At 40.1% G+C, this 110,904-nt stretch overlaps 2 protein-coding genes and 6 pseudogenes across 2 annotated transcripts; all 8 read left to right on the forward strand.

Moving 5' to 3' along the window:
- Positions 1-7,350: 7,350 nt before the first annotated feature.
- Positions 7,351-7,791, forward strand: LOC138888553 (uncharacterized). The gene has a single exon (XM_070170436.1). It carries the CDS (start codon positions 7,351-7,353, stop codon positions 7,789-7,791), a length of 441 nt encoding a protein of 146 aa, XP_070026537.1.
- A 28,132-nt stretch (positions 7,792-35,923) lies between these two features.
- Positions 35,924-40,944, forward strand: LOC138886959 (uncharacterized; annotated as a pseudogene).
- Positions 36,933-39,232, forward strand: LOC138886817 (calcium-dependent lipid-binding protein-like; annotated as a pseudogene).
- Positions 40,945-42,171: 1,227 nt separating the features above from the next.
- Positions 42,172-51,007, forward strand: LOC138888554 (ruvB-like protein 1; annotated as a pseudogene).
- A 472-nt stretch (positions 51,008-51,479) lies between these two features.
- Positions 51,480-53,294, forward strand: LOC104222449 (uncharacterized). The gene is made up of 4 exons (XM_070170437.1): positions 51,480-51,580; positions 51,836-52,011; positions 52,286-52,577; positions 53,228-53,294. Exons 1-4 carry the CDS (start codon positions 51,480-51,482, stop codon positions 53,292-53,294), a joined length of 636 nt encoding a protein of 211 aa, XP_070026538.1.
- Positions 53,295-53,654: 360 nt separating this feature from the next.
- LOC104222459 (ruvB-like protein 1) lies at positions 53,655-56,665 on the forward strand (annotated as a pseudogene).
- Positions 56,666-56,812: 147 nt separating this feature from the next.
- LOC104222469 (uncharacterized) lies at positions 56,813-84,339 on the forward strand (annotated as a pseudogene).
- Positions 84,340-85,706: 1,367 nt separating this feature from the next.
- Positions 85,707-87,662, forward strand: LOC104222425 (ruvB-like protein 1; annotated as a pseudogene).
- The last annotated feature ends 23,242 nt before the right edge of the window (positions 87,663-110,904 follow it).

Here is a 110,904-nt window from a genome sequence, read left to right on the forward strand (position 1 = left end):
TTTTTCATTGGTCATGAATTTCTCAAAATCTGTATCTTCAACAAATTCATTTTCTTTGTTGTTTGCTAATTGTTGTTCAACTTTGGTGTTCTGTGAAGGAATGTCTTGACATGTAGTATTGACTTGAACTACATTATTTTTGAATGCTTTTTGGACCCAATGGGCAGTTGACTCATTGTAAAAATGATGCTCATTCCCCAAATCTTTTTGTACACCATGAGCTGTTGCTTCCCTATTTGATGCATGATTTTTTATTGCTGTAGGATTGAAAGTAGGTGCTCCAGGGTTCAATTTCTTGGGTTGTGTCTTGGATGATTGTCTCCTAGATGAGCTAGGAGAAGTTACCTTTTGTACTATTTGTGTAGTTGAAAAATCAAATTCCTGCTCCTCTGACTCATTCTCTACACCTGCTATGGAATTATTTTGCTGAATTTCTAGCACTGCAAATTGGTTGGTTGTTCGTATTTATTTTGTCACAGCTGTATTGTTAACAAGAACTATTTCTTTCCCTTCTGCAGTAGTACCTTCAAATTGTTTGCCTTTATTTAGTCCCCTATTGTCTCGAACTTCTTTCCATCGAGGGCCTGCATTACCAACTACCTTACCACTAGTAAGGATCATCAAAGGAGCATCATGTTTTGCCGGTTTCTTTGTGCCTTGTTTCACATTTTCGACATTTTCCTGCTGCTGGACATTTTTGCTTTCCCTTAAATCAGGATTAATTCTCCAACATTCAAGTATGTCATGGCCTTGTAACTTGCACTCTTTACAGTACTTTGGAAAATAATCATAGTTAATGGTTACCCATTCAATTCTAACATCCCCATTTACTTCATTGACAATGTCCATCCGAACTTTCTTGGGGAGGTTAGCTAGCAGATCCACCAACACTTTAACACGAGCACAACTAGGTCTAGTTTTCTTGACAGTAGCCAAATCCAAGTGAAGGGGTTTACCTACAGCAGAAGCTAGAGAGAACAAGCATTCTCTGACAAAATAGGTAGGCAACAAATTAGGGAATGAAATCCAAGCCATTACCTTAGGTGTCTCCTCTCCAACTTTAAATTTTGCATCATAGATCAAAGTTCTTAGTTGATATTCATCCCCATACTTATCCTTAACATAGTACACTTCTTTTGACGAGAAATATACGTAATATTGCCATAATGAAAATCGAATCAAAATGTGCCTGTCATGAAGTTATCCAATGTTGCAATAAGCTTTGATACCACACTGCATAGGAACAATTCGACGTATTTCATTGATGTCTGGCCATCAGTTTGAATATTTGCACACAACTGTTTGTTGCAGTCCTTCAATATAGTTCATACGTTCAACTTCTGATTCTGTAAAGCATACCGTTGGTTGTTCTTGAAAGAATTGGGCTTGTCTAGGGGGGATTGGATCAACTACTGCTGCTCGATCTTGTATTGTCGAAGTACTGGTCATGGGTTTTACAGCGTTTGCATAATCCATAGTTTTTGGAACATTTATTGTTGTCATGCAAGGCTGGGTGATGTTAAGGGGAGGCTGGGGAGGTGTCCCAGTGTTTGCGGGTAGCTGGCCACTAGCCATAGTGGCCATGGTAGCACTCCGTGAAGGAACTTCCAACTGTAAAGTGTTTTTTCAAAAAGCTTGAGACAACATAGATCAACCTAGATTTTCGCGTCAATACTCTCTTGCACCAATGAAAACTCTTTTCCACGTTAATACTTATGACAAGAAAAGCACAGTTTTTGCTAATTCGATGCTACAGTAACTCTTCAAAGCAAAATAAGATCTGTTTTTAATCTATTGTTGCTTTTAGCTTCAAAACTGAGAATCACGCTTAAAAACAAACCATCCAAGTTGTTCTTCAACCATCCAAGCTTCACGTTACATAAGCAGTAGCTATCACTGGCAGCAATGTTGAAATTGGCTAATGGGAGCTCGTTGCTACAGTAACTCTTAAAAGTAAAATTAAGATCTGTTTTGAATGGTGATAGATTTTAGGAAAAAATCAAAAGGAGATTGTTCACAATGAGAAGACTGTTCTTTTGGTACCAATATTTTGATCTTACCTTGCCGGATTCCGGAATTATGGCCGATGAATAGTGACGGGATCACTATTCATGGTAAGCTTGGCTAACTGCTTGGACAAATATTTCTTAGGTAGATTAAACACTAGTATTAGGGTGAAATCATGGGGTTAGAGCAAAAACCTAGGGTTTTAATAAAAGTTAGATTTAACCACGAAATGTTTTATGGAATAAATTAGAAATCATATATTATTGATCCTTAGGTTGTAGAGAACAACTTCCTTCGAAAGATTTCGGAATCCGGACACGTGGGCCCGGGGTCGAATTTTAGGAAACTTGTGTCAAGGGTTGGGAAATTGCTTAAATAGCTAAAATTCGATCTTGTGAACCTATATTGACTAGTTTTTACCTCATTTAACTAGTTTGGGATCGTTCGGCTCCGAATTGAGGGTTTGGACTCGTTCTTGGTATTGGAAGTGCACTTTGGAGCGAGGTGAGTCTCTTTTCTAACCTTGTAAGAGAGAATTGTCCCCATAGGTATAATAATTAAATAAATTGCTTCTATATGCGGAGGCTATGTACGCACTAGGTGACGAGAGTCCGTGCGTAGCTACTATTATGCTAAGTCCGGGTAGTCTTGGACCCAAAAGTATGCTTTATGTGAAATTCTTATAACTTTATGTCTAATTCGGATTTATATAAATCATGTTGATTAGGGTAAATGATACTAGTAAGAGGAACATTATCCTTCTTGGCCTTTTAAAGAGAAATTGATTACTTCAGTGAGTAACTATTTCCCAGATATACACTATTGTCTGCTTGTTGTTGTGTTATTTATATTTGACCGCGTCGCATGTTTGATTTGCGAGCGGGATAATAGATGCATCTATGGTTCGAGCCGTTCGACTCTCGGCAGTGCACAATTTACTTTTATGTTGGATCGGGCCGTACGTCCCTCGGTATTGCTTGCGCGTGCTTTACTTAGTATTTCTCTGTGGACTAAACTTCTTATATGCCTTGAGACGTAAATGGATACCCATGAATTTATTTGGAAAATGAACTGTTAATCCTTTCCATGTAATGCTAATAAATTGTGCTATCCATGCTTATTACAAATTCTTTCTCACATTATTTGACCCTAGTAAGTATCAAGTCGACCTCTCGTCTCTACTTCTTTGAGATTAGATGGGATACTTACTGGGTACATATTGTTTATGTACTCATACTACACTTCTGTACTTAATTGTACAGGATCTGAGGCAGGTGTATCTGGCTATCAGTCTGGTGCACATCCCTGAGCAGACTCGAGACTTCTACGGTGAGCTGCTTCCCTCCCATGCCGTTCAGCAGCCTGAAGAAGTCTTCATTATGTATTTTTGTTGTCTACTCTGTTTCGGACAGTAGGATAGTGTGATTCTTTTGTATATTCTACTAGTTGCCCACAGCTTGTGACACCAGGTCTTGGCACACACATTAGTAGACTGTATCATTTTGGGGTTGTATGATTATTATGACTTTATTAACCATTTCTGATTTTTACTTCAACTTAAGGAATTATTTCAACTATGTTTGGGTAAAGGTAAATGAAAGTTTATTTAGTACTTTCCGCGTTGGCTTGCCTGGAGATGGCGTTGGGCACCATCACGACCCTTAGTAGATTTTGGGTCGTGACAACATGGTATTAGAGCACTAGGTTTATGTAGGTCTCACAAGTCATGGGCAAACCTAATAGAGTCTTGCGGATCGGTACGGAGACGTCTGTATTTATCTTTGAGAGACTATAGGGTGTTAGGAAAACTACTCCTTATTCATTTCCTATCGTGCTGTGGTTTTTATGCTAAATTTCCCTCTTCTGTTCTCTCACAGATGGTAAGGACACGCACGACTGATGATCCAGACCCAGGTGGAGCTGCTCCCCCTATTGCTAGAGGTCAAGGTAGAGTCTGGGGGAGGGCACCGACCCGAGGTAGGGGACGGGGGCGTCCCAGAGTTATCCCTGTAGTACCACCAGTAGATCCCGTAGGAGATCCTATTATCGAGGAGCAAGGCGAGGTGCCTATAGCTGAGCCCACCCTGGCGGGCGTTATGACAGCACCGGGATTCCAGGAGGTCATGGGCCATATACTGCGGTTCATGGATTCTATGACTCAGGCTGGTTTATTTCCAGCAGATCCAGCTATGTCATAGGTAGGAGGGGGAGCACAGACCCTTACTACTCAGGTTCCTGGTCATGCAGTTGCAGTGTATCAGACTCCTGGTGCACTAGCCACAAACGGGGCTCCACCAGTTGCTGCAGTGGCACCCCAGCCCAGACCAGCTGCGGATAGCGATCCGTAGAAGTTATTGGATAGGTGGACTAGGCTTCACCCTCCTATCTTCGGGGGAGAGTGTCATGAGGATGCCAAGGACTTCATAGATAGGTGCAGGTATAGACTGCACAATATGAGGATATTGGAGTCGCATGGAGTTGACTTCACTACTTTTCAGGTTGAGGGCAGGGCCCATAGATGGTGGTAGTCCTATGTTCTAGGCAGGCCAACAGGTTCTCCTCCCCTCACTTGGGGGTCAGTTTGCATAGTTGTTCTTGGATAGATACATTCCACCCTCTGAGAGGGAAGAGCTACGGTATCAGTTTGTGCATCTTGAGCAGGGTCAGATGTCTGTGACCGATTATGAGGCGAGGTTTTCTGAGTTGTCTCGCCATGCACTCATGATACTTCCCACAAATGCAGAGAGAGTGCAGAGATTTGTTGCGGGGTTGCACCCCAGTATTCGAGCTGGCATGGCCCGAGAGGTGGAGATGGGTACTGAGTACCATCTAGTGGTAGAGATTGCTCGCAGGATTGAGGGGTATCTCCAGAGGGGTAGAGAGCAAATTCAGCAGGACAAGAGGGCCCGATTTTCGGGAAAGTTTAGAGGTTCCCCAGTTAGGGGTAAAGGTCACTTCGGGAGGGGTCAGCCTAGCAGGCCCCTATATTCAAAACCAGCCCCCCTCCCCGAGGTGCTCCAGTGAGACCTTATTTCACTGTGATACCAGAGAGTTCTTACCTCCCCTTAGCTATTCAGGGATCCTTCGGCGGGTATTCTGGTCATTAGTATTCTTCTAGTGCTCACTTCAATGCCGTGCCAGAGAGTTCATATCGCCCACCAGCCATCCAGGGCTCTTCCAGTTGGTATTCGGGTCAGCATGCTCAGACTTCAGGGAAGCAGTCTATGGTACCGAGAGTGTGCTTCGAGTGTGGAGATCCGGGTCACATGAAGAGTACCTGCCCTAGAATTCGGGGCAAGGCAGTGCAGCAGGGTCAGTAGCCTATGAGTTCAACACCAGCTGCCCCGCTACCTAGAGGTGGAGGGCAGGCTGGTAGGGGCCATCCTAGAGGTGGAGGCCAGGCAGGGAGAGGTTAGACAACTTTTGCTCAGTTAGGTGGAGGCCAGCCAGCCGGTGCTCCAGCCAGATTCTACGCCCTTCCGGCCAGGCCAGATGCATTGGCCTCAAACGCCGTCATCACAGGTATTATCTCTGTCGACAGTAGAGATGCTTTGGTATTATTTGACCCGGGGTCTACTTATTCATATGTATCATCTCTATTTGCTCGTTTTCCGATTATTTCTCCTGAGCCTTTGGGCGCTCCTGTTCATGTGTCCACTCCCGTGGGTGATTCTGTGGTTGTGGATCGGATCTACCGGTCCTGTGTGGTCACATTATGTGGTTTTGAGACTAGAGAAGATCTCATGTTACTTGATATAATCGATTTTGAGGTCATCCTGGGCATGGATTAGTTATCTCCATATCACGCCGTCCTAGATTGCCATGCCAAAACTGTTTCACTAGTGATGCCAGGGTTGCCGAGGTTGGAGTGGAAGGGGTCCACCGTTGATACACCTAGTCGGGTTATTTCCTTCTTGAGGGCTCGGCATATGATCGAGAAGGGGTGTTTGGCATATCTAGCTTATGTTCGGGATACCACCGCAGAGTTTTCGATGATTAATTCAGTTCCAGTAGTTCGAGAGTTCGCCAATGTATTTCCTTCTGATCTTTGTGGCATGCCACCGGATCGTGATATTGATTTTTATATTGATTTGGCCCCAGACACCCAGCCTCTATCTATCCCACCGTACCGTATGGCTCCGAAGGAATTGAAGGAGCAGCTTGAGGAATTGTTAGCAAATGGGTTTGTTAGACCCAATGTATCATCTTGGGGTGCACCCATGTTATTTTTGAAGAATAAGGATATGACTATGCGGATGTGCATTGATTACCGCCAGTTGAACAAAGTCACCATCAAGAACAAGTATCCATTGCCCCGTATCGATGATTTGTTCAACCAGTTGCAAGGTACTAGGGTGTTCTCCAAGATTAACTTGAGGTCAGGGTATCATCAGCTGAATATTCGGGACTCGGATGCTCCGAAGACTGCATTCCGGACTAGATATGGCCATTATGAGTTCCTGGATATCCTTTGGCTTGACTAATGCCCCAACATCATTCATGTACTTGATGAATAGGGTATTCAGGCCTTACATTGATTCATTTGTCGTCGTCTTCATTGACGACATCTTGATATACTCCTGTAGCCTGAGGGAGCACGAGCAACATTTGAGAGTAGTCCTTCGGACCTTGCGAGAGCAGAAACTATATGCTAAGTTCTCCAAGTGTGAATTTTGGCTAGAGTCAGTGGCATTCTTAGGGCATGTTATGTCAGGAGAGGGTATTAAGGTGGATCCCAAGAAGATTGAAGCAGTTCAGAGTTGGCCACATCCTACCTCAATGACCGAGATTAGGAGTATCCTAGGGTTAGCAAGTTACTACCGGCGATTCGTGCAGGGGTTTTCATCTATTGCATCACCTTTGACTAGATTGACCTAGAAGGGTGCTCCTTTATGTTGGTCCGATAATTGTGAGGAGAGCTTTCAGAAGCTCAAGACATCTTTGACTACAACACCAGTTCTTGTGTTGCCTTCCGGTTCGGGGATGTACATGATATATTGCGATGCTTCACGCGTTGGCTTGGGATGTGTGTTGATGCAGAAGGGGCGCGTTATTGCATATGCTTCGCGTCAACTGAAGGTTCATGAGAAGAATTATCCTGTACACGATGTAGAGTTGACCGCGATTGTTCATGCTCTCAAGATATTGAGGCATTATCTGTATGGGGTGTCATGTGAGGTTTACACTAATCATCGTACCTTGCAGCATATATTCAAGTAGAGGGATCTTAATTTAAGGTAGCGCAGGTGGCTTGAGTTACTGAAGGATTATAACATCATCATTCTTTATCATCAGGGCAAGGCAAATGTGGTCGCGGTTGCCTAGAGCAGAAAGGCGGAGAGTATGGGTAGCTTGGCATTCATTCCAGCAGCGGAGAGGCCACTAGCTTTGGACATTCAGTCCTTGGCTAATAGACTTGTGAGGTTGGACATTTTAGAGCCCAACCGAGTTCTTACGTGTGTGGTTGCTCAGTCTTCATTATTGGGGAAGATCAAGGCCCGGCAATTTGATGATCCACATTTGGCAGTTCTCAGAGAGACGGTACTTCAGGGATGTGCCAAGGAGGTTTCTATTGGCAAGGATGGTGTTTTGTTACTCCAGGGTCGTTTATGTATTCCTAATGTTGATGGCCTAAGGGAGAGGATTCTAGAGGAGGTGCACGGTTCGCGATATTCCATTCATCCGGGTGCTATGAAGATGTACCGTGACTTGAGGCAACATTATTGGTGGCGGAGGATGAACAAAGACATAGTGGAGTATGTAGCCAGGTGTTTGGATTGCTAGAAGGTCAAGTATGAACACCAGAGGCCGGGTGGGCTCCTTCAGCAGATGCCTATACCTGAGTGGAAGTGGGAGCGCATCACCATGGATTTCGTAGTTGGGTTGCCGCGGACCTTGCAGAAGTTTGATTCAGTATGGTTCATTGTTGATAGGTTGACCAAGTCGGCCCACTTTATCCTAGTGGGGACTAATTACACAGCAGAGAGGTAAGCTCAGATTTACATTCGGGAGATAGTCCGGTTGCATGGTGTGCCTTTCTCCATCATATCATATAGAGGCCCTCAGTTCACTTCCCATTTCTAGAGAGCGGTTCAGAGTGAGTTAGGGACCCGTGTAGAGCTCAACACTACATTCCATCCTTAGACTGACGGGCAGTCGGAGCAGACAGTTCAGATTTTGGAGGACATGCTCAGGGCATGTGTGATTGACTTTGGAGGGTAGTGGGATCAGTTCTTGCCCTTGGCGGAATTTGCATACAACAACAGCTATCAGTCCAGCATAGAGATGGCTCCATACGAGGCTTTATATGGTCGCCATTGTCGTTCTTCTATCGGGTGGTTTGAGCCTGGTGAGGCTAAGTTATACAGTACAGATTTGGTACAGGATGCCTTAGACAAGGTGAAGTTGATCCAGGAGTGGCTTAGCACAGTTCAGTCCAGAAAGAAGAGTTACGCAGATCAGAATGCACGTGATGTATCATTCATGGTTGGCGAGAAAGTTCTCTTAAAAGTCTCGCCAATGAAAGGCATTATGAGGTTCGGGAAGAAGGGAAAGTTGAGCCCCAGGTTTATTGGCCCCTTTGAGGTGTTGAGACGAGTTGGGGAGGTTGCTTACGAGCTTGCTTTACCCCCAACTTATCGAAAGTTCACCAAATTCTTCATGTATCGATGCTTAGGAAGTATCATGCCGACTTGTACCATGTGTTAGACTTCAGTACTATTCAGCTGGATGAGAGTTTGGGTTATGAGGAGGAGCCAGTTGCCATCATTGATAGACAGGATCGCCAGTTGAGGTACAAGAGGATTTCTGCGGTAAGGGTCCAGTGGAGGGGCCAACCAGTCGAGGAGGCGACCTGGGAGTCCGAGGAGGACATGCAGAGCAGATATCCACATTTATTCAGCAGCTCAGGTACTTTTCTATGTCCGTTCAAGGAAGAACATTTGTTTAAGAGGAGGAGAATGTAATGACCCGTCTGGTCGTTTTGCCTTTTAGAACCCCATTCCCTAAATAAAAACTTCCCGTGCTTGCTTTAACTAATTTATGACCTGTGGGGATGGTTGGTTCGGGATTTGGAAGAGTTTAGGTTGAAATATGGCTCATTTGGAGTCAATCCGAGTAGTTTAAGGGTGTTTTGGCCCGTTAGAGGAAAATTAAGAACTTGAAGTTCATAAGTTTGATTAATTTGGTTTTAGAGGGGTGCTTCCTAGATTTAGAGTTACTTCGGGTGTTCCGAATGTTCTAGTAGGTCCGTCTCATGATTTCAGACTTGTCGGTATGTATGAGCGGGGCCCGGGAGTCCCGAGCGTCAATCGGACGAGACTCGAGTGAAGTGCAAAATTTTGGGAAGAGCTGAAGTTGCTGCTTTTGTCATAACTGCACCTGCGGTTGGTGGAATGCAGGTGCAAGACCGCAGATACGGTCCTCCCATCGCAGAAGCGGCCCAGGGCAGGCCAGACCAGGAACCGCATAAGCGGCTCCGCAGATGCGGCCTTGAGACCGCAAAAGTTGTCCCAACTCTTTTGGCCCATTTTGTAGGTGCGGTCCATTTCTCGCAGATGCGGTCCCCTGACCGCAGATACAGAAATCGTTGAGGCAGTGAGTTCATTTATTACAGGTTCTAAGTTCATTTTTGCTATATTTCATTCCTCCATTAGGCGATTTTAGAGCTTTTGAAAGAGGACCTTCACCTAACATCTTGAGGTAAGTGTGTTCTACCCATTTCTAGTTTAATATCATTGTCTTAGGTAGATTTAACACTAGTATTAGGGTGAAATCATGGGGTTAGAGCAAAAACTTATGGTTTGAATAAAGTTAGATTTAACCACGAAATTTGTTATGGAATAAATTAGAAATCATATATTATTGATCCTTAGGTTGTAGAGAACAACTTCCTTCGAAAAATTTCGGAATCCGGGCACATGGGTCGTGGGTCGAATTTTAGGAAACTTGTGTTAAGGGTTGGAAAATTGCTTAAATAGCTAGAATTCGATCATGTGAACCCATATTGACTAGTTCTTACCTCATTTAACTAGTTTAGGATCATTCGGTTCCGAATTGAGGGCTTGGACTCGTTCTTGGTATTGGAAGTGCACTTTAGAGCGAGGTGAGTCTCATTTCTAACCTTGTAAGAGGGAATTGTCCCCATAGGTGTAATAATTGAATAAATTGCTTCTATATGCGGGGGCTATACGCACTAGGTGATGAGAGTCCATGCGTAGCTACTATTATGCTAAGTCCGGGTAGTCTTGGACCCAAAAGCATGCTTTATGTGATATTCTTGTAACTTTATGTCTAATTTGGATTTGTATAAATTATGTTGATTAGGGTAAATGAGACTAGTAAGAAGAACATTATCCTTATTGGCCTTTTAAAGAGAAATTGATTACTTCTGTGAGTAACTGCTTCCCAGATATACACTATTGTCTGCTTGTTGTTATGTTATTTATATTTGACCGCGTCGCATGTTTGATTCGTGAGCGGGGTAATAGATCTATCTATGGTTAGAGCCGTTCGACCCTCGGCAGTGCACAATTTACTTTTATGTTGGATCGGGCCGTACGTCCCTCGGTATTGCTTGCACATGCTTTACTTAGTTTTCTCTGTAGACTGAACTTCTTATATGCCTTGAGACGTAAATGGATACCCATGAATTTATTTGGAAAAAGAATTGTTAATCCTTGCCATGCAATGCTAATAAATTGTGCTATCCATGCTTATTACATATTCTTTCTCACATTATTTGGCCATAGTAAGTATCAAGTCGACCTCTCATCTCTGCTTCTTTGAGATTAGATGGGATACTTACTGGGTACCTATTATTTATGTACTCATACTACACTTCTGTACTTAATTGTACAGGATTTTAGGCAGGTGTATCTGGCTATCAGTCTGGTGCGCATTCCTGAGCGGACTCGAGACTTCTATGGTGAGCTGCTTCACTCCCATGCCGTTCAGCAGCCTGAAGAAGTCTTCCTAATGTATTTTTTCTGTCTACTCTATTTCGGATAGTAGGATAGTGTGATTCTTTTGTATATTCTACTAGTTGCCCACAACTTGTGACACCAGGTCTTGGCACACACATTAGTAGACTGTATCATTTTGGGGTTGTATGATTATTATGACTTTATTAACCATTTTCGATTTTTACTTCAACTTAAGGAATTATTTCAACTATGTTCGAGTAAAGGTAAATGAAAGTTTATTTAGTACTTTCCGCATTGGCTTGCCTGGCGATGGCATTGGGCGCTATCATGACCCTTAGTGGATTTTGGGTCGTGACAATAATAAAGACAATTGGCAATCTTAAGGAGAGTTTATGGGAGATTGTCAAAAAAGGAAGTATCACTTAAGAACTATATATGAAATCTCATTTATTGAAATTAAATTAAAATAAGAATTCTTTATCTAAAAATAAAGCTCAGCTACTGTACTAATATTTTCTAACTGAAATTTTTTATTTGGAAAATAAGTATTTTGATATCAATTGTAACGACCCGGCCAGTCGTTTTGAGAATTAGCGCTCCGATCTCCTATTAAGTGATTTTTTCGTGTTTGTTTTGCTATTGTGAATTGCCGGGAATATTCATTTTGAGTTTCGGAGTGTTTTGGGACACTTAGTCCCTAAATGAGAGCTTAAGCTTTAGAATTTGGACAGTAGTTGGAATAGAGCGAAGACATCTTCTAAATGGAATACCGTCGACTCTGTTAGCTCCGTTGAGTAATTTCGGGCTTAGGGGCGTGTTCGAATTGTGTTTTGGAGGTCCGTAGCTTATTTTGTCTTGAAATGCCGAAAGTTGAATTTTTGAAGTTTTCGGATCGATAGTGAGATTTTGATATCGGGGTCGGAATCTGATTACGAAAGTTGGAATAGCTCTGTAGTGTTGAATGTGACTTATGTGCAAAATTTAGGGTCAATCGGACATGGTTTGGTTGGTTTCGGCATCTGTTGTAGAATTTTTGAGATTTCAAGTTCATTAGGCTTGGATTGGAGGGTGAATCGTGGTTTTAGAGTTGTTTGTTGTGATCCGAGGGTTGGATTAAGTTCGTATGATGTTTTAGGATTGGTTTTCATGTTTGGTTGAGGTCATAGGGGCCTCAGGTGAGTTTCGGATGCTTAACGGAAGTTGAAATGGACTTAGGAATTGCTGAACTTTGCTGAACTAGTTGGTTTCGCACCTGCGGAGTTTGGACTGCAAGTGCGGCGCCGCAGAAGCGGTTAGGCAACCGTAGATGCAGTCTGAGGCATAAGGCAGTTGGTACAGATGCGGCTCAAGGACCGCAGAAACGGAACCACATCTGCGTGAAGAGGGGCGCAAGTGCGGGGTCTGGAGATATAATAAAATTTCGTAGGTGCGGATTATTGGCCACAGAAGCGGGACTGCAGGTGCAGTTAACCCCTCGCAGAAGCGGATTTTGCTGGACAGAAAAGAAAAAATTGAGGGTTTGAAATTCATAATTTCAAAAAAAAAAAATCAAATTCGAGCTCGGTGGAAGGCGATTTTGTGGAGTTTTTGAAGAGAAGATCAGTGGGTATTGATTCCTAACTCCTTTTTGATTATATACCATTAATCTAAGCTTAGTTTTATTATTTAATTTCGGATTTGGGGTGAAAAATGGGGAAGAATTGAGAAAAGTTCCCCAATCAAGTTTTTGGGTTTTGAATCTGTTTTAGTTGTCGGAATTGAGTGATTTTTGGACGAGTGTTCTCGTGAGTGAATGGGTGTTCTAAATTGGTAACTTTTACCCGATTCTGAGATGTGGTCCCGAGGAGGGGTTTTGGGTGTTTTTATATTTTCTTACCTTAGCTTTGATCCCTTTAGCTATACTAGTTGTTTGTAGTTATATTTACATTATGAAATTTATTTGATTAGATTTGGGCCACTCGGAGTTGGATACTCGTGGCAAGAGCGTGATTTCGGATTGATTGAGTAGGTTCGAGGTAAGTGGCTTGCCTAACCTTGCGTAGGAGAACTCCCTTTAGGATTTTGGTACTGTTATTATATGAGTGCCGTGTACGTGAGGTGACGAGTGCATACACGTGTTAATTATTGAAAAACCCCATTTTCATTAAGTAAATATCCGTGTTTTCTTCTAATTAAGCAGTACTTGTACTTGAAGTTTCTATTTAGCTTAGGAAAGCATGACTCTATGACTTAACTACCGTATCTGCTTTAACTGCCTATTTGGATTATGTGCAGCATGTTTAGAGTAGAAACTCCTGTTTATTCTCGAATAGAACTATAGATTTCCTTCTTAAGACTGTTGTGTTTACTTTGGGACTACGGATAGGTATTTTGGGAGATCCCCCTGCATGTTTACTTAGGGACTACGGATCAGTATTCCGGGAGATCCCCCTGTACTGGATATTTCCGTTGGGACTACGAATCGGTATTCCGGGAGATTTCCCTGCATATTTATGATTCGGACTATGAGACGATATCCTGGGAGATCATCTACACATTTACGTTTGGGACTACGGGACGATATACTGGGAGATCCCCTGTTGCTATCTCTGTGTACTGAGTTATATTCTTTTGTGATTTTTATTCTTTATAGACTGTTAGTATTTTAATTATACTGTCACATTTCATACTGTTTTACCTTGTTATATGTATATACCAGTAGGGCCCTAACCTTCCTTGTCAATACTCGATCGAGGTTAGGCTTGGCACTTACTAGGTACCGCTGTGGTGTACTCATGCCCTTTCCTGCACATGTTTTTCGTGTGCAGATATAGGTTCTTCTGCTCAGCCATACTATCAGTGAGGCGAGGTGATTACAGAGACTTCGAGGTATATCTGCCGCGTCCACAGACCGAGAAGTCCCTATCTATTCTCCCTTTTAGCTATAAAACTTCTGTAGTTACTTTTGTTTAGACTACTGGAGTCAGAACACTATATATTTTCTCTAGTTTGTAATTCATGAGATTCCTGGTTTTGGGAGTGTTATTATTAGCCGAGAGTGTTATTATTGTATATGCCGAGCGACATTTCAAACATTTTATCTATATTTACCTGTTAGATGGCTAGTTGTACTTTTAAATTCCTATTTTCCACAACTGGTTAGGCTTACCTAGTCGTAGAGACTAGGTGTCGTCACGACAGTTCACGGAGGGAGAACTGGGGTCGTGACAAGTTGGTATCAGAGCTCTAGGTTCATAAAATTCATGAATCACAAGCCGGTTTATTAGAGTCTCGTGGATCGGTATGGAGACATCTATACTTATCTTCGAGGGGCTATGTAACTGTTAGGAAAATTCTATTTCAATTGATTTCCTTGTCGTGCAAGATTTTTTTATATCAAAATTCTAAACCTCTGTCTTCTATTCTCTCATAGGTGTCAAGGACACGTGCTAACAGAGATGACCAGGCACCCGTGCCCCCTTCTAGAGCCACTAGAGGTCCGGGCCGGGGGAGAGGTCGAGGACGTGCACGTGGTGCAGCCAGAGCACCCGCACAAGCTACCACAGAGGAGCCACCAGCATCTCTAGCCGGAGCCCAAGAACCTAATACGCCTATTGCTACTACTACTTCAGCTCTTCAGGAGACCCTTGCACAGTTCGTGAGCATGTACACCATTCTAGCTCAAGCAGGGTTGGTTCCCCTTGATGTAACCACATCCCAGACCGGGGGAGGAGCACAGACTCCCGCTGCCTGCACCCTAGAGTAATAAGTCTATGTTGATCAGATCCTAGAGGTTATACCGGTATCGTCTGTAGCCCTAGTTTGGCCCGAGGACAAGGCAGAAGCTTCGAAGGATGAGCAGCGAAGACTTGAGAGGTTCAAGAAGTAAAAGCCTCCTACATTCAGTGGTCTAGCATCAGATGATGCCCTGGGATTTCTGGAGGAGTGCTACCGTACTCTCTGCACTATGGGTATATCAGGATCGAGTGGGGTTTCTTTCACTGCCTTCTAGCTTCGAGGAGCAGGCTATCAGTGGTGGCATACTTTTGAGTTGGACAGTCTAGTTGAGGCAGATTCCCTTACATAGACCCAATTTTCAAATATGTTTTTGAGGGAGTATATTCCTCATAGCCTCAGGGACGCATGTCGCGCAGAGTTTGAGCATTTGCGCTAGGGTACTGTGGCTGTTTCAGAGTATATTGTCGGTTTCACTGACTTGTCTAGGCATGCACCGACATTGGTTTCTACAATTTGTGAGAGAGTTTGCCGGTTTATTGAGGGGCTCATTCCCAGCATCAGGTCCAGCATGGCCCGGGAGTTGGAGATGGATATATATCTTATCAGCAGGTGGTGAGAATTGCTAGGATAATAGAGGGCATGCTTGCTCGGGATAGAGAGGAGAGGGAGGCTAAGAGGTTTCGAGAGTCGGGCCATTTATCTAGTGCCTGTGCCCCAGTTGCAGTTCGTCATGGTAGGGGTTATGTGAGTTGCCTCGTTTATTCTGCTCTTCCAGAAGCCAGTAGTATTCCAACTCCTCCTAGACCTCAGGAGCCTTATTATGCACCTCTAGTATCTAGTGTGCCTCCTACACGAGGTGCTTTCAGTGGTCAGTCCAGCAGACCTGGCTTGAGTTAGTCACAGCCGCCACGTCCTCCCAGTGCTTGTTTTGAGTGTGGCGACACATGTCACATGGTGAGAGATTGCCCCAGACTTAGGACGGGTGCACCTCTACAGACTTCTCAGCCACAGCGTGCTCTGCAAAGTTCCCAGGCTATGATAACAACACCAATTGCTACCCCACCTGCCCAGCTAGCTATAGATGGTGGTCGGGGAGGTAGAGGTCTCCCTATAGGGGGATGCCATGCCAGATACTATGCCCTTCCTGCCTGTACTGAGGCTTCGCCTCTGATTCTGTCATCACAGGTATTGTCCTGGTTTATCATAAAGATGCATCGATTTTATTTGATCCAGGCTCCACTTATTCTTATGTGTCCTCTTATTTTACCCCTCATTTGGGCGAATATAGGGATTCTTTGAGTTCCCCTATTTATGTTTCTACTCCTGTGGGAGATTATCTTATTATGGACTGCATTTATCGGTCGTGTTTGATTGCTCTTAGTACTTTTGAGACCAGAGCCGACTTGTTATTACTCAGCATGGTAGATTTTGATGTTATCTTGGGCATGGACTGGTTGTCGGCCCAATATGCTATTCTTGATTGTCACGCCAAAACCATGATGCTGACTATTCCAGGTGTACCGCGAGTAGAGTGGAGGGGTGCTTTAGATCACACTCCTAGTAGAGTTATTTCATTCCTTAAGGCTCAGTGAATGGTTGAGAAGGGGTGTGACGCGTATCTAGCCTATGTGAGAGATGTCTGTATTGATACCCCTACGGTTGATTCAGTCCCACTAGTACGGGATTTCCCTGATGTGTTTCCAACTGATCTTCCGGGTATGCCGCCCGACAAATATATTGATTTCGCCATTGATTTGTTGTCGGTCACTCAGCCCATTTCTATTCCTCCTTATCGTATGACTCCTCCTGAGTTGAAGGAGTTAAAGGATTAGTTACAAGAATTTCTTGATAAGGGCTTTATTCGGCCCAGTGTGTCACATTGGGGTGCTCTTGTCTTGTTTGTGAAGAAAAAAGATGGTTCTATCGTATATGCATTGATTATTGCCAGTTGAACAAAGTTACAGTGAAGAACCGATATCTTTTCCCTCGTATTGATGATCTGTTTGACCAGTTATAGGGTGCTCGAGTGTTTTATAAGATTGACTTGCATTCAAGTTATCATCAGTTTAAGATTCGGGAGCCAAATATCCCGAAGACTGCTTTCAAGACTCGGTATGGTCATTACGAGTTCCTTGTTATGTCATTTGGGCTGAACAATGCCCCAACAACATTTATGCATTTGACGCACAGTGTGTTCCGACCCTATCTTGACTCGTTCATCATTGTCTTTATTGATGACATTCTAGTATACTCCCGGAGTCGGGAAGATCATGAGCGACACCTGAGGACAGTGCTTCAGACTTTGAGAGAAAAGAAATTATATGTGAAGTTCTCGTAATATGAGTTTTGGTTGGATTCCGTGGCATTCTTGGGTCATGTGGTATCGAATGAAGGGATCAAGGTGGATCTGAAGAAAGTGGAAGCAGTGCAGAGTTGGCCCAGACCATCCTCAGCTGCAGAGATCCGTAGTTTTCTTAGCTTGGTGGGTTATTACCGTCGATTTGTTGAGGGATTTTCATCTTTTGAAACACATATAACCAGGATGACCTAGAAGGGTGCTTCATTCAAGTGGATGGAAGAGTGTGAGGAGAGCTTCCAAAAGCTCAAGACAGCTTTTACTACAACCCCAGTATTGATATTGCCTACAGATTCGGGGTCTTATACTATCTATTGTGATGCCTCGAGGATTGGCTTTGGAGCGTATTAATACAAGATGGTAGGGTGATTGCCTACGCATCCAGACAGTTGAAGGTACATGAGAAGAATTATCCTGTCCATGATCTCGAGTTAGCTGCTAATGTTCACGCCTTGAAGATCTGGCGTCATTATTTGTATTGTGAGATTTATACTGATCATTGGAGTTTGCAGCATCTGCTCAAGTAGAAGGACCTTAATTTGTGCTAGAGGAGGTGGTTAGAGCTGCTGAAGGACTATGATATTACTATCTTCTATCACCTGGCAAGACCAATGTGGTGGCCGATGCTTTGAGTCACCGGGTGGAGAGTTTGGGGAGTTTGGCTTATCTACCAGCAGCAGAGAGTCCCATGGCGATGGATGTTCAGGCCTTAGCCAGCCAGTTTGTGAGATTGGATCTTTCGGAGCCCAGTCGGGTTCTAGCTTGTGTGATTTCTCGATCTTCCTTGTTTGATTGTATTAGAGAGTGTCAGTATGATGACCATCATTTGCTCGTCCTCAAGGACAAGGTTCTGCATGGTGATGCCAGAGATGTGACCATTGATGATGACGGGGTATTAAGAATGCAGGGTTGGATATGTGTACCCAATGTTGATGGCCTTCGGGAGTTAATTCTTGAAGAGGCCCACAGTTCACAGTACTCCATCCATCCGGGTGCCTCGAAGATGTACCAGGATTTGAGGCAACACTATTGGTGGAGGCAGATGAAAAAAGATATAGTTGGGTTTGTAGCTTGGTTCCTTAATTGTCAGCAAGTAAAGTATAGGCACCAGAGACCGGGTGGCTTGCTTCAGCAGATAGAGATTCCGGAGTGGAAGTGGGAGCGGATCACCATGGACTTCGTAGTTAGACTCCCACGAACTTTGAGGAAGTTCGATGCCATTTGGGTGATTGTGGATCGGCTAACCAAGTCTGCACACTTCATTCCTGTGTGTACTACCTACTCTTCAGAGCGGTTGGCTGGGATTTATATCCGGGAGATTGTTCATTTGCATGGTATTTCAGTTTCTATCATTTCAGATAGAGGTACCCAGTTCACATCACAGTTATGGAGGGCCGTACAGCATGAGTTGGGTACTCGGGTGGAGTTGAGCATAACGTTTCACCCCCAGACGGACGGATAGTCCGAACGCACTATTCAAATTCTTGAGGATATTCTCCATGCGTGTGTGATGGAGTTTGGAGGTTCTTGGGATCAGTTCTTGCCACTGTGGAGTTTGCCTACAACAACAGTTATCAGTCTAGCATTCAGATGGCACCGTATGAGGCTTTGTATGGTAGGATGTAGATCCCCGGTGGGTTGGTTCGAGCCGGGAAAGACTAGATTATTGGGCACAGACTTGGTTCAGGACGCCTTTTAGAGGGTTAAGGTGATTCGGGATAGACTTCACACAACCCAGTCCAGACAGAAGACTTATACGGACCGAAAGGTTCGTGATGTTTCCTATATGGTTGGAGCAGGTCTTGATTTGGGTTTAGCCTATGAAGGGCGTTATGAGATTTGGGAAGAAGGGAAATTGAGTCCGAGGTTTATTGTTTTAAGGTATTGCGACGTGTTGAGGAGGTTGCTTATGAGCTTGCCTTACCTCCCAGCTTGGCAGGAGTTCATCCGATATTTCATGTTTCAATGCTCCGGAAGTACCACGGTGATCCGTCACACGTGTTGGATTTCAGTTCAGTCCATTTGGACAAGGATCTTTCTTATGTTGAGGAGTCAGTGGCGATATTGGATAGGCAGGTTCAAAAGCTGAGGTCAAAGAACATTGCATTAGTGAAGGTTCAATGGCGGGGTCAGCCGATCGAGGAGGCGACGCGGGGGACCAAGTAGGATATGCACAGCCGTTACCCTCAACTTTTCATCACTTCAGGTATGTCTCTATGCTAGTTCGAGGAGGAACGAATGTTTTAAGAGGGGGAGGATGTAACGACCCGACCGGTAGTTTTGAGAATTAACGCCCCGATCCCTTATTAACTGCTTTCCCCGTATTTGTTTCCGCTATTGTGAGTTGCCGGGAAGATTCGTTTTGAGTTTCGGAGTGTTTTGGGACACTTAGTCCCTAAACGAGAGCTTAAGCTTTAGAATTTGGACCGTAGTCGAAACAATGTGAAGATAGCTTCAGAATGGAATTTTGTCAAATTTGTTAGCTCTGTTAAATGATTTCGGGCTTAAGGGCATGTTCGAATTGTGTTTTGGAGGTCCCTAGCTTATTTAGGCTTGAAATTATGAAAGTTGAAATTTTGAAGTTTCTGGATCGATAGTGAGATTTTGATATCGGGGTCGGAATTCGATTCCGAAAGTTGGGATAGCTCCGTAGTGTTAAATGTGACTTGTGTGCAAACTTTGGGGTCAATCGGACATGGTTTGGTTGGTTTCGGCATCGGTTGTAGAATTCTTGAGATTTCAAATTCATTAGGCTTGGATTGGAGGGTGAATCTTGGTTTTAGAGTTGTTTGATGTGATCCGAGGGTTGGAATAAGTTCGTATGATGTTTTAGGATTGGTTGACATATTTGGTTGAGATCCCCGGGGCCTCGGGTGAGTTTCTGATGCTTAACGGAAGTTGAAATGGACTTAGTTATTGCTGAACTTTGCTGAACCTGTTGGTTTCGCACCTGTGGAGTTTGGACCGTAGGTGCGGCACCGCAGATGCGGTCTGAGGCATAAGGTAGTGGGTTGCAGATGCGGATCAAGGACCGCAGAAGCAGAACCGTATCTGTGTGAAGAGGGGCAGGTGCGGGATCTGGAGATTTAATGAAATTTCGCAGGTGCGGATTATTGGCCTCAGAAGCGGGACTGCAAGTGCGGTTAACCCCTCGCAGAAGCGGATTTCGCTGGGCAGAAAAGAGAAAATCGAGGGTTTGAAATTCATAACTTCAAAAAAAAAAATCAAATTGGAGCTCGGTGGAAGGCGATTTTGTGGGGGGTTTGAAGAGAAGATCAGTGGGTATTGATTCATAACTCCTTTTTGATTATATCCCATTAATCTAAGCTTAGTTTTATCCTTTAATTTCGGATTTGGGGTGAAAATTTAGGAAGAATTGAGAAAAGTTCCCCAACCAAGTTTTTGGGTTTTAGTTGTCAGAATTGAGTGATTTTTGGACGAGTGTTCTCGTGAATGAATGAGTGTTCTAAATTGGTAACTTTTACCCGATTCCGAGATGTGGGCCCCGGTAGGATTTTTGAGTGTTTTTCTATTTTCTTGCTTTAGCTTCGATCCCTTTAGCTAAACTTGTTGTTTGTAGTTATATTTACATTATGAAATTGATTTGATTATATTTGGGCAACTCGGAGTTGGATACTTGTGGCATGAGTGTGATTTCGGATTGATTGAGCTGGTTCGAGGTAAGTGGCTTGCCTAACCTTGCGTAGGGGAACTCCCTTTAGGATTTTGGTACTGTTATTATATGAGTGCCGTGTACGTGAGGTAACGAGTGCATACACGTGTTAATTTTTGAAAAACACAATTTTCATTAAGTAAATATCCGTGTTTTCTTCTAATTGAGCAGTACTTGTACTTGAAGTTTCTATTTAGCTTAGGAAAGCATGACTATATGACTTAACTGCCGTATCTGCTTTAACTGCGTATTTGGATTATGTGCAGCATGTTTAGAGTAGAAATTCCTGTTTATTCTCGCATAGAACTGTAGATTTCCTTCTTAATACTGTTGTGTTTACTTTGGGAAAACAGATCGGTATTCCAGGAGATCCCCCTGCATGTTTAATTTGGGACTATGGATCGGTATTTTGAGAGATCCCCCTGCACATTTATAATTGGGACTACGGGACGAGATTCCGGGAGATCCCCATGTACTGGATATTTACTTGGGACTACGGATCGGTATTCCGGGAGATTTCCCTGCATATTTATGATTCGGACTATGGGATATCCTGGGAGATCCTCTGCACATTTACGGTCGGGACTACAGGACGATTTCGTGAGAGATCCCCTGTTGCTATCTTGGTGTACTGAGTTATATTCTTCTGTGATTTTTATTTTTTATCGACTGTTGGTATTTTAATTATACTGTCACATGTCATACTATTTTACCTTGTTATATGTATATAACCAGTAGGGTCCTGACCTTCCTCGTCACTACTCGACCGAGGTTACGCTTAGCATTTACTGGGTACCGCTGTGGTGTACTCATGCCCTTTCCTGCACATGTTTTTCGTGTGCAGATCTAGGTTCTTTTGCTCAGCCATACTATCAGTGAGGTGAGGTGATTACAGAGACTTCGAGGTATATCTACCGCGTCCGCAGACCGAGAAGTCCCTCTCTATTCTCCCTTTTAGCTATAAACCTTATGTAGTTACTTTTGTTTAGACTTCTAGAGTTAGAACACTATGTATTTTCTCTAGTTTGTGATTCATGAAATTTCGGATTTTGGGAGTGTTATTATTGGTCGAGAGTGTTATTATTGTATATGCCGAGCGATATTTTAAATATTTTATCTATATTTACCTGTTAGATGGCTAGTTGTACTTTTAAATTCCTATTTTTCGCAGCTAGTTAGACTTACCTAGTCGTAGAAACTAGGTGATGTCACGACAGTTCACGGAGGGAGAACTTGGATCGTAACATCCATAGTATTTGAATTCCTTTTCTAATATCAAGTGAGAAGAATATATCCTACCGTAATCTAATGTGCAATTTTAATTTATTTTAAAAATTCAATACTTTTTAATGAGTTGAAGATAAAAGTTCAGAATGTAACTCTATTAGTAAATTATTTATTTCATAATTGATAATCCAAAGTGTCTGTTTTAGACTAAGCTTTCTTAATTTTAAACAAGTATACAATTAAAATAATTTTTTAAAGGGCAAGAGTTTCAACAAAATAATAATTGTTGAATGTTTAATAATAAAAATACCTTGATTATTTGGTGAATACTATACAGTTTGATCATAAGCACTTTTATTTTTGTCTATTATTGAATAAAATACTAAATAAAAAAATAAAATAAAATATTATTCTTACCAGGGAAAATAATTTAGAAAGAGAGAGATAAAGATAGTGTGAGAGAATTTATATTTTAAATTAATTTAAATGATAAAATAAAGCAAATAAATAATTAATACTAAAAAATATTATGATAAATTCAAATAGAGTGAAAGATTAAAAACAAATAAAAAAATTATTTTAAGAGAAAGAAAAACTATATTCATTATAGTTTATTTTAATAGAAGTAGCAGATAAGGATATAAAGTAGGTGACAAGCTAATAAAAAGTTACGTAATAATATAATCATATTAAGTAACGGGTAACACAATAACAATAGATAAAGAACAGAAAATAAAGAATTTTTTTAACGGATAATATAATTGTAGATATATATAAGGATTAAACATTTAAATTTGATATGAGAAAGATTTTTGAATTATTACGAGAAAAAACATATTATATGAATAATATCACGCAATTGAAAATATAATTGATAAAACTAAAATTTAAAACTTTTAAAATAAAATAATTCCAAGAAACAAATTAACAATATAAAGATGTAATTAAAACTTTCATGTGGTTAAGTTAAAAAAAAAAATTAAAGTCAAAACTATACATGGAAAATAAAAGGAAAAAAAGTTTAATTGCTTATTGCACGTAATACTAAATAATAATTACTAAAAGTATCAGTAGATTTATGACAAATAATAAAGAACTTCTTCGTTTAAACTTTGGTCTATTTTCAAAAGAATTAGAAGGATAATACGATAATTTTTATATTATAGATACCATACGAAATGTGAAAAAATAATTAAAATATCTACATGATAGAAAATAATGTATATAGAGAAGAATAAAAATAATATGAAAGTATCTAAACTTTAAATTTGTTTAATAAAATAATTAAATAAGAAAAAAAATATTATTGATAAATTTAAACAAAAATATTGGAGGTACAAAACAAAGGACAAAGTTAAATTAAATTTCACGAGTAATACAAACATATATTCATCGTATTATACTAAAAGTGGAGCAATAAATAAGGATATTAAGTAAAGTAATAAGCTAATAAAAAGTCACATAGCAATATAGCAATACTAAGTAATGAATAATACTTAAAATTGGAGCTACGGAACATAATGCCAAAGTTAAATTAAAATTTCAGGAATAATACAAAATTATATTCATCGTATTATACTATTGTCATGACCCTAAATCCGGACCCGGTCGTGATGGTGTCTCTCGTGAAGAGTAGGCCATCCAACTATTCCTAATTCGATGGTAAACATCTAAACAACAAGAAAACAGTCTAAAATATGATTTAATAATACTAAGTAGCAGGTAATATCATAAGAATGCGGAAGTACAACCCAACACAACCATAATCGGGGTGTCACTAGTCATGAGCATCTAATAATCATAATACAAGTATGCTAAGTCTATAAGCTAGTACAAATGTCTGAATAAAAGATGGAAGTGATAAAGGAGGAGAAACATGGGGCGACGGACGCCAAGCAGCTACCTCGTGAACTCCGAATGTCCGTCTGAAGTTGGAAGGATCAACACTCGGGAGCGGGACCAGCTACGCCTGAATCTGCATACGGGGTGCAGGGAGTAAAGTGAGTACTCCGACTCAATGAGTAACAAATGTAAATAAAGACAGAAAGCGAGCAAACATGTAAGGCACAAGGCATTCTATAATGAAGCAGTAAAAACCATTTAAAAACAACAGATCAGTTAAAAGATAAGTAAAATCCTTTCTCAACAAGTAAGCATATAATTGACAGGAAAAATAAGCACATAGAAGTTTGCCCCTCGGGCATAGTATCGATAAATCCGCCCCTCGGGCAACAACTCAGAATAATACCAGCCCTTCGGGCCCAATCTCACATCACAATGGGTACCCGTGCTCACTGGGGGCGTGCAGACTCCGGGAGGGGCCCCTTACGGCCCAAGCGCAATATCAAGCCATCTTGTGGCATCATAAATAGGCTCTCAGCCTCATATCAATATCAAGCCACCTCGTGGCGTACATATCTCAGGCCCTCGGCCTCCAATCAATATCAGTGTTTCCTCACAACATAGGCCTTCGGCCTTACTCAGTCACAAATCCTCACAAGCCACTCGGGTAGTAATAAAACAGTGTTTCTTAGCCTAAACATTTTTTAAAATATCATTTAAGTATTAAAACTGAGTAAAACAAGGCTGAGTATGGAAACGGTGGAAAATAACATGACTGAGTTCAAGTAAATAATCAAAACGGTGAGGAAATATCAATATAAATCCCCGAAGGATTCAAATAGTTGGCACAAGGCCCAAATATGACACTCAGCCCAAATCACGATGATAGAAAATAGATTTAAGTCAAATACGCGATAAAATAGTCAATCGGTACGGACTAAGTCATAATTCCCAATAGTACATAGCCCCACGCTCGTCATCAAGTGTGTGCCTCCCCTCAATATAGCACTACGATGTGTAATCCGGGTTTTCAAACCCTCAGAGCATCAATTACAATCATTACTCACCTCGAACCGATCAAATCTTTAACCTGCGATGCCTTTTCCCCTCGAATCGGTCTCCACTCACGTTGAATCTATCCAAAATCACGAGGATTTCAAAATATGCCAAGGGAACGAAGCCCAAGCAAAAATAATCAAAATACGATACAATTCACGAAATTATCAAAATCTGACCCCCGGGCCCACGTCTCGAAATTCAAATATTTTCACATCAACGGATTTCTTATCTCCCCACGAGTTCATACATACCAAGAACATTAAAATTGGAGTCCAAATGACCCCTCAAATCCTCATTTTAAGTCTCTAAATTTCAAGTCCTAATTCTTCAATTTTAGGCTTAGATTCCATGATTTATTAGGTAGATTTCACAATAGAATCGAGTAAGTCCAATAATCTTACCTCCAAGTGATTCCCCTTGAATCCCTCTTCAATCTCCTTCAAAAAGCTCCAAAAACGACCAACTATGGAGGAAATAAACCCCACATTCACGGACAAGACGACCTTAAAAACCTTCTGCCCAGGCCTATTTTCCTTCAATGTAATCGCGGAACAACCTTCGCGATCGCGAAGCACAAATTCTCAGCTCCCAAAACTTACTCTATGTGAACGCAATGCTCAAGCTCCTAACTCTATGCGATCGCAAGCTAGCTACCGCGTTCGCAATGAACAACCTCCATCTAAGACCCCTGGTCCACTCAACCCTATCCGGACGTGGCCACCTCCCCGCGTTCGCGATCAACAACTCCACCACCTCAATGCGATCACAGCTCCTCCTTTGCGAATGCAAAGACCAAACTGGACTGCCCCTCAAAAGCTTCTATGCGATCGCAGGAACCCCTACGTAATCGCAGAGAAGGAATCTTTGCAACAACTGAACCTGCAATTCTGCAACTTCTCTAAGGCATGAAATGGTCCGATTGACCATCCGAAACTCACCCGAGGCCCCCGGGACCTCAAGCAAAGTCACCAACATATCTTAAAACCTTATTCAAACTTGTACCAACCTCCGGAACGCTCAAAACAGCAATGAAACACCGAATCACATCGGATTCAAGTGTAAGAATTCCAAAATCTTCAAAATTACGCTTTTGATAAAAAACCCATCCAAACCACGTCCGAATGACTTGAAATTTTGCACACACATCCCGAATGACTGAACGAAACTCTTGCAACTCTCAGAATTCCATTCGGACCCCTATATCAAAATCTCGCCTACCAACCGGAAATCGCTAAAATAACAACTTCGCTAATTCAAGCCTAAATCTTCTCTAAACCTCCAAAACCCATTCCGATCACGCTCCTAAGTCCCAAATCACCTCCCGAAGCTATCCGAACCATCAGAACTCACATTCGAGCCCTATAACACAAAAGTCAACATACAGTTGGCTTTTCCAACTTAAACTCACTCTAAAGAGACTAATTGTCTCAATTCTTACCAAATCCTTTCCGAACCCTAACCAAACAACCCGATCACATATAGAACCATAATTAAGAATAATTAGAAGCAGAAATGAGGGAAATAGAGCGGTAATTCATGAGACGATTGGCCGTGTCGTCACATCCTCCCTAACTTAAACAAACGTTCATCCTCGAACAAGTCAAGAAACATACCTGAAGCCTCAAACAAGTGAGGATATCTGCTCCGCATCTCCCGCTTGGTCTCCCATGTAGCCTCCTCCATGAGCCGACCTCTCCACTGCACTTTCACTGAAGCTATATCTTTTGATCTCAACTTCCGAACCTGGCGACCCAAAATAGTTACTGGCTCCACATCATAGGTCAAATCATCATCCAACTTAACCGTGCTGAAATCCAGAACATTAGACGGATCCCCAATATACTTCCGGAGCATAGAAACATGAAATATCGGGTGCACACTCGACAAGCTGGGTGGCAAAGCAAGCTCATAAGCGACCTCCCAATCCTCCGAAGCACCTCAAAAGGCCCAATGAATCGAGGACTCAATTTCCCTTTCTTCCCAAATATCATAACACCCTTCATGGGCCAAACCTTCAACAGGACCTTCTCACTGACCATATAGGACACATCCCGAACCTTCCTGTCAGAATAACTTTTTTGCCGCGACTGCGTTGTACGAAGCCTCTCCTAAATCACCTTCACTTTTTATAAAACATCCTGCACCAAGTCTGCCTCCAATAGCCTAGCCTCACCGGGCTCGAACCAACCAACTAGAGATCTACAATGCCTCTCATACAAAGCCTCATATGGAGCCATCTGAATACTCGATTGGTAGCTGTTGTTTTAAGCAAACTCTGCAAGCGGTAGAAACCCATCCCATGACCCTCCGAAGTCAATGACACAAGCACACAACATGTACTCCAATATCTGAATAGTACGTTCGGACTGCCTGTCCGTCTGAGGATGAAAAGCTATGCTCAACTCAACATGAGTACCCAACCCTGGTTGCACGACCCTCTAAAACTACGAAGTAAATTGAGTACATCTATCTAAAATGATGGAAACCGGAACACCATGCAAACGAACAATCTCTCGGATATAGATCCTTGCCAACCGCTTTGAAGAATAGGCAGTACATATAGGAATGAAGTGCGCGGACTTGACCAACCGATCCACAATCACCCAAATAGCATCGAACTTCTTCAAAATCCGAGGAAGTCCAACTACAAAATCCATAGTGACTCTCTCCCACTTCCACTCTGGAATATCATCTGCTGAAGCAAGCCACCCGGTCTTTGATGTTCATATTTCACTTGCTCACAATTGAGACACCGAGCTACAAATTCTACAATGTCTTTCTTCATTCTTCTCCACCAATAGTACTGCCTAAAATCTTGATACATCTTCGCGGTGCCCGAATGAATGGAATACTGCGAGCTATGGGCCTTCTCCAGAATCAACTCCCGAAGCCCATCCACATTGGGCACACAAATCCGGCCTTGCATCCTCAACACCCCATCATCACCAATAGTCACATCTCTAGCATCATCATGCTGAACTCTGTCCTTAAGGACAAGCAAATGCAGGTCATCATACTGGCGCTCTCTGATACGATCATATAAGGAAGACCGAGAAACCACGCAGGCCAATACTCGGCTGGGCTCCGAAATATCTAACCTCATGAACCGATTGGCCAAGGCCTGAACATCAACTATAAGGGGTCTCTCCCCAACTAGAATATATGCCAAACTCTCCATACTCACCGCCTTTCGGCTCAAAGCATCGGCCACCACATTGGCCTTTCCCGGATGGTACAATATAGTAATATCATAATCCTCAAGCAACTCCAACCATCTCCGCTGCCTCAAATTGAGATCTTTCTGTTTGAACAAGTGTTGGAGGCTACGATGATCAGTAAACACCTCACAAGACACACCATACAAGTAATGCCTCCAAATCTTCAACACGTGAACTATGGTAGCCAACTCCAAATCATGAACATGGTAGTTCTTCTCATGGGACTTCAACTGACGGGAAGCATAAGCAATAACTCTACCCTCCTGCATCAATACACAACCAATACCAACTCTCGAAGCATCACAATACACAGTATATGAACCTGAAGCTGATGGCAAAACCAACACTAGAGCTGTGGTCAAAGCTGTCTTGAGCTTCCGAAAGCTCTCCTCACACTCGCCCGACCATACGAATGGAGCACCCTTCTGATCAACTTGGTTAAGGGTGATGTAATAGATGAAAATCCCTGAACAAACCGGAGATAATAACCCACCAAACCAAGAAAGTTGCGAATCTCTGTGGCTGAGGTTGGTCTGGGCCAACTCTGAACCGCCTCTATCTTTTTTTGGATCATCCTAAATACCCTCACTGGACACCACGTGCCCCAAGAAAACCACTGAACTAAACCAGAACTCACATTTGGAGAACTTTCCATAAATCTTCTCCTCCTCAATCTCTACAACACAACTCTCAAATGCCCCGCGTGCTCCTCCTAACTACGCGAGTACACCCGAATATCGTCAATGCAGACAATCATAACGAATAAAGATAAGGCTAAAACATGTTGTTCATAAGATGCATGAACGTTGTTGGGGCATCAGTTATCCCGAAAGACATAACAAGGAACTCATAATGACCATATCTGGTCCTGAAGGCTGTCTTGAGAATATCCGAGTCCCTAATCTTCAACTGGTGATAACCCGGACGGAGATCAATCTTGGAGAACACTCTCTCTCCTTGAAGCTGGTCGAATAAATCATCAATGCGAGGCAAATGATACTTGTTCTTCACTGTTACCTTGTTCAATTGCCTATAATCAATGCACATTCTCATCGCGCCATCCTTCCTTTTCACAAATAGAACCGGCGCACCCCAAGGTGACACACTAGGTCGAATGAACCCCTTTTCAAGGAGTTCCTAAAGTTGCTCCTTCAACTCCTTCAACTTCGCTGGTGCTATACGATATGGCAGAATAGAAATGGGCTGAGTGCCCGGCACCAGGTCAATACCAAAATCAATATCCCTGTCCGGTGGCATGCCCGACAAGTCTGCAGGAAACACATCTGGAAAATCCCTCACAATTCGAACAAAATCAATACTGGGAGTCTCAGCTCCGACATCCCTCACAAAGGCTAGATATGAAAAATACCCCTTCCCAACCATACGTTAAAGAATAAAATCACTCTACTAGGAACGTAATCAGTCACACCTCTCCACTCAATCCGTGGCACACCCGATATAGCCAATGTGACTATCTTGGCATGATAGTCTAGAATAGCACGACACGGAGATAGCCAATCCATGCCCAAAAATGACATCGAAATCCACCATACACAATAATAATAGATCCGCATGGGTCTCTAGACCCCCCATAGTCACTACACACAACCAGTACACACGGTCTACAACCCGGTAGATACATGAATGGGTGAAGCAAGAGACTCACGGGGCATACCCAAATAACAAGCAAAGTATGATGACACATAAGAAAAGGTGGAACCGGGATCAAATAATACAGAGACATCTTTGTGGCAAACTGAAACAATACATGTAATGACAATATCTGAGCAATAGCATCAGGTCTAGCTAGAAGTGCATAGAGGCCTGACCGCTACCTGATCGACCTCCTCCTCTGGGACGACCTCTGGCTAACTGACCTCCACCCCTAGCTAGCTGAGCTGGTGGTGGTGAAGTGACTGGCACTGAAGCCGATGACTGACCCCTCTGCTGAGATGAACTAGAAAAATGACGAGGACACTGCCTCCACATATGACCCATCTCTCCACACTCAAAACAACTCCCAGGTGTTGGAGAAGGGGACTGAAGGGAACCCCTCGCACCGGAGTGACTAGCAGATGCACTTGGCATAGAAGAGCCCTGAACTGATGGAGCACAGGATGAACTCTAAGATGGAAGGGCACTAAGTGATAACTGGCCCTAATGAGAACTGTGAGAACCATGACCCGACGACGCCCCACGATAACCTGGGCGAGCTGGGTGAGCAGGCCTGAATGGATGGCCTTTATCGTGCTGAAACTGACCTCTCGAAGGAGTACCACTGTAGCTATCTGAACCTCGAGGCCTCTTGGTCTCCCTCTCCTCTCGCTCCTGGCGATGAATAGACTCAATCTCACGGGCAATATCTACAACCTCCTCATAAGTAGCACCAGACACTCTCTGCTTGGTCATGAGAATACGAAGCTGATAAGTGAGGCCATCAACAAACCTCCTAATCCTCTATCTATCTGTCAGAACCAACCAAATGGCATGACGAGCTAACTCAGATAACCTCAACTCATATTGCGACATGGTCATCTCTCCCTGACGCAACCACTCGAACTGCCTGCGCAATTCCTCTCTACGAGACTACGACACATACTTCTCCAAAAAGAGAGCGGAGAACTGTTGCCAAGTAAGGGGTGCTGCACCAATAGGCCTACGCCTCTCAAAATCCTCCCAAGTGAAGGCTGCTCCAGAAAACTGATAAGTTGTGAAAGCGACCCCGCTGGTCTCTAGAATGCCCGCTGTACGAAGCATTCTCTGACACTTGTCTAAGAAACCCCGGGCATCCTCGCCCTTAGCACCACTAAAAGTCGGCGGCTGAAGTCTACCAAATCTCTCCAACCTGCGCTGCTCATCCTCTAGCATGGCAGGAACTATATAGTCCTGAGCAGCTACAACCGGCTGGGCTGGATGTGCCCCCGACGCCTGAAGTCCCTGCACGACCTGCTTAGGTGTGCGAGCGGTGGGAGTCTGATTGCCTCCCCCGGCCTGAGAAGTAGTTGCAGCTGTAGTGGCTAAAATTGCCTGAGCTAGGCCAGTGCAAACTGATAAGATCTGAGCCAAGGCCTTCTGAAGACCCGGAATCACAATGGGCATAGCTGGTGCCTGAGCTGGTGTTATTGGAGTGTCCACAACTAGGACCTGATCCTGAACTGGGGCAGCTGGTGGATCTGCAGTTACTGCCCTAGCTGCTTTGCCCCTACCACGACCACGACCGTGTCCTCGGCCTCTGGTGGCCACAGCTGGTGGTACTAGTGGTCGTCCATCCAGACTGGTAGTGCATGTCCTCACCATTTGTGAGAGGAAAGAATAAAGGAAGTTCAGTACTCGGATCAACAAATTCGCACGACAAGAATTTCAAGAGGATGAAGTTTTTTTCCTAAAGGTTCTGCAACCTCTCGAGGATAAATACAAACGTCTTTGTACCGATCCGCGAGACTACACTAAACCTGCTCATGACTCGTGAGACCTATGTAACCTAGGCTCTAATACCAACTTGTCACGACCCTAAACCCGGGCCCGGTCGTGATGGCGCCTCTCGTGAAGACAAGGCATTGCCAACTATTCCCAATTCGATGGTAAACATCTAAACAACAAGAAAACTGTCTAAAACATGATTTAATAATACTAAGTAGCAGCTAATATCATAAGAATGCGGAAGTACAACAGAACACAGCCCTAACCGGGGTGCCACTAGTCATGAGCATCTAATAGTCATAATACAAGTCTGTTAAGTCTATAAGCTAGTACAAATGTGTGAATAAAAGATAGAAATAATAAAGGAGGAGAAACACGGGGCTGCAGATGCCAAGCAGCTACCTCATGAACTCCGAATGTCCGCTTGAAGATGGAAGGATCAGCACTCGGGAGTGGGATCAGCTACGCCTGAATCAGCACACGGGAAAGAGAGAGTAAAGTGAGTACTCCGGCTCAGTGAGTAACAAATGTAAATAAATACTAAAAGCGAGAAAACACATAAGGCACAAGGCATTCTATAATGAAGCAGTAAAAACCATTTAAAAATAGTAGATCAGTTAAAAGATAAGTAAAATTCTTTCTCAACAAGTAAGCATATAATTGACAAGAAAAATAAACACATAGAAGTTCGCACCTCGGACACAGTATCGACAAATCCGCCCCTTGGGCAACAACTCAGAATAATACCAGCCCCTCGGGCTCAATCTCACATCACAATGGGTACCCGCACTCACTGGGGGTGTGCAGACTCCGGGAGGGGCCCCTTACGGCCCAAGAGTAATATCAAGCCATCTCGTGGCATCATAAATAGGCTCTCGGCCTCATATCAATATCAAGCCATCTCGTGGCATCATAAACAGGCTCTCGGCCTCAAATCAATATCAGTGTTTCCTCACAACATAGGCCATCAGCCTTACTAAGTCACAAATCTTCACAAGCCACTCGGGTAGTAATAAATCAGTGTTTCTCAGCCCAAACATTTTTTAAAATATCATTTAAGTATTAAAACTGAGTAAAACATGGCTGAGTATGGAAACAGTGGAAGATTATATGACTAAGTTCAAGTAAATATTCAAAATGGTGAGGAAATATCAATATAAATCCCCGAAGTGTTCAAATAGTTGGCACAAGGCCCAAATATGGCATTCAGCCCAAATCATGATGATAGCAAATAGATTCAGTCAAATACGCGGTAAAATAGTCAATCGGGATGGACTAAGTCACAATCCCCAATAGTGCACGGCTCCACGCTCGTCATCAAGCGTAAACTTCCCCTTAATAAAGCACTACGATGCACAATCCGGGGTTTCAACCCTCAGAGCATCATTTACAATTATTACTCACCTCGAACGGTCAAATCTCTAACCCGCGACGCCTCTTCCCCACGAATCAGCCTCCACTTGCATCAAGTCTATCCAAAATCAGAATGAGGACTTCAAAATATGCTAAGGGAACGAAGCCCAAGCAAAAATAATCAAAATAAGATACAATTCACGAAATTACCAAAATCCGACTGCCCGGCCCACGTCTCGAAATTCAAATATTTTCACATTAACGGATTCCTTATCTCCCTACGAGTTCATACATACCAAGAACATTGAAATCGGAGTCCAAATGACCCCTCAAATCCTCATTTTAAGTCTCTAAATCTCAAGCCCTAATTCTTCAATTTTAGGCTTAGATTCCATGATTTATTAGGTAGATTTCACAATAGAATCGAGTTTTAAGTCCAAGAATCTTACCTCCAAGTGATTTCCCTTGAATCCCTCTTCAACCTCATTCAAAAAGCTCCAAAAACGACCAACTATGGAGGAAATAAACCCCACATTCGCGGACAAGACGACCTTAAAAACCTTCTGCCCAGGCCTATTTTCCTTCAATGCGATCGCGGAACAACCTTCGCGAAACACAAATTCTCAGCTCCCAAAACTTACTTTATGCGAACGCAATGCTCAAGCTCCTAACTTTATGCGATCGCAAGCTAGCTACCTCGTTCGCAATGAACAACCTCCATCCAAGACCCCTGGTCCACTCAACCATATGCGAACGTGACCACCTCCACGCGTTCGTGATCAACAACTCCACCACCTCAATGCGATCGCAGCTCCTCCTTTGCGAACGCAAAGATCAAACTATACTGCCCCTCAAAAGCTTCTATGCGATCGCAGGAACCCCTACGCGATCGCAGAGAAGGAATCTCTGCAACAACTGAACCTGCAATTCTGCAACTTCTCTAAAGCATGAAATGGACCGATTGACCATCCGAAACTCACCCAAGGCCCCCGGGACCTCAACCAAAATCACCAACATATCCTAAAACCTTATTTAAACTTGTACCAACCTCCAGAACGCTCAAAACAACATCGAAACACCGAATCGCATCTGATTCAAGCCTAAGAATTCCAAAATCTTCAAAATTACGCTTTTGATAAAAAAACCCACCCAAACCATGTCCGAATGACCTGAAATTTTGTACACACATCCCAAATGACACAACGGAACTCCTGCAACTCTTGGAATTCCATTCTGACCCCTATATCAAAATCTCGCCTACCAACCGGAAATCGCCAAAATAACAACTTCGCCAATTCAAGCCTAAATCTTCTCTAAACCTCCAAAACCCATTCTGATCACGCTCCTAAGTCCCAAATCACCTCCCGAAGCTATCCAAACCATCAGAACTCACATCCGAGCTCTCTAACACACAAGTCAATATCCAGTTGACTTTTCCAACTTAAACTCACTCTGAAGAGACTAATTGTCTCAATTCTTACCAAATCTTTTCCGAACCTTAACCAAACAACTCGATCACATATAGAACCAAAATACAGAGCAATTAGAAGCAGAAATGGGGGAAACGGAACGGTAATTCATGAAACGACTGGTCGGATCGTCACAACTAAAAAGGGAGCAATCAAGGACACTAAGAAAGTGGTAAGCTAATAAAAGTTATATGGTAATATAGCAATACTATCTAATGAATAATACAATAACAATAAGTACGGAAACCAAAAAAAGAACAAAACTTTTAGAAAAAAAATACAAATGTAAGTATTATAATTTGATACAAGACAAGAAAATTGGTATAATATATCACATAACTTAAATCTTAGCAAAATAAAAGTCAAGAAAAATATTTTTGAAGTGGAATGAAGTTGATGTTTGGTGCAATAACGATTATGTTTAGTTTATTAGTATAAAAAATTAAATAAAATTAACAAAAGAACAAGAAAAAAAGAAACAACAGTGAAAAAAATGCATTTTGTAGTAGTAACAACATAAAAGTTCAAACTTGAGAAAATAATTTAGTCAAAAATAAAAAAGGTTTGCTTGAAAACCCCCCAAAAAACCCAAAACTAAAACAAAAAGAGGCTTATCATAATACAAATTGAGGTCAATTATTGTCTTAGATGGGATTGGTTTTGAAGAAATCAGTATTAATAGAAGCACAATATTATGTTGCTCTTTCACAGTTTACAAATAGAAGAGCTGAAGATTTTAGTATAATAGATGATAGACAAATAAGAATGAACCTATATACGAGGTGTATAAATAAATTTTGTATTTTTTTGATGCGTCATTGAATCTATTTTTCATCTAATTATTATGTATTTTTAATTGATCAATTCAAATTATTTGTATCACAAATTATATATATTTATTTTGTGTTTTCATATCGTTAAAATGCTATAGCGGTAAAGTTAATATGTTTTTAACTTAAGTGATAAAATTTTAATACAAGAAACTGTATTAATTAAACACAATGCAAGCAGACAAATAGTTGAGCTTTAAAACTCAATAGTGATAATTTTACATATTTGTTACTTTGAGTATAAAATTTATTATGATAATTTTTTTTAATATCAACCGCGCATCGTGCGGGTACTAATACTAGTATATAGAATTTGTAACAGTTGTAAATATCCCAATTCCCATTTGATTTTTAGTTAAGCAGAAAGAAAAGAAAAAGGAAATAAATAGAGTACTCACAAAAACAAAAACAAAAAAGAGTACCCGGTAGCCTTAAGTGTCAATTGGCGGCTGAATTTCAGACTTAGGCCTCCAACCAAACAGGGCATGTATTTTCTTGAAGAGATAAAACGCTGCAGAGAACATAAATAGAGCAAAGTTGCAGAGGAGAGAAGACTGATGAACGCCACCACACTCACGAAAATAGCCCAAACTCTCCCTTACTTCACCTCTCTATTTCACCCTTTTCGAGGTGCTCTTTGATATTAACACTCATCGTTAGTTTTCTTCCCTTTTCTTCTTATAATTATAAATTCTGTTTCCAGTTTTGCTTAGACATAACAAAGATTAAACTTTTTGGCTTCTTGTTCCTTCTTTTTTTGGCAGGGTGGAAAAGATTGGATTTTTTAAATTGTGGACAAGAAGTAGGAGGGATTTTAGTGTGAAAAACATGGCTTGAAATTTGGAGAAAAGTGATGGGAATGTGGAGACTAAGGTAGTTTCTGTGAGTCCTGCAACAGAAGATTGTGCCGAAGAGGCAATTAAAGCTATCAAAGCTGGAAAAGTTATAACTGTGCCCACTGATACATTATATGGTTTTGCTTGTGATGCTTGATATGCCTTTAATTTTGATGACATGTCACACACACTAGAGAAATGAACTGCCATAGAAATATATAGTTATGTAATATTTTGAGTATACTTTATACTAATGCACTGTTAGTACTCTTGGGTTTTGGTCTATTTTGTATTGGATAAAGGAAATAGATTGGAGAGGAAAGAGTAGGCTTGAATTAATAAGTAGGCTTGTACAGTAAAACACCAAAATTATGTTGCAAAGTATTCTAAATTTTCTTGTTGATATTTTTGCCTTTCGATTCAATGTAGTTCTAAACTGTGACATTTTAATGGAGTAAAGCTTTGATTTTTCTTAGACACTAGCAAATAGAAATTAGTTGAGAAGCTTACAGGGAAGATGTGAAATAGGCAAACATGATGTTTTGGTATACTAAAAAAGGGCACCCCGGTGCACTAAGCTCCTGCCATGCGCGGGGTTCGGGGAAGGGACGGACCACAAGGTTCTATTATACGCAGCCTTACCCTGCATTTCTACAAGAGGCTGTTTCCACGGGTCGAACTCGTGACCTCCTAGTCACATGGCAGCAACTTTACCAGTTACGCGAAGACTATCTTATTTGGGATTTGGCTTTGTTAGGTTAACATATTTATTACTACCCAAAAATGAGGTGAAGTTTCGGGGAAATTTTTTTGGAGGTTTCTTCACCGTGATAGTTAAACTATCACAACACGTGGTAAGCTAATTGAGCATAGGATGTCAACTTAATGAGGAATTATTCTTTTTTGACCCGGAATCAGTGTCATTTGTTTAGGTACTTGGGAAATTTGGCTTGTGAAAAGGACACTGTGTGCCTGAAGTGGGAACTAGATAAGTTAAAGGAATGATATCTGTAGTCACTCTCCATTCTTGCAGATTTTTCTTGATCTGCAGTTGTGCTATAAGGTTTGTATTCCCTGTTCCACACCATGTGAAGAAAGCTACTTTCTCATATTCTGTATCTCCTTCCACCTGTCTCCCTGGAAATGATAAAATCTAACTCAAAGAAAGAAGTACACCTAATAGATTAGACCTTAAGAAACCCAGCTTTCCTAGAGTATTGCAATAACATATTGACTGAACAGGAAGTTTCAAACATTTTTGTTGGAAGAACAAACAGAAAGACCACTCTTAGGAGCGGGGTAGTTAGTAATGCTTAATCATCCAACCCTCGTTCATTTCATTGTACAATGAAATAAGTAATATACATTTTCTTCTTTAGCCTCAAAGCTTTGTGGAGGAAAGGGAATGCCAAGAAACACCATTTTGGTGGAGATCGTTCCTGAAAAGAGTAAAGAATGAAGGAAGAAGTAATAATTTTGTGTTTGAGAAGCAAGTTGTTTCAGTATTTATCATATACGTTGTTATTATTTTCAGAATAAAGAGGGAATTGGGTTGAAATAGAATGTGGTTGATTTCTGGATTCTGATAGGGATAATCTTCGGAATCAGTTTAATGATACGTTGACGACATTTGAGGTACAGGAACAACAAGCGAATCGGTAAGGCAGCTGATGTAAAACTAATGGGCTCCCTCAACAGAGACGATCTAAAGAAAATGTGTAGCCATAACTTTCTTGAATGTATGTTATTCCTAGTTTATGAACAGGTCAAATAGTTGAACAAACAATCGAGAAAATTGTGGCCATTTATTGCCTAAGCAAGAAAGGCAATTATAAGAGAATCTATTGAACCACTTTTAGAAACTTATTGACCTCCTGGAATTACTTCATTGAAGTTCAGCAAATTATCATTGGGAACTTTGGCACCTAAAATAGAAAGTATTCGTGTTCACAACCTTATAAAGGTCAAAGCACTATGGATATTGGCTCGGGATCGAGTACCCCACAGCCTAGTGGTCAGTGAAGTGGGTGCAAACTTTGAAGACAAACATTCAAATTTTATCGGAGATAACAAAAACTAGGTGTTTTTCCTATCTGCCTAAGCCTTGGTAGACAAAGTTACCAGGGACGTATCTAGCCATATAGTGTCGGGTTCATCTGAACCCAGTATTCTTGATGTGGAGCGTAATTTATGTGTAAATATTCATTAATATTGCAACAAATAGTAGCAAGGTGGGTTGCTCTGATGGTAAGCACCCTCCACTTCCAACCAAGAGGTTGTGAGTTTGAGTCACTCCAAGAGCAAGGTAGGGAGTTCTTGGAGGGAAGTATGCCGATGGTCTATTGAAAACAGTCTCTCTACCCTAGGGTAGGGGTAAGGTCTGCGTACACACTACCCTCCCCAGACCCCACTTATAGGATTATACTAGGTTGTTCTTGTTGTTGTTGCAACAAATAGTAGATATGAACCCATAACTTTAAAAATATAATGGGTTAAATGCTAAAAAGCATAGAGATTGAACCCATAGGTAATTGGTATCCGATTGAATAGTCAAAGTGCGCCAAGCTGGGACACTTCCTGTTATCCCAAAAAAATGACATTGACTTCCGATGGGGTGGTGATATGAATATTGTCTTAGGTATTGAAGCTGCAATGGCTTCTTCTGTACCCATTCAGTTCTAAAATCTCCATCTTTATTAATTTGGTTGTCATGTTTCAACTAGCTGGGAAATTCCTTGCTTCTGCTGTTATTAGAGCATACTTTCTAAGCCAAACACTAAAATTGATAATATTTTGAGGGCTGTTGGTGGAAGCTTAAGAGCTCTTTTGGGTCTTTCAGATATGATTGATGACACTATAAATACACTAGTGATAGATATTGCTAGAATTGCCTCGCCAAAATTGTTGTTCCGATTGACGACATGTCTATCGATAATAGCAATTTGGAGCTTAAGCCACATGGAAGCACATAGTAACTGTAGTAAAGGCTAATAGCTTAAAGAACCATGAAATGTTAGGAAAATCTGATCTATTTGTGGTTGTATACATTCATCCACTTTTCAAGGTTAAGCAAAATCATTGAGAAGAACCTAAATCCCGTTTAGAATTAAAAGTTTGAGTTAATTGCAGAACACAAAGAGACAAAATCTCTTATCTTGGAGGTCTTCATAATGACATTGGGCAAGACCAGCGAATGGGTGTCGCTAAGTTGCCTTTGAATGAGCTAGCAGCAGATCCTGGTACGGAAATTGAATTAAGATTACTCCCAAAACTTGATATGCTCAAAACCTGCAAGTGCTGATTAGTTCTGTGAACTAGAAAGGAATCTTTTGAACTTAGGTTGTTAAAAAACAGAAGATAATATACTTCCCATTGAAAAATTTATTAGGGCTCCACTTTGATTTAACTTTCAGAAAAAAGAAACATTTTTGTTGTTCACTGTTTATTCATTTGACCTAGAAATCAAGGAGACAATTTAATTTGTTGTTTATTTCTCTAAGTCATATTTATGGGAAGTCTGGTTTAATTTTATATGGTGCATTGATGTAGTTCTGCTGAGGTTGTGAATCGTATTTATGAGATCAAAGGACGTAAGCATACAAGTCCTCTTGCGATTTGTGTTGGCGATGTTCATGAGATACAACGTTACGCTGTGACAGATCATCTGCCTCGTGGCTTGCTTGACTGCCTACTTCCAGGACCTGTAACTGTGGTCTTAAGGCGATGTTAGTAGCTTATTGTATGTAATGTCCAACAAATGTGGCAGGGATGGGTATCCTTATTCAAGATCTGTTCGGATCACAAAGTTAAATATCTCAAATTAGTACTAATTTATTTTACATAGTAACTGTGTGTAACTTCTCACGTAAGACACTTGAATAAGGACAAAGAAGAGTCACTCCCCTAGGAAAAATCTGGCTATAATCTGGCTCTTATGAATCTTTTGTTTTAACGGCTTAATATGGATATTTTGCATGTGAGTCAAGTATCCTTGAGAAGTCATTAAACCACAGACTAGACAACATAGGGGTTCGACTTCCTGACTATAACTTCATCAGGAAAATTGCTCGTGGTTCTAGAAGTGCCCTTGCACTTACTAGCGCTAACCTCAGTGGACAACCTAGTAGCATAAACATCAAAGATTTTGAGAACCTTTGGGAGCATTGTGCATATGTCTATGATGACGAAATTCTTTCGGCTGGGCGAGCAGGATCAACTGTGGTGGATCTTACCAAGTTGGGAAAGTACAAGATTCTTAGACCTGGGAGGTAAGCTTCCATTTTCTAGGATTGGAACTGTTGTTGAGTTGAACTGATCATAACCTTCTGAGAAGGCTTCAAAGGAGTTGACTTTTAAATTAATGAAATTTACCAAAAAATACTTGGTGAGTAAGAAGGTGCATGATAATTTTCATATTGTTTGATAAATTAGTCATAGTTAATTCGCTTTCCCCAATAAATACAATAAGATCAAGAAATACAATATTTGTCATGCCTCCTTTTTTTTAATGCTTTCTAGTTATTGTTTTGTTGATTGTAGCTATGACTTCGCCCCTTTTTATTCTATTTGCAAATCATTTCTTGTTTGAGTGACAAAATAATATTTTATCCTTTTTTAGCATAGAGTCTTCACATGGAATATTAGCTATTGGATTTTTTTTGCCTTCTAGATTTCTATCTGGGGTAATGCTCTAAGTAATGTCCATGACTTGATCAACTGGTCTCTCTGCCCTTCCAGGGTAGGGGTAATGTAGCGTACATCCTATCCTCTCCAGACCCCACTTATAGAATTACACTAGGTTGTTGTTGTTGTTGTTGTGTACAACTACGACTGTATTGTCGAAAATTTTCTTGGTGTTTGACCATTGGGACGAGAAAGTCATAAGACTATTGTGCGTAATTTGATGAATTGCTAATCTTATGATAGTGCCAAGGAAGAGACTATTGCTATACTTGAAAGACACTCCTCACTGGAAGATGGAACTGGAGATTAGGAAGCTATTGTCAAGTTGAAGCTGTTCACCAGAATAGTAGGACTTGTGGCTGAGTTTTAAGCATGCCTCCTAAAAACATGACGCGATTGTTATCCCATTGTTGTCTTCAGAACACTTTCTTGCTTCTATTTGAAGTGCAAATCACTTGAGAAACACTGAGAAGCACGCATTTGTTCGCGTGTATATTTATTTGATTTTATCTTTGTTATGGAAGTTGCAATCACTTACTAAATAGCATCTGAAATGTGTGTACTATTTTCTATTTGGTAAATTAATGTAATGAGTAATCTAATCGACGTAAACATCATATTTGGAACTTCTTGACTTTTAAGATTCATAGTGTCTTGCATCTGACTAATGATGGCAAACGTTTTAGATGCACCTCAATTTATATTATTTTTCCTTTTCATATATCAAATGGTATAGTGTCACATCTCGTAGTATCAGTTGATTTTACTTACAGAATTTGGTGTAATGGACAGAGATAATAAAAAGAAAGAAAAGACAGACACAAATCAGAAAAAATTGTGGAACCACCAAAGGATGTGGTGCAGTGGACAGGACTGCTCTTCCTTTAACCAGAGGTCTCGGGATATAGTCGGGCTCCAATGCGGGTACCGAACAACGGGTGGAAAACCAAAAAAAAATTGTGTCAAACTGTGTACGACTTTAGACAAAATACTACGTACTTTTTTCATCTCATTTTATATAATATCGTTATCATTTGAGAAGTCAAATGATTTCTCTAGCTAGGACTTTTTTCAAACATTTTCCATATCTTTATTTATAAAAAAAATATGTTACTAACTCTTCTTGTACTTTTCTTATAGTTCTTGAGTAGGTAAATTTTAATCCAAAGAAAAGGCTAGACATTCAATTTCACAATGTAAATTAAATGTTTTGATCCTCATACTTAAAGTTGAAATTCTTTATATTATTTAGAGAGTGAAAATGAGAATTCTCTTTTGTCTTAACGAGAAAGTACAATTGGCCTTAAGGTAAAAAAAGGAAAAAAGTAAGTAAGAAAGAAAAACAATAATGAAGGAGCCAAAAAGGACTTAAGTGACACTTTTTTTAAAATTTTGAGGGTTTATTTCAAATAATATGAACATGCTGGGGTTTATGGCGCATTAAAAATTTTACCCCTTCAAAAACCCCACCATCGCCTCCATTAGAGAAGCTACTCTTAAACCCCAAACAAAGAAGAAGAAAAAGAAGGCTAAAGAGATATATTAAAGGATAAAAATATGAAGATAAAAGAGGTTCAATCGACCACTAAGAGCAGAGAATTGCCACTCATACTCACATTAAAGGACTTGGCCTTGAGGTAACTTCGTCTTTTTACGCCAACCTCCTCTCGTCTTTGTACACTTTTTATACATTTTTTTTACCATTTAAGCAATTTTTTTGAGTTTTTATTTGTCTATATTTTTTTTGGATTTTAACTTTTGGTGTTTAATTTGTGTAAAGCTTCAACCTTGTGCTGGTTCTAACCGCCTCCTATTTGTTTTACCGTTTAAGCAAACTTTTGGGTTAATGTATTTTTTTGGGGGTTTTGGGTTTTAGACCTTTGGTATTAAGTTTGTGTAAAGCTTCAATCTTTTGCTGGGTCTAACCAACCCACTGTTTGTCTCAGTCTACTCTTTGTACCCTTTTTATCTTTTAGATAAATTTTTGGGTTAATATTTTTTTAGGTTTTAGGGTTTTTGGCCTTTGGTATTACTTTTTTGTAGAGATGATATGTTATTGTTGGTTCTTTAGTTACCAAGAGATTTCTTGCATTTGATATTTAATTCTTATGTATGTTTATACTGAAATTGCCAACATATGGTTGCTTTAATGTGACTACATTGTATTATATTGTAGCCCAATGGGATGAAAATACCACTGACAGCTGGATTTTTGGGTCAGGCAGCAGATAGAGAAGCTGCAGGGCTTGTGGTTGATATGATATGCCAAAAGAAGATGGCGGGTCGGGCTTTACTACTTGCTGGCCCGCCTAGTACGGGGAAGACAACTCGTGCTCTTGGTATATCACAAGAACTTGGAAGCAAGGTGCATTCTTTTTACTCTTTTTGGTTATGGATTTAATGCTTCTATTTTATAATATTTATAATGTTTTGAGATTTATTTACCAGTATTAGAATGAAATGAGATTAAGCAGAGTGGAATTCATATAAAGGATTCAATGATTCAAAATAGCCGAGCCCAAATGATTTAGGGTTGAGGGTAGTTGATTGATTGAATATTGATAATGTTTGAGTTGATTGGGCATTTTAAATCTTCTTCGTTTGTTATGAAAATATACTTTTATTAGGATTGGCAATCCAAAATATAGCTTGTATGTGATCGGTGGCTCGACTTCGATGTTGCAGGTTCCATTTTGCCCGATGGTTGGATCTGAAGTGTATTCATCAGAAGTGAAGAAAACTGAGGTTTTAATGGAAAATTTTTGCCGAGCTATTGGTCTTCGCATCAAGGAAAATAAGGAAGTTTATGACGGAGAGGCAAGTCAATACTTCATCCCATTTCTCGTTTCATTTGGGTTCGATCCTTGACGCAGTAATTCTGCGATGTTGATGCATTGTGAAGTTGATCTCATTTTTAAATAATTCTTAATGTAGGTGACCGAACTATCTCCAGAAGAGAGTGAGATCATGACAGGTGGTTATGGTAAAAGTATTTGCCATGTTATAATTGGGTTGAAAACTATCAAAGGTACCAAACAATTGAAGCTTGACCCCACAATATATGATGCCTTAATTAAAGAGAAGGTAAGCCAGTGAAGTATCAATTTGTTAATACGTTCAATAAATAGGATAATGATGAAATTTATTTTAACATCCAAAATTTGAATCTAGATTGAAGCATATTTTCTCTTGAGTAAATTCATTAACTTTCATGTCATTCTTATTGAATCATGCTCTCAGAAGGCATTGCGAGAATTATATTTGTCTTTAATTTACTTCTATTTCATATACACTTATTTTTCAAAGGAGCCTAATCTTCTCTGTTGATAACTCCTGTCTCCACGATATATGTGCAGGTAGTTGTTGGTGATGTCATTTACATTAAATCAAACAGTGGAGCGGTTAAAAGAGTGGGCAGAAGTAATGCTTTTTCCACAGAATTTGAGTGGCCGCACGCCATTTTGTGCGGTCCGCACTGAGGTCCGCACACCATTTAGTGCAGTCCGCACTCCCCTCTGTGGTATGCATATTTTTGGTGCGGTCCGCACTCCCAAAAGTGCCAGACCCATCTCAGAGTTCCGAAATGCCCGGACTCGCTCGAAATTCACCACGAAACACATACGAGGCCCCCGGAACCTCAACCAAATGTACCAACACATCCCATAACATCATCAAAATTTAGTCGAGCCTTCGAATTACTCCAACCCGATCCCATTTCATGTATCTTGTTGCAGGCGTGCAACCCACTCCCATTTCATATATCTTGTTGCAGGCGTGCAACCCGCTCCCATTTCATATATCTCGTTGCAGGCGTGAAACCCGATCCCATTTCATATATCTTATTGCAGGCGTCCATTTCATATATCTTATTGCAGGCGTGCAACCCGCTCTCATTTCATATATCTCTTTGCAGGTGTGCAACCTGATTCCATTTCATATATCTTGTTGCAGGCATTCAACCTGCTCCCATTTCATACATCTTGTTGCAAGCGTGCAACCTGCTCCCATTTACAAATCATCATCAATTATAAAAGAATCTCGGCAAGGGAATAATAAGGAAACAACAATATCCCAGCAAGGGAGTCAACAACAAGAATAAACACGTCCCAGCAAGAGAACCAACAGTAAGAATTAAATATGTCCCATCAAGAGAATCAGTTATAACCAAACTTGTACCAACAATTAACTTCACAATAAAACCTCAACTACACAACAAGACATAATAAGCACATGATAACTACACCGGCAACCACAACAATTGGACATGTAACCTATTTGCACGAAGTCATAGAAGAACTCACAACCAAGAAGTATCAAAACAATAAGGAAGGCAATCACTTCAATTAAAGCAATTTAGGATCAATGTAACACGTAAGAATTAGAGGAAAGCTAACAACATCATATGGAGTATATAGAGGCAATTTAAGCAACTAGGAAACCCAATCATAACAGGATACTTTCCACATAAGGACCTAAGAATCTTAAAGGGCAATTCTTCCATAGATAAGACCGAGCACACGCTTGTCACCTCGCATGCACGGATTACAATTAGCATAGAGGACTCAAATCCTAAGGGATAGTCCCCCACACAAGGTTAGGCAAGATACTTACGTCAATCCAGCCAATTCAATACTCAATTTAGCTTTTCCTCTTTCCAGTTCATCAATGCTCGACTCAATCTAGCCAAAACAACTTGAATACATCTAACAATGCAAGAGAAAATAATTCCAATTAACAAAGTTATGATTCTTATACAATTTGCGAAAAGTCAACAAAAGTCAACTCCCCGGGCCCGAACCTCGAAACCTGATAAAATTTACAAAAACCGAATACCCATTCCGATACGAGTTCACCTATACAAAAATTATCCAATTCCGATACCATTTGGTCTTTCAAATCATCATTTTACATTTTTGAAAGATTTCACAATTATTTTTCCCAAATCACGAATCAAATGATGAATTCAATGATAGATTCATGTATTCTAGCCAAATCCGAGTTAGAATCACTTACCCCGATAAATTTCTTGAAAAACCTTCGAAAATCACCAAAATCCGAGCTCTCTAGGTCAAAATATGAAATAAAACCCTAAACCTCATATTTATAGTGCACCTCCCAGATTCCACAACTTTCGTTTTTGAATCATCCCCAAATCCCTTGTAGATCAAAAGATATGAGCTTCCGAAGTCTGATCAGCGATCCTGCAAACCATTTTTGGTGTACGGCCGCACGCCATTTTGTGCGGTCCGCACTGAGGTCCGCACACCATTTAGTGCAGTCAGCACTCCCCTCTGTGGTATGCATATTTTTGGTGCGGTCTGCACTCCCAAAAGTGCCAGACCCATCTCAGAGTTCCGAAATGCCCGGACTCGCTCGAAATTCACCACGAAACACATACGAGGCCCCCGGAACCTCAACCAAATGTACCAACACATCCCATAACATCATCAAAATTTAGTCGAGCCTTCGAATTACTCCAAACACCAAATCCACCTCGGGTTCAAGCCTAAGGACTTAGACACTTTCAAATTCCACAAATAACGCCGAAATCTATCAAATCAAGTCCGATTGACCCCAAATTTTGCGCATAAATGACATAATGAAGCTATTCCAACTTCTTGAGTTGGATTTTGATCGCGATATCAAAAAGTCAACCCCTCTGTCAAACATCCAAACTGCGACTTCTCGTTTTCGCCATTTCAAGCCTAATTAAACAACAAACTTCCAAATAATATTTCAGGCATGCTCCTAAATCCAAAATCACCATACGGAGCTATTGGAATCATCAAAAATCTATTGCGGATTCGTTTACTCATATTTCTCCTACCGGTCAATTTACTTCAACTTAAACTCTCTTCTTGGAGATTAAGTATCTCAATTCCTTTCAAAAACTTTTCCGAACCCGAACCAATTTCCCCAGCAAGTTACATAAGAACCGTGAAGCATGAATTTAGCAATATGTGGGGAGACGAGGTTGTACTTATTCAAAACGACCAATCGGGTCGTTACATTCTCCACCTCTTAAACAAACGTTCATCCTCGAACGTACTAAGATTGTTCTGAGGTTTCAAATTTGATGTTTCTACTTTTACACATATACTCATGGTTGATCCCATATTACCGCATTCGTAATAAGTCCGACAACACCATTTCAATTGAGATTATTTCCTTTATCTATATTTGCAAACTTTAAGACCAAATTTCTTACACTCCAGTCATTTTCATAAAGGTCCGATCTTCACATCAACACATGATATTAATCTCGATTGGCTATAGCAACTTGTGCCTTTGCACCCCTCGAATCCGGAGTGTTACATTATCCCCACACTTAGGGTCATTTGTTCTCAAATAATAAGTAGAGTCCGTCCTCAAACACATAATGTAACTTATCTCTTTCTTTGCACAACTCAATGTCCTAAATCTTTCTAACTACCAAATCAGAAATTTCTACAGAGTCTCCCATGTAATTAGGCCTATCCACCTGTCAGAGTAACGCCAAGACAACTTCTAACAACACATACACAACTCAACAATATTCCACAATGTATATATCAATAATACTAATCTCCGCATTACAAGTACAATATTATCATAATGATATCTGGACATGAAACACATCATATGCATGACCTTAATCACATCTTTGGTTTTAATAGTTGTACATAATCGATTACAAAATCACCAATTAACCTCATGTCAAAAAAAAATCTTCTTTCAAACTTCCATTTACTAACAACGAGGTATGAAGACCTCATAATAACTTACCCAAATTAATGAGTCACAACGCCACCTTGGCACTCATCTTGTAGGCTAAAACTCAATAATTACATTACAATTTGATAAATTATGTACAGGGATATTCATACAAGAATTTTCAAATAAGCCTCATAGGCATGACTCTCTATAAGTACTAAGGTATAAATTTTAATTTCGTAAAAGGAGAATTTGAACACATAAACTTTTACCACCAGGACCTCGTCATTATATAACATCCACCACAGCTTGTAGCCCAGTTTAAATATTTCATATCATATAAAAATATGAGGATCTCGTCCTTAACTCTGAATCACAAGTATTTTGCACATTTTGCTAACTAAAATTTTCCATTTCCTTTCTTCCTTCTTTCAAATAATTTCCGTTAAAAAAAATCATAACATACAATGATCCCTCATACCGGTAGGGCATATAATTTACAACTGAAATCAATTATTTAGAAATTACATCAAATTCATCGAATTGATTAACAAAAGTCACTTTTAGCCTCACAACTATTTTTAGTGACCAACACATAATGGTAGACATAGCTATCTCCATATAATCTCCCAATAGAAGTATCCATATAAGAAATTTTAAGATTACAAAACTTACTCATGATTGGAGCATATTAGGAGGACTTGCCTCGATACTCATAACCGAATCAAGTTAAGAAAATTGTTCCTTTATGATAACTCGAGTTTGTACTTGTAACGATTCCATCTAGTGTAGCGATCTCAGTTATACCATAGCAAATATATCAAAGGGGTCGAGCCTCTACCTCTTAGGCGCCATCTACCCGCTTTTCCTCCACCCCAAATTGGTAGTGTAAGTAGAGTAGTAACTGTAATGGAGTACGTGGCACATGTGCTCTGATGGAACAGATTTCTCCCGAGTCTAGGACAATTTCTCAGGATGTTCCTACTATCACCATATTCATAACAACCCATCCGCAGTTCGACTACTCATACTGAGTCCGTACCGGATAACTTAAATAACCATTGCAGGAAATTCCATGCCACTGGTACATTAAAAGATGACTGCCCCACGCGAGTGTTGTGATTAACTTAAGCACTACGAGTATACTGAATATGTTTCCATGACCCCGCTGATACTGAAATGTAGAATTATTAAGGACGCGGGAATATCTCAAGTCTCATCATCATCCCATTCAAATCTCAGCTCTTGATCATATACAAGTTTTGGAAAACCTTACAATTCCATATAAATACATTTCAGGCCCAAATTGGTATAACACATGACCCCGCAATTTGATCGTTGATAGTGGACTCCCCTCACTTGGCATGAAGCCATAAGTCACAACATCCGATAATCCACAATGTTAACCTTCACAGCTCATATAAGTCAACTAGATGCCAGGGCCCATTGCACCCATACATGATTCACTAGGTGATCTCTCAATACTTACGCATCTTCAATCTTGGCAACACGTGGTAACAATGATTGAGCAATCATGGCTCCCTTATAACCCCTTTGTGGTACCACTGATCGTTGGCGCATAGTTATAACAATGATTGAATATTGGTAATGTTTGAGTTGATTGAGCATTGTAAATCTTCTTTGTTTGTTATGAAAATTTACTTTTATTAGGATTGGCAATCCAAAATATAGCTTGTCTGTGATCGGTAGCATCGACTTCAATGTTGCAGGTTCCATTTTGCCCGATGGTTGGATCTGAAGTGTATTCATCAGAAGTGAAGAAAACTGAGGTATTAATGGAAAATTTTCGTCGAGTTATTGGTCTTCGTATCAAGGAAAATAAAGAAGTTTATGAAGGAGAGGCAAGTCGATACTCGATGCCATTTCTCATTTCATTTGTGTCTGGTCCTTGACACAATAATTCTGCGATGTTGATGCGTTGTGAAGTTGATCTCATTTTTAAACAATTCTTAATATAGGTGACTGAACTATCTCCAGAAGAGAGTGAGAGCATGACATGTGGATATGGTAAAAGTATTAGCCATGTTATAATTGGGAAGAAAACTGTCAAAGGTACCAAACAATTGAAGCTTGACCCCACAATATATGATGCCTTAATTAAAGAGAAGGTAAGCCAATGAAGTATCAATTTGTTAATATGTTCAATAAATTGGATAATGATGAAATTTATTTTAACATCCAACATTTAAATCTATATTGAAATATATTTTCTCTTGAGTAAATTCATTAACTTTCATGTCATTCTTATTGAATCATGTTCTCAAAAGGCATTGCAAGAATTATATTTGTCTTTAATTTACTTCTATCCCATATACATTTATTTTGCAAGGGAGCCTAATCTTCTCTGTTGATATCTCCTGTCTCCACGATATATGTGTAGGTAGCTGTTGGTGATGTCATTTACATTGAATCAAATAGTGGAGCGATTAAAAAAGTGGGCATAAGTGATGCTTTTGCCACAGAATTTGATCTTGACGCAGAGGAGTATGTTCCACTTCCTAAAGGAGAGGTTCACAAAAAGAAGGAGATAGTCCAGGTTTGTCTTATTTCCCATGCAGTTGCATTTCTTATTTTGCTATGGCGCAAATAAAAGATTACCCTAGCATTGTATGCATGTAGCTGATTTCTGTGCTTCTTTTCCACATGGTCAATATTTTCTATAGCCTAGCTATGGAATACCAAAGATCATAGTTTGTCTTAACAAACTCACTTGAACACTTGAAGGGTGTATGAAATTCTGTATATCATTTGGAGGAGTGAGGAAACAGATCCCTTAGATAGATAATGGATTCCTAATACGCCCACGAAGGTGTGCTTTTTTGCATGGCTAGTGGCAAGGAGAGTGATTTTGACTGCTGAGAATCTGCAAATGAGGGTAATTACACTTGTTAGTTGGTGCTATATGTATAAAAGCTCAGGGAAAGAAGTTGATCATCTTTTGTTGCATTGCCCTATGTCCTCAGCTTTGTGGAGGACGATCCTAAATCTTTTTGGTGTTCAATGGGTGATGCCAAGCACTGTAAAGGAAATGCTATATAGTTGGGCCGGTTTTTGTAGAAGAAGAAAGCAAAAGACTTGGAAGTTCGCCCCGTTATCTCTCATGTGGATAGTTTGGGGGGAGAGAAATAGGAGAGCTTTTGAGGAGATTGAGTCTCCTTTTTCACATCTTAAGAATAGTCTTTTATCGTTGATCGCTTTTTGGTGCACTCATATAGCCCTCATTCGTATAGAAGATTGGACGTCTTTTGTAGAGAATCATGTTCTGATGTAAATTCACTACTTTTTGGTATACTTCTTATATACGGGAGTTCTCTCCCTTTTGATTAATACAATTTACTTTATCAAAAAACAACCTCTCTACCCTAGCATAAGGGTAAGGTCTGCGTACACACTACCATCCCCAGACCACATTTATGGGATTATACTGGGTTGTTGTTGTTGTTGCAACAAATAGTAGATATGAACCTCTAACTTTAAAAATATAATAGGTTCAATGGTAAAAATCTTAGAGATTGATCCCATAGGTAGATGGTATTCGGTTGAATAGTCAAAGTGTGCTATGCTGGGACACCTCATGTTATCCCAAATAAAGGACATTGACCTCCGATAGGTTGGTGATCTGAATATTGTCTTAGGTATTGAAGCTGCAATGGCTGCTTCTGTACCCATTCAACTCTAAAATCTTCAACTTTCCTTGCTTTTGTTGTTATTATAGCATACTTTCTAAGCCAAACACTAAAATTGATAATATTTTGAGGGTTGTTGGTGGAAGTTTAAGAGTTCTTTTTAGACTTTCAGATATGATTGATGACACGATAAATACACTAGTGATAGATATTGCAAGAATGGCCCCGCCAAAATTGTTGGTCTGATTGACGACATGTCTATCGATAATAGCAATTTGGAGCTTAAGCCACAGGGAAGCACATAGTAATTGTAGTAAAGGATAATGGCTTAAAGAACCATGAAATATTAGGAAAATCTGATCTATTTGTGGTTGTATACATTCATCCACTTTTCAAGGTTAACCAAAATCATTGAGAAGAACCTAAATCCCGTTTAGAATCAGAAGTTTGAGTTAATTACAGAACACAAAGAGACCCAATCTCTCATCTTGGAGGTCTTCATAATGACATTGGCAAAACCAGTGAATGGGTGTCGCTAAGTTGCCTTTGAATGAGCTAGCAGCAGAGCCTGGTACGAAAATTGAATTAAGATTACTGCCAAAACTTGATATGCTCAAAACCTGCAAGTGCTGATTAGTTTTGTGAACTAGAGAGGAATCTTTTGAACCTAGGTTGTTAGAAAACAAAAGATAATATACTCCCCATTGAAAAATTTATTAGGGCTCCAGATTGATTTAACTTTCAGAAAAAAGAAACATTCTTGTCGTTCACTGTTTATTCATTTGACCTAGCAATTAAGGAGACAATTTTATTTGTTTTTTATTTCTCTAAGTCATATTTATGGGAAGTCTGGTTTAATTTTATATGGTGCATTGATGTAGTTCTGCTGAGGCAATGAATCGTATTTATGAGATCAAAGGACGTAAGCATACAAGTCCTCTGGCGATTTGTGTTGGTGATGTTCATGATATACAACGTTACGCTATGACAGATCATCTGCCTCGTGGCTTGCTTGACTGCCTACTTCCAGGACCTGTAACTGTGGTCTTAAGGCGAGGTTAGTAGCTTATTGTATGTTATGTCCAACAAATGTGGCAGGGATGGGTATCCTTATTCAAGATCTGTTCGGATCACAAAGTTAAATATCTCAAATTAGTATTACTTTATTTTACATAATAACTGTATGTAACTTTTCAAGTAAGACACTTGAATAAGGACCAGGAAGAGTCACTCCCCTAGGCAAAATCTGGCTAATGTTAAGTAGTTTTGGAAGCTTTTATCTTTCTCTTATGAATCTTCTGTTTTAACGGCTTAATATGGATATTTTGCAGGTGAGTCAAGTATACTTGAGAAGTTATTAAACCCCAGACTAGAGAGCATAGGGGTTCGAGTTCCTGACTATAACTTCATCAGGGAAATTGCATGTGGTTCTAGAAGTGCCCTTGCACTTACTAGCGCTAACCTCAATGGACAACCCAGTAGCATAAACATCAAAGATTTTGACAACCTTTGGGAGCATTGTGCAAATGTCTATGATGGCAGAATTCTTCCGACTGGGCGAGCAGGATCAACTGTGGTGGATCTTACCAAGTTGGGAAAGTACAAGATTCTTAGACTTGGGAGGTAAGCTTCCATTATCTAGGATTGGATCTGTTGTCGAGTTGAACTAATCATAACCTTTTGAGAAGGCTTCAAAGGAGTTGACTTTTAAATTAATGAAATTTACCAGAAAATACTTGATGAGTAAGAAGGTGCATGATAATTTTTATATTGTTTGCTAAATTAGTCATAGTCAATTCCCTTTCCCCAATAAATACAATAAGATTAAGAAATACAATATTTGTCATGCCTCCTTTTTTAATGCTTTCTAGTTCTTGTTTTGTTGGTTGTAGCTATGACTTCGCCCCTTTTTATTCTATTTGCAAATCATTTCTTGTTTGAGGGACAAAATAATATTTTATCCTTTTTTAGCACAGAGTCTTCACATGGAATATTAGCTATTGGATTTTTTTTGCCTTCTAGATTTCTATCTGGGGTAATGCTCTAAATAATGTCCATAACATGATCAACCGGTCTCTCTGCCCTTCCAGGGTAGGGGTAAGGCAGCGTACATCCTATCCTCTCCAGACCCCACTTGTGGGATTACAATGGGTTGTTGTTGTTGTGTACAACTACGACTGTATTGTCGAATGTTTTCTTGGTGTTTGACCATTGGGACGAGAAAGTCATAAGACTGTTGTGCGTAATTTGATGAATTGATAATCTTATGACAGTGCCAAGGAAGAAACTATTGCTATACTTGAAAGACACTCCTCACTGGAAGATGGAACTGGAGATTAGGAAGCTATTGTCAAGTTGAAGCTGTTCACCAGAATAGTAGGACTTGTGGCTGAGTTTTAAGCATGCCTCCTAAAAACATGACGCGATTGTTCTCCCATTGTTGTCTTCAGAACACTTTCTTGCTTCTATTTGAAGTGCAAATCACCTGAGAAACACTGAGAAGCACGCATTTGTTCGCGTGTATATTTATTTGATTTTATCTTTGTTATGGAAGTTGCAATCACTTACTAAATAGAATCCGAAATGTGTGTACTATTTTCTATTTGGTAACTTAATGTAATGAATAATCTAATTGACGTAAATGTCATATTTGGAACTTCTTATCTTTTAAGATTCATAGTGTCTTGCATCTGACTAATGATGGCAAACGTTTTAGATGCACCTCAATTTATATTATCTTTCCTTTTCATATATCAACAGGTATAGTGTCACATCTTGGAGTATCAGTTGCTTTTACTTACAAAATTTGGTGTAATGGAGAGAGAGAATAAAAAGAAAGAAAAAGAGAAAGAAAAGATAGACACAAATCAGAAGAAATTGTGGAAACACCAAAGGATGTGGTGCAGTGGACGGGATTGCTCTTACTTTAACCAAAGGTCTCGGGTTCGAGCTCTGGGTATGGAAAAATACTTGGTAGGGAACGCTTCCCCCGAATGGGGCCTTACACGGCGCGAATCCGGATATAGTCGGGCTCCAATGCGGGTACCGGACACCGAGTGGGAAGCCAAAAAAACAAAAGATGAAAAAATGGTGTCAAACTGTGTACGACTTTGTCAATTGAAGAAGGTCATATTAGACAAAATACTACGTACTTTTTTTATCTTATTTTATGTAATATCATTATCATTTGAGAAGTCAAATGCGTTTTCTAGCTAGGACTTTTTTCAAACATTTTCCATATCTTTAATTATAAAAAGATATGTTACTAACTCTTCTTGTGCTTTTCTTGTAGTTCTTGAATAGGTAAATTTTAATCCAAAGAAATGGCTAGACATTCAATTTCACAATGTAAATTAGATGTTTTGATCCTCATACTTAAAAGTTGAAATGCTTTATATTATTTAGAGAGTGAAGATGAGAATTCTCTTTTGTCTTAACGAGAAAGTACAATTGGCCTTAAGGTAAAAAAGGAAAAAAGTAAGTAAGAAAGAAAAACAATAATGGAGGAGCCAAAAAGGACTTAAGTGACACTTTTTTAAAATTTTGAGGGTTTATTTCAAATAATATGAACATGCTAGGGTTTATGGCGCATTAAAAATTTTACCCCTTCAAAAACCCCACCATCGCCTCCATTAGAGAAGCTACTCTTAAACCCCAAACAAAGAAGAAGAAAAGAAGGCTAAAGAGATATATTAAAGAAGAAAAATAAGAAGATAGAAGAGGTTCAATCGACCACTAAGAAGCACAGAATCGCCACTCATACTCACATTAAAGACCTTGGACTTGAGGTAACTTCGTCTTTTTACACCAACCTCCTCTTGTCTTTGTACACTGTTTATACCCTTTTTTACCATTTAAGCAATTTTTTTGAGTTAATTATTTGTCTATGTTTTTTTGGATTTTAACTTTTGGTGTTTAATTTGTGTAAAGCTTCAACCTTGTGCTGGTTCTAACCGCCCCTATTTGTTTTACCATTTAAGCAAACTTTTGGGTTAATGTATTTTTTTGGGGTTTTGGGTTTTAGACCTTTGGTATTAAGTTTGTGTAAAGCTTCAATCTTTTGCTAGGTCTAACCAACCCCCTGTTTGTCTCAGTCTACTCTTTTTACCCTTTTTATCTTTTAGACAAATTTTTGGGTTGATATTTTTTTAGGTTTTAGGGTTTTTGGCCTTTTGTATTACTTTTTTGTAGATCTCGTATGTTATTTCAAGATCTTTAGTTACTAAGAGGTTTCTTGAATTTGATGTTTAATTCTTATGTATGTTTATACTGAATTTGCCAACATATGGTTGCTTGAATGCGACTACATTGTATTATATTGTAGCCCAATGAGATGTCAATACCACTGGCAGCTGGATTTGTGGGTCATGCAGCGGCTAGAGAAGTTGCAGGGCTTGTGGTTGATATGATACGCAAAAAGAAGATGGTGGGCTTTACTGCTTGCTGGTCTGCCTGGTACGGGGGAAGACAGCTCTTGCTCTTGGTATATCACAAGAACTTGGAAGCAAAGTGCATTCTTTTTACTCTTTTTGGTTATGGATTTAATGCTTCTCTTTTATCATATTTATAATGTTTTGAGCTTTATTTACCAGTATTGAAATGAAATGGGATCAAGCAGAGTGGAATTCTTATAAAGGATTCAATGATTCAAAATAGTCGAGCCCAAATGATTTAGGGTTGAGGGTAGTTGATTGATTGAATATTGGTAATGTTTGAGTTGATTGAGCATTGTAAATCTTCTTTGTTTGTTATGAAAATTTACTTTTATTAGGATTGGCAATCCAAAATATAGCTTGTCTGTGATCGGTAGCATCGACTTCAATGTTGCAGGTTCCATTTTGCCCGATGGTTGGATCTGAAGTGTATTCATCAGAAGTGAAGAAAACTGAGGTTTTAATGGAAAATTTTTGTCGAGCTATTGGTCTTCGTATCAAGGAAAATAAGGAAGTTTATGAAGGAGAGGCAAGTCGATACTCCATACCATTTCTCGTATCATTTGTGTCCAGTCCTTGACACAGTAATTCTGCGATGTTGATGCGTTGTGAAGTTGATCTCATTTTTAAACAATTCTTAATGTAGGTGACTGAACTATCTCCAGAAGAGAGTGAGAGCATGACAGGTGGATATGGTAAAAGTATTAGCCATGTTATAATTGGGTTGAAAACCTTCAAAGGTACCAAATAATTGAAGCTTGACCCCACAATATATGATGCCTTAATTAAAGAGAAGGTAAGCCAGTGAAGTATCAATTTGTTAATATGTTCAATAAATAGGATAATGATGAAATTTATTTTAACATTCAACATTTGAATCTAGATTGAAGCATATTTTTTCTTGAGTAAATTCATTAACTTTTATGTCATTCTTATTGAATCATGTTCTCAGAAGGCATTGCGAGAATTATATTTGTCTTTAATTTACTTCTGTCCCATATACGCTTATTTTGCAAGGAAGCCTAATCTTCTCTGTTGATATCTCATGTCTCCACGATATATGAGCAGGTAATTGTTGGTGATGTCATTTACATTGAATAAAACAGTGGAGCGGTTAAAAGAGTGGGCAAAAGTGATGCTTTTGCCATAGAATTTGATCTTGAGGCAGAGGAGTATGTTCCACTTCCTAAAGGAGAGGTTCACAAAAAGAAGGAGATAGTCCATATTTGTCTCATTTCCCATGCAATCGCATTTCTTATTTTACTATGGCGCAAATAGAAGATTACCCTGGCATTGTATGCATGTAGCTGATTTCTGTGTTTCTTTTCCACATGGTCAATATTTTCTATATATTAGCTATGGAATACTAAAGATCATAGTTTGTCTTAACAAACTCACTTGAACACTTGAAGGGTGTGTGAAACTATGTATATCATTTGGAGGAGTGAGGAAACAGATCCCTTTGATAGATACTGGATTCCTAAGACGCCCATGAAGGTGTGCTTTTTTGCATGGCTAGCAGCAAGGGGAGTGATTTTGACTGCTGAGAATCTTCGAATGAGGGGAATTACACTTGTTAGTTGGTGTTATATGTTTAAAAGCTTAGGGGAAGAAGTTGATCATCTTTTGTTGCATTGCCATGTGTCCTCGGCTTTGTGGAGGGCTATCCTAAACCTTTTTGGTGTTCAATGGATGATGCCAAGCACTGTTAAGAAAATGCTATATAGCTGGGCCAATTTTCATAGAAGAAGAAAGCAAAAGGCGTGGAAGTTCGCCCCGTTAGCTCTCATGTAGATAGTTTGGGGGGAGAGAAATAAGAGAGCTTTTGAGAGGATTGAGTCTCCTTTTTCACATCTTAAGAATAGTCTTTTATCTTTGATCGCTTTTGGTGCACTCATATAGCCCCCATTTGTATAGAAGATTGGGCGTCTTTTGTAGAAAATCATGTTCTGATGTAATTCTCTACTTTTTGGTATACTTCTTGTATATGGGAGTTCTCTCCCTTTTGATTAATACAATTTACCTTATCAAAAAATAACCTCTCTACCTTAGGGTAGGGGTAAGGTCTGTGTACATACTACCCTCTCCAGACCCCACTTATAGGATTATACTAGGTTGTTGTTGTTGTTACAACAAATAGTAGATATGAACCCATAATTTTAAAAATATAATGGGTTCAATGCTAAAAATCTTAGAGATTGAACCCATAGGTAATTAGTATCTGGTTGAATAGTAAAATTGCGCCAAGCTGGGACACCTCTTGTTTTCCCAAAAAAGGACATTGACCTCCGATAGGGTGGTGATCTAAATATTGTCTTAGGTATTGATGCTGCAATGGATGCTTCTGTACCCATTCAGTTCTAAAATCTTCACCTTCATTAATTAAGTTGTCATGTTTCAACTAGCTGGGAAATTCTTTGCTTCTGCTGTTATTATAGCATACTTTCTAAACCAAACACTAAAATTGATATTATTTTGAGGGTTGTTGGTGGAAGTTTAAGAGATCTTTTTGGACTTTCAGATATGATTGATGCCATTGTAAATACACTAGTGATAGATATTGCTATAATGGCCCCGCCAAAATTGTTGTTCCGATTGACGGCATGTCTATCGATAATAGCAATTTGGAGCTTACGCCACAGGGAAGCACATAGTAACTGAAGTAAAGGCTAATGGCTTAATGAACCATTAAATGTTAGGAAAATTTGATCTATTTGTGGTTGTATACATTCATCCACTTTTCAAGGTTAACCAAAATTATTGAGAAGAACCTAATTCCCATTTAGAATCAGAAGTTTGAGTTAATTGCAGAACACAAAGAGATCCAATCTCTCATCTTGGAGGTCTTCATAATGACATTGGGCAAGACCATCGAATGGATGTCGCTAAGTTGCCTTTGAATGAGCTAGCAGCAGAGCCTGGTACGGATTGAATTAAAATTACTGCCAAAACTTGATATGCTCAAAACCTGCAAGTGTTGATTAGTTCTGTGAACTAGAAAGGAATCTTTTGAACCTAGGTTGCTAGAAAACAGAAGATAATATACTTCCCATTGAAATTTATTGGGGCTCCAGATTGATTTAACTTTTAGAAAAAAGAAACATTCTTATCGTTCACTGTTTATTCATTTGACCTAGCAATCAAGGAGACAATTTTATTTGTTGTTTATTTCTCTATGTCATATTTATGGGAAGTCTGGTTTAATTTTATATGGTGCATTGATGTAGTTTTGTTGAGGCAGTGAATCGTAAGCATACAAGTCCTCTGGAAATTTGTGTTGGTGATGTTCATGATATATAACGTTACGCTGTGACAGATCATCTGCCTCGTGGCTTGCTTGATTGCCTGCTTCCAGGACCTATAACGTTAATCAAAGTAGCTTATTGTATGTTATGTCCAACAAATGTGGCAGGGATGGCTATCCTTATTCAAGATCTGTTCGGATCACAAAGTTAATGTCACGATCCGGATTTTCCAACCTTGGGAGTCATGATGGCGCCTACTAATGTGAGCTAGGCATGCCAATCCTTTAAACTAATTACTTCATTATTCAATTAATTCTTTCTAACAAACATAAAGCAATAACTTATAAACACAGGAATATTTAATTAAGCGGAAGAAAAATAATAAAATATCTAAATCTGTAGCTATTACAACTACTTAAGCCTTAATTACCCAAAACCTGGTGTCGCAGTGTCACAGACGGTCTAAGACTGCTAAATACAGGGTCCGAGAATAAAAGATACCCTATTTTTGAAGCAAAAAGATGAAACAGTAAATAAGGACAGAGGGAGACGTCAGGGCCTGCGGATGCCTGCAGGTCTACCTTGGGTCTCCGGATGGATTGAAGGAAGCCTCCAAGCTACCGTCCAAAAGCTGCTCCGGGATCTACACATAGTGCAGAGTGTAGTATCAGCACAACCGACCCCATGTGCTGGTAAGTGTCCAGCCTAACCCCGACGAAGTAGTGATGAGGCTAGGACCAAACTACCAAATAAACCTGTGCAGTTCAAAGATATATACAACGAAAAAAATATAGGAATAACCAAATAAAGATGGGAAGGGGAAACATGCTTCGGGGAATAACAAGTAAAACAGAATATCAAGAGAATTATAGGGAACCAAAATCCAACTACTAACAAGGCTAAGGAAAATAAAGGCAGATTTCACTTTCAGTTCACATCTTGTTGCAGGCGTGCAACCCGATCCCATTTCTCATATCTTGTGGCAGACGTGCCACCCGCTCCCATTTCATGTATATTGTGGCAGGTGTGCCACCCGCTCCCATTTCACTTATCTCGTGGTAGGCATACCACCCACTCCCATTTTATTATATCTAGTGGTAGGCTTACCACCCGCTCCCTTTTTCATCATATCTTGTGGTAGGCGTATCACCCGCTCCCATTTCATTTATCTCGTAGTAGGCGTACCACCCGCTCCCATTTCATTTATCTTGTGGTAGGCGTACCACCCGCTCCCTTTTCATTATATCATGTGGTAGACGTAACACCCTCTCCCTTTTCATCTATCTTGTGGTAGGCGTACCACCCGCTCCTTTTTATTTTATCTTGTGGTAGGCGTACCACCCACTCCCTTTTCATCATATCTTGTGGTAGGTGTACCACCTGCTCCCAGTTACAAGCCAACAATAATCACAAGGAATCCCAACAAGGGAAAAATAATATCAACAAAAATCCCGGCAAGGGAACAATGATATCTCAACAATATCCCAACAAGGTAACAATAATATCAACAAATATCCCGACAAAGGAACAATGATATCTCAACAATATCCCGGTAAGGGAACGATAATATCAAACAAACGTCCCGGCAAGGGAACAATAATGATAATAATATGTGAGGCACAATAAACCACAACAGAGTCATAACAATTTATAACACAAGACTCACGGGCATGCTTGACACCAACGTATAGATACTCGTCACCATGCTTATACATTGTACTCCACAATTAACACGTAGCAAATAGACACAACTCCTAATCCCTCAAGCTAAGGTTAGACCAAACACTTACCTCGATACCTCAAACACAATTCACAATTCAATTATAGCTTTACCCCTTGATTCCACCACTAATTCGCTCGAATGTAGTCACCAATTACTTAATTACATCAATAAATGCTAAATGAATCGATTTGAATACATGAAAATGAGTTTTCCAAAGTTTTGCCCAAAAAGTCAAAATTGCCCTTGGGACCACATGGTCAAAACCCAAGGTTTGAACCAAAATCCGATTACCCATTCCCCCACGAACCCAAATATATGATTTGTTTTGAAATCAGACCTCAAATCAAGGTCCAAATCTCCAATTTTTTAAAAACTTAGGTTCAACCCAAAACACCCAATTTCCCCCATGAAAATCATTGATTTTGGGTTAAAATCATGTTAAAAGATGCTAATGATTGAAAGAAATGAGTAAAATTTAACTTATAATCGATTTGGAAGAAGAGTTATTCTTGGGAAATCGCCCAAAGGAGTTTGTGTTTTGAAAAGATATGAAAAATGGGTTTAAAATCGTCTAAGTATAAAGTTGTAGATCGCAGGTATGGGAAATGCGAACATGTCACGATCCAATTCCCGAACCCGATCGTGATGGCACATCTCGTGAAGACAAGGTCAGCCAGACCAAAACGAAACACCTTTTTAAGCAGTTAATTATCATAAATAGTAATAAACATAATATAATATCCATAGATTGCGAAAATTTAACGATAACAACAGTGGAAAACATTCCGACATAGCCCAAACCGGGGTGTCGCAAGTCATGATCAACGAAGAAATCCTGATACAAGTCTACTAAACACTAATTCTGATACAATAGTTCTAAAAATGAAAAAGGATAAGATAAGGGAGGCACGGGGTTATGAACGCCAACAGCTACCTCGTAGTCTCCGAATCACTACCTAAACTGGGAGAATCAGTACTCAGGAGCGGACTCTGCGATGCCTGAATCTGCACACATGGTGTAGAGAGTAATGTGAGTACTCTGACTCAGTAAGTAATAATTATAAATAATGGCTGAAAGTATGAAAACACGTAAAGGCACAAAATAATTCCATATCAAGCAGTAAAATTATTTAAAGCAGTAAATCAGTGAAGAAATCAAATGATATTCTTTTTTAAAACAAGTAAAACAGGTAATTTAACAGGTAAATAACAAGTAGAAATTCACCCCTCGGGCACAGTATCAATCGATCAGAACAGTATCAGTCCCTCGGGCTCACTCTCAGATTATAATGGGTACCCGCGCTCACTGTGGGTGTGCAGACTCCGGAGGGGCCCCTTACGGCCCAAGCGTTATATCAAGCCACCTCATGGCATCATCACTCGACACTCAGCCTCACATCACTCGGCACTCGTCCTCACATCACTCAAGCCACCTCGTGGCATATAAAGTATCTCAGGCCCTAGGACTCATATCACTCAGCATATCCTCATATATGGCCCTCGGCCTCACTCAGTCCAAAAATCATCACAAGCCCCTTGGGAATTAGTAAAACAGTAGTTCTTAGCCCAAAACATGATGTAGAAATATCATTTAAGTTTCAAATCTGAGTAAAAGTTGTTGAGTTTGTAAAACAGTAGATATCCACAGGACTGAGTTCAAATAATAAGTCAAGCAGTGAGGAAATAGTGATAAAAATCCCCGAAGGGTTCAAATAGTTGGCAAAGAAGCCCAAATATGGCAATCAGCACAAACCATGATGATAACAAATGAATTTCAATCAAATACGCGGTAATATCATCAATCAGGACGGACCAAGTCACAATCCCCAGTAGTAAAAGACCCCACACTCATCATCCAGTGCGTATCTTGCCTCAATATAGCACTACGATGTGCAATCCGGAGTTTCAAACCCTCAGGATATCATTTACAATCATTACTCACCTCAAACCGGCTAAATCTCAGAACGAATACGTCACAATATGCTAAGGGAACAAAGCCCAGCGAAAACATTCGAAAAATATCAAAAATCCCAAAATTAGCAAAACCCGAGCCCCGTGACCACGTCTCGGAATCGGGTAAAATTTATATTTTCGTAATCCTCATACCCTCACGAGTCTTACCATACCAAAATTATCCAATTCCGATATCATTTGGTCCTTCAAATCATCATTTTACATTTTTGAAAGGTTTCACAATTTTCTTCCCAAATTCCATCCCAAATCATGAATCAAATGATGAATTTAGTGATAGATTCATGTATTCTAGTCAAATCTGAGTTAAAATCACTTACCCCGATGAATTTCTTGAAAAACTTTCAAAATATCGCTAAAATCCGAGCTCTCTAGGTCAAAATATTAAATAAAATCCAAAACCTCGTATTTATAGAGTACCCCTCAGATTTCAGCCTCTGCGGGCCGCACCAAATCGACCGCGGTCCGCACAAGCCAGTGCGGTCCGCGCAAAAACAACCGCGGCCACACAGGCCTTCCTCTACAGTGACAGGCTTTAGTATTTTGGCTATAACTCTTTCTATAGATGTCCAAAGTGCGATATCTTTACCTTTCTGAAAACTATACACGAAGGGATACAACTTTTGTTTTTGAATCATCTCGAAATTTCTTTTAGATAAAACGATATGAGCTTCCGAAGTAGGACCAGCGAATCGTTCCCCACCGCGGCCGCACACCATTTTGTGCGGTCCGCATGACACCTACCGCGGCCGCAATTCTTTTTGTGTGGTCCGCACAGCACATACCGCGGCCACACTTCTTTTTGTGTGGACCGCGCGGGTGGTTTTTGAGGCCTGCAACCCTCCTGGACCTGCTACAGCTATGATTTTCGGCCTAAAACATCCCGGAACCTACTCGGGACCCCCGAAACTTCAAACTAATTGTACCAACACATCCCATGACATCGTTCAAACTTGTTCAACACTTCGGAATGCTTACAACAACATCAAATCACCAATTTAACATAGGATTCGAGCCTATGAACTCCAAGAACTCTTGAATTATGCTTTCGATCAAAAAGTCTATCAAAACTCGTCCGAATGACCGAAAATTTTGCACACACATCCCAAATGATACAATGAAGATATTGTCACACTCGGAATTCCATTCCGACCCCTATGTCAAAATCTCGCCTATCAACCGGAATCGCCAAAATATCAACTTCGCCAATTTAAGCCTAAATCTTCTCTACAACTCCAAAATCCATTCTGATCGCGCTCCTAAGTCACAAATCACCTCCCGAAGCTAACTGAACCATCGGAACTCACAACCGAGCCCTCTAACTAATAAGTCAACATCTGGTTGACTTTTCTAACTTAAACCTTCTTAAAAGAGACTAAGTGTCTCATTTCTTACCAAAACCTCACCAAACACAAACCAATCAACTCAACCACATAAAACACGGATAACGAAGCATAAAGAAGCAGAAATGGCGGAAACGGAGCGGTAACTCATGAGACGACTGACCGGGTCGTCACATACTCCCCAACTTAAACAAACGTTCATCCTCAAACGAGTCAAGAAATATACCTGAAGCCTCAAACAGGTGAGGGTATCTGCTCCGCATCTCCCGCTCGGCCTCCCAGGTAGCCTCCTCCATGGGCCGACCTTTCCACTGCACATTCACTGAAGCTATATTCTTTGACCTCAACTTCCGAACCTGACGACCCAAAATAGTTATTGGCTCCACATCATAGGTCAAATCATCATCCAATTGAACTGTGCTGAAGTCCAAAACATAAGACGGATCCCCAATATACTTCCGGAGCATAGAAACATGAAATACCGGATACACATTCGACAGGCTGGGTGGCAAAGCAAGCTCATAACCACCTCCCAAATCCTCCGAAGCACCTTAAAAGGCCCAATGAACCGCAGACTCAACTTCCCTTTCTTCCCAAACCTCATAAAACCCTTCATGGGCGAAACCTTCAGTAAGACCTTCTCACCGACCATGTAGGACACATCTCAAACCTTCTGGTCCGCTTAACTCTTCTGACGCGACTGCGTTATACGAAGCCTCTCCTCAATCACCTTCACTTTCTCTAAGGCATCCTGAACCAAATTTGTCCCCAATAGTCTAGCCTCACCGGGCTCGAACAAACCAACTGGAGATGTACACCGCCTCCCATACAAAGCCTCATACGGAGCCATCTGAATACTCGACCGGTAGCTGTTGTTGTAAGCAAACTCTCCAAGTGGTAGAAACTCATCCCATGAACCTCCAAGGTCAATAACACAAGCACACAACATATCCTCCAATATCTGAATCGTACGCTCGGACTGTCCATCTGTCTGAGGATGAAAAGTTGTGCTCAACTCCACCTGAGTACCCAACTCTCGCTGAATAGATTTCCAAAGTTAGGAAGTAAACTGAGTACCTCTATCTGAGATGATGGAAACCAGAACACCATGCAACCGGACAATCTCCCGGATATAAATCCCTGCCAATCGCTCTGAACAATATGTAGTACACACAGGGATGAAGTGCGCGGACTTGGTCAGCCGATCCACAGTCACCCAAATAGCATCAAACTTCTTCAAAGTCCGAGGAAATCCAACCACAAAGTCCATAGTGATCCTCTCCCACTTCCACTCGGGAATAACCATCTGCTGAAGCAAGCCACCCGGTCTCTGATACTCATATTTTACCTGCTGGCAGTTGAGACACTGAGATACATATCCCACAATATCTTTCTTCATTCTTCTCCACTAATAGTGCTGCCTCAAATACTGGTACATCTTCGCGGTACCCGGATGGATAGAATACCACGAGCTATGGGCCTCCTCCAGAATCAACTCTCTAAGCCCATCCACATTGGGCACACAAATCCATCCCTACATCCTCAACACACCATCATCACTGATGGTCACATCTCTGGCATCATCATGCTGAACTTTATCCTTAAGGACAAGCAAATGCGGATCATCATACTGGTGCTCTCTGATGCGATCATCTAAGGAAGACCGAGAAACCACACATGCCAACACCCGACTAGGCTCCGAAATATCCAATCTCATGAACCGACTGGCCAAGGCCTGAACATCAACTGCAAGGGGTCTCTCCCCAACTAGAATAAATGCCAAACTCTCCATGCTCACTACCTTTCGGCTCAACGCATCGGCCACCACATTGACCTTTCCCGGATGGTACAATATAGTGATATCATAATCCTTAAGCAATTCCAACCATCTCCGCTGCCTTAAATTAAGATCCTTTTACTTGAACAAATACTGAATACTGTGATGATCGGTGAATACCTCACAAGATACACCATACAAATAATGCCTCCAAATCTTCAATGCATGAACTATGGCAGCCAACTCCAAATCATGAACATGGTAGTTCTTCTTATGGGGCTTCAACTGACAAGAAGCATAAGCAATAACTCTACCCTCCTACATCAATACACAACCAATCCCAACTCTTGAAGCATCATAATACACGGTATATGAACCTGAAGCTGATGGCAAAACCAATACTGGAGTTGTGGTCAAGGCTATCTTGAGTTTCTAAAAGCTCTCCTCACACTCGTCCGACCATACAAATGGAACACCCTTCTAAGTCAACTTGGTCAAGGGTGATGCGATAGATGAGAATCTCTGAACAAACCGGCGATAATAGCCTGCCAACCAAAGAAAGTTACAAATCTCTGTGGCTGAGGACGGTCTAGGCCAACTCTGAATTGCCTTATCTTCTTCGGATCAACCTGAATACCCTTGCTAGACACCACGTGCCCCAAGAAAGCCATTGAACTGAGCCAAAACTCACACTTGGAGAATTTTGCATAAAGCTTCTCCTCCCTCAATCTCTACAATACAACTCTCAAATGCTCTGCGTGCTCCTCCTGACTACGTGAGTACATCAGAATATCATCAATGAATACAATAACGAATGAATCCAGATAAGGTCGAAATACATTGTTCATCAAATACAGGAACGTTGCTGGGGCATTAGTCAGCCCGAAAGAAATGACAAGAAACTCATAGTGACCATATATAGTCCTGAAAGCAGTCTTAAGAATATCTGAATCCCTGATCTTCAACTGGTGATAGCCTGAACAGAGATCAATCTTAGAGAACACCCTCGCTCCCTGAAGCTGATCAAATAAATTATCAATGCGAGGCATAGGATACTTGTTCTTAATTTTTACTTTGTTCAATTGCCTATAATCAATGCACATTCTCATCGTGCCATCCATCTTCTTCACAAGCAAAACTGGTGCACCCTAAGGTGACACACTAGGCCGAATGAACCCCTTATCTAGGAGTTCCTAAAGTTGTTCTTTCAATTCCTTCAACTCTGCTGGTGCCATACGATATGGCGGAATAGAAATGGGCTGAGTGCCCAGCACTAGGTCAATACTAAAATCAATATCCCTATCTGGTGGCATGCCCGATAGGTCTGCAGGAAACACATCGGGAAAATCCCTCACAACTGGGATAGAATCGATACTAGGAGTCTCAGCTCCAACATCCCTCACAAACGCTAGATATGAAAGACAACCCTTCCCAACCATACGTTGGGCCTTCAAGAAAGATATCACTCTACTAGGAACATAACCAGTCACACCACGCCACTCGATCTGTGGTACACCCCGGCATAGCCAAAGTGACTGTCTTAGCATGACAGTCTAGAATAGCACGACACGGAGATAGCCAATCCATGCCCAAAATGACATCAAAATCCACCATGCTCAATAGCAATAGATCTACTCGGGTCTTCAAACCCCTAATAGTCACCACACATGACCAGTACACACGGTCTATAACAACAGTATAGCCCACTAGGGTAGATACATGAACAAGTAAAGCAAGAAACTCATGGGGCGTACCCAAATAACGAGCAAAGTATGATGACACATAAGAAAAGGTGGAACTGAGATCAAATTATGCAGAGGCATCTCTGTGGTAGACTGAAACAATACCTGTAATGACAGCATCTGAAGCAATAGCATCTGGTCAGCCTGGAAGTGCATAGAAATGGGCCTGACCGCCCCCTGATCGACCTCCCCCTCTAGGGAGACCCCTGGCTACCTGACCTCCACCCCTAGCTAGCTGGGCGGGTGGTGAGGTAACTGGAGCAGAAGTCGAGGGCTGACCCTTCTGCTGAGATGAACTAGCAATACGAAGAGGACACTGCATCCACACATATCCATACTCAAAATGACTCCCAGGTGCTGGAGAAGGGGAATGAAGGGAACCCCTTGCACCGGAGTGACCAGCTGATGCACTCGGTATAAAAGAACCCTGAGCTGATGGGGCACGAGATGAACTCTGGGCTGGAAGGGCACTAAGTGATTACTGGTCCTGCTAAGTACCATGATAACCATGACCCGAAGATGCCCCACGATAACCTGGGCGAGCTGACTGAGCAGGCCTGAAAGAACGACCTCTACCATACTGAAAGTGGCCCCTCGAAGGAGCACCACTATAACTGCCAGATCCTCGAGGCCTCTTGGCCTCCCTCTCCTCTCGATCCTGACGGCAAACCGTCTCAATCTTGCAAGCGATATCGACGACCTCCTTGAACGTAGCACCCAACACCCTCTCTTGGGTCATAAGAATACGGGGATAATAGTTAAGGCCATCAACAAATCTCCTGATCTTCTCACGATCTGTCGAAACCATCCAAATGGCATGACGATCCAACTCAGAAAACCTCGACTCATACTGTGACACAGTCATATCCCCCTGTTCCAACCACTCAAACTATCTATACAGCTCCTCTCTACGGGACTACGGTACATACTTCTCCAAGAAAATAGTGGAGAACTCATGCCAAGTAAGGGGCGCTACTCCAACCGGCCTACGCCTCTCATACGCCTCCCACCAAGTGAAGGCAACCCCAGTAAACTGAAAGGTGGTAAATGTCACACCACTAGTTTCAAGAATCCCTACTGTACGGAGCATCCGCTGACACTTATCAAGAAAACCCTGGGCAGTCTCGCCCTCAGCACCACTGAATGACGGAGGATATAGTCTACCAAACCTCTCAAAACGATGTTGCTCATCATCTGGCATAACTGGCACAACAAACTCCTGAGCTGGTGCAACCGGCTGAGCTGGAGGTGCCCCTAGTGTCTGTAGTCCCTGCATTACCTGCTCAGGTGTACGAGTAGTAGGGGTCTAATTGCCTCCCCCTGCCTATGAAGTAGCTACTACTGTAGTGGCTGAAACTGCCTGAGCCAGGCCAGTGCAAACTGATAAGATCTGGGCCAAGGCCTCCTAAAGACCCGAAATCACGATGGGCATAGCTGGTGCCTGAACTGGTGCTGCTGGAGCATCCATAGCTGGAGCCTGATCCGGAGCTAGGGAAGTTGGTTGTTACAACACATATCCACATGTGTTAGTTCATGCCATATATTAGTTAACATAAATCCAAGAAGGAATTATCTTTGAGATGATAAGAAGTCAATCCTATTGGTCTTAAGTGATACAAGAGTGTATAAGGGTGATTAACAAGTATTAGAAGTTAAATGAATCAAGGATGTTGTAACTCGTATTTTCAAGTAATCTAGCGGTGCTTAATACACTCAAGAGTTCATTTATTAAGGTATTTTAATCATATAATATCCGTATCATAAGTCTTGAAGTCAAACGAGTTATGAAACAAAAGTCGACAAAAGTTGTCGCAACTTAGGTTCATAATTTTACTTAAATATTAGGTCAAATGTTTCTAATCTTTTCTCCTAATTTACAAGTAATTACGGGGTGATCTACCAACCAAATTAAAGATATATGAGTCTAGTTTCCAACTCATTAAACCGTTCATCGATACGATCTCGGAGTATAGAGATATTCGCATTTTCGCGAGACTGCACCAAGCACCTCTCTATGGGGCCCACTAAGGCGGTTTAAGATATTTGGACCTATATAGGATGCCTCCAACCCGTTTTAAGTCATTTATTCTCACTATTTTCAGACCTTAGAACCCTAGGAACATCCTCTCAAGGTTCTCTCAAGATTCAAGACCCAAAAAAGGGCAAACAACACAAATCAAGTGTCGGGAATTCCGTGGCGCTAGTAAGTCTCTTGTTCTTCTTGTTGTTGCTCATTTTTGTGTCGTTCCAGCTCGTGTGGGAGGTTGTTTTAAAGGGTTTATGTTCTGTAAATACTCCCTCATGTTCTTAATATCAATCCTAGGTGATTTCAAGCCTTCTAAAGTGATTCTAGTGCCGAAAAACACTAATTGATCGCTAGTTTCGCTTTTTTGTTGTTGTGGCAGCATTGGAGGGATATTTCATGGAAATTTAAGGTCAAATTGGAGTTGTTATTTCTGTATAAAGGTAAGTAACCTTTTACTCTATATGTATTTAAGATTATCCAAGTTGCGGCTAAGCCATTGAAGCTAGAACTTGTGAGATATATATCGAAAGGCTTGGTAGTAATGTTATTGTTTTGTGGACTGTTTTGCGTTGTTGTTGGGCTGCGTATTTTACTACTATCTTGTGGAGTTTTGGAGGAGGAAGGGTGTGGAGAAACACCATATATATGTAGGGTTATGGGCTGATAGTTATTCGTAACATTTCCAGGTTGTTTGACACGACTACGGTGGTCGTCGTATGTATGGAGTGATTAGGCTGTGTGTGGACTATTTTGGGAGGCTCAATATGTTTATTATTGATGTTGTTTGGGCTGTTTGGTGACTGTTTTGAATGGTGTGAGGTCATATATATAGTGGATAGTATCGTTTCTCTTATTGTAGACTAAGGAGTTTTGACAATTGCATAGCTTGATATTGGGGAAGTATATACAAGGTATGTGAGGCTATCCCTTTCCTTCTTTTGCACGACTCCGATTGTACATAATGTAATGAACGAGCTTCCAAGATACTCTACTCTTAGAAGCTAGCAGTACTTACATTGTTTTCCCTCTTATGGAACGATTGATGTTAATGTTGCTTCTCTTATTCTTATGTTATCAATGTTGTTGGTACTTCCTGATTCTTATAAGGTTCATAGTGAAGAGTTAGTCCTAATAACGTGTACAGAGGATACCGACCTTACGTCACTCCGAAAGGTTTAGAATGTGATTCCATGAGTCGAGCATGCATTATATATATGTATCTATTTTACTCTACCGAGCCACACTATAGTTGGCCGGGTACGGCACCTATTGTGCAACCACTGATCAGTTGGGTTTTACCGAGCTCCACGTGGCCGGGTACGATTCTTACCGAGCCTTATGATGGCCGGGTACGATATGATGATGATGATGCCCACAGAGGCGAATGTTTTAAGGGTTTATGTATTTATACATATGTATCATGCATTTCATGTAAGTAGCCCTCAGAGGTACTAAGATGTTACAGGTTGTATATTCTCTATCCTTGCTTACATTACTGATCGTATTTATGGTTCCCTGCCTTACATACTCAGTACTTTATTCGTACTGACGTCCTTTTATTTGTGGACGCTGCATGTCGTGCTGCAGGTCCTGATAGACAGGCAGGTGCAGCTCCCCCACCACAGTAGGCTGTCCAGTTCAGCGGTGATTGGCGAGATCCCTTCTACGGACTTGCCTTGGTCTTGGTATGCATTTTTGTTATAGACATTATGGGTATGTCGGGGCCCTGTTCCGGCTATGTTGCAACACTTATGTTCTTTTAGAGGCTCATAGACAGGTGTCGGCTCATGTATAGTTTGGTATGCCTTGTCGGCTAGTTTTTGTTGTATAGTCTTTCATAGTAGCGTGGTAGCTCATACCTTATATGTAGTTTCTTGATTGTCTGGTCATCCCCTGCTATGTATGTTCATGCCGTCATATTTTATTGCTGGTTGTCCATGATCCAGGTCTACCATTTATATTGATCTCGTCAGCCCTAAAAGATAATAATGAAGGTTAGATGAAATGTACGTTGGTGCTCGGCAAGTGTGGTCGGGTGCTAGTCATGGCCCTCCAGTTTGGGTCGTGACAAACTTGGTATCAGAGCAAGTCTGTCCTAGGGGTTGTCTATGAGCCGTGTCTAGTAGAGTCTTGATTATGGATGTGTAGCGCGCCACATTTATAATCAGGAGGCTACATGACATCTAGGGTTGTTACCTTCTTCCTGAATCTAGATCGTGTGTAGAGTTGAGTCGTAAGTGTTCTTCTCTAATATTCACCTTGTTTTTTTTAGTGATGCCTTTGACTAGGAAGCAAACGATTAGTAGACAACTTGATACAGCAGCGGGAGAGGGTACCAGTCAGGTGCCCCAAGTCAGAGCAGGACAAAGTGAGACTCAGAGTGAGATGCCCTCTCATACCTCATCTACTCCATCTCCTCCAGAGGATATTAGAAGGCACCCAGCGCCTCCAGTTCCTCCGTCTGGCACTCCAGACCAGGATATGCGGAGTGCTTTGCAGTTATTGACTAGCTTGGTAGCTGCTCAGGCTCAGAGGCAGAATACAGGTGCTGCTGAGAAACCAGTTAGTACAAGAGTTCGTGATTTTATTAATTTAGACCCTCCAGTGTTTACCGGATCAGACCCCAAGGAGGACCCACAGACTTTTATTGACCAGGTTCATCGTACACTTCGGGTTATGCATGTTAGTGATACAGAGGCAGTAGAGTTGGCTTCTTATCGGCTACGGGATTTAGCGGTTCTCTGGTATGATAGTTGGGAGAGATCCAGGGGTCCGAACCCTCCTCCAGCTGTGTGGAAGGAATTTTCTGAGGCCTTTCTTCGTCACTACTTGCCAGTTGAGATACGACGAGCTAGAGCTGATAAGTTCTTGAACCTTAGACAAGGTAATATGAGTGTGCGAGAGTACAATATGCAGTTTGATTCTTTGGCAAGGTATGCTCCCCATATGGTGGCCGAGATGAGTGATAGGGTGCATATGTTCGTGAATGGGTTGGGACCACATCTGATAAATGAGTGTACGATAGCCTCCTTGGTGGAGGGCATGGATATTTCCCGTATTCAAGCTTATGCCCAGACCCTAGAGGATCGTAAGCGCCAGCAGAGGGCAGTTAGGGAGCAAGATAGGGGCCAGCATAAGAGGGCGAGATTTGCAGGGTATTCTGATGACTTCAGAGGCAGCATCAGGCCACAGTTTTCGAGGAGTTCGGCGCCACCTGTAGCTAGTGCTCCTCCACAGTTTCAGAGGCCTCGATATGATCGATCCTATTCTGGTCCAGGTCAGAGTTCGCGGGCATCTGGCTCGCAACATCACAGGGATACTAGTCAGATGAGACCCCCAACACCACATTGTGATCAGTGCGGCAAGGCCCACTTTGGACTGTGTCGTCGAGGTTCTGATGCATGCTATTCGTGCGGGCAGCCTGGCCATATGATGCGGGATTGTCCTAATAGAGGAGGTGATGGTATGGCTCAGCCGACTGGATCTGTGTCTGGTTCTTCCTCATCAGTTCGACCTCCAGCACGGGGTTTTCAGCAGTCGACAGGTCGTGGTAGGGGTAGAGGTGCAGTGCCGAGTTCGAGTGGTGCTCAAAATCGAACCTATGCTCTAGTAGGTCGACAGGATCTCGAGTCGTCTCCAGATGTTGTTACAGGTATTATATCTGTGTTTTCTTATGATGTATATGCGCTGATTGATCCGGGATCTACATTATCATATGTTACACCCTTTGTGGCTAATAAGTTTGGCATTGAACCTGAATTGATAAGTAAACCCCTTGCGGTATCTACTCCGATAGGAGATTCTGTGATTGCTAGAAGGGTATATAGAGGTTGCACTGTGATGATTTGTAGTCGTCAAACCTCGGCAAATTTATTTGAGTTAGAAATGGTTGATTTTGATGTGATAATGGGAATGGACTGGTTGGCCTCATGCTATGCAAATGTTGACTGTCGTACGAAGATGGTTAGGTTCCAATTTCCGGGTGAACCCGTCATTGAATGGAAAGGGAACATTGCTACACCAAAAGGTAGGTTTATTTACTATCTTAAGGCAAGGAAAATGATCTCAAAAGGTTACATTTATCATCTCGTTCGCGTTAGGAATGCGGAGGCAAAACCGCCTACTTTACAATCAATCCTTGTGGTCAACGAATTCCCAGATGTTTTCCCAGTTGAACTCCCAGGCCTTCCTCTTGAAAGGGAGATTGAGTTTAGCATTGATGTGTTGCCTGGCACTCAACCAATCTCTATTCCTCCCTACAGAATGGCCCCGGCAGAGTTGCGAGAGTTGAAGGTGCAGTTGAAGGACTTGCTGGATAAGGGCTTTATTAGGGCTAGCACTTCACCTTGGGGTGCACCAGCCCTATTCGTGCGGAAGAAAGATGGGTCGTTACGGATGTGTATCGACTATCGACAATTGAATAAGTCTACTACAAAGAACAAGTATCCACTTCCAAGAATTGATGACCTGTTTGACCAACTCCAGGGTGCCAAGTATATCTCCAAGATTGATTTACGTTCAGGGTATCATCAGGTGAGGGTTAGGGAGAAGGATATTCCAAAGACAGCCTTCCGGACAAGATATGGGCACTTTGAGTTCTTGGTGATGTCGTTCGGGCTAACAAATGCCCCAGCAGCTTTTATGGATCTCATGAATACTATATTCAGGCCCTATCTTGATGTGTTCGTGATTGTATTCATTGATGACATTCTAGTGTATTCTCGTTCGGAGGCGGAACATGCGGGCCACTTGCGGATAGTATTACAGATGCTTCAGGATCGTAAGTTATATGCTAAGCTCTCCAAATGTGAATTCTGGCTGAACTCAGTAGCATTCCTTGGCCATGTGATATCTGATGAGGGTATTAGTGTCGACACTCAGAAGATCGATGCAGTAAAGAATTGGCCGAGACCTACAACACCATCAGAAGTCCGCAGCTTCCTAGGGCTAGCAGGATATTATAGGCGGTTTGTAGAAGGATTTTCCTCTATATCATCACCATTGACTAAGTTAACACAAAAAGCTACCAAATTCCAGTGGTCTGACACTTGTGAACGTAGTTTTCAGGAGCTGAAGAATCGATTGACATCTGCACCAGTGCTCACTCTTCCTGAAGGAACAGAAGGTTATGTGGTATATTGTGATGCCTCAGGTATAGGTTTGGGGTGCGTATTGATGCAGCGTGGGAATGTGATTGCTTATGCATCAAGACAATTGAAGAAGCATGAAAAGAATTATCCAACCCATGATTTGGAATTGGCTGCAGTAATATATGCTTTGAAGATATGGCGGCACTACTTATACGGCGTCCATGTTGACATCTACACAGATCACAAGAGTTTACAATACATCTTCAAGCAGAAAGAGTTGAATTTGAGGCAGCGTAGGTGGCTTGAATTATTGAAAGACTACGACGTCGAGATATTGTATCATCCCGGTAAAGCCAATGTTGTGGCAGACGCTCTCAGCCGTAAATCAATGGGAAGCTTAGTACATATTGAGGCAGGTAGATGGGGGTTGATTAAAGAGCTTCATCAGCTAGCCAATATGAGAATCAGATTGTTAGACTCTGATGACGGAGGTGTTACTGTACAGAATACATCAGAATCATCTTTGGTAGCCGAGGTAAAAGCACGACAATATGAAGATCCTATCTTAGTACGATTAAGAGAAAGCATTCAACAGTGTAAAAGTATGGCTTTTGGGATCGGAAAAGACGGGGCACTGAGATACCAGAGCCGATTGTGTGTGCCTAATGTGGCAGGGTTGCGAGAGAAGATTATGAATGAGATTCATCAATCCCGATATTCCATCCATCCCGGCTCGACAAAGATGTATCATGATGTCAAGGAGCAGTATTGGTGGGATAATATGAAGAAGTCTATTGCAGAATTTGTAGCCCAGTGTCCCAATTGTCAACAAGTAAAGATAGAACATCAGAAACCCGGTGGATTGCTTCAAAATATAGAGATTCCGACCTGGAAGTGGGAGGTGATTAATATGGACTTCATTATTGGATTACCTCGCTCTTATCATAAGTTTGACTCCATCTGGGTGATAATTGATCGACTTACAAAATGTGCCCATTTTCTGCCAGTGAAGACAACTTACACGGCTGAAGATTATGCGAAGTTGTATATCAAGGAGATTGTTAGGCTTCATGGTGTGCCCATATCTATTATATCAGACCGAGGAGCTCAATTTACGGCTAACTTTTGGAGGTCTTTCCAGAAGGGTTTAGGCACACAAGTAAATCTCAGCACTGCATTTCATCCGCAGACTGACGGACAGGCTGAACGTACCATTCAGACACTGGAAGATATGCTACGAGCATGTGTTCTAGATTTTAAGGGGAATTGGGATGATCATCTTCCACTCATAGAATTCGCCTATAACAATAGCTACCATTCCAGTATTAAAATGGCCCCATACGAGGCACTATACGGGAGGAGATGTAGATCACCAGTTGGATGGTTCGAAGTCGGTGAAACAGAATTATATGGGCCAGATTTGATTCACCAAGCTATTGAGAAGGTGAAAGTGATACAGGAGCGATTGAGGACGGCACAAAGCAGGCAAAAATCTTATTCTGATGTCCGACGTCGTGATCTAGAGTTTGAGGTTGGTGATTGGGTTTTCCTGAGGATCTCACCAATGAAGGGTATTATGCGTTTTGGGAAGAAAGGTAAGCTGAGTCCAAGGTATATCGGGCCGTATAAAATTCTTCGACGAATTGGACAGGTTGCTTATGAGTTAGAATTGCCATCCGAATTGGAATTTGTCCACCCGGTATTCCATGTATCTATGTTGAGAAAATGTATTGGAGACCCTTCTCGAGTCGTCCCTATCAAAGATGTACAAGTTACAGAGGACCTATCATATGAAGAAGTGCCAGTGGCGATATTAGATCGGCAAGTCCGCAAGCTGAGAACAAAAGATGTAGCTTCCGTCAAAGTATTGTGGAGGAACAAAAATATGGAAGAAATGACATGGGAAGCAGAAGAGGAGATGAAGTCTAAATACCCTTACTTATTCCAGAATGAAGATAACAAGGATGCTGGTGGAAGACAGGATACATTGGAAGGTGAAACGGCTCTATGAGGTAAGCAATAATTTGAGAATACTCCTCCTTAATACAAAATGGTGATATGTAGATAATGTAAATACGCATAATGCTTTGTGTAGCCTTGTGAAGCCATATGTTGGGCTTAATTACTTGCAAGTTTTGCTAGTGACCATTTTATAGGGGAAAATTGATCGGAAATTTCCATTGGAATCCACGATGATTTAAACTCCCCATAAACCCTTACATTCGAGGACGAATGTTCCTAAGGGGGGAGGGTGTTACAACCCATATCCACATGTGTTAGTTCATACCATATATTAGTTAACATAAATCAAAGAAGGAATTATCTTTGAGATGATAAGAAGTCAATCATATTGGTCTTAAGTGATACAAGAGTGTATAAGGGTGATTAACAAGTATTAGAAGTTAAATGAATCAAGGTTGATGTAACTCGTATTTTTAGGTAATCTAGCGGTGCTTAATACACTAAGGAGTTCATTTATTAAGGTATTTTAACCATATAATATCCGTATCATAAGTCTTGAAGTCAAACGAGTTATGAAACAAAAGTTGACAAACGTTGTCGCAACTTAGGTTCATAATTTTACTTAAATATTAGGTCAAATGTTTCTAATATTTTCTCCTAATTTACAAGGAATTACGGGGTTATATACCAACCAAATTAAATATCTATGAGTCTAGTTTCCAACTCACTAAACCGTTCATCGATACGATCTCGGAGTAGAGAGATATTCGCGTTTTCGCGAGACTGCGCCAAACACCTCTCTATGGGGCCCACTAAGGCGGTTTAAGATATTTGGACCTATATAGGATTCCTCCAACCCGTTTTAAGTCATTTATTCTCACTATTTTTAAACCATAGAACCCTAGGAACATCCTCTCAAGGTTCTCTCAAGATTCAAGACCCAAAAAAGGGCAAACAACACAAATCAAGTGTCGGGAATTCCGTGGCGCTAGTAAGTCTCTTGTTCTTCTTGTTGTTGCTCATTTTTGTGTCGTTCCAGCTCGTGTGGGAGGTTGTTTTAAAGGGTTTTATGTTCTGTAAATACTCCCTCATGTTCTTAATATCAATCCTAGGTGATTTCAATCCTTCTAAAGTGATTCTAGTGCCGAAAAACACTAATTGATCGCTAGTTTCGCTTTTTTGTTGTTGTGGCAGCATTGGAGGGATATTTCATGGAAATTTAAGGTCAAATTAGAGTTGTTATTTCTGTATAAAGGTAAGTAACCTCTTACTCTATATGTATTTAAGATTATCCAAGTTGCGGCTAAGCCATTGAAGCTAGAACTTGTGAAATATATATCGAAAGGCTTGGTAGTAATGTTATTGTTTTGTGGACTGTTTTGCGTTGCTGTTGGGCTGCGTATTTTACTATTGTTTTGTGGAGTTTTGGAGGAGGAAGTGTGTGTATAAACACCATATATATGTAGGGTTATGGGCAGATAGTTATTCGTAACATTTCCAGGTTGTTTGACACGACTACGGTGGTCGTCGTATGTATGGAGTGATTAGGCTGTGTGTGGACTATGTTGGGAGGCTCAATATGTTTATTATTGATGTTGTTTGAGCTGTTTGGTGACTGTTTTGAATGGTGTGAGGTCATATATATAGGGGAGGTGCTGTCCGTTTCATCGTAAAATAGGTTGTGGTCGATACATAATAATTATGACGCTTAAATGATAACGATAGTATCATTTCTCTTATTGTAGACTAAGGAGTTTTGACAATTGCATAGCTTGAGATTGGGGCAGTATATACAAGGTATGTGAGGCTATCCCTTTCCTTCTTTTGCACGACTCCGATTGTACATAATGTAATGAACGAGCTTCCAAGATACTCTACTCTTAGAAGCTAGCAGTACTTACATTGTTTTCCCTCTTATGGAACGATTGATGTTAATGTTGCTTCTCTTATTCTTATGTTATCAATGTTGTTGGTACTTCCTGATTCTTATAAGGTTCATAGTGAAGAGTTAGTCCTAATAACGTGTACAGAGGATACCGACCTTACGTCACTCCGAAAGGTTTAGAATGTGATTCCATGAGTCGAGCATGCATTATATATATGTATCTATTTTACTCTACCGAGCCACGCTATAGTTGGCCGGGTACGACACCTATTGTGCAACCACTGATCAGTTGGGTTTTACCGAGATCCACGTGGCCGGGTACGATTCTACTGAGCTTTATGATGGCCGGGACAATATGATGATGATGATGCCCACAGAGGCGAATGTTTTAAGGGTTTATGTATTTATACATATGTATCATGCATTTCATGTAAGTAGCCCTCAGAGGTACTAAGATGTTACAGGTTGTATATTCTCTATCCTTGCTTACATTACTGATCGTATTTATGGTTCCCTGCCTTACATACTCAGTACTTTATTCGTACTGACGTCCTTTTATTTGTGGACGCTGCATGTCGTGCTGCAGGTCCTGATAGACAGGCAGGTGCAGCTCCCCCACCACAGTAGGCTGTCCAGTTCAGCGGTGATTGGCGAGATCCCTTCTCCGGACTTGCCTTGGTCTTGGTATGCATTTTTGTTATAGACATTATGGGTATGTCGGGGCCCTGTTCCGGCTATGTTGCAGCACTTATGTTCCTTTAGAGGCTCATAGACAAGTGTCGACTCATGTATAGTTTGGTATGCCTTGTCGGCTAGTTTTTGTTGTATAGTCTTTCATAGTAGCGTGGTAGCTCATACCTTATATGTAGTTTCTTGATTGTCTGGTCATCCCCTGCTATGTATGTTCATGCCGTCATATTTTATTGCTGGTTGTCCATGATCCAGGTCTACCATTTATATTGATCTCGTCAGCCCTAAAAGATAATAATGAAGGTTAGATGAAATGTACGTTGGTGCTCGGCAAGTGTGGTCGGGTGCTAGTCATGGCCCTCCAGTTTGGGTCGTGACAAACTTGGTATCAGAGCAAGTCTGTCCTAGGGGTTGTCTATGAGCCGTGTCTAGTAGAGTCTTGATTATGGATGTGTAGCGCGCCACATTTATAATCAGGAGGCTACATGACATCTAGGGTTGTTACCTTCTTCCTGAATCTAGATCGTGTGTAGAGTTGAGTCGTAAGTGTTCTTCTCTAATATTCACCTCTTTTTCAGTGATGCCTTCGACTAGGAAGCAAACGATTAGTAGACAACTTGATACAGCAACGGGAGAGGGTACCAGTCAGGTGCCTCAAGTCAGAGCAGGACAAAGTGAGGCTCAGAGTGAGATGCCCTCTCATACCTCATCTACTCCATCTCCTCCAGAGGATATTAGAAGGCACCCAGCGCCTCCAGTTCCTCCGTCTGGCACTCCAGACCAGGATATGTGGAGTGCTTTGCAGTTATTGACTAGCTTGGTAGCTGCTCAGGCTCAGAGGCAGAATACAGGTGCTGCTGAGAAACCAGTTAGTACAAGAGTTCGTGATTTTATTAATTTAGACCCTCCAGTGTTTACCGGATCAGACCCCAAGGAGGACCCACAGACTTTTATTGACCAGGTTCATCGTACACTTCGGGTTATGCATGTTAGTGATACAGAGGCAGTAGAGTTGGCTTCTTATCGGCTACGGGATTTAGCGGTTCTCTGGTATGATAGTTGGGAGAGATCCAGGGGTCCGAACCCTCCTCCAGCTGTGTGGAAGGAATTTTCTGAGGCCTTTCTTCGTCACTACTTGCCAGTTGAGATACGACGAGCTAGAGCTGATAAGTTCTTGAACCTTAGACAAGGTAATATGAGTGTGCGAGAGTACAGTATGCAGTTTGATTCTTTGGCAAGGTATGCTCCCCATATGGTGGCCGAGATGAGTGATAGGGTGCATATGTTCGTGAATGGGTTGGGACCACATCTGATAAATGAGTGTACGACAGCCTCCTTGGTGGAGGGCATGGATATTTCCCGTATTCAAGCTTATGCCCAGACCCTAGAGGATCGTAAGCGCCAGCAGAGGGCAGTTAGGGAGCAGGATAGGGGCCAGCATAAGAGGGCGAGATTTGCAGGGTATTCTGATGACTTCAGAGGCCGCATCAGGCCACAGTTTTCGAGGAGTTCGGCGCCACCTGTAGCTAGTGCTCCTCCACAGTTTCAGAGGCCTCGATATGATCGATCCTATTCTGGTCCAGGTCAGAGTTCGCGGGCATCTGGCTCGCAACATCACAGGGATACTAGTCAGATGAGACCCCCAACACCACATTGTGATCAGTGCGGCAAGGCCCACTTTGGACTGTGTCGTCGAGGTTCTGATGCATGCTATTCGTGCGGGCAGCCTGGCCATATGATGCGGGATTGTCCTAATAGAGGAGGTGATGGTATGGCTCAGCCGACTGGATCTGTGTCTGGTTCTTCCTCATCAGTTCGACCTCCAGCACGGGGTTTTCAGCAGTCGACAGGTCGTGGTAGGGGTAGAGGTGCAGTGCCGAGTTCGAGTGGTGCTCAAAATCGAACCTATGCTCTAGTAGGTCGACAGGATCTCGAGTCGTCTCCAGATGTTGTTACAGGTATTATATCTGTGTTTTCTTATGATGTATATGCGCTGATTGATCCGGGATCTACATTATCATATGTTACCCCCTTTGTGGCTAATAAGTTTGGCATTGAACCTGAATTGATAAGTAAACCCCTTGCGATATCTACTCCGATAGGAGATTCTGTGATTGCTAGAAGGGTATATAGAGGTTGCACTGTGATGATTTGTAGTCGTCAAACCTCGGCAAATTTATTTGATTTAGAAATGGTTGATTTTGATGTGATAATGGGAATGGACTGGTTGGCCTCATGCTATGCAAATGTTGACTGTCATACGAAGATGGCCTCATGCTATGCAAATGTTGACCGCGGCCGCACAGGCCTTCCTCTACAGTGACAGCCTTTAGTATTTTGGCCATAACTTTTTCTAAAATGTCCAAATTGCGATATCATTACCTTTTTGGAAACTAGACACGAATGGCTATAACTTTGTTTTTGAATCATCTCGAAATTCCTTGTAGATCAAAAGATATGAGCTTCCGAAGTAGGACCAGCGAATCATTCCCCACCGCGGCCGCACACCATTTTGTGCGGTCCGCATGACACCTACCGCGGCCGCACTTCTTTTTGTGCGGTCCGAAAAGCACATACCGCAGCCACACTTCTTTTTGTGCGGACCGCGCGGGTGGTTTTCGAGGCCTGCAACCCTTCTGGACCTGCTATAGCTATGATTTTCGGCCTAAAACATCCCGAAACCCCCGAAACTTCAAACTAATTGTACCAACACATCCCATGATATCGTTCAAACTTGTTCAACACTTCGGAACGCTTACAACAACATCAAATCACCAATTTAACATAGTATTCAAGACTACGAACTCCAAGAACTCTTAAATTATGCTTTCGATCAAAAAGTCTATCAAATCTCATCCGAAAGACCTAAAACTTTGCACACACATCCCAAATGACACAACGAAGATACTGTCACCCTCGGAATTCCATTTCGACCCCTATGTCAAAATCTCTCCTATCAACCGGAATCGCCAAAATATCAACTTAGCCAATTTAAGCCTAAATCTTCTCTACTACTCCAAAACCCATTCCGATCGCGCTCCTAAGTCACAAATCACCTCCTGAAGCTAACCGAACCATCGGAACTCACATCCGAGCCCTCAACTCATAAGTCAACATCCGGTTGACTTTTCCAACTTAAGCCTTCTTAAAAGAGATAAGTGTCTCATTTCTTACCAAAACCACACCAAACGCAAACCAATCAACTCGACCACATAAAACACGGATAACGAAGCATAAAGAAGTAGAAATGGGGGAAACGGAGCGGTAACTCATGAGACGACTGACCGGGTCGTCATAGAACAAGGGTTCGCAATTGCGAACCCCGACCTCTGCTAAGTTGGGAAATGCAAAACAGGGCTCGCATTTGCGAACCCTTTATAAATGCTGGGCTTTCGCATTTGCGAACAAAATGTCGCATTTGCGACACATAGGCCGCATTTGCGATCACTGGCCAAATGGGAAACTTCGCATTTGCGAAGATAATCTCGCATTTGCGAGAGGGAGCTAGCCTGGGCTTCTTTCGCAAATGAGACAAGCCGCTCGCATTTGCGATATTGCATTTGCGAGCCAATGCGAAGCCTGCAGGCCTGCCATGCACACCTGAAAAACCTGCAATTTTCTAAGTTCAAAATGCACCCCGTGGCCTATCCAAAACTCACCCGAGCCCTCGAGGCTCCAAACCAAATATACACACAACCTCAAAAACATCCCATGGACTTATTCATGTACTCAAATCACCAAAATAACATCATGAACATCGAATTAAACCTCAAGATCAATGAAATTTCTCAAAACTCCTTTAAACATCAAATTTGCATTTAAGGTCTGAATCACGTCAAACGGATTCTGTTTCTTACCAAACTTCATAGAATTATCTTAAATCATACATAAGATATGTACCGGGCGCCGAAACCAAAATACGGGCCTGATACCAACGTGTTCTAATCAAAATTCATTTCCAACCCTTAAAAACAATTTCAGAAAACAATTTTCTTCAAAAATTCATTTCTCGGGCTTGGGGCCTCGGAATTTGATTGCGGGCATACGCCCAAGTCCCATATTTTCCTACGGACCCTTCGGGACCGTCAAATCACGGTTCTGGGTATGTTTACCAAAGTCAAATTAATTAATTTTATAGTCAAAAATTATTATTTTTCATAGATTTTCACATTTAGGCGTTCCGGCTATGCGTCTGGAGTGTGCACGCAAATCAAGGTGATGCTAAGAGAGGTTTCTAAGACATCAAAATGCATAATTCATTTCTAAAACAAGTGATGACATTTTGGATCATCACAGTTAAATATCTCAAATTAGTACTACTTTATTTTACATAGTAACTGTATGTAACTTCTCAAGTAAGACACTTGAATAAGGACCAGGAAGAGTCACTCCCCTAGGCAAAATCTGGCTAATGTTAAGTAGTTTTGGAAGCTTTTATCTTTCTATTATGAATCTTCTGTTTCAACGGGTTAATACGGATATTTTGTAGGTGAGTCAAGTATCCTTGAGAAGCCATTAAGCCCCAGATTAGAGAGCATAGGGGTTCGAGTTCCTGACTATAACTTCATCAGGGAAATTGCCCGTATTTCTAGAAGTGCCCTTACACTTACTAGTGCTAACCTCAGTGGACAACCCAGTAGCATAAACATCAAAGATTTTGAGAACCTTTGGGAGCATTGTGCATATGTCTATGATGGAGTTCTTCCAGCTGGGCAAGCAGGATCTACTATGGTGGATCTTACCAAGTTTGAAAAGTACAAGATTCTTAGACCTGGGAGGTAAGCTTCCATTATCTAGGATTGGAACTGTTGTCTGAACTGATCATAACCTTCTAAGAAGGCTTCAAAGGAGTTGACTTTTAAATTAATGAAATTTACTAAAAAATACTTGATGAGTAAGAAGGTGCATGATAATTTTCATATTGTTTGCTAAATTAGTCATAGTCAATTCCCTTTCCCCAATAAATACAATAAGATTAAGAAATACAATATTTGTCATGCCTCCTTTTTTTAATGCTTTCTAGTTCTTGTTTTGTTGGTTGTAGCTATGACTTCGTCCCTTTTTATTCTATTTGCAAATTATTTCTTGTTTGAGGGACAAAATAATATTTTATCCTTTTTTAGCAAAGAGTCTTCACATGGAATATTAGCTATTGGATTTATTTTTTTGCCTTCTAGATTTCTATCTGGGGTAATGCTCTAAATAATGTCCATGACTTGATCAACAGGTCTTTCTGTCCTTCTAGGGTAGGGGTAAGGTAGCGTACATCCTATCCTCTCCAGACCCCACTTGTGGGATTACACTAGGTTGTTGTTGTTGTTGTGTACAACTATGACTGTATTGTCGAAACTTTTCTTGGTGTTTGACCATTGGGACAAGAAAGTCATAAGACTGTTGTGCGTAATTTGATGAATTACTAATATTATGACAGTCCCAAGGAAGAGACTGTTGCTATCCTTGAAAGACACTTTTTACTGGAAGACGGAACTGGAGATTAGGAAACTATTGTCAAGTTGAAGTTGTTCACCAGAATAATAGGACTTGTGCCTGAGTTTTAAGCATGCCTCCTAAAAACATGACATGATTGTGCTCCTGTTGTTGTCTTCAGAAAACTTTCTTGCTTCTATTTGAAGTGTAAATCACTTGAGAAACTCTAAGAAGCACGCATTTGTTCGCGTGTATATTTATTTGATTTTATCTTTGTTATGGAAGTTGTAATCACTTATTAAATATGATCCGAAATGTGTGTACTATTTTCTATTTGGTAACTTAATGTAATGAATAATCTAATCGACATAAACGTCATATTTGGAACTTCTTAACTTTTAAGATTCATAGTGTCTTGCATCTGACTAATGATAGCAAACGTTTTAGATGCACCTCAATTTATATTATCTTTCCTTTTCATATATCAACAGGTATAGTATCACATCTCGTAGTATCAGTTGCTTTTACTTACAGAATTTGGTGTAATGGAGAGAGAGAATAAAAAGAACAAAAAGAGAAAGAAAAGATAGACACAAATCAGAAAAAATTGTGGAATCACCAAAGGATGTGGTGCAGTGGACGGGACTGCTCTTTCTTTAACCAGAGGTCTCGGGTTCGAGCCCTGGGTATGAAAAAATACTTGGTAGGGAATGCTTCCCCCGAATGGGGCCCTACACGGCGCGAATCCGGATATAGTCGGGCTCCAATTTGGGTACCGAATAGCGGGTGGGAAACCAAAAAAACAAAAGATGAAAAAATAGTGTCAAACTGTGTACGACTTTGTCAATTGAAGAAGGTCATATTAGACAAAATACTACGTACTTTTTTCATCTCATTTTATGTAATATCATTATCATTTGAGAAGTCAAATGCTTTCTCTAGCTAGGACTTTTTTCAAACATTTTCCATATCCTTAATTATAAAAAAAATATGTTACTAACTCTTCTTGTGCTTTTCTTGTAGTTCTTGAATAGATAAATTTTAATCCAAAGAAAAGGCTAGACATTCAATTTCACAATGTAAATTAAATGTTTTGATCCTCATACTTAAAAGTTGAAATGCTTTATATTATTTAGAGAGTAAGGATGAGAATTCTCTTTTGTCTTAATGAGAAAGTACAATTGGCCTTAAGGTAAAAAAGGAAAAAGTAAGTAAGAAAGAAAAACAATAATGAAGGAGCAAAAAAGGACTTAAGTGACACGTTTTTAAAATTTCGAGAGTTTATTTCAAATAATATGAATATGCTGGGTTTTATGGTGCATTAAACATTTTACCCCTTCAAAAACCCCACCATCGACTCCATTAGAGAAGCTACTCTTAAACCCCAAACAAAGAAGAAGAAAAAGAAGGCTAAAGAGATATATTAAAGAAGAAAAATATGAAAATAGAAGAGGTTCAATCGACCACTAAGAAGCAGAGAATCGCCACTCACACTCACATTAAAGGCCTTGGCCTTGAGGTAACTTCATCTTTTTACACCAACCTCCTCTCGTCGTTGTACACTGTTTATACCCTTTTAACCATTTAAGCAATTTTTTGAGTTAATTATTTGTCTGTGTTTTTTTGGATTTTAACTTTTGGTGTTTAATTTGTGTAAAGCTTCAACTTTGTGTTGGTTCTAACCGCCCCCTATTTGTTTTACCATTTAAGCAAACTTTTGAGTTAATGTATTTTTTTGGGTTTTTGGGTTTTAGACCTTTGGTATTAAGTTTGTGTAAAGCTTCAATCTTTTGCTGGGTCTAACCAACCCCATGTTTGTCTCAGTCTACTCTTTGTACCCTTTTTACCTTTTAGACAAATTTTTGGGTTAATGTTTTTTTTTTAGGTTTTAGGGTTTTTGGCCTTTGGTATTACTTTTTTGTAGAGGTGCTATGTTATTGCTGGTTCTTTAGTTACCAAGAGGTTTCTTGCATTTGATGTTTAATTCTTATGTATGTTTATACTGAAATAGCCAACATATGGTTGCTTGAATGTGACTACATTGTATTATATTGTAGCCTAATGGGATGCTAATACCACTGGCAGCTGGATTTGTGAGTCAGGCAGCAGCTAGAGAAGCTGCAAGTCTTGTGGTTGATATGATACACCAAAAGAAGATGGCGGGTCGGGCTTTACTGCTTCTGGTATGCCTTGTATGGGGGAAGACAGCTCTTGCTCTTGGTATATCACAAGAACTTGGAAGCAAGGTGCATTCTTTTTACTATTTTTGGTTATGGATTTAATGCTTCTTTTTTATCATATTTATAATGTTTTGAGCTTTATTTACCAGTATTGGAATGAAATGGGATCAAGCATAGCGGAATTCATATAAAGGATTCAATGATTCAAAATAGCCGAGACCAAATGATTTAGGGTTGAGGGTAGTTGATTGATTGAATATTGATAATGTTTGAGTTGATTGGGCATTGTAAATCTTCTTTGTTTGTTATGAAAATTTACTTTTATTAGGATTGGTAATCCAAAATATATCTTGTATGTGATCGATAGCATCGACTTCGATGTTGCAGGTTCCATTTTGCCCGTTGGTTGGATCTGAAGTGTATTCATCAGAAGTGAAGAAAACTGAGGTTTTAGTGGAAAATTTTCATCGAGCTATTGGTCTTCGTATCAAGGAAAATAAGGAAGTTTATGAAGGATAGGCAAGTCGATACTCCATCCCATTTCTCGTTTCATTTGTGTCCGGTCCTTGACACAGTAATTCTGCGATGTTGATGCGTTGTGAAGTTGATCTCATTTTTAAACAATTCTTAATGCAGGTGACTAAACTATCTCCAGAAGAGAGTGAGAGCATGACAGGCGGATATGGTAAAAGTATTAGCCATGTTATAATTGGGTTGACAACTGTCAAAGGTACCAAACAATTAAAGCTTAACCCCACAATATATGATGCCTTAATTAAAGAGAAGGTAAGCCAGTGAAGTATCAATTTGTTAATATGTTCAATAAATAGGATAATAATGAAATTTATTTTAACATCCAACATTTGAATCTAGATTGAAGCATATTTTCTCTTGAGTAAATTCATTAACTTTCATGTCATTCTTATTGAATCATGTTCTCAGAAGGCATTGCGAGAATTATATTTGTCTTTAATTTACTTCTGTCCCATATACGCTTATTTTGCAAGGGAGCCTAATCTTCTCTGTTGATATCTCCTGTCTCCACGATATATGTGCAGGTAGCTGTTGGTGATGTCATTTACATTGAATCAAAAAGTGGAGCGGTTAAAAGAGTGGGTAGAACTGATGCTTTTGCCACAGAATTTGATCTTGAGACAGAGGAGTATGTTCCACTTCCTAAAGGAGAGGTTCACAAAAAGAAGGAGATAGTCTAGGTTTGTCTTATTTCCCATGCAGTCGCATTTCTTATTTTGATATGGCGCAAATAGAAGATCACCCTGGCATTGTATGCATGTAGCTGATTTCTGTGCTTTTTTTCCACATGGTCAATATTTTCTATAGCTTAGTAATGGATTACCAAAGATCATAGTTTGTCTTAACAAACTCACTTGAACACTTGAAGGGTGTGTGAAATTCTGTATATCATTTGGAGGAGTGAGTAAACAGATCCCTTAGATAGATAATGGATTCTTAAGGCGCCCACGAAGATGTGCTTTTTTGCATGGCCAGCGGCAAGGGGAGTGATTTTGACTGCTGGGAATATGCGAATGAGGGGAATTACACTTGTTAGTTGGTGCTATATGTGTAAAAGCTCAGGGGGAAAAGTTGATCATCTTTTGTTGCATTGCCCTGTGTCCTCAGCTTTGTGGAGGGCGCCTGAACCTTTTTGGTGTTCAATGGGTGATGCCAAGCACTGTAAAGGAAATGCTATATAGCTGGTCCGGTTTCCGTAGACGAAAAAAGCAAAAGGCGTGGAAGTTCGCCCCGTTAGCTCTCATGTGGATAGTTTGGGGGGAGATAAATAGGATAGCTTTTGAGTGAATTGAATCTCCTTTTTCACATCTTAAGAATAGTCTTTTATCTTTGATCGCTTTTTGGTGCACTCATATAGCCCCCATTTGTATAGAAGATTAGGCGTCTTTTGTAGAGAATCATGTTCTGATGTATATTCTCTACTTTTTGGTATACTTCTTGTATACGGGAGTTTTCTCCCTTTTGATTAATATAATTTACCTTATCAAAAAACAACCTCTCTACCCGAGGGTAGGGGTATGGTCTGCGTACACACTACCCTCTCCAGACCCCACTTATGGGATTATACTGGGTTGTTGTTGTTGTTACAACAAATAGTAGATATGAACCCATAACTTTAAAAATATAATGAGTTCAATGCTAAAAAGCTTAGAGATTGAACCCATAGGTAATTGCTATCCGGTTGAATAGTCAAAGTGCGCCAAGCTGGGACACCTCCTGTTTTCCCAAAAAAAGGACATTGACCTCCGATGGGGCTGTGATCTGAATGTTGTCTTAGGTATTGAAGCTGCAATGGTTGCTTCTGTACCCATTCAGTTCTAAAATCTTCAACTTCATTAATTTAGTTGTCATGTTTCAACTAACTGGGAAATTTCTTGTTTCTACTGTTATTATAACATACTTTCTAAGCCAAACACTAAAATTGATAATATTTTGAGGGCTGTTAGTGGAAGTTTAAGAGCTCTTTTTGGACTTTCAGATATGATTGATGACACTGTAAATACACTAGTGATCTTCTGTTTTAACAGCTTAATATGGATATTTTGCAGGTGAGTCAAGTATCCTTGAGAAGTCATTAGACCCCGGACTAGAAAGCATAGGGGTTCGAGTTCCTGACTATAACTTCATTAGAAAAATTGCCCGTGGTTCTATAAGTGCCCTTGCACTTACTAGCGCTAACCTCAGTGGACAACCCAGTAGCATAAACATCAAATATTTTGAGAACCTTTGGGAGCATTGTGCATATGTCTATGATAGAGGAATTCTTCCGGCTTGGCAAGCAGGATTAACTATGATGGATCTTACCAAGTTGGGAAAGTAAAAGATTCTTAGACCAGGGAGGTAAGCTTCCATTATCTAGGATTGTAACTGTTGTCGAGTTGAACTGATCATAACCTTCTGAGAAGGCTTCAAAGGAGTTAACTTTTAAATTAATAAAATTTACCAGAAAATACTTGATGAGTAAGAAAGTGCATGATAATTTTTATATTGTTTGCTAAATTAGTCATAGTCAATTCCCTTTCTCCAATAGATACAATAAGATTAAGAAATACAATATTTGTCATGCCTTTTTTTTAATGCTTTCTAGTTCTTGTTTTGTTGGTTGTAGCTATGACTTTGCCCCTTTTTATTCTATTTTCAAATCATTTCTTGTTTGAGGGACAAAATAATATTTTATCCTTTTTTAGCACAGAGCCTTCACATGGAATATTAGCTATTGGATTTTTTTTGCCTTCTAGATTTCTATCTGGGGTAATGCTCTAAATAATGTTCATGACTTGATCAACTGATCTCTCTGCCCTTCCAGAGTAGGGGTAAGACAGCGTACATCCTATCCTCTCCGGACCCCACTTGTGGGATTACACTGGGTTGTTGTTGTATACAACTATGACTGTATTGTTGAAACTTTTCTTGGTGTTTGACCATTGGGACGAGAAAGTCATAAGACTATTGTGCGTAATTTGATGAATTGTTAATCTTATGACAGTACCAAGGAAGAGACTGTTGCTATCCTTGAAAGACACTCCTTACTGGAAGATGGAACTGGAGATTAGGAAGCTATTGTCAAGTTGAAGATGCTCACCAGAATAGTAGGACTTGTGCCTGAGTTTTAAGCATGCCTCCTAAAAACATGACGAGATTGTGCTCCCGTTGCTGTCTTCAGAAAACTTTCTTGCTTCTATTTGAAGTGCAAATCACTTGAGAAACACTGAGAAGCACGCATTTGTTCGCGTGTATATTTATTTGATTTTATCTTTGTTATGGAAGTTGCAATCACTTACTAAATAGGATCCGAAATGTGTGTATTGTTTTCTATTTGGTAACTTAATGTAATGAATAATCTAATCGACGTAAAAGTCATATTTGGAACTTCTTGACTTTTAAGATTCATAGTGTCTTGCATCTTACAAATGATGGCAAACGTTTTAGATGCACCTCAATTTAAATTGTCTTTCCTTTTCATATATCAACAGGTATAGTATCGCATCTCGTAGTATCAATTTCTTTTACTTACAGAATTTGGTGTAATGGAGAGAGGGAATAAAAAGAAAGAAAAAGAGAAAGAAAAGATAGACACAAATCAGAAAATATTGTGGAACTACCAAAGGATATGGTGCAGTGGATGGGACTGCTCTTCCTTTAACCAAAGGTCTCGGGTTCGAGCCCTGGGTATGGAAAAATACTTGGTAGGGAACGCTTCCCCCGAATGGGGACCTACACGGTGCGAATCCGGATATAGTCGGGCTACAATACGGGTACCGAACACCGGGTGGGAAACCAAAAACAAAAGATGAAAAAATGGTGTCAAACTGTGTACGACTTTGTCAATTGAAGACGGTCATATTAGACAAAATACTACGTACGTTTTTCATCTCATTTTATGTAATATCATTATCATTTGAGAAGTCAAATGCTTTCTCTAGTTAGGACTTTTTTCAAACATTTTCCATATCTTTAATTATAAAAAAAATATGTTACTAACTCTTCTTGTGCTTTTCTTGTAGTTCTTGAATAGGTAGATTTTAATCCAAAGAAAAGGCTAGACATTCAATTTCACAATGTAAATTAGATGTTTTGATCCTCATACTTAAAAGTTGAAATGCTTTATATTATTTAGAGAGTGAAGATGAGAATTCTCTTTTGTTTTAAGAAAGTACAATTGGCCTTAAGGTAAAAAAGGAGAAAAGTAAGAAAGAAAGAAAAACAATAATGAAGGTGCCAAAAAGGACTTAAGTGACACTTTTTTAAAATTTCGAGGGTTTATTTCAAATAATATGAACATGCTGGGGTTTATGGCGCATTAAAAATGTTACCCCTTCAAAAACCCCACCATCGCCTCCATTAGAGAAGCTACTCTTAAACCTCAAACAAAGAAAAAGAAAAAGAAGGCTAAAGAGATATATTAAAGAAAAAAAATATGAAGATAGAAGAGGTTTAATCGACCACTAAGAAATAGAGAATCGCCACTCATATTCACATTAAAGGCCTTGGCCTTGAGGTAACTTCGTCTTTTTACACCAACTTCCTCTCGTCTTTGTACATTATTTATACCTCTTTTTACCATTTAAGCAATTTTTTTGAGTTAATTATTTGTTTGTGTTTTTTTGGATTTTAACTTTTGGTGTTTAATTTGTGTAAAGCTTCAACTTTGTGCTGGTTTTAACCGTGTCACGACCCAATTCCCGAACTTGGTCGTGATGGCGCCTCTCATGAAGACAAGGTCAGCCATTCAACCCAATTCATCCTTTTAAGACAATTAATTAACACAATTATATTATAAACATGGTTTAATAGTATCCAATAGCGGAAAGTATAGATAAAATACGGAAATCCAAACCAACTCAGCCCTAACCGGGATGTCGCAAGTCATGAGCTACTACAGAGTTTACTAAAATTCTACAAAGTATGAAATTAGGAACAAAGTCTGAAGATATCATAAATAACAGAAGATAAGGGAGAAAACGGGTCTGCGAACGCCATGCAGCTACCTCGATAACTCCAATAAAAACTGAACAGCAGAAAACTCGCTTTATGCCTCAGGAATACCTGTACCTGCACACATGGTGCAGGGAGTAATGTGAGTACTCCGACTCAGTGAGTAATAAATATAAATAATGACTGAAGGTAAGAAAACACGTTAAGGCACACAACATTCTATACAGAAGCAGTGAAATCATTTAAAATAACAATTCAGTGAAATATCATGTGAAATTTCTTTTAAACCAGTAAAACAGGTAATTTGGTAGTAAAATGACAAGTAGAAACCTGTCTCTCGGGCTCAATATCAAAATAACAAGTAGAAATCTGCCCCTCAGGCTCAGTATCAAAATAACAAGTAGAAATCTGCCCCTCGGGCTCAGTATCAAAATAGTAATTAGAAATCTGCCCCTCGGGCTCAGTATCAAAATAATAAGTAAAAATCGGCCCATCGGGCTCAGTATCTCAGAACAGTATCAGCCCCTCAGGCTCAGAACAGTATGAAGCAACCAGTCAATGAAATAAGAGCACATAATTATTATGGCAGATAATGCAGATAAGGAATAAATGCATGAGTGCAATTCAATGCATATGACAATACCCTCTAGTACCCACTGCAGCGTGCAGCCCGAGCCATCCATATTTATTTATCATCGACGGCGCTCACTGGGGGTGTGTACAGACTCCGGAGGGTCTCCTACAGCCCAAGCGCAATATCAAGCCATCTCGTGGTATCAATCAAATCCTGGTCAGTCATTGTTACCTGACTCATTTACATCATATAGTGTCATTGTTACCATTGTTTCAAGTTCCTGCAGCGGCGCGCAGCCCGAGCCACCCATAATGTTTCAAGTCACATCACACAGTGCCATTGTTACCACTGTTTTAAGTCACTGCTGTGGCGCGCAGCCCGATCCATGCTCAGTCCAGAAATCATCATAGGCCCCTTGGGCATTTGTAAAACAGTAGTTCTCAGCCTAAAATATCATTTAGAAATATCATTTAAGTTTTCAAATCTTAGAAAGATGGCTGAGTTTGCAAAACAGTATTTAAAACCTTGGACTGAGGTCAAATGATATGCAAAAAATGCGAAAGCAGTGTTATCAATCCCTGAAGGATTGGCAAGAAGCCTACAATTGGAAACATGACTGAGTATATAAATTCTTTAACAAAATAAGCGAGGAATACCAGTCAAAAATCCCCTAAAGGTTCTATAGATCGGCACAAGGCCCCAAGCATGGCAACAAGCCCAATTCACAATAATAAAGTATACGTCTCAACAAAAAATGTAGTAAAATATCTCTCAGGACGGACCAAGTCACAATCCCCAATGGTTCTCTACCCCACGCCCATTATTCGGCGTGCAAGTCACCTCAATATAGCGTTACGATGTGAAATTCCGGGGTTTCAAACCCTCAAGACATCATTTACATCTATTACTCACCTCTAGCCGGCCACATACTACTCCGCGATGCCCTTTCCTTTAGTATCGACCTCCTCGCGTGTCGAATCTGGCCAAAACCACGACGAATACATCACAATGGGCTAAGGGAATATAACCCAATCGAAAAGACTCGAAAAATATCAAAAATCATGAAATTTGCAAAACCCGAGCCCGCGTCTTGAAATCCAGAAATTTTTATACCAAAATGTTCTTCGTCCTCTCACGAGTTCGTACATATAAAGAACACAAAAATCGGAGCTCGTTTGACCCTTCAAATCGACCCTAGAAAATCTCAAAAGCACAAGCCCTAAAACTCCACTTTTCTACTGATTTTCATGTTCTAATTCACATATAATCTTGTATTTAACTTCGAAATAAGTAGAAACAACTCACCTTTGATGCTTGATAAAATCCCCCTTGAAATTCTCTCCAAAATCATCCAAGCCAAATGAAAGAAATGAAAGAAATGAAAGAAATAAGCCAAATCCGTGTTTAAAGAATCTGTCCATGCTTCGTTGAGTTGTACCTTGCACTTGTGCTATACAGGTTGTACATCCAATTAAAAAATTTCCTTGTCGGACACCTTCTGTTTAAACACCCATAACGTCTTGTATAAATATCCAAATTACAAACGGTTTGAAGATTTAGAAAATAGACTAGAAGATCTTTAATTTGATAGGTTTTACACCATATAACTCTTTATATATCCCGAGATATGAGCTTCTAAAATCGGTTCCATGAAATCAGAAAATTCTGGAGAAATTGCTCCACCAGTCATCTTCAATCGATCATAACTTTCTCTACAGATGTCCGAATTACGATTTCCTTAGCTTTCTGGAAACTGGACGTGAAGGGATACAACTTTAGTTTTTGAATCATCTCAAAATTCCTTGTAGATCAAAAGGTATAGACCTCCGAAGTATGCTCCACGACTGCACATTTGTTGTCCAAAGACAGCTTAGCAGCAGAAATTGCAGCAGCTTTTTCTTTTCTTTTTGGGTCCGAATTCCATTCCGTTAACCTTCCGAAATCCACCCGAGGCCCTCGGGACCTTAACCAATTATATCAACATGTCCCACAATATCATTCAAACTTGTCCCAACCTTCGGAACACCCAAAATAACATCAAAACATCAAATCATCATCGGATTCAAGCCTATGAATCTCAAGAACTTCCAAATTCCATTTTTGATCAAAAACTCAACCAAACCACGTCCGAATGACCTCAAATTTTGCAGACAAGTACAAAATGACATAACAAAGCTACATAAACTCTTGGAATTCCATTATCACTCTCGGATCAAAATATCACCTATCAACCGGAAATTGCCAAAATACTAACTTCGCCAATTCAAGCCTAATTCTACACCGGACCTCCAAAATTACTTCCGATCACACTCCTAAGTAAAAAATCATCCCCCAAAGCTAACTGAATCATCAGAATTCAAATCCGAGCCCTCTAACACATAAGTCAACGTTCGGTTGACTTTTCCAACTTAAACCTCCTTAAAAGAGACTAAATGTCTCATTTCTTATCAAAATCGCTCCAAATAAATTCTAATGCACCCAATACCGATAATGAAATATGAGGAAGCAGAAAATGGGACGAACGAGACAGTAACTCATGAGACGACGGGTCGGGTCGTCACAAACCGCCCCCTATTTGTTTTACCGTTTAAGCAAACTTTTGGGTTAATGTATTTTTTTGGGGTTTTGGGTTTTAGACCTTTGGTATTAAGTTTGTGTAAAGCTTTAATTTTTTGCTGGGTCTAACCAACCCCCTGTTTGTCTTAGTCTACTCTTTGTACCCTTTTTATCTTTTAGACAAATTTTTGGGTTAATGTTTTTTTTTTAGGTTTTAGGGTTTTTGGCCTTTGGTATTACTTTTTTGTGGTGCTAGTATGTTATTGTTGGTTCTTTAGTTACCAAGAGGTTTCCTGCATTTGATGTTTAATTCTTATGTATGTTTATACTGAAATTGCCAACATATGGTTGCTTGAATGTGACTACATTGTATTATATTGTAGCCTAATGGGATGCCAATACCACTGGCAGCTGGATTTGTGGGTCAGGCAGCAGCTAGAGAAGCTGCAGGGCTTGTGGTTGATATGATACGCCAAAAGAAGATGGCGGGTCGGGCTTTTTTGCTTGTTGGTCATGTCCGCCTGGTACCGGAAAGACAACTCTTGCTCTTGGTATATCACAAGAACTTGGAAGCATGGTGCATTCTTTTTACTCTCTTTAGTTATGGATTTAATGCTTCTCTTTTATCATATTTATAATGTTTTGAGCTTTATTTACCAGTATTGGAATGAAATGGGATCAAGCAGAGTGGAATTCATATAAAGGATTCAATGATTCAAAATAGCCGAGCTCAACTAGTTTAGAGTTGAGGTGCAGTTTATTGAATGAATATTAATAACATTTGAGCTGATTAGGCATTGTAAATATTCCTTGTTTGTTAGTATGAAATTTACTTACTTTTATTAGGGTTAGAAATCCAAATTATAGTAGCTTGTGTGATAACTGGTGGCATTGACTTCAATGTTGTAGGTTCCATTTTGCCCAATGGTTGGCTCTGAAGTGTATTCATCGGAAGAAAACTAAGATTTTGATGGAAAAATTCCGACGAGCTATTGGTCTCCGTATCAAGAAAAATAAGGAAGTTTATGAAGGAGAGGCAAGTCGATAGTCCATCCCATTTCTCGGTTCATTTATGTCTGGTCTTTGACGCAGAATTTGATTAGTTTTGATGTGTTGTGACTAAAGAGATAAAGATATTGTGAGAGAATTTATACTTTGAATTAATTTAAATGATAAATAAAGCAAATAAATAATTAATACTCAAAAATATTGTGATAAATTCAAGTAGAGTGAAAGATTTAAAATAAAAAAATTATTTTAAGAGAAAGAAAAACTAGATTCATTATAGTATATTTTAATAGAAGTAGCAGATAAGGATATAAAGTAGGTGACAAGTTAATAAAAAGTTATGTAATAATGTAACCATATTAAGTAATGGGTAACACAGTAACAATAGAGAAAGAACAAAAAATAAAGATTTTTTTTTTGTTAACGGATAATATAATGGTAGATATATAGAAGGATTAAACATTTAAATTTGATATGAGAAAGTTTTTTGAATTATTACGAGAAAAAACATATTATATGAATAATATCACGCAATTGAAAATATAATTGATAAAACTAAAATTTAAAACATTTACAATAAAATAATTCCAAGAAACAAATTAACAATATAAAGATGTAATTAAAATTTTCATATAGTTAAGTTAAAAAAAACTTAAAGTCAAAACTCTATATGGAAAACAAAAGGAAAAAAAGGTTTAATTGATTATTGCACGTAATACTAAATAATAATTACTAAAAGTATTAGTAGATTTATGACAAATAATAAAAAACCTTCTTCGTTTAAACTTTGGCCTATTTTCAAAAGAATTAGAAATATAATACAATAATTTTTATATTATAGATACAACACAAAATGTGACAAAAATAATTAAAATATTTATATGATAGAACATAATGTATATAGAGAAGAATAGAAATAATGTGAAGGTATCTACACTTTAAATTTGTTTAATAAAATAATTAAACAAGAAAAAAATATTTTTGATAAATTTAAACAAAAAAATTGGAGGTACAGAACAAAGGACAAAGTTAAATTAAATTTCAAGAGTAATACAAACTTATATTCATCGTATTATACTAAAAGAGGAGCAATAAATAAGGATATTAAGTAAAGTGATAAGCTAATAAAAAGCCACATAGCAATATAGCAATACTAAATAATGAATAATACTTAAAATTGGAGCTACAGAGCAAAATGCCAAAGTTAAATCAAAATTTCAGGAATAATACAAAATTATATTCATCGTATTATACTAAAAAGGGAGCAATTAAGGATACTAACAAAGTGGTAAGCTAATAAAAAGTCATATGATAATATAACAATATTAAGTAATGAATAATACAACAACAATAAGTACAGAAACCAAAAAAAAAAAAAGAACAAACTTTTAGGGGAAAAAAATACAAATGTAAGTATTATAATTTGATGTTGTGATGACCCAAAATGTCATCTTTAAATTAAATAATTATCTTGGTATTTTAAGACCTTGAAAAGCAGTATCAATAATTCATCGGCTTGCGTGCGCAGTCCATATAATTTTCCGGAAGGTTTTTATGTGAAAAATGGATTAAATTGTGAATTAAAGCTTTAAAACTCAATTGAGTTGACTTCGTCCAACAGTTTGAGCAAACAAACCCGGATCCAAGTTTTGACCATTCCGGTAGTTCCGTATCGTGCTTTGGGACTTGGTCATATGCCCCAAATCAAATTCGGAGGTCCCTAGCTCAAATTATCGTCATTTAACGGAATCTAGAAATCTAAGGCTAAAGATTTCTTAAGTTTGACCGGAGATTTAACTTTTGAGCAAACGACCGCAGAATGGAATTTTGATGATTCCAATAGTTTCGTATGGTATTTTGGACTTAGGAGCATGTTTGGATTTGGATTTGGAAGTCCGTAGGACAATTTGACGCATTTTGGCGAAAGTTGGAAAATAGAAGGTTTTTAGAAATTTTGACCGAGGGTTGACTTTTTGATATCGGGGTCGGAATCCGATTCTGAAAATTGGAATAGCTCCATTATGTTATTTATGACTTGTGTGCAAAATTTGAAGTCATTCCGGATTGATTTGATATGTTTCGGCGCATAAAGTAGAAGTTGGAAGATTTAAAAACTCATAATTCAATTCAATGCGTGATTCATAATTTTAGTATTGTTTGATGTGATTTGAAACCTTGATTAAGTTCGTATTGTATTTTGGGATATGTTGGTATAATTAATTAAGGTCCCGAGGGCCTCGGGTGGATTTCGGAAGGTTAACGGAATGGAAATCGGACAAAAAGGGTTGCTGGAATTTTCTGCTGCAGAAGTTGTCTTGGACAGAACTGTGCAATTGTGGAGCCTATTTCGGAAGCTTATATCTCAAAATACGTAAGAAATCTGTAAATTTACAAAACATGAAAGTTGTAGCTCTTTCATCCTAGTTTCTAGAAAGCTAAACCATTAATCATTTGGATATGGGTACAGAAAGTTATGGTCGATTGAATAAAGGCTGATAATGTTGTATTGAAATTTTTCCAAAACTTTCTGATGCAAGGAGGCTACTGTGGAAGCTAATATCTCGAAATATATAAGGAATCTGAAAATGTCCAAAACATGAAAGTTGTAGCCCTTGCATTCTAGTTTTCAGAATATTAAATCGTTCATCATTTGGACATTTGTACAGAAAGTTATGATCAATTGAATAAGGGATGGTAAAGCTGTTTCTAGTAGACTTTTAGTGACGACTTTTAGTGACGGATGGTCAGAAACATTTAATCACAAAAATCAGTCACTTTGTCATTTCGTTTTGGAATTTTTGGAGCTCGGTTCTTGGGCGATTTTGGGCTATTTTCACATGAAAACATTGGGGTAAGTGTTCCTTATCCTATATTGATTATATTTCATGATTCCATACTCATTTACATCATGAATCCATGAATTTATGGAAGAAAAATCAGATTTTTAGCAAATCTTCCAAAAACAAAAATTTAAGATTTGAGTACCAATCCGATGTCGGATTTTTGTAAAATTTGTATGGTTGGACTCGTGGTTGGATGCGGGTTCATATTCCATGACATTTGTCGTATTCCAAGATGTGGGCCCCACGAGCGTTTTTTGGGTTAATTTCGGATTTTGTTGGAAATTTAGTATTTTCGTATGAAATTAATTCCTATAATATGTATTGAATGAATCGAGTTAATTGTGACTAGATTCGGGACGTTTGGACGCCGATTTGAGCGGAAAAGGCATTGCGGAGTAAGATTTTGCTCAGATTGAGGTAAGTAACGTTATAAATCTGGTCTTGAGGGTATGAAACCCCGGACATTGTGTTGTATGACTATTTTGGAGGTGACGCACATGCTAGGTGACGGGCGTGTGGGCGTGCACCGTAGAGATTGTGACTTGGTCCGTCCCGCGAGACTATGGAATTAATTGGCCTACTGTTTAATACATGTTCCCTCTGTTTCATAGAAATTTATTGTACTTCATGTTAGAAATCATGTTTAGGCTTTATGCCGATATTGTTGGGACCCATAGTGGTTGTTTCTTGCTGTCATCTCACTGATTTCATTGATATTTCATACTCAGTCATATTCATTTATTCATTTAATATCAGTCTCAGTTGTTATTATTGATACATTATATCATCATTTTTGGGCTGATTTTCATGACATTTTGAGCCCAAGAGACTGGAGAGATTGATGACTGAGTGAGGCCAAGGGCCTAATTGTGAGGATGATTATGGGATCGGACTGCACGCCACAACATGTTGTTACTGATTTATGACTGAGTGAGGCCGAGGGCCTGATCTGTGAGGATATTTATGGGATCGGGCTGCACGCCGCAGCATGTTGTTATTGATTTATGATTGAGTGAGGCCGAGGGCCTGAGTGATTTATGCCACGAGGTGGCTTGTTGTAGCGCTTGAGCTGAAGGAGCCCCTCCAGAGTCTGTACACACCCCCAGTGAGCGCAGGTACCTACTGAGTGCGAGTGACGAGTGCTGAGCGACTGCGAGGAATGAGTGAATGTGAGGAATGAGTGATTGTGAGGTTGGAGTAAATGGGAGGAAAGAGTGACTGTTATTCTAAGAAAATATATTTACTTCATTACTGTTGCATCGTAGACGTCATATCACTGTTTTGAAAATTATTGAAAGATATTATTTACTGCTCAGTCAAATTTGATATCTGGTTTATTGAATACGTACTGATGTGACTTAAACTGTTAATTGAAAGTATGACTACTCTTATTTGAAAGTTATTGAGATAACTCTATTGTATAGCTCGTCACTACTTCTCAATTCCTTATTTATTTCTGTTACTTACTGAGTTGGTGTACTTATGTTACCCCCTGTACCTCTTGTACAGATCTAGACACTTCTGGTCACGGCGGTTGCTGATTGAGGAGTCATACTTAGGAGACTATTGAGGTAGTTGCATGGCGTTCGCTGACCTTGACTCTCATTTCCTTTCATGTTGTATTGTTCTATATTTCCAGACAGTGTTTTTATCAGTCAGATGTTGTTATCATTTAGATGCTCATTCACTCAGTGACACCGGGTTTTGGGGATGGATTGTTTAGTGCTTTTGGAGTTATATTCTATTCTTAAAGGTTTTATTTAATATTAACTGCTTCCTCCTTTATTTAAAAGTTCTACTATGCTGAGAAGTTGAGTTGAGGCTTGCCTTGTACCACGATAGACGCCATCACTACAGGTGAGATTTTGGGTCGTGACAAGTTGGTATCAGAGCACTAGGTTACATAGGTCTCACGAGTCATGAGCAGGTTTAGTAGAATCTTGCGGATTGGTACGGAGATGTCTGTACTTATCTTCGAGAGGCTGCAGAACCCTTTAGGAAATTCCACATTCTTGAATTCTTATCGTGCGACATTGATTAAACTTGAAGCATAATTCCTTGAATTCCTTCCACGCTCATTTGCGCACATGAGCACCCAGTATCTACTATGCATTAACAGCTTGTGATTCCCTGGTTGAAGTGAGAGATGTGATTTCTGTGTGTGATGTTGGGCCAATCTGGAGGACTTGAGGCCAGGTTTTGTCTATGGCTTGAGTACTAAGATTTTGATTGTGTGAGCACGTGCATTTGGGACTTATATGTCCATTTATGTCCTTATTGGTGGGATTTGTGATTGGATAACTATGGGGCGAGTATGATTTGATTTTGAGATGTATTAGATTATTCGAATGTGACAAGAAGAGTTAATTGGGGATGTAGTAAGGACTATTGGGTGTTTGACTTCCGTCTTGAGTTGATGTATGACCTCGAGCTATGGGTGTGTTGAAGGACCTCTCATGTAGTTTAGTTGTGGAGCAGTAAATCTTCATGTTGTGTTATGAGTTTAGACTAAGGGAGAGATTAAGTGATTGCGTAATAGTATGATTATGGAAGAATGTATAGAGATACTAGTTTGAGGCTAAGCAGGTGGGTTACCTCCTGCGGGGTGTGCCGAGGTTTGTGTCAACCCTATGTTGTTTTGTAGCGAGTCCTCTTTTACCAGTGAATTGCATGTGCTACAGTTTGAGTTTGGATCGGGTATGAGAGTTAGATTGACTGTTACGAGGGTGAATGCGAGATTTGCAAATGGTTTGAGGAATTAGATGGGTTGTGTTGCATGAACTTATGAAGTATTTAGCTTAATCTCATCCAGTTGGGGCAGCTCAACCAGTTATTATGGCATAGGCCGATGACAGGCCGGCCTTGTCTTTTGAGGCTTTGCTAAGATTGAATAAGTTTACCTAGCTATTTCCAATCTATCTCAGTGGTACATCTTTTAAGTACCCATATGATTTTCTCAACCGCTGCTATGAAGTATCGTAGAACATGGGAATAGTTGAAAACAAAGGGGGTTGATTTTACTGTGTTTCAGATGACGGGTTTCGCCAAGAGGTGGTGGAAAGATTATGTATTTACTAGACCCGTTATGGTTGTGTCTGAAGATGCGGACGCATTGAGAAGATCACCCATTAAATCATGTAGGGGTGCAATGGACCTTGGCGTCTAGTTGATTTATATGAGTTACAAAGGTCAACATTATGGATTATTGGACGTTGTGACCCATGACTTCGCGCCAAATGGGGATGTCTACTATTAATGAATGGATTGAATGGTCATATGTTATATCAGTCTTAACCTAAAATGTATATATATATATATATGGTACTTAAAGGCTCCCTAATAATTTACACATATTTAAGGCTTGAGACATGTAGGGGATAAGGTTAGGACTTGCGGTATGTCTGCCTCCTTAATAATCCAATACTTCAGTTTGAAAGGAGTTAAAAAAAAACTTTACATTTACAGAAGGTTTGCTCAGTGTGGAAGTCAAGGTTGCAAATTTTGGGGTGCTTCAGAGAAAGTACAATGGTTGACGATCTTCTGGACTATGTAGTTCGTGCCAAGATTTATCTTGATGGAGCTATACTTTTGTGAGTATTGTGCATCATTAGGGGAAAGAGTTACCCCAAAGAAGAATCGAAGAGTATATGAATAAATAGGTTAGCTCAGCAGTGTTGAGTCAACATAGCAAAAGAAGAAATTAGCCGCCGGTGTTTGTGGCAAGGCTATGAAGAGGGCAGACTAGCCAATGCAATACCGCCTACTTAGCTCAGTTCTCAGAAATGTTTTTGAAGGAGTTTGTCTCATAGATTCTCCGTAATATGTGGTATATGGGGTCTGAATGGTGGTGTCAGGTTACCATGACAGTGTCAGAATATGTCATCATGTTCAATAAGTTAGCCGTCATACTCCTACTTTGGTTCCTAAGCTAGAGAGCGAGTCCCCAGACTTATTAAAGAACTCAATTATGATCTTGAAATTTAGTAAAAACCCGGGAAGCTATGGGTTGATGCTTCATTTCGGCTAGTGGTAGAAATTTCCAAAATGTTAGAATGTGTTCTGGATGAGGAAAAGAGGAAGCTAAGAAGACCAAGAGTTCTCGAGGTTTTAAAGAATTCAGCGGATTCTACTCTACAACTACAAATCATTACGACAGGAGCTCGGGCAGCCGGGCAGCTTAGTCAATATATCTGATTATTTGAGGTGCTCCAGAAATTTCTTTTAATGCACCACTACCACGAGGTTCGTATAATGGTTATTCCAGTTATCTAGCATAGACTCAGTATGAGCAGCCGAACCCTCAAAGGGATTGTTATGAATGTGGTAGTACTAGGCACATCATGGGAAAATTGTCCTAGACTTGGGAGAAACATATTTTGTAAAAGCACTCAGGCTATGTGCCCCATTACAGTTACTACTCCACTTACATGACCAACCAGAGGTAGGGGTCATGATGTTAGAGATGGAGGTGAGACTCCTAGAAGTGGAGACCGAGCCACTGATATATTTTCTATGGTATGGCTGAGGTCGCAACACTAGATGGTGTCGTTACAAGTACGTTCTCGAATTATTACAAAGTAACAATTTTCTTAACTTGATTTGGTTCTGAGTATTGAGACAAGTCCTCCTATTATGCTCCACTTATGAGTGAGCTTCTTAATTCTAAAATTTGCTCATGTGAATACTCATGTTGGGAGATTTGATGGAGATAGTTATGTCTATCATTATATGTTAAAATTTTGTTAAACGAAAAATTATTCAAAAGAAGAAAATGGAATGTTCCAATTTGGCACGATGTGCATATTACTTGTGGTACAGAGTTGAGGATGAGATCCTTATGTTTTAATATAATTAGAAATATTTAAACCTGGCTACAAGCTACGATAGATGTTATATAAGGCTAAGGTCCTTGTGGTGAAAGAAAAAAAATTCTGTTTAAATACTCCCTTTGTGAAATTAAAATTTTTACTATAGTACTTATAGGGAGTCATGCCTATTAGACTTATTTGGAAAAAAAATCTTGTATGAATATCTTTGTGCATAATTTGCCAGATTTGTATTGTAATTATTGAGTTTTAGACTACGAGGTGAGTACCCAGGGATGTAAATTGTTACTCGTTAATTCGGATAAGTAATTATGAGATCTTCATGCCTTGTTTTTATTAATCTGGAGGTTCGAAACGAAATTTTATTAACATGAGGTTAATTGGTGATGTTGTAATCTATTATGAACAACTATTAAGACCAGAGATGTGGTTATGGTCATACATATGATGTGTTTCATGTCAAGATATCATTGTGATAATGTCGTGCTTGTAATGCGGAGATTAGTGTTATTAATATATACTTGGTGGTGCTTTGTTGGGTTGTTGACATGTTGTTAGGAGTTCTTTTGGTGTTACTCTGGCAAGTGGATAGGCCCAATTACAAGGGAGACTCTACCAAAATTTCTGAAAAATTTGAGAGTTAGAAAAATCTAGGATATTGAGATGTGCAAAGAAAGAGATAAGTTACATTATGTATTTAAGGACATGCTCTACTTCTCATTTAAGGACGGATGACCCTAAGTGGGGGAGAATGTAATACCCCGTATTTGATGGGTGCGTAGGCACGAGTTGCTATAGCCGGTCGAGACTAATATCGTGTATTGACGTGAAAATCAGACCTTTCGGGAAATGATTGGAGTGTAAGAAATTTGGTATTCAAGTTTACAAATATGGATAAAGGAAATAATCTCAATTGAAATGGTATTGTCAGACTTATGTTGAATGCGGTAATGTGGGATCAATCGTGAATATTTGTGTAAAAGTAAAATCGTCAATTTGGCAACCTGAGAATAATTCTTAGTACGTTCGAGGACGAATGTTTGTTTTAGAGGTGGAGAATGTGATGACCCAAAATGTCATCTTTAGATTAAATAATTATCTTGGTATTTTAAGACCTTGAAAAGCGGTATCAATAATCCTCGGCTTGTGTGCGCGGTCCATATAATTTTTCGGAAGGTTTTTATGTGAAAAATGGATTAAATTGTGAATTAGAGCTTTAAAACTCAACTGACTTTACTTTGGTCAACACTTTGAGCAAACAAACCCGGATCCAAATTTTGACCATTCCGGTAGTTCCGTATCGTGATTTGGGACTTGGTTATATGCCCGAAATCGAATTCGGAGGTCCCTAGCTCAAATTATCGTCATTTAACAGAATCTAGAAATCTAAGGCTAAAGATTTCTTAAGTTTGACCGGAGATTTGAATTTTGAGCAAACGGCCCCGGAATAAAATTTTGTTGATTCCAATAATTTCGTATGGTGTTTTGGACTTAGGAGCATGTTTGGATTTGGATTTGGAAGTCCGTAGGACAATTTGATGCATTTTGGCGAAAGTTGGAAAATAAAAGTTTTTTGGAAAGTTTGACCGAGGGTTGACTTTTTTATATCGGGTTCGGAATCTGATTCTGAAAATTGAAATAGATCCATTATGTTATTTATGACTTGTGTGCAAAATTTGAAGTCATTCCGGATTGATTTGATATGTTTCAGCGCAAAAAGTAAAAGTTGGAAGATTTGAAAACTCATAATTCAATTCAATGAGTGATTCGTAATTTTATTGTTGTTTGACATGATTTGAAGCCTTGATTAAGTTCGTAGTATTTTGGGACATGTTGGTATAATTGGTTAAGGTCCTGAGGGCCTCGGGTGGATTTCGGAAGGTTAACGGAATGGAAATCAGACAAAAAGGGTTGCTGGAATTTTCTGCTGCAGAAGCTGTCTTGTACAGCAACTGTGCAATTATGGAGCCTATTTCGGAAGCTTATATCTCAAAATACATAAGGAATCTGTAAATTTACAAAACAATAAAGTTGTAGCTCTTGCATTCTAGTTTCTGGAGAGCTAAACCATTGATCATTTGGATATGTGTACAGAAAGTTATAGTCGATTGAATAAAGGCTGATAATGTTGTATTGAAATATTTTTAGAACTTTCTGATGCGAGGAGGCTACTTTGAAAGCTTATGTCTCAAAATATATAAGGAATCTGAAAATATGCAAAAAACATGAAAGTTGTAGCCCTTGCATTCTAGTTTTCAGAATATTAAACCGTTTATTATTTGGACATTTGTATAGAAAGTTGTAGTCAATTGAATAAGGGCTGGTAAAGCTATTTCTAGTAGACTTTTAGTGACGACTTTTAGTGATGAAAATGGCTTTTAGTGACGGATGGGCAGAAATATTTAATCACAAAAATCACTCACTTTGTCATTTCGTTTTGGAATTTTTGGAGCTTGTTTCTTGGGCGATTTTGGTGTCACGACCCCAAACCGGACCCGATCATGATGGCGCCTCTCATGAAGACAAGGCCAGCCGACATAATTCCCAAATCAACCATTTTCCATTTAAAAGTGATTTTTATACCATTTATAAACCATTAATCTCATAATGAACATTTAAAAGAACAATGCGGAATAATTACACAAGCCCGACATCGGGGTGTCACTAGTCATGAGCATCTACCAAGATCTGAATACAACAAAATAGTCAAGTGTACTAAGTACATAAATGGAAATGAGATGAAGAAACAGTGCTGCGAACGTCGTGCAGCCACCTTGCTAACTCTAATGACTCCGCGTCTGAGCAATCAATACCCGCTACCGGGTTCTGAAATACCTGAATCTGCACACGAGGTGCAGGGAGTAATGTGAGTACTCCAACCCAGTAAGTAATAAGAGTAAATAAAGATTGAGCAGTAGGAAACAATGAATCCACATTCATGATAACTCAATAAGCACACTGGCTGCTAATTCAGAATACGAGTCGATCGTCTTATTAAAATCCAGTCTTTTGGTAAAAATCAATTGAAAATGCTTTCCGACAGTTTCAGTTGGAGTTCAATACCATTTATAATAAAAGAGATGAAAAACCATAATCGGCCCCTCGGGAAAAACATAGTTCGTAAACAGCCCCTCGGGTAAAACTGGAATCATAAACACCTCATAACATGAAAATCTCAGTGGAAATAACAAAGTCAAATCAGTGATTAAATTCTGAACATCTCATGAACCCCAGCTTAAATGAAAGTTGTTTTAAAACATTTGTTCAACACTTTCTACAGAGGCTCAATATAAAGATGAGTGAAAACAGTCAATAAATCAACATATTCGATAGAAACTCATTTTAAAGAGGAGTGAAAATCAATAAGTTCATAAACATGCCCCTTAGGCAAAGCATCACTCATGTGCATGTATATATCTATCGCCCCTCGGTCAAGCATCTCAGTCACTCGTGACTCAACTCACCAATCAGCACTCACACTCAATAGGTACCATATAGTAACCGCTGCGGCGTGCATCCCGATCCATATATCGTTGCGGCGTACAGCCCGATCCATATATCGTTGCGGCGTGCAGCCCAATCCATATATCTCGTCGACGCGCTCATTGGGGGTGTGCAGACTCCGGAGGGGCTCCTACGGCCCAAGTGCTATATCGTTGCGGCGTGCAGCCCGATCCAACATATCGCTGCAGCGTGCAGCCCGATCCATATACATACATACATATATATATATATATATATATATATATATATATATATTGTTGCGGCGTGCAGCCCGATCCATAACTATATATCCTCACAACCAGGCTCTCGGCCTCTCTCAGTCATTAACCTCACAATTAGACCATCAGTAAAACAGGGAACTCGGCTCAACCAGTTTTCATATTTTTAAGAAATAAAGTGATAAACCAGATTTAAACAATAAACAGGTAAAACATGACTGAGAATATGCTTTCAAAACAAATAGATTGAGGAAAAATAGTGGAAGTTCCCCTAAGGGTCTCAGCAGGTCGGCACAAGGCCCCAAACATGGTATATAACCCAAAATATAATAACATCAAACAATTAAATATCAATTACGCATTAAAATAATCGTTCGGAATGGACTAAATCACAATCCCCAGCGGTGCTCTACCCCACGCTCGTCATCTAGCATGTAAGCCACCTCAACATAGCACAACGATGTGTAATTCGGGGTTTCAAACCCTCTGAACAGCATTTACAATCATTACTTACCTCGAACCGGCTACAACTCTAGCTCGTGATGACTTTGCCCCTCGAATCAGCCTCCACGCGCGTCGAATCTATCCAAAATCAGAATGAATACGTCATACTATGCTAAGGGAACAAAGCCCAAGCGAAAACGATCGAAAAATATCAAAAATCCCGAAATTTGCAAAACCCGAGCCCCGGGCCCACTTCTTGAAACTCAAAATTTTTCACATCATTAGATTTCTTATATCCTAACGAGTGCATACATATAAAAATTTCTCAAATCCGACCCCAAATGGTCCTTCAAATCCCAAATCAAAAGTCCAATTTCTCAAGCCCTAGTTCTTCAATTCTAGGCTTAGTTTTCCATGAATTTCTAGGTGGATTTCACAATATAATCGAGTTTTAAGATCAAGATTCTTACCTCAAGTCGATTCCTTTTGAATGCCTCTTTAATTTCCTTCAAAAATCTCCAAAAACGAGCACCCATGGGTGAAACTAGACCCAAAATCGCAGACAAGACGACTTAAAAACATTATGCCTAGGCCTAACTTACCTTCCTCACGGACGCGGTCAACCACCCACGAACGCGTAGCACAAAAATTGTGTTGACAAACTTTACCCTATGCGAACGCGACATGCCAGTCGCGAACGCAGTTCTTCCATAGCCTTGACCTTCACGAACGCGTTTGCTCTATCGCGAATGCGATGATTAACTGACCATCAGACCCAATTCCTCCTCCGTGATCGCGTATACACCCTCGCGAATGCGATGCGGTCCTCTCACAAACCTTCGCGAATGCGGCATGGACCCTCTCGAATGCAATGCTTACGAACCCCGGCCCTTCGCGAACGCGAGATCCCCTTTCGAACGCGAAGGCCAAAATGCCTGCAACTGAAACCTGCAATTTCTGAAGTTCTCAAAACATGAAATTGATCCGTTTAAAAACATAACCGAGTCCCTCGGTACCTCAACCAAACCTACCAACATAACCTATAACATCATTCGAACTTATTCCAGTCATCAAAACACCTCAAACTACATTAAATTTCCCGAAACTCATCGAATTCAAGCCTAAGTTTTCTAAAAACTTCCGAAATATGTTTTCGATCAAAAACCCATCCAAACCACGTCCGAATGACCTGAAATTTTGCACACACAACCCAAATGACATAACGAAGCTACTACAACTCTCGAAATTCCATTCCGACTCTCGGATCAAAATCTCACCTACCAACCGGAAATCACCAAAATCTCAACTTCGCCAATTCAAGCCTAGTTCTATTCCGGACCTCCAAAACCAATTCTGATCACGCTCTTACGTCATAAATCACCCAACGAAACTAACCAAATCATAAAAATTCCATTCCGAGCTCATATATAAATAAGTCAACTCTTGGTCAAACCTTTCAAATTCAAAGCTTTCATCTGAGACTGTTCTTTCAAATTCATTCCGATTTTCCAGAAAACCAAAATCCTTTTGTTGCGGCATGCTCCAACGATCTACATCAATCATAATACCATACACAGGGCAAGTCATGCCCGAGAACTGGTGATCAAAGTGCAAAAGCTCAAAATGACCGGTCGGGTCGTTACATCCTCCCCCACTTAAACACACATTCGTCCTCGAACGTACCCAAAGTTGTTCTAGAAGCCAACCAATAACTGAATAACTTTACCATGCATATACTCGGGGTTGATGCCACGTCACTCTATCTCATATAGGTTCGATAACACAATGCAACTGATATTTCACAATCCGACCTAGCCCATAAACCTTAGAACCACATTTCCACTCCTGAGATCATCCACAAGATCAAAATCTCACATCCATACTCTGAATAAGCACGAACTGGTGTAATAACCCATACCTGCAACCTCAGGTGCAATTATATGGTATACCACATACCTCAACCACTTGTAGCGATAACTTCTAATCACAACAGCTGCACACAACAACCAAATACCGGTAGAAAACCTCTTATCAACCAAAGTCTCATTCCCAACACTTCCATATGCTGCCAATGATAAATAAACCACACAGTAAGCCATAACCATTCCTCATATCAACCATTCATGAAGTCACTTCTCCTTTGACAAAAACCATAGCAATTTCTGAGCCAAACCTCGATATTATCCTTCCAACATGCTGAAATCGCATCTGTTCGTATTCATTAATGATCCCAACGATCTCCTCTGATCCAACACACTACTCTGGTTACATGACACATCAATACAGGCTTAAACCACAACTTGCATAATACACGCACCAATAAGCAACGGTTCGAACATACTCAAATCATGAAAATGACTCTAATGAAAGAGCTACCCCTCAAGATTACCAATACCATCACAACACAAGGCTGAGAACCCGTCTCTCATCATAGAAATAGAACACACGAATCTAACCCACAAGATCATAACTCCACATAGCTTCGCTGCAACGCGCGATCCTATCCAAACGCTGCTCCACACGAAACTCCTCGAGTCACTATGCTCAAAATCGACAACCATGCATAATTTGATGTCTGGAGCCAAAGCAAATCATTACACCCACGGTGAAACAAATAACATACACCATGCAAACCTAAAAGGACATAACCAATATGCCATTCACCGAGCAACACCCAATCACTCTTCCCACTCGACTTCCACTATGAAACTCCGACAGAACCGCACCATAGGTGCCTATAATCAACAGATCATAACATCTCACAACACAGAAAGGTAACACATAGATCTCCCCAGATTACCAATAAGCTCAATAACAACCGAATCAACACATCCTTCGCCTATAGCAACTCGAAGTCAACAAGGCTGTCTCGATGCGGGACACATATCCATATAGGTCTACCAATGGAGCACACATCAACTCTAGTTACCCACAACAGATAAATAATCCTTCGAAGGTTCACAATGACTGAATCATAGCACATACTAACATATGACTAACTTACCCACATTTTG

This window comes from Nicotiana sylvestris, chromosome 3, assembly GCF_000393655.2.
Source record: "Nicotiana sylvestris chromosome 3, ASM39365v2, whole genome shotgun sequence".
NCBI lineage: Eukaryota > Viridiplantae > Streptophyta > Magnoliopsida > Solanales > Solanaceae > Nicotiana > Nicotiana sylvestris.

Excerpts from the sequence above, each read along its gene's own strand:
- LOC138888553 (XM_070170436.1), top strand. The coding sequence starts at position 7,351 with ATGGGTAGCTTGGCATTCATTCCAGCAGCGGAGAGGCCACTAGCTTTG.
- LOC104222449 (XM_070170437.1), top strand. The coding sequence starts at position 51,480 with ATGGGTGTCGCTAAGTTGCCTTTGAATGAGCTAGCAGCAGAGCCTGGT. Across the intron at positions 51,581-51,835 it reads GATATGCTCAAAACCTGCAA|TTCTGCTGAGGCAATGAATC; the intron begins GTGCTGATTAGT and ends GCATTGATGTAG. Across the intron at positions 52,012-52,285 it reads AACTGTGGTCTTAAGGCGAG|GTGAGTCAAGTATACTTGAG; the intron begins GTTAGTAGCTTA and ends GATATTTTGCAG.